The sequence below is a fragment of the Rhinoderma darwinii genome, chromosome 11 (genome assembly GCF_050947455.1).
Source record: "Rhinoderma darwinii isolate aRhiDar2 chromosome 11, aRhiDar2.hap1, whole genome shotgun sequence".
Lineage (NCBI taxonomy): Eukaryota > Metazoa > Chordata > Amphibia > Anura > Rhinodermatidae > Rhinoderma > Rhinoderma darwinii.
The window spans coordinates 30,857,959-30,979,013 of record NC_134697.1 but is presented as its reverse complement, the minus strand read 5'-3'; the positions used below and the strand labels follow the sequence as shown (position 1 = coordinate 30,979,013).

At 44.3% G+C, this 121,055-nt stretch overlaps 1 protein-coding gene across 4 annotated transcripts; it reads left to right on the top strand.

The window, feature by feature from the left end:
* Positions 1-14,209: 14,209 nt before the first annotated feature.
* On the top strand, positions 14,210-110,922 carry IDE (insulin degrading enzyme). Of its 4 annotated transcripts, none has more exons than XM_075840991.1 (25): positions 14,210-14,285; positions 29,208-29,392; positions 33,089-33,296; positions 34,742-34,911; positions 44,857-44,979; positions 57,432-57,544; positions 59,985-60,147; positions 62,655-62,747; positions 63,270-63,361; positions 71,659-71,739; positions 72,856-72,959; positions 79,917-80,019; positions 80,567-80,689; positions 83,742-83,824; positions 92,750-92,894; positions 95,715-95,825; positions 99,540-99,660; positions 103,512-103,603; positions 104,466-104,577; positions 104,663-104,830; positions 104,982-105,254; positions 105,962-106,023; positions 107,870-107,942; positions 108,160-108,227; positions 108,698-110,922. In XM_075840991.1, the coding sequence occupies exons 2-25, from the start codon at positions 29,233-29,235 to the stop codon at positions 108,791-108,793; spliced, it is 2,937 nt and encodes a 978-aa protein (XP_075697106.1). In that variant the 5' UTR covers positions 14,210-14,285; positions 29,208-29,232; the 3' UTR covers positions 108,794-110,922. The 4 variants fall into 4 exon arrangements, with proteins under 4 accessions (XP_075697106.1, XP_075697105.1, XP_075697104.1 ...); XM_075840990.1 differs by lacking the exon at positions 14,210-14,285 and adding an exon at positions 14,296-14,396; XM_075840989.1 differs by lacking the exon at positions 14,210-14,285 and adding an exon at positions 14,673-14,787.
* Positions 110,923-121,055: the final 10,133 nt, after the last annotated feature.

The window sequence follows — 121,055 nt, the reverse complement described above, 5'->3', positions numbered from 1 at the left end:
TCTGGGGCTTCCCCAGAGCCGGAATCCCGGGCAGAGCGCTAGTACAGGCTCTGCTCCGGGACTCTGTGGAATTCCCTGACATCACTGCCCATATATGGACAGTGTGTCAGGGTCTTGCCCAGAGCGGAGCAGAGCGCTGGTGTCGGCTCTGCTCCGCGACTCTGTGGAATTCCCTGACATCGCTGTCCACATATGAACAGCGATGTCTGGGGCTTCCCCAGAGCCGGAGTCCCGAGCAGAGCGCTAGTACAGGCTCTGCTCCGGGACTCTGTGGAATTCCCTGACATCGCTGCCCATATATGGACAGTGTGTCAGGGTCTTGCCCAGAGCGGAGAAGAGCGCTGGTGTCGGCTCTGCTCCGGGACTCTGTGGAATTCCCTGACATCGCTGTCCACATATGAACAGTGATGTCTGGGGCTTCCCCAGAGACGGAGTCCCGAGCAGAGCGCTGGTGTCGGCTCTGCTCCGGGACTCTGTGGAATTCCCTGACATCGCTGTCCACATATGAACAGCGATGTCTGGGGCTTCCCCAGAGCCGGAGTCCCGGGCAGAGCGCTAGTACAGGCTCTGCTCCGGGACTCTGTGGAATTCCCTGACATCGCTGCCCATATATGGACAGTGTGTCAGGGTCTTACCCAGAGCGGAGCAGAGTGCTGGTGTCGGCTCTGCTCCTGGACTCTGTGGAATTCCCTGACATTGCTGTCCACATATGAACAGCGATGTCTGGGGCTTCCCCTGAGCCGGAGTCCCGAGCAGAGCGCTGGTGTCGGCTCTGCTCCAGGACTCTGTGGAATTCCCTGACATCGCTGCCCATATATGGACAGTGTGTCAGGGTCTTCCCCAGAGCGGAGTCCCGGGCAGAGCGCTATTATCGGCTCTGCTCCGGGACTCTGGGGAAGCCTCTGACATCGCTGTCCATACATCGACAATGATGTCAGGGGCTTCCCCAGAGCAGGAGTCCCATTGATGTCAGGAGCACAGCTGGAGTCCCAGGAAGAGCCTACTAGCGCTCTGCCTGGGACTCCAGCTCTGGGGTTGCCCCTGACATCTCTGTCCATATAGGAGCAGAGCTGGAATCCCAGGCAGAGTGCCAGAAGCGGCTCTGCTCCGGGACTCCAGCTCTGGGCAAGCCCCTGACATCACTGGGGCAGCCTCTACAGAGGACACTGGGGCAGCCTCTACAGAGGGCACTGGGGCAGCCTCTACAGAGGGCACTGGGGCAGCCTCTACAGAGGGCACTTTGGCAGCCTATACAGAGGGCACTGTGGCAGCCTCTACAGAGGGCAATGTGGCAGCCTCTACAGAGGGCACTGTGGCAGCCTCTACAGAGGGAACTGTGGCAGCCTCTACAGAGGGCACTGTGGCATTATCTACAAGTGGGTGTATGGCAGTATCTGAAGAGGACACTGGCATTATCTAAGGGTGTGTTGTATTATCTACAGGGGGCACTGTGGCCTTATCTACAGAGGGCACTGTGGCCTTATCTACAGAGGGCACTGTGGCCTTATCTACAGAGGGCACTGTGGCCTTATCTAGGGGTGTGTTGCATTATCCACAGAGGGCACTGCGGCAGCATCCACAGAGGGCACTGCGGCAGCATCCACAGAGGGCACTGCGGCAGCATCCACAGAGGGCACTGCGGCAGCATCCACAGAGGGCACTGCGGCACTATCTAAAAAGGGGCTGCCCAATCTTGACATGTGTGCTAACTGAGCCGCCGGACTGCATTTAGCGACACTTAAACTGGAAAGCTGGATTGTTGAAATAAGCACGTGGAGAAATATCTCAAATTTTAAACCTAGCGCTATTATTATAGTAATGTAGTATTATTATTCTAGTAATATAGTGTTATAGTAGTTCAAATAACTAATTGATTTACAAAAATTTTGTATTGTATCAAATTTGAAAGTAATGCGGCCCGTCAACTTCCCATTTTTTCTATATGCGGCCCACTTACCCGGCCGAGTTTGAGACCCCTGCCCTAAATGCAGATACGAGAGACTAGAAATACTACAGACCCCGAACCATTGCACACGGCCAGCCGCTATCAGCACCACTAGCGCTCGTCTATGCAGTTTCCAGCACGGCTCAGCGCCTGATGAAGGTCACAGACCGAAACGACGCACTCTGCATTAAAAACAATATAAAAATACCTTTGTTTCAATATTGGTGTGCCGGATACTCTTTTACATTACACACACAGACACGACATCACACACCGCCTTCTTACTTCTCTTGATCCTCCTCTGTGAGACGGTTTTTCCGATCGCTGAAAAACAACGCCTCCGCCTCCCATTGAAATAAATGGGAGGCATTTTCGGCCATTTTTTGGCGCGTTTTCCGACGCGGTTTTCGCGTAAAAAACTCTGTGCGAACTCCCCATACGAGTTTTTACTTTCCGGAATAACGGATCTGATGGCCCGCAATTGTGGAGGTGCCCATAGACTTGTATAGGCGAGTCTATGCTGCAGTTGCAGACAAGAATAGGACATGTTCTATAATTTGCGGATTATTTCTACGGCCAGGACATACCTCCGTGAATATATGGAAAGGTGTCCGTGGCCAATAGAGATTAATGGGTCCACAATTTCTTAATTACGGATGAAAATTACGGTTGTAAACATTTTTATTGCAGTGTATTGTATGAGCGATCTAACGATCGCTGGTTCAAGTCCTCTAGGGGGACTAATAAAATGTGAAAAAAAAAGTTAAATACGTTCTTCATTAGTGTAACAAAAATTCAAAAATATTAAAAGTTCAAATAAAAAACCTTTTCCCATTTTCCCCAAGCACAATGTAAAAAAACAAACAAAAAAAAGAATTGGTATTGCCGCGTCCAGAAAAATCCGAACTATTACAATATACCATAATTTAACTCGCACAGTGAACGGCGTAAAAAATGTAAAACACCCGAATCGTTGTTTTTTGGTCACCTTAGCGCTACAAAAAAATGAAATCAAAAGTGATCAAAAAATCGTATGTGCCAAAAAATGGTACCAATAAAAACGACAGCTCGTCCCGCAAAAAATAAGCCGTCACACCGCACAATTGACGGAAGAATTAAAAAGTTATGCCTCTCAGAATTTAGTGAAACAGAACAATTTTTTTTTAACAAAAAACTATATAAATTTGGTATCACCGTAATCGTATTGAAATACAGAATAAAGTTAAGTTGACATTTTTACCGCACGGTGAAAATCGGAAAAACAAAACTCAAAAAACAATGGAGGAATTTCGTTTTTTTCCAATTCCACCCCACAAAGATTTTTTTTTCCGTTTCCCGGTACATTATATGGTACTTTAAATGGTGCCAATAGAAACTACAGCTCCTCCCACAAAAAATAAACCCTCACACCACTCTAGTGACAGAAAAATAAGAACATTATGGCTCTTGGAAGGCGGGGAGTGAAAAATTTTCATCAATTTCCAGTCTGTTTTTAATGGCCGTTTGTCATCTGTTTTTCATGGCCGTTGACAAAAAGGATGGATTTCATTAGTCAGGGTTTTTTTTGTCCCAACTTCCTGAAAACACCACTCCGGGGACTCCTCCAGGGGCGGAATCACCTGGCAGAGCGGGTCAGGTATTCTGCTCCAGGAGTAACCCATTGACGTCACTGTCCATATATGGATAGTTACCTCGGGGACTTCTCCAGGGGCAGAATCCTGCCAGAGCGGGGTCTGGCCGCCGGGGATTCCGTTCCTACAGGGAGCTACAGTGCCGCTATCTATGGAGGATTGCTATCTACAGGCAGGGGGGTGCTATCTACAAGACAGGAGTCCCCTGCCAGAGATCTTGTGATGCTCCGACCGGGGATTCCACTGTTGAAAGCCCTGACTTCACTGTCCTTATATGGACGATAATGTCAAGGGCTTCCCTGAGCTCAGCACTCAAAGTAGTGCTGTGTGCAGGGAGTCCTAGGTCAGGATCAGCTTTTACCGGCCCTTACAAGGATTGTTTCCTGAAAAACGGCCGGTAAAAACTGATCCATTGACTTCTATGGAAGTCGTCTGGTCGTGAAAAGGGCCAAAAATAGGGCGTTCTATTTTTTGACGGTGGCCTGTGTTCACAGGCCGTTACAAAAAAACAGCCATGTGAATACATCCATAGAACTTCATTGTTCTGAAAACGTCCGTATGACGCCCGTTAATAAAAAAACGTCCGTCTTTCACTGTCGTGTGAATGTAGCCTTAGGAGGGGCTGACTTTGTCCTTTGCATTATTCTTGTTGAAAGAGGCCACTGCCATTAGGGATTACCGTTGTAATGAAGGGAGGTACTTGGTATGCAACAATGTTTAGGTAGGTGGTACGTGTCAGAGTAACATCCACATAAATGGCAGGATCCAAGGTTCCCCAGTAGTACATTGTTTAGCGCATCACACTCCCTCCACCGGCTTGTCTTCTTCTCATAATGCATCCTGGTGCTATCTCTTCTCCATGGAAGCAACACACACGCACCTGGCCGTCTACATGATGTAGAAGAAAACGCGATTCATCATTCTGATGCTCACGTGTCCACTTGCGGTGGTGAACAGGGGTCAGCATAGGCACTCTGACCTCTCTTCGGCTACATGTGCCACAAATGCCCTGGTATGCTCTAACAACTTTCTATCATAGCCAGCAGTAACTTTTTCAGCATTTTGTCAGGGTCATGGGCGCATCAATGAGCTTTAGGGGCCTATGACCCTGTCGCTGGTTCACCAGTTATTTTTCCTTGGATCACTTTTGGGAGGTACTAACCACTGCACCCCCACTAGACCTGTTGTTTTGGAGATGCTCTGACCCAGTCGTCTAGCCATCACAATTTGGGCCTTGTCAAAGTCACTCAGATCCTTACACTTGCCCATTTTACTTTCTTCCAACCAGTGGCGGGTCATCATTAGGGCGGTTCAGGCGGCCGCCTGGGGCCCAAGGCTCCCAGGGGGCATATGGCCGCCCGAAACGGACATGACTTCACGGGCCCCCTCATGCCCGGTGGCGTCGCTAGCACCAGAGGGGGCCCCGGTGGTGTCGACAGCCACATTCACTTGTATTTGAACCCGTGGAACGCAAATACAAATGAATATTATAAGCTGCAGGCCACGTTAGGCCTGCAGCCTATAATGCGCTGGGAAGACTCCCCGCGCAGGCCAACGTGATTACGTCATTGCATCACGTTGGTCTGCGCATGTGTCCCGCCCGGAGGATGTGTAGCGCTCTATCTGTCGTGGGAAAGGGGTAAGGTAAGTAAAATATATCTTTATTTGGTTTTTTTTTGGGGAGGGGGAGCGCTGTGTAGCACTATATAGAAGGGGGGGCGCTGTGTAGCACACTATATACAAGGGTGCGTAGCGCTGTGTGACACTACCTACAGGGGGCTGTGTGTGGCACAATCTATAGGGGGCTGTGTGTGGTACAATCTATAGGGGGTGTGGCACAATCTATAGGGGGCTGTGCGTGGCGCTATCTATAGGGGGTGTGTGTGGCACAATTGTGGCGCTATCTATAGGAGGTTGTGTGGCACTGTCTACAGCGGGCTGTGTGTGGCGCTATCTACAGGCGGTCTGTGTGTGGCGCTATCTACAGGCGGTCTGTGTGTGGCGCTATCTACAGGGGGTCTGTGTGTGGCGCTATCTACAGGGGGTCTGTGTGTGGCACTATCTACAAGGGCTGTGCGTGATGCTATCTACAGGGGCTGTGCGTGATGCTATCTACAGGGGGTTGTGTGGCGCTTTCTACAGGGGGGATGTGTGTGATGCTATCTACAGGGGGCTGTGTGTGGCACTATCTACAGGGGCTGTGTGTGGCGCTATCTACAGGGGGGTGGGGCTCCATCTACAGGGGTGTGTGAAGCTATCTACAGGGGGCAGTGTGTGGCGCTATCTACAGGGGGCTGTGTGTGGAACTATCTACAGGGGGCTGTGTGTGTGGCACTATTTACAGGGATGTGTGTGATGCTATCAACGGGGAGTGTGTGGCACTATCTACATGGGGAGTGTGTACGATGCTATCTACACGGGCTGTGTGTGGCGCTATCTACAGGGGGTCTGTGTGTGGCACTATCTACAGGGGGTCTGTGTGTGATACTATCTACAGGGGGTCGCTATCTACAGGGGGTCTGTGTGTGATGATATCTACAGGGGGTCTGTGTGTGATGCTATCTACAGGGGGGCTGTGTGTGATGATATCTATAGGGGGGCTGTGTGTGATGCTATCTACAGGGGCTGTGCGTGATGCTATCTACAGGGGGTTGTGTGGCGCTTTCTACAGGGGGGATGTGTGTGATGCTATCTACAGGGGGCTGTGTGTGGCACTATCTACAGGGGCTGTGTGTGGCACTATCTACTCGGGCTGTGTGGCGCTATCTACAGGGGGTGGGGCTCTATCTACAGGGGTGTGTGACGCTATCTACAGGGGGCAGTGTGTGGCGCTATCTACAGGGGGCTGTGTGTGGAACTATCTACAGGGGGCTGTGTGCGTGGCACTATTTACAGGGATGTGTGTGATGCTATCAACGGGGAGTGTGTGGCACTATCTACATGGGGAGTGTTTACGATGCTATCTACACAGGCTGTGTGTGGCGCTATCTACAGGGGGTCTGTGTGTGGCACTATCTACAGGGGGTCTGTGTGTGATACTATCTACAAGGGGTCGCTATCTACAGGGGGTCTGTGTGTGATGATATCTACAGGGGGTCTGTGTGTGATGATATCTATAGGGGGGCTGTGTGTGATGCTATCTACAGGGGCTGTGCATGATGCTATCTACAGGGGCTGTGCGTGATGCTATCTACAGGGGCTGTGTGTGGCACTATCTACTCGGGCTGTGTGTGGCGCTATCTACAGGGGGCTGTGTGTGGCACTATCTACTCGGGCTGTGTGTGGCGCTATCTACAGGGGCTGTGTGTGGCACTATCTACAGGGGGCTGTGTGTGGCACTATCTACAGGGGCTGTGTGTGGCACTATCTACTCGGGCTGTGTGTGGCGCTATCTACAGGGGGGTGGGGCTCTATCTACAGGGGTGTGTGACGCTATCTACAGGGGGCAGTGTGTGGCGCTATCTACAGGGGGCTGTGTGTGGAACTATCTACAGGGGGCTGTATGCGTGGCACTATTTACAGGGATGCGTGTGATGCTATCAACGGGGAGTGTGTGGCACTATCTACATGGGGAGTGTTTACGATGCTATCTACACGGGCTGTGTGTGGCGGTATCTACAGGGGTTCTGTGTGTGGCGCTATCTACAGAGGGTCTGTGTGTGGCGCTATCTACAGGGGGTCTGTGTGTGGCGCTATCTACAGGGGGTCTGTGTGTGGCGCTATCTACAGGGGGTCTGTGTGTGGCGCTATCTACATGGAGAGTGTGTATGATGCTATCTACACGGACTGTGTGTGGCGGTATCTACAGGGAGATGAAGGTGGCGTTATCTACAAGGGGTAGTGTATGGTGCTATTATATTTAGGGGCACAGCGTGTGGCACCATGATCATTTTATCTTCGTTTATAGGTGTGGAAATGTTGGAAAAGTGAGAAGCCAAAGAGCGGCAAATTCTGCAGAAATAGGTAATGGCCGGGAGAAGTCGTCATGAAGTCTGGATCGGATTGAGAAGAAAAGAGGAAAAAAAACTACTAGAATCTGACACGTCGTCACCTGTGAGTCACTAGACTTATAGAGAATCTGTCACCTCTCCTGACATGTTTATTATAGGAAATCCTTGTATTTCACAAAAAGTCTTTGTGCAGTCCAGGACTGATAGACAAATGCGTGTTACCATTCCTTGTCAGGAGGATGTGACCTTGCACAGTGTGATACGGTCAGTATGTAGGGACAGAGCCCTGTGACAAGGAGAATCGTAACAGCCATTTGTTAATGCTTGCACAAAAAGGTAGTGTTAACAATAGTTACGGGGGGGCGGCGGAGAAGGGGGGCCCAAGTTTTGGTAACAGCCCAGGGCGTATGGTCTTCTTAATCCGCCACTGCTTCCAACACATCAACTTTAAATATCCAATGGGTTGATGCAGTGTAAATAGAAAGGCCAACAAAAGAAGTCAAACCACATTCCCATTATAAGCCAATGAGATCCGTTGCACACAAGTTGTATCCACCGTACGATGGATCCGACACTGCATCCTGGTTTCCATTTTAAATAGACACAAATATGAACAGAGCCTAATTACTTCTACATGTGAAGAGGATGTTGTTCAATCCTATTCACGTCAGTGGTGACTTGTTTTGGACCGACTATGGTGCTAGAAGTTCTGTGCAGTGGAAAGGTTGGGTTCCAGCTGTTGCATCCCTAATACGTGGCTGTATTAGGGTAAAATCACACACAGAGTTTTAATGCCGTTTTTGGGCAAAGTTTTTTGAACCAAAACCAGAAGTAGATCTAAAGGAAAGAAAAGGTGTATGGAAAAGACTGATGCATCTCCATTCTATGGTGACCACTCCTGTGTTTGGCTCAGAAAACAAAGCCAAAATCTGCATCAAAACTCTGTGTGGTGTCCTGGCCGGCCTTATACCTGTGTGAAAGTGGCCATAGGACGACTGCACATGCCTATACGGGTGCAATCACACCTGGCATACTTGCTTTTACGCTGCCAAAAATTTTACAATGTATGCCAAGTAAATTCCACATAAATCTGGGTTTTGGAATGTTTTTCCTACAGGCATATGTAGTTATCCGCAGCGTATTTTTATGCTGCGGAAATACGAGATCAATTGCCAATCATTACGTCAAGCAATTATCTTCTATATAAGCTTTATTTTGTTTATGGATGCCAACTTGACTAAACGCCAAATTGCTGACTAATTTCTTAATAACGTCCCTATAAATATAGACAAGTGTCAGCCTAGTGATAATACAGAGGAGGGCTCCTGCCGACAGCCTAGTGATAATACAGAGGAGGGCCGCTGCTGACAGCCTAGTGATAATACAGAGGAGGGCCGCTGCCGACAGCCTAGTGATAATACAAAGGAGGGCTCCTGCCGACAGCCTAGTGAGAATACAGAGGAGGGCCGCTGCCGACAGCCTAGTGATAATACAAAGGAGGGCTCCTGCCGACAGCCTAGTGATAATACAGAGGAGGGCCGCTGCTGACAGCCTAGTGATAATACAGAGGAGGGCTCCTGCCGACAGCCTAGTGAGAATACAGAGGAGGGCCGCTGCCGACAGCCTAGTGATCATACAAAGGAGGGCTCCTGCCGACAGCCTAGTGAGAATACAGAGGAGAGCCGCTGCCGACAGCCTAGTGATAATACAGAGGGCTCCTGCTGACAGCCTAGTGATAATACAGAGGAGGGCTCCTGCCGACAGCCTAGTGATAATACAGAGGAGGGCCCCTGCCGACAGCCTAGTGATAATACAGAGGAGGGCTCCTGCTGACAGCCTAGTGATAATACAGAGGAGGGCTCCTGCCGACAGCCTAGTGATAATACAGAGGAGGGCCCCTGCTGACAGCCTAGTGATAATACAGAGGAGGGCCGCTGCCGACAGCCTAGTGATCATACAAAGGAGGGCTCCTGCCGACAGCCTAGTGAGAATACAGAGGAGAGCCGCTGCCGACAGCCTAGTGATAATACAGAGGGCTCCTGCTGACAGCCTAGTGATAATACAGAGGAGGGCTCCTGCCGACAGCCTAGTGATAATACAGAGGGCCCCTGCCGACAGCCTAGTGATAATACAGAGGAGGGCTCCTGCCGACAGCCTAGTGATAATACAGAGGAGGGCTCCTGCCGACAGCCTAGTGATAATACAGAGGAGGGCCGCTGCTGACAGCCTAGTGATAATACAGAGGAGGGCCGCTGCCGACAGCCTAGTGATAATACAAAGGAGGGCTCCTGCCGACAGCCTAGTGATAATACAGAGGAGGGCCGCTGCTGACAGGCTAGTGATAATACAGAGGAGGGCTCCTGCTGACAGCCTAGTGATAATACAGAGGAGGGCTCCTGCTGACAGCCTAGTGATAATACAGAGGAGGGCTCCTGCTGACAGCCTAGTGACAATACAGAGGAGGGCTCCTGCTGACAGCCTAGTGATAATACAGAGGAGGGCTCCTGCTGACAGCCTAGTGATAATACAGAGGAGGGCCGCTGCCGACAGCCTAGTCATAATACAGAGGAGGGCTCCTGCCGACAGCCTAGTGATAATACAGAGGAGGGCCGCTGCCGACAGCCTAGTCATAATACAGAGGAGGGCCGCTGCTGACAGCCTAGTGATAATACAGAGGAGGGCTCCTGCTGACAGCCTAGTGATAATACAGAGGAGGGCCGCTGCCGACAGCCTAGTGATAATACAGAGGAGGGCTCCTGCTGACAGCCTAGTGATAATACAGAGGAGGGCTCCTGCTGACAGCCTAGTGATAATAGAGGAGGGCTCCTGCCGACAGCCTAGTGATAATACAGAGGAGGGCCGCTGCCGACAGCCTAGTCATAATACAGAGGAGGGCTCCTGCCGACAGCCTAGTGATAATACAGAGGAGGGCTCCTGCTGACAGCCTAGTGACAATACAGAGGAGGGCTCCTGCTGACAGCCTAGTGATAATACAGAGGAGGGCTCCTGCTGACAGCCTAGTGATAATAGAGGAGGGCTCCTGCCGACAGCCTAGTGATAATACAGAGGAGGGCCGCTGCCGACAGCCTAGTCATAATACAGAGGAGGGCTCCTGCCGACAGCCTAGTGATAATACAGAGGAGGGCTCCTGCTGACAGCCTAGTGACAATACAGAGGAGGGCTCCTGCTGACAGCCTAGTGATAATACAGAGGACTCCTGATGACAGCCTAGTGATAATACAGAGGAGGGCTCCTGCTGACAGCCTAGTGATAATACAGAGGAGGGCCGCTGCCGACAGCCTAGTGATAATACAGAGGAGGGCTCCTGCTGAAAGCCTAGTGATAATACAGAGGAGGGCTCCTGCTGACAGCCTAGTGATAATACAGAGGAGGGCTCCTGCTGACAGCCTAGTGATAATACAGAGGGCTGGTGCCGAGAGCCTAGTGACAATACAGAGGAGGGCTCCTGCCGACAGCCTAGTGATAATACAGGAGGGCCGCTGCCGACAGCCTAGTGATAATACAGAGGAGGGCTCCTGCCGACAGCCTAGTGATAATACAGAGGAGGGCTCCTGCCGACAGCCTAGTGATAATACAGAGGAGGGCTCCTGCCGACAGCCTAGTGATAATACAGAGGGCCCCTGCCGACAGCCTAGTGATAATACAGAGGAGGGCTCCTGCCGACAGCCTAGTGATAATACAGAGGAGGGCTCCTGCCGACAGCCTAGTGATAATACAGAGGAGGGCTCCTGCCGACAGCCTAGTGATAATACAGAGGAGGGCTCCTGCCGACAGCCTAGTGATAATACTGAGGAGGGCCGCTGCCGACAGCCTAGTGATAATACAGAGGAGGGATCCTGCTGACAGCCTAGTGATAATACAGAGGAGGGCCGCTGCCGACAGCCTAGTGATAATACAAAGGAGGGCTCCTGCCGACAGCCTAGTGAGAATACAGAGGAGGGCCGCTGCCGACAGCCTAGTGATAATACAAAGGAGGGCTCCTGCCGACAGCCTAGTGATAATACAGAGGAGGGCCGCTGCTGACAGCCTAGTGATAATACAGAGGAGGGCTCCTGCCGACAGCCTAGTGAGAATACAGAGGAGGGCCGCTGCCGACAGCCTAGTGATCATACAAAGGAGGGCTCCTGCCGACAGCCTAGTGAGAATACAGAGGAGAGCCGCTGCCGACAGCCTAGTGATAATACAGAGGGCTCCTGCTGACAGCCTAGTGATAATACAGAGGAGGGCTCCTGCCGACAGCCTAGTGATAATACAGAGGAGGGCCCCTGCCGACAGCCTAGTGATAATACAGAGGAGGGCTCCTGCTGACAGCCTAGTGATAATACAGAGGAGGGCTCCTGCCGACAGCCTAGTGATAATACAGAGGAGGGCCCCTGCTGACAGCCTAGTGATAATACAGAGGAGGGCCGCTGCCGACAGCCTAGTGATCATACAAAGGAGGGCTCCTGCCGACAGCCTAGTGAGAATACAGAGGAGAGCCGCTGCCGACAGCCTAGTGATAATACAGAGGGCTCCTGCTGACAGCCTAGTGATAATACAGAGGAGGGCTCCTGCCGACAGCCTAGTGATAATACAGAGGGCCCCTGCCGACAGCCTAGTGATAATACAGAGGAGGGCTCCTGCCGACAGCCTAGTGATAATACAGAGGAGGGCTCCTGCCGACAGCCTAGTGATAATACAGAGGAGGGCCGCTGCTGACAGCCTAGTGATAATACAGAGGAGGGCCGCTGCCGACAGCCTAGTGATAATACAAAGGAGGGCTCCTGCCGACAGCCTAGTGATAATACAGAGGAGGGCCGCTGCTGACAGCCTAGTGATAATACAGAGGAGGGCTCCTGCTGACAGCCTAGTGATAATACAGAGGAGGGCTCCTGCTGACAGCCTAGTGACAATACAGAGGAGGGCTCCTGCTGACAGCCTAGTGACAATACAGAGGAGGGCTCCTGCTGACAGCCTAGTGATAATACAGAGGAGGGCTCCTGCTGACAGCCTAGTGATAATACAGAGGAGGGCCGCTGCCGACAGCCTAGTCATAATACAGAGGAGGGCTCCTGCCGACAGCCTAGTGATAATACAGAGGAGGGCCGCTGCCGACAGCCTAGTCATAATACAGAGGAGGGCCGCTGCTGACAGCCTAGTGATAATACAGAGGAGGGCTCCTGCTGACAGCCTAGTGATAATACAGAGGAGGGCCGCTGCCGACAGCCTAGTGATAATACAGAGGAGGGCTCCTGCTGACAGCCTAGTGATAATACAGAGGAGGGCTCCTGCTGACAGCCTAGTGATAATAGAGGAGGGCTCCTGCCGACAGCCTAGTGATAATACAGAGGAGGGCCGCTGCCGACAGCCTAGTCATAATACAGAGGAGGGCTCCTGCCGACAGCCTAGTGATAATACAGAGGAGGGCTCCTGCTGACAGCCTAGTGACAATACAGAGGAGGGCTCCTGCTGACAGCCTAGTGATAATACAGAGGAGGGCTCCTGCTGACAGCCTAGTGATAATAGAGGAGGGCTCCTGCCGACAGCCTAGTGATAATACAGAGGAGGGCCGCTGCCGACAGCCTAGTCATAATACAGAGGAGGGCTCCTGCCGACAGCCTAGTGATAATACAGAGGAGGGCTCCTGCTGACAGCCTAGTGACAATACAGAGGAGGGCTCCTGCTGACAGCCTAGTGATAATACAGAGGACTCCTGATGACAGCCTAGTGATAATACAGAGGAGGGCTCCTGCTGACAGCCTAGTGATAATACAGAGGAGGGCCGCTGCCGACAGCCTAGTGATAATACAGAGGAGGGCTCCTGCTGACAGCCTAGTGATAATACAGAGGAGGGCTCCTGCTGACAGCCTAGTGATAATACAGAGGAGGGCTCCTGCTGACAGCCTAGTGATAATACAGAGGGCTGGTGCCGAGAGCCTAGTGACAATACAGAGGAGGGCTCCTGCCGACAGCCTAGTGATAATACAGGAGGGCCGCTGCCGACAGCCTAGTGATAATACAGAGGAGGGCTCCTGCCGACAGCCTAGTGATAATACAGAGGAGGGCTCCTGCCGACAGCCTAGTGATAATACAGAGGAGGGCTCCTGCCGACAGCCTAGTGATAATACAGAGGGCCCCTGCCGACAGCCTAGTGATAATACAGAGGAGGGCTCCTGCCGACAGCCTAGTGATAATACAGAGGAGGGCTCCTGCCGACAGCCTAGTGATAATACAGAGGAGGGCTCCTGCCGACAGCCTAGTGATAATACAGAGGAGGGCTCCTGCCGACAGCCTAGTGATAATACTGAGGAGGGCCGCTGCCGACAGCCTAGTGATAATACAGAGGAGGGATCCTGCCGACAGCCTAGTGATAATACAGAGGAGGGCCCCTGCCGACAGCCTAGTGATAATACAGAGGAGGGCTCCTGCCGACAGCCTAGTGATAATACAGAGGAGGGCTCCTGCCGACAGCCTAGTGATAATACTGAGGAGGGCCGCTGCCGACAGCCTAGTGATAATACAGAGGAGGGATCCTGCCGACAGCCTAGTGATAATACAGAGGAGGGATCCTGCCGACAGCCTAGTGATAATACAGAGGAGGGCTCCTGCCGACAGCCTAGTGATAATACAGAGGAGGGCTCCTGCCGACAGCCTAGTGATAATACTGAGGAGGGCCGCTGCCGACAGCCTAGTGATAATACAGAGGAGGGATCCTGCCGACAGCCTAGTGACAATACAGAGGAGGGCTCCTGCTGACAGGTAAGGTGCCGGTGACTAATCAGCACGACGAGCCGAGTCCTCCCCCCTCCCTCTTATAAGAGACGTGGAGTAACGGCCGTCCTTTTATCCTCCCGGCTTCGCCATCTCTTGGTAAGTAGTGAGAGGACAGGCCTTGGATAGGCTTATATCCCCGGGGTCTCGTAATGCGCTCCCCCAGAATCCCCTCAGCAGTGCGGCCGCGTTCTTAGGACAGACCGGGGATTAGATGGGAAGACTGACATGTATCGTTACGTTGGTATTATAAGAGGTGGGCAGGCGAATGATCCTCCGTATCGCACGCTGGAGGCCGGCCCTGTGTGGTGTTTGGAGGCGGGCATGGTGGCGTAGTTGCCGGCACGTAGGTTAGCATTGGGTGACGGGAGGAGGGCCTTGTCATACATAGGCCGCCCCCTCTCCTCTTGTTGCGGTGCCGGGCCATGTTGCAGGGCTCCCGTCGCCTCTTCGTCCACTGCCTCTGGGGGTCTCGATCGCTCACATCAGGGTAAGATGGTGGGAAAAAGCGGCCTCAAGTACACCCTCCAGCCCGTGCCGGGTATGTTCCGTATCTGTCTCCCCGGGCACTCTGTAAAGTCGTGAGTCAGCAGTCACGTTGTATAGAAGTCATGCTGTGTATATGGACAGGACGGCGGCTGCCTGATCCTCCTCACACCCGAGCGTCATTATTATATAGTTATTATAATCCACCGACCCTAACTCGGCCATTATTATGAGAAGTTACGTGTATCATATATTGGGAAAGGTTCAGGCAACCGGGTGTCGGCTTGTGGCTGAATTCACACAGACCACTTTTTGTGTTTTTTAGTGGGACCAAAGGTTATCGAGAAACCTAAAATGTGCTACGTACAACTGCGTTTTTGTTTGGCGTTTTCTTTTATAGTCTGTGGTGTTTGGTTTTAAGCATGATCTGGGTGTGGTGTTTATTTTTCTGCAGTTTTTTTGTCCCCCCCCCCCCCCCCCCCCCATATAGGCTTCTCTATAGGACTTGTTAGAAAAAAAAAAAAGCATGTTCAAAATTACAATAAAAGAACACTTACGTTTTACAAAATGCTGGCGTAGGCTTCCTGCACGCGGGATGGAAATGCTGCGGGTTTTACAGATGGCAATTTTGCAACATAATAAAGTAGCAGCAAAATGGGTGAGATCTGAACACCTCATCCACGTGCTGCGCTTTACGGCGTTTTACGCCTCGAATTACACCTGAAAAGACGGCTCCATTACGCCTACAAACATCTGCACATTGCTTTCAATGGGTTTTACGATGTTCTGTTCAGACGAGGTGTAATTTTACGCGTCGCTGTAAAAAGACGCCCGCGTCAAAGAAGTGCATGTCACATCTTTGGACGTCTTTTGGAGTCGTTTTTCATTGACTCCATTGAAAAACCGCTCCAATTACGGCCGTAATGGAAGCCGTGGGAAATGTGAGTACATGCAAAAAACGTCTGAAAATCGGGGGCTGTTTTCACCTGAAAACCGCTCTGTAATTTCAGACGTAGTTTGTTAAGCGTGTGACCATACCCTAAGGGTATGTGCACACGTAGTGACCAAAAACGTCTGAAATGACGGAGCTGTTTTCAAGGGAAAACAGCCCCTGATTTTCAGATGTTTTTTGAGCAACTCGCGTTTTCGCTGCGTTTATGTCCGTTTTTGGAGCAGTTTTCATTGGAATCTATGAGAATACTGCTCCAAAAACGTCCAAAGAAGTGTCCTGCACTTCTTTGACGAGGCAGTCATTTTACGCGTCGTCGTTTGACAGCTGTCAAACGACGATGCGTAAATGACAGGTCGTCTGCACAGTACATCGGCAAACCCATTCAAATGAATGGGCAGATGTTTGCCGACGTATTGTAGCCTTCTTTTCAGACGTAAAACGAGGCATAATACGCCTCGTTTACGTCTGAAAATAGGTCGTGTGAACCCAGCCTAAGCGTTAAATGCTGTTTTTTTTTTTTTTTTTTTGTTTTTTTTTAGTCAACTACGCTACTGCTTCTGACAAAAAGAGGGGTCCGGTGCACAACCGAGACAAACTGAAACCATGCGCACCAGATCCGCCACCATTGAAATCAAGGGTGATGGAAACGGACACCTCTGTTTTTTGTCTGTTCAGAGTCCCATTCTGACGGAAAGCTCAGACGGACCGTCAGAACGGGACCCCAACGCACATGTGAACGAAGCCTAAAATTTTTGTTATAAGTTTGTCGTTGATCATATTTGGTTAGGGTATGTGCACACGTAGTGTTTTCAGGCGTATGAATTCAATGGGAAATACAGCGTTCTGTTCCGACGGGGCGGTTTTTTTACGCCTCATTTTCAAAAAATTATGCGTAAAAAGACGCCCGCGAAAAAGAAGTGCATGTCACTTCTTGAGCCGTTTTTCATTGACTCTATAGAAAAACGGCTCCAAATACTACCGCAAAAAACGTGAGTGGCTTAAAAAACATCAGAAAATCAGGTGCTGTTTTCCCTTGAAAACCGCTCCGTATTTTCAGACGTTCTTGATTTTGCGTGTGCACATACCCTTAAAGAGGCTCTGTCACCACATTATAAGTGCCCTGTCTCCTACATAAGGAGATGGGCGCTATAATGTAGGTGACAGTAATGCTTTTTATTTAAAAAACGATTTTGGTTTATGCTAATGAGCTTTCTTAATGCCCAAGTGGGCGTACTTTTTCTTTCGACTAAGTGGGCGTTGTACAGAGGAGTGTATGACGCTGACCAATCGGCATCATGCACTCCTCTCCATTCATTTACACTGCACTAGCGATATAGATATATCGCTATGTGCAGCCTCATACACAAGCCCTAACATTACTACAGTGTCCTGACAATGAATACACATGAAATCCAGCCTGGACGTCATGTGTACTCAGAATCCTGACACTTCTGACTCTTTTCTGTGAGATTCCAGCAACGGATACGAAATCTCGTTTACCTCGTAATCTCGCTAGATTTCGTATCCGTTGCTGGAATCTCACAGAAAGGAGTCAGAAGTGTCAGGATTCTGAGTACACATGACGTCCAGGCTGGATTTCATGTGTATTCATTATCAGGACACAGTAATGTTAGGGCTTGTGTATGAGGCTGCACATAGTGATATAACTATATCGCTAGTGCAGTGTAAATGAATGGAGAGGAGTGCATGATGCTGATTGGTCAGCGTCATGCACTCCTCTGTACAACGCCCACTTGGTCGACAGTAAAAGTACGCCCACTTGGGCATTAAGAAAGCTCATTAGCATAAACTAAAATCGCTCCTAACGTTGTGAAAATAGATCGGTTTTTTAAATAAAAAGCATTACTGTCACCTACATTACAGCGCCCATCTCCTTATATAGGAGACAGGGGACTTATAATGTGGTGACAGAGCCTCTTTAATCTCCAATTAGGGTTAAAGTTATTTTGAAACCGATGAGAAGCTTTGTGGGTTTTTTTTTTCCCAAGAGCCGATAGACACTGTAGGCCCTTAAGGGTATGGCTATGTTCACACGCTTAACAAAAAACGTCTGAAAATACGGAGCTGATTTCAGAGAAAACAGCCTCTGATTTTCAGGCGTTTTTGAAGCTGAAAATGAAATTTGCTACTACTTTTTACGGAGCGTCTTTGTACGCTCCTTTTTTTTTAAACAGCGTCGTAAAAAACTCCCCGTATGAACTAAATGCTGTTTTTCCCATTGATTTCAATGGGCAGATGTATGTAGGCGTTCAGCTTCCGTTTTTCGAGGCGTAAACTCCCCGAAATATGCCTGAAAACACTGCGTGTAAACATACCCTAAGGCTATGTTCACACTGAGTATTTTGCCGAGTTTTTTGACGCGGAAACCGCGTCGCAAAAACGGCCCGAAAATGCCTCCCATTGATTTCAATGGGAGGCGTCGGCGTCTTTTTCCCGCGAGCAGTAAAACTGCCTCGCGGGAAAAAGAAGCGACATGCCCTATCTTCGGGCGCTTCCGCCTCTGACCTCCCATTGACTTCAATGGGAGGCAGAGAAAGCGTATTTCGCAGTGTTTTATGCCCGCGGCGCTCAATGGCAAAAAACGCCGCAAAAAACTCCGTGAAAATCGGCGTGCAGGGAGAGGAAAATCTGCCTCAAACTTCCAAACGGAATTTTGAGGCAGATATTTCTCCTGCAAAATACTCCGTGTGAACATAGCCTTAGTTTGTTTTTTTTGCAGGCAGAAAAATGTTTCTCAATATTCCTTCTGGAATTCTGAGGCAGATCTTGATCGGCCTGCAAGTTCTTCCTGCGATTGATTTTCAAGGGAGGCCTGAGGCGGGACCGCGGCAAGATAGAGCATGCGGCTCTTTTTTTTTTTTTTTTTTTAACCGCGAGCAGCTGAAAACCGCAGCGTAAAAAAAAAAAAGTCCTCTGCCTCCTGTAGAATTCAGTGGGAGGCAATTTCAGCAGTTTGTTTTGGTGTTTTTTGTTTTTTTTGCTGCGGTTTCCACGTCAAAATCTGCGTAAAAAAAACAACTTGTGAACTGGGCCTTAAAGTGCTAATGTGACAGCATGAATGTGCTGACAGATGCACTTTAAGGCCCCCTGCACACGCTGCAGAAATTACTAAAACGTATACGTTTTACGTATGCAAACGTAGGGTTTAATATTGCATACGTCGCCATTGACATCAATACAAATATAAACGTATATGTTTTGGAAACATACTGAAAAGCATAGTATCAATACCTATACCAGACTGTGAAGACTACTAGTATATCCAGAAAATGAAACACACATAGCACAAGTCATGTACCATGACAATATAAAATAAACTTTATTGAAATATACATAACACATTGGCCATCAAAATATAAAAACAATATAGCACACAGTTAACCCCTTAGTGACCAGCCCATTTTAGGACCTAATGACCAAGCTATTTTATTCGTTTTTCTATAGTCGCATTCAAAGTGCTATAACCTTTTTATTTTTTCGTCTACATAGCTGTATGAGGACTTTTTTTTTTGCGGGATTAGTTGTGCTTTTTAATAGCACCATTTTTGGGTACATATAATTTTTATGTTTACTTTTATTAACCTTTTTGGGGGGGGATTATAAAAAAAAACCTGAAATTCCGCCATTGTTCTATGCGTTTTTAAATTGACGCCGTTCACTGTGCGACGTAAATAACAGGTTACCTTTAATCTATGGGTCGGTACGATTACGGCGATACCACATATGTAGAGTTTTTTTTATGTTTTACGACTTTTGCACAATAAAAACACTTTTGAACTAAAATTATTTGCTTTTGCATTGTCGCTTTCCAAGAGCCGTAATTTTTTTATTTTTCCATCAATGTAATGATTTTTTGGGCTTGTTTTCTGCAGGACAAGACGTAGTTTTGAATGGTACTGTTTTGGGGTGCATGGGACTTATTGATTCATTTTTATTATGACTTTTTTGGGGGGCAATGGAAAAAAATTGCAATTTCGCCATGGTTTTTTGCGTTTTTTTTTTTTTTACGGTCTTCACTTTGCGGTTTAAATTACATATTAACTTTATTAATGGAGTCATTACGGTCGCGGCGATACCACATGTGTGTACTTTTTTTTTTTTTTTTTACACTTTTATGGAAAAAAATGGTTTTATTTATTTTTTTACTGTACTTTTTATTAATAATCTTTATTTCACTTTGACTTATTTTATTAGTCCCACTAGGGGACTTTACTGTGCGATCTTCCGATCGCTGCTATAATGCTTTGGTATACTTCGTATACCAGAGCATTATTGCCTGTCAGTGTAAATCTGACAGGCAATCTGTTAGGACGTGCCTCCGGCGCGTCCTAACAGGCATATGTCCAGGGCAGACCTGGGGGCTTTTATCAGTCCCCCGGCTGCCATGACACCCCATCGGAGACCCGCGATTGCATTCGTGGGCCGCCGATGGGTGACAGAGGGAGCTCACTCCCTCTGTAAACAAAGTTAAATGCCGCGGTCGCTATTGACGGCGGCATTTAACAGGTTAAACGGCTGCGATCGAAGTAAACTTCGATCGCGGGCGTTGGAGCAGGAGCTCAGCTGTCATCAGACAGCACAGCCCCAGCTCCAGCCTGCACGGGAGACCCGTGCAGGACTTAGACTAGGCTCACGTGAAAAGGCGTCAGCCTAGCCTAAAGCCCATTAGTGACCGACGTAAAAAGGCGTATTAGTGGTCACTAAGGGGTTAAAAAGGAGAGTATGGAGGAGCTGAGTGAATAATCCAATATATATGCTACCATACTATAAACATCCTGTGATGTGGTAACAAATGCAGATATCTATAGAAAAGATAATCATATAGATCAAGTATTTGGACAACAGAAGCACATAAATATATTTAGCACCTGACAGAAGAGCACACAATTGTGCATGCATATAAGAGTATACAGCTAGAGCTCCAAGTTGCACCCAAAACAAAGACCATGCTTTATAAATAAAGGATATTGCACAAACCCATGGACTGCATGATAGGAAGCACGCAGGAACACCCCACACTGACCGCCCCCCAAACCCATGGACTGCATGATAGGAAGCACGCAGGAACACCCCACACTGACCGCCCCCCAAACCCATGGACTGCATGATAGGAAGCACGCAGGAACACTCCACACTGACCGCCCCCTTTATTTATAAAGCATGGTCTTTGTTTTGGGTGCAACTTGGAGCTCTAGCTGTATACTCTTATATACATGCACAATTGTGTGCTCTTCTGTCAGGTGCTAAATATATTTATGTGCTTCTGTTGTCCAAATACTTGATCTATATGATTATCTTTTCTATAGATATCTGCATTTGTTACCACATCACAGGATGTTTATAGTATGGTAGCATATATATTGGATTATTCACGCAGCTCCTCCATACTCTCCTTTTTAACTGTGTGCTATATTGTTTTTATATTTTGATGGCCAATGTGTTTATGTATATTTCAATAAAGTTTATTTTATATTGTCATGGTACAGGACTTGTGCTATGTGTGTTTCATTTTCTGGATATACTAGTAGTCTTCACAGTCTGGTATAGGTATTGATATTTGCTTTATGATTTGTGTGGACGCATTATTGTTTGGCACATGCCAATGGTCTATACTCGTATAGGTATTCATGAAAAGCGTAGTAGACTACACTTTTCCGGACATGGGAAAAAAAAGGCTACAGCATAAGCACAAACGACACCATTAGGGCATCCGTCCTGACCTTAGAAATCCACGTACACGCTGTCGTACACTTTTTGACACTGGTTTCTCATGTCAAAATGTGCACGTCAGATGTAGAGTAAAAACGAGATGTGAACTTAGCCTTAGGCCTCATTCACACGGCAGGGTTTCCCGGCCGGGTGCCGGCCGTTCATAAATCGGCCGGCACCCGGCTGCATTAGGAATGATAGACCCCTAATGGGGCTATTCACACGACCGATTATTTGACGGCCGGAAAATCCGGCCGTCAAAAAATAGGACATTCTCTATCTTTGCCCGGGCACCCGGCCGCCCGGCTCCCATACAAGTCTATGGGGCCGGGTATTACACGGCCATCACCGGAATGTGTTCCGAGTGATGACCGGGTTTCCCGGCGCTTGCGCTCTATCTCCTCCTCCTCACAGCGCAGAGTGCATGTGAGGAGGAGGAGTTGATGCCATTCTGACGAATGGCATCGCTGTACACTGTGTTGCAGGGCCGGGGTGTACAGCAGGTGGAGGGAGCGCTGCGCTGGCTCCCTTCCCCTGCTTGTTAAAAGCACCCTGGCTCGGCGACACCTTCGATGGCGCCGCTAGTAGTAGTAGCAGCAGCTGCTGCTGCGGCTGCTACTACTCTAGCGACGCCACTATAGCAGAGCAGGGAGGTATCTCCCCGCTCTGCTATGTGCTAGCCGCACTTTAGCTCCTTGAAGGAGCGGAATCCCTGTGTTTTCGGGGATTCCGCTCCTGGACAGAGCGCTTGATGTCTCTGTCCATATCTGGGCAGTGATATCAGGGGTAACTCCTCAAGCGGAATCCCCGAACACATGGGGATTCCCCTTCAGGAGCTGCCGCTGATGTCACTGTCCGGATCTGCCCGGCCCGGCACGGATGCATAACTTTATGCAAACCGGCCGGGCAAAATGGGCGATTTTACCGGCCGACACTCGGGCTCGGGAGCGACCCGGTCGTGTGAATCCCGCCTTAGCCAGGCCTGGAGGTTTTCAATAGGCTTCCTCCTGCCAGGGCAACTGATCTGCAATCAGTGAATTTTGACGCGGGGGGCGGGTGATCGGGTGACAAAGGGAGCTCCCTCTAACTGCTCAGATGCCATGGTCGCTGTGGACCACGGCACCTGAGCGGTTAAAAGCCAGGTATTTGAGTAATCACCGATACAGGCTGCTGTCTGCAACATCCGGCACTTGCCGATTTATGGTGTGGGCTTTTCTCCTGAGACCATATTGTGATGGCGTACGTCTAACGTACTAGTATGTTGGTTGTCGCCAAGGGGTTAAGGCCTCATGTACACGACAGTAGCCGTGTGCACGGCCGTGATTTTCGGGTCGGCCGGGGGGCAGACTGTCACCCGCAAGCCGCCCGCAAATCGCGGGCCGAGCACATGGCCACGGCCATTATTTGTTATGAGCCTGGACTGCAGAACACGGCCGTAACAAGACTTGCCCGTTCTTTCTGAGGTCTGGGCTCCTGGGCCATGCACGGACCGTGGAAACCAGGGACTAAAAATCCTATACCGACCGAACACTTCTCACAGCTGAGAATTTGCCACAATTGTATCCAGTTTCAGCAATCTTTTGAGCAAAACAGTGTGGCGTCCAGGCTGATGCATTTTACTTTTAGGCCTTATTTACAAGAACGTGTCCGTTTTGCAAGCGCAAAATTTCCGTGTGGCGTGAGTATTTGGTGCGTGCCTGCATGAATTTTGCGCATATGGCAGCGTGATGACACTCTGGTTTTATGTTTACAAACATAAAAGCAGGAAGTGCTCTTCTTTTTCGATCACTTTACTACTGTAGCGCGAATCACGTGCGGCACACGGAAGTGCTTCCGTGTGCCGTGCAAGATTTTCATGAACCCACTTCAATGGGTGCGTGATGAGCGAAAAACGGCCAAGTATAGGACATGTCGTGAGTTTTACGCAGCGCACATACCCTGTGTGACAATCACGGGCTGCGTGAAAGTCAAAGGGGCCGTTCAGGCAGTCTGTGATTAACATAGGTCTGTGAGACGCGCGTGATTTTCACGTGTGTATCACGGACGTAATACACGTTCGTGTGAATAAGGCCTTACTCCATAGTGTTTTACATTTTTTAGCAGTGAGATGTTTCGGGTCTGTACAGATTTTTAGCCTCTAGATGTAAAATAGGGATGTCTTTATTCACTGACAGCAAACCGGTAGTAAGAAAGGAAGAATTGAATCACCATTTATATTAGAAATTTGCAGCACATTCATTATACAGTGATTAAACTTTATTTACATGAAACTGGAAAACCTCCGACCTGTTCTTTTAGATAAAGAAAATGTATAAGGATTATTCATGTAATTTTTTTCAACTAAGTCTTCGTTCACATCTCTGCTAGGGCTCCGTTCCGTTGGAGCTTTCCGCCGGAACAGAGCCCTGACAGACACAAACGGAAACCCATAGGTTTCCGTTTGCGTCACCATTGATTTCAATGGTGACGGATCCGGTGCCAATGGTTTCCGTTTGTCTCCTTTGTTCAAGGGTTCCGTCGTTTTGATAGAACGCTATTGATTCAGTCAAAAAGACGGAACCCTTGCACAACGGAGACAAACGGAAACCTGTGGTTTCGGTTTGTCTGTCGGCTCCGTTCCGGCGGAAAGCTCTGACAGAATGGAGCCCTAGCGCAGGTGTGAACGAAGCCTGAGTCCACTATGTACTTTCCTCCAGATCTGTTGGCATGCTGTAGTATGACTCATTTGGATAAATGGCATTCGGCACCTGGCAGGGCAGGTTATATCTTCTCTATAAACTTATGTAACCACTGTCATATCCTCCAACGTCTTTGCGATTTCCCGACGAAATCCAGACTCCTTTTTATAAAAAATCAGATTATAAATTGCTCTCATGTTCAATCCATTCGGTATGAGGGTGCTGTATGCCAGGTAATCGTTCTATCATTGATGTTTATTTATTACATTGTGGAGTGCTTTATTCGTAGCCTTCTGGTTTAATGCATTTATAGATATTTTTGACAGTAAATGCAATTTATGTACTAGATGTTGCTCAATAGAATTGGTTCCTGGATTGCAACTTTCTTCTTGAAATCTGAGCCATTAGGATGGGTTCACATGTCGCTAATTTTGTTACTTTTTATCTACTCCTGTTTTAGTCCATGTTTTGGTTCGAGAGGCTTGTCTGAACAGGATGTACTTACATCAAACTCTTAGCTGAAAAATAAAGTATACGATCCTGTTCACATCTGCGTCTGTGTTTCCGTTATGCTCCGTCAGAGGAGCAGAACGAAAATACTGGAAGCGGCGGTTCCGTTGCATGACTGACACAAACGGTGCCCGCCGGAACCCATTGCCTTTAATGGATTCCGTATGAATTACGTCAATGCTGTACTGATTAAAAAAATTTTTTTTATAGGCTGGATCTGTGACTGAGGCCCCTAACGGAGGCTCCAACACAGATGTGAACAGGGCCTGAGGCTCTGTTCACATTGGTGGGGTTTTATTTTTTTACTTTTTCCTGTTTGTCTGCAAGAAAAGCATAGTCTGCAGCACTATTGTTGCCGTCAAATGGCAGCGCTCAACGTTCCTAATTTATAGATCGATTGGATTTTGTTGGGATCTGTTCGAAAATGTATCTATCATAGAAGAGTATGAACAGAGCCTTGGATATGTAGGCGTTTTCAGTCTCTAGATTTAGAATGTTTTTTTTGTTTTTCTTTGACCGCAAAAAAAAATAATAAAAAATTGGGAGCAGTCGGAACACCAAGGGGCAGATATACTATTTTTTTCTTTTTATGCAAATCCATTTAGAAAACTTTCGCATTAGACACTTAGCGGAAAGGGGGCATGGCTTAAAATGCCCTGACGTGTGCCAAAATAAAACCGGCGTTATTAAGCCAACCAAGAGGTGGAATACTGAAGAGAAGTGTCTAGCAAGAGGTGCCAAATGTATCACAGAGCGTGCACCACTTTGCTCAATTTGGCATCTCTTCATAGAGGACATCCAAGCCTCAGAACCCTATAGTCACATTGAACATCTCATTTCTAAAGTACAGACATCAATAATTTAGGTACCCCCACTCCCATTTGCTGCTCCAACAGCAGTTCTTCCACATGAAACACTGCACATTAGTTTTTATGGGCCATATTTTTTTGCACAGAGCAGTGTCCTGCTAAAACTAGGAAGTTTTCCATTCGCTGAACCCAAGAGCTTCTGCCTCAGATTACTATTCCTCTGCAAAACTTTGCTGTTGGCACTAAACTTTCCGACAGTCAGAATTTTCTGGGATCTGCCGAAGGCCCATTCATCCCTGAGACTGCCAGGTAGGAAAGTGTGGCTCATAAATTCAAATGCTCTCATGGCTTCCCTGTCTGAAGACTACGAGCCCTATTACTGCTGTGTGTAGCCTGTGTCCTATTCAGACTGCTGATAGATTTGCAGGGTCTCCATGGGGAACTCGCGTGAAACTTTATTTGTATTATCGTAATTTTTAATTGAAAAGGCAGCGATTTAGATAAGAATATATTGGTGAGCTGCTATTTATGCAATTTCCAAACATATTCGTGTCTGCTTTTATAAAGCTTTACCGATAAATTACAGTTGTTAATCTGTCGGACGTTAACTAGTACAACTCTGATAAATATTTTTGCAGTTAATGCAATCCTAATTTCCCCTCCTGCTTTACTTTGGGCTCGTGATATTATCATGTGATACTTTGTTGCGGTCGCTGATGTTGCAATCCGGAGTTTCTGGCTCACAACAACTTTCTGTAAAGGATTTCCCTCCACACGGGAATAACAGAGAAATGTCCTTCAAAAGGACCAGTCCCCTCTCCTGACATGTCTATTTCAGTAAATACTTAATTATATCCCATGAAATTATCCTGGAACATATTGTCTTAGGACTGTGTGTTGTGCCGTTCCTCGGTTATTCTTCCTAGAAACGTATTAAAGGGGTTTTCAGAGTTAAAATGTGCATGTGACTTTTGTAATGTACTTACGTTTTCCAGATTGGCCCAGTTTCTAGATGCTGCCGTGGGGTACATGACGGGTGACGTCACTCTCTGGCCGCTGTGTTGATCATCCATTTTCTTCCGGGAATACGACACGTCACTAGTGATGTGCCGTGTATGGGCTGCTCTGTTGTGCAGCCAGTAACGCGCATGTGCGGTCTCTGCTGTTCTCTCGAGACACAGGGAGATGTGCTGCCGACAGCGATAATGTTTCACTTTTTTCTAAAACTATACGACCAGCAGATAATCGCGGGTTTGCTCTTTCATCTGCTGACCGCTCCCCTGTACATTGTGCAATTATCATAGAACACTCGTTGCCGAACGCTCGTCTGCCCGATAATCGTCCAGTGTAAAACCTCCTTTAGGAAAGATGCTCCAGAATTCTTTTTTTCGTCGGTAATCCAATAATTTATTAAAATAGACGTCAGGGAGGGTAAAAGGTCCTCTTTAAGGCCCCATGCACACGACCGTATTTTTCCCCTCTTGTAAATATGGGTCCGTTGTCATACGTATTCCACCTGTATTTACGGACCCGTAAAAAAGGGTGCTGGAAATTGTCACATGATCGCTCAGTCGCCATTTTCTCTGCTTCTCTATATTAAAAAATTTAAATCCCCTGACGTCGCCTAGCAACGCTCCCGTAATTAGCCACCTTTAATTATGGGAGCCCCATAGACTTCTATGGGCCTGCCTGTGCCGTAATTACGGCCTGAAATAGGACATGTTCTATATTTTTCAACGACCCGGGCACCTTCACGTACGCAAACGGGAAGGTACCCGTGGCCAATAGAAGTCTATGGGCCTGTAATTACGGGTGTTTTTACAGTTGTGTGCATGGGACCTAAGACTTTTCATGCTTTTTTGTTTTTTCTTCTAATGTCCACTTTACACAAATATTCTGACCACTGATAGTTTTGTAGAATCCGGTCAAACTGCTTATACACATTACATGAAACTTCATCGTCTGGCATTTGTCAATCCCCCCCCCCCCCCCCCCTCCACCATCCTTCTCGTTAACTATAGGAAATGGTTGTATAAGATAAGAAAAACCTGCTTGTTTTCTTCCAGAAACCACACCACACCACACTTGTCCACTTGCAACGGTGTTTTTAATGTTTTGTCTCATATAAAACCTTGCTTGACTCCTGAAAACTTTTTAACGGCTGATGACTGTGGGATGGTGTTCACTAATCCCAGAAATCCGTTACTATTGCCAGGAAAGCCGCTTCTGGATAGACCTCTATGAATACCTGACCATGTAAGCCAAATGGGGGACCCACCTCTGTGACGTTCTTATGTCCTAATAGGACATATGGACAGAGGTTGTCATTATAAGACTCTTCCTTTTAAAGAGGACCTATCGCCAGGTCATAGAATTTGAACTAGTTTGCTGACCTGAATAGCACGGTGTCTCTCTTTTTCCGGAACCCCCCCCCCCTCTTTCCAGAGATATGCCCCCCGGTTGTGTTGGCTCCCTATGTGCGAATTTGCTGTAGTCACCCAAAGGGGAGGAGCTAGCTTCCCTGCCTCTGATGCTGACCAATCAGTGTGAGGCATCTTGAGGGTAATTCATGCCCTGTTGGCTAAATCCAGCAAACATTAGCATAGGGGGAGCCAATACAGCAGTAGACCATTACTCTGCAACAAGGGGTACTGGGAGAAAAAGATAAACCGCCCTGGAATCGGGGAGACTGTGCCATTCATGTCAGTAAAGCAGTTCAACTTAGTGACAGGTTCTCTTTAAGGCCTCATTCACACGGCAGGGTTTCCCGGCCGGGTGCCGGCCGTTCATAAATCGGCCGGCACCCGGCTGCATTAGGAATGATAGACCCCTAATGGGGCTATTCACACGACCGATTTTTTGACGGCCGGAAAATCCGGCCGTCAAAAAATAGGACATGCTCTATCTTTGCCCGGGCACCCGGCCGCCCGGCTCCCATACGAGTCTATGGGGCCGGGTATTACACGGCCATCACCGGAATGTGTTCCGAGTGATGGCCGGGTTTCCCGGCGCTTGCGCTCTATCTCCTCCTCCTCACAGCGCAGAGTGCATGTGAGGAGGAGGAGTTGATGCCATTCTGACGAATGGCATCGCTGTACACTGTGCTGCAGGGCCGGGGTGTACAGCAGGTGGAAGGGAGCGCTGCGCTGGCTCCCTTCCCCTGCTTGTTAAAAGCACCCTGGCTCGGCGACACCTTCGATGGCGCCGCTAGTAGTAGTAGCAGCTGCTGCTGCGGCTGCTGCTACTACTGCAGCGACGCCACTATAGCAGAGCAGGGAGGTATCTCCCCGCTCTGCTATGTGCTAGCCGCACTTTAGCTCCTTGAAGGAGCGGAATCCCCGTGCTTTCGGGGATTCCGCTCCTGGACAGAGCGCTTGATGTCTCTGTCCATATCTGGGCAGTGACATCAGGGGAAACTCCTGAAGCGGAATCCCCGAACACATGGGGATTCCCCTTCAGGAGCTGCCGCTGATGTCACTGTCCGGATCTGCCCGGCCCGGCACGGATGCATAACTTTATGCAAAATGGCCGATTTTACCGGCCGACACTCGGGCTCGGGAACGACCCGGTCGTGTGAATCCCGCCTAAGAGAGCAGAATGTGAATTCTGGTTTTGGGATAGAGCAACCTACCCAGCTATATAGAAGTATATTCTAGTGTTTGTGTTCTTGTAACTTGTCTGTATTTGTATCTTTTTTTATATTGTGTATTTTTTTTGTAATTTTTTTTTTTTTTTTCCTTTACAGATTTCAATCTAAAACCTATAGCAAAATGAACTCCCTTGCGGTCAAACGAGTTGTCAATGACCTCATAAAGTCCCCAGAAGACAAGCGAGAATACCGGGGCGTTGATCTGGTCAATGGGATAAAAGCAATACTTATAAGTGACCCCACAACCGACAAATCCTCCGCTGCTCTGGATGTTTACATTGGTATGAGGTTTCTGAATTGCTGTTTTTGCATTGCAAATGTTCCATGTCTGTCCTCTAAAGGAACGTGAATGTCCTGAACAATAGTTTTCTCATGTCACTAACAATTTTCATTATGTTCTGATGAGCGGCCGCACACTTGGCACTGGCTATTCTCTCTAGGCCTCAAGCACATTTCAGTGATTTTCTTCAGTGTGCTATCTGTATTTTTTTAACGAATCGCACACTGACTCATTCATTTCTATGGGACCATGTGCACTTCCGTTATATTCGTGGATCCGTGTGTCCGTTCCACAAATAGAACATGTCCTACTCCTGTCCGTTTTTGAGGTTCCGTCTCACCCATTGCAGCCTATGTGTCTCTCAAAATAACTGACTGCACATGGGAAGGCATCTGTCTGCAGATCTGTTGCCAAGCAACGGCAGGGCAGGCCAAATTTCCAGGTGTTCCCTGTGACAAGTTCAGCACAATCTTACTTCCTTCCGTTTTTGTTCTTTTGGGGACCGTGTAAAACAGATGATGTCTGGAAGCACAACGGACACCAAATACGGAGTGAAAACTGACACACGGGTCTTTTTTTACGGCCGTCAAAGTGGGTGAAGGATGTGTGCATGAGGCCTTAGTTTAATGTAAAAGACAAAAATATGCAGATGGTAGTAATTTAATATTTTTGCCTTGACCATTCACCTCTAGGACTACTGGCTATCCCGGTCTGTTGGCCTTGGACGAGCACTGGTAGTGTGTATCATTCTGCATGGAGATCTGCCGTGTCACCTATGTACTGTGACACCTGTTGCTAGTACAAACCTATTTATGCTGTAATTGGAAAGTTACTTAGTGTATTCACATGCTGCATTTTTTTTTTTTTTGCCACCCTTTCCCTTTAAGTATGTATAATGCTTGATACACGATACTTCACAATTATGTATTTAAGAGGGGGAGCATAGTATGTGGATGAGAAATGTGTACATAGATCCCTTTTGTATGTATTCCTATTCTATGAACATCCTGTTTGTGAGCAAATACTGATTTGTCTGTAGCTGGAGTAACCGTGTTGAATACAGTGCCGCATGCGTCGTAGTATACCACCAGTGCCAGCCAGACCGCAATGACTTATAATGGTGCACTATCACGGTGTGCCTGTCATACCTGTGTGACTTCTATCTTCATGACTGGAAGAATACTGCTGCATAAAAACTCTATTCTTCCTGTCAAATCTGGTGGAATTGGCAATCGAGGCTCCAACGCAAAATAGAGCCTTACATACGCAGTGAAACCGCAAACTACAATATGCATATTTTTTCCATGGGATATACCAAAAATGTCTGTTTCATTACTTCTATGTTAGTTACGGGAACAGCGGAGTAGGCTTGCTGTTGCCGTAGAACAGAACGGAGAGCAACGTGCGCCTGCACGGCCACCTCCTCCTAGTCGTCATTTTCTGCTGGATGCTGCGGCCAGACCCACATCTATCAGGAATTTGTCATAGCCCATGGAAATGCCATATATGTGTAAGATAGGAATACCCCTTTAAAGAAAAATAATCAGACCACTAATACAGATCTAGCATGTCCTTGTCTATAAGGCTGGGTTCACACGTGGCGGAATTGCACTTGAATTCCGCTGCGGACACTCCGCAGCGTTAATCCGCAGCGGAGCCGTTTCTCCATTGACTTCCACTTTAATTTAGAAGTGTTCGTTTAGACGTTGAGTAAAATTCCGCTGCGGAGCATAGGCTGCGGAGCGGAATTTGGTGTCCGCAGCATGCTCTGTCTGTTGCGGAGCAGTGGCGGACTGGTTGCGGACTCATGGCGGAATTTCTCCATTGACTTCAATGGAGATTCTAAATTCCGCAATGAAGTCCGCAGCTGTCATGCACATGTTATGTGTGCTGCAGATGCGTCTTGCTTTTTTAACATGACATTTCTTCATTCTGGCTGGACCTATGTATTTCTAGGTCTACAGCCAGACTGAGGAAGTCAATGGGGCTCCCGTAATTACGGGAGTGTTGCTAGGCGACGTCAGTAAATAGTCACTGTCCAGGGTGCTGAAAGAGTTAAGCGATCGGCAGTAACTGTTTCTGCACCCTGGACAGTGACTACCGATCCCAATATACAGCAACCTGTAAAAAATACAAGTTCATACTTACCGAGAACTCCCTGCTTCTGTCTCCAGTCCGGCTTCCCAGGATGACGTTTCAGTGTAAGTGACGGCTGCAGCCAATCACAGGCTGCAGCGGTCACATGGACTGCCGCGTCATCCAGGGAGGTAGGGCTGGATGCCGAAAGAGGGACGCGTCACCAAGACAACGGCCGGTAAGTATGAAAGTCGTTTACTTTCACTAGGGAAAGTGCTGTCCCTTCTCTCAATCCTGCCCTGATAGAGAGAAGGGAAGCATTTTTCCCGCAGTCCGCAGCAGCTAGTCCGCATCAATTTACTGCACATTTTGGGCAGATCCGCAGCTGTAATCCGCAACCCGGATTAGGTGCGGCATTGATGTGGACAGTTGCGGAGGAATTCCGCCACGTGGGGGCATGCCCTTATAGAGTTGTGCAGGAAGCTGGAGAATCCATGAGTACTGTACAGGACCCTGAAGAAGTTCCTGTGCTCGTCCTAGGGAGTTCAGTAAAAATAAAAGAGCCACTCACCTGGTGCCCGAAAGAACGGCTCATCCTGGAAGAGATAAGTTATGTACATGTTGCATTTTTTTACTATACCTCAATAAGGCGCTGCCAGACAGTAAACCAGGGAAAGCTCAGATACACAGGTGTTCTAGTCAGTCAATCCTCACACAGGCTGTTTTTGACGGCCCATGGTCTCTAGAATACAGGCTGCTCTAAACAGTTCAGTCCTGTATAGGCATGCGTGTTTATGCAGAGGTCAGAGGAGATCTACAATTCATTCCTTTATACTTGTTGGATTGACTCCAATATAGAAAATTTAAAACCTATATTTGGTAATCCAACCTTGGGCCCCCTGCACATTGCCGTACCCGTAATCACTGTCCGTGATTACAGGCGCGGACAGTCATCCGTGTATGCTGGCCGTGCTCCTATTATAAAGTATAGGAGCACGGTCCACAGATTCAAAAAATATAGGAGTTGCCCTATTTTTTGCGGGTCATTTCTACGGCCTGGACACCTTTCGTAAATATACAGGAAGGTGTCTGTTCACCGTAGAAATTAATGCATCCATAGTTTAACCTGCAATTACGCATCCGTAATTGCAAGTCAATATTACGATCGTGTGCATGGGGCCGTGGGACCTCTTCACGCTAAATTTTCTGGCGCTGAATTTGACGCAGGAAACCACGTCTGAATCTGCTCCAAAAAACGTCCAGAGTTGCTCCCCTTTTGATTTTAATGGTAGGCAGAGGCGTTTTGTTTTCCTGGGTGGCTTTTGGCTGCTTGCAGGAAGAAAAAAAAAAGCAGCGTGTCCTTTATTACCACCTCTGACCTCTCGTTGAAATCAATAGGACGCAGAAAATACCTGCGGCGCTAGTTTTTCGGTGCGTTTTTTTTTTTGCCGGCAGTTTTTGAATTCGCTTCAATGGCTGTGGTAGAAAACCGTAGGAAAAAAAGCGCCAGCAGATTTATATATATTTTTTTTTTTTTTTTCTCCATGCAAAAAACTCTGTGAACAGGCAATTCATCTCTACATGTGCACTCTATTAAACTCTCTGCAATCTTTCCTAACAGGGTCTCTTTCTGATCCAGACAACATTCCTGGGCTTGCACACTTTTGTGAGCACATGCTGTTCTTGGGCACAAAAAAATACCCCAAAGAGAATGAGTACAGCCAGTTTCTAAGTGAACACGCGGGGAGCTCCAATGCCTTCACCAGTGGAGAACATACCAACTATTACTTTGATGTATCCCATGAACACCTGGAAGGAGCATTGGACAGGTAAAGCAGAAAGGATATGGTTCTTTTCCTAAGATCTGCTGGTAACTTTCTAGATCTCCCACAGCGCCACTGGCAGAAACAGAATATATGTGATAGGACAAATATTGAGTTTTTTCAGTTCTTATCAAACTTTCATTTAACCTATAGAACAATGTAGGAGGCAGCCATTAATTAGACAACGTTTATAGACTGCTTGGGAGCCCCTCTCCCCTGAGATGCACCGCTGCATTACATGCCAAATAAATGGACATCAACTTTAATGGTACATTTCTGCTGCATCATGTATACCTAGACACCATCGCCTGGTGACCGCAGCTAATTGATAGTTGGAGCCTAGATATGGGAAATAGGTATCCAGCGTTTTATTATTATTGTTATGTAATCTCTGCCTCAAAGGCCTTATTCACACGAGCGTATTTCGCGTCCATGTGTTGTGCTGTCCGTTTTTTGTTTTTTTTGTTTGTTTTTTTCACTGATGCCACACGAACCTATAAAAATCAATGGGGCTATTTAGACCTGTGGGGTTTTTCACGCAGCGTGTGTCCGTTGCGTGAAACTTACTGCGTGTCCTATTTTGGTGCGTTTTTGCGCTCCACGCAGCCCATTGAAGTCAATGGATGCGTGATAATAAAAAAAAAACTTGACAGCACACGGACATCATCTGTGATTCACGCACCAGTTGCTAAAGAAATGAGGGGGAAAAAAACCCCACCACCTTCAGTTATTTTTGCTGACGTAAAAAAACATGTGACATACGGATCACATACACGCATAAACGCAGACGCGCACTGATGTCGCACGGAACTGCAACGCAAGATAAACTTTGTTTACTCAAGCAAAACTGACACATTCACATCGCGTTTGTGCTATCCGCCGAGCGTATACGTTTTCAATGGTCCACGGTTCTATAAAACCATTTTCTGTTTACGTCTGTTTTTTTATAGCGTGTACGTTTAGCATATACTCATGTCTGTAAGTTTCTGTCCGTTTTTACCTAAAAAAAAGTGTGTGTGTGTATATATATATATTTTTTTTTAAAAGAACACTGAGGAAAAAAACAGATTTACTGTATGTAAACGATACAAACTTATAGCATTACGTTTGCATATGTCGTCCATTGAGATCAATTTTAAAAAACAGTCACGGCGCGTATTCTTTGAAGTACAGAATAGCGTATCAGACCGCTTTTAGTTACTTTTAAAAAAAAAAACAGCATCCGTTTGGTCTATGTATGTCATGGTTTACGTTGGGATACTATTTTGGTCTACGTTTAACCCATTATGGTCTATGTATGCGCCGATCTATAATTTTCAATACTTTTTTTTTAGTGTTTAAAAATGGCACGAACACTGTGAATGGGGCCTAAGTAGTTATGAATTGATCTGTTTTTTGTTAGTCAGTGACGAATACAAGAATAATAATGTATTTCTATAATCCTGTCTCAGGTTTTCCCAGTTTTTCTTGGGCCCTCTTTTTGATGAGAGCTGTAAAGATCGGGAAGTGAATGCAGTGGATTCGGAGCATGAAAAAAACCTGATGAATGATGCCTGGAGACTCTTCCAGCTGGAGAAGGCGACCGGAGAACCCAATCACCCCTTTCATAAATTTGGAACAGGTGTGCAAACCCTAAATTTTATATGCATTCCTAAATATGATGTATCCCCACTTTGTATCTTTTGTCTGTAAGGAAGGACACGTTCTTTCTCAAATCAAAATGCGTTTGTGTGACACTTTAGAACTTGTTCACACAGTGCAGATTTTCTGCCAATTTTCCAAGTATTTTTTTATTTTATTTTTTAAGCCAAAACCATGAACGGAAGCTAAAATGAACAAATACATAAAGGAGGATCTTATAGGTCTCCTCTCCTGGATTCAATTCTGGTTTTAGCATTAAAAAAAAAAAAAAACATGGGAAATCTGTTTGGTGTGAACAGGTATGATGTGCCTACTCATGCAATATGCTACACCAGTTTACCCAAGTGCAACACTAGGGGATGGTTCAGACAATGCTTGATATTCAAATTTCTGTCAACCTGAGTTAAAGGGAATGTGTCGCTAGAAAAATGATTTTTTTTATTTTTTTCGTTAAACAGTTAGTGTATAATTGATTAAACATTGTTCTAATTTTTTCACGAGTCAGGAAATATTATAAATTAGATTCTAATTTATAACAATTCCCAGCGCTGGTCACTAGATGGAGCAATTCCCAAAATTGCAGCATTGGCATGTGGTAAAGCAACCACATTGCTTTATGCTGCAAATTTGTTGTAAACACACTCGCTCTAGTGAGCTCACAGAATCCCCCCTCCCTTCTTCTGGCTAGTGCCAGGAGAAAGGAGGAGATTGAACGTTCAAACCTCCTACACACTGTCGCCATTTTTTGAGCGAACACAGTGTAGTAGGCTTACATACAGTAGTAAAACACGTACATACACAGAAATAACTTACCTGCTCCTGCCGCCGCCGCTCCATCTGCTCCCTCCGCTCCTAGTGCTTGCATTAGAACTCATGTCCGGAAGCCGCGACCGGAAGTAGTAATCTTACTGTCCGGCCGCGGCTTCCGGTCCACAAGAAAATGGCGCCGGACGTCGCTCGGTCAAAGACCTTCCATTTGGACTGTGGGAGCGGCTATGGCTGGTGTGGCCAGCGCTCTGGCTGGTGTGCTCTGGTTCACCTTGGATAACCATTTACTGTTTGACAGTGATTTTATTCTGGCACACTACCTCTTGCACATGCTGCCAAATTAACCCTTGAATGTAAAAGATGGAATAACAACCACCTATTGTGTATGGGTGGGGTGTTACAATGTGTTACTCATCAGGTGTTTCCCTCTTTTTCTGTTTATCTAGAGACACTGGAAATTAATTATTTGGCTAAACTAATTGGCACCCATGTCTACAATAATATTTCTCCTGCAATGTAGCTATTACTAATTTCTTAATCAAATTGACTTTGATATCTCGCTCTATTCTCACATTCACTTTTATTAAAGATATATATTTTTATTTTATTTTTTACTTTTTAAGATACAGCTTCTATGTAAGCAGAACGTACGGCTCGGTTGAGACCGAACAATGTAGCTTCTTTGTTTACAGGATACATAAAAGCTGTATCTTAAAAAGTAAAAAAATAAAAATCTTTAATAAAAGTCAAAGTTGGTTAAACACAATACATACATTTTTAATAAAAAGCAAAAACCAATTTGCTTACAAAGGTGTAAATCCCTTTTTTTATTTTTTTTATTTGGCGTATGTTAATAATTTTTATTGCTGGATAACAGTTGTGTGATAAGTAAGTATTATCTCTGCTTGTAAAACTTTTTTTCATGTGTTAAGATCAGACCACTTTCATCCAATCCAATACACTTGTGTATAAGGCATCATGCACGCACACTAAGCCCCTACAATTCTGTACTACAGAGACTTGGGCCCTACGCCTTCTATGTGGCACCGTATTCTCCCCTAGAAGATTATACCTCCGTAATACGGCAGGTGCTAGAACATGCTACTCATTTATTTTTTTTGTTCAGGGATTCTGTATAAATCCATGCAAAAATCACTGTACGAAATCGTAGATTTATATAATCCGGCATCCACAGAAATAAAGAGGCTCGGTCACCACATTATAAGTGCCCAATCTCCTACATAATGTGATCGGTGCTGTAATGTATAGAACACTGTTTTTTATTTAGAAAAACGATCGTATTTGGGAAAGTTATGAGCGATTTTAGACTTATGCTAATTACCTTTCTTAATGCCCAACTGGGCGTTTTTTAACTTTTGACCAAGTGGGCGTTGTGAAAGTGTATGATGCTGACAAAATCCGCGTCATACACTTCTCTCCATTCATACTCAGCACAGCGTGATCCAGCGAGATCATGCTGTGCTGTCATACACCTGCATTAACTTTACTGAAGTGTCTTGACAGTGAATAGACATCACCTCCAGCCAGGATGCAATGATTATTCACAATCCCGACACTTTGGTAAAGTTTGTGTGGGGCTTACCGAGATCAAGCTGTGCAGTGATTAAGTCCCATGAAAAACGACAACTCGTCCCGCAAAAATCAAGCCCTCCTAGGACTATATCGACGGAAAAATAAAGACGGTGTGGCTTTTGGAAGGTGGGGAGGAAAAAACGAAAATGGGCTGCGGCGTGAAGGGATTTTCCGTGACTATAAGATTTCTCTTTAGGGGAGACCATAAATATGTCAGATTTGTGGGGGTCTGACTACCGGCACCCCTGCAATTAGCTTTTTGAATGGTCTTTCGTGCTTGCGCTGCTTAACCCCTTCCCGCTCCTTGACGTACTATTACGTCATGGCAGCTGTATCGTTCGCGCTCCATGACGTAATAGTACGTCACGGGAGTAACGGCCGTTTCGGCCGTCCTCCCGACACATACAGGAGCTGTGACGCTGCTGTCTTGTTCAGCAGCTGTCACAGCTCCTACAGCGGGGACCGATCGCTGTGTCCCCGCTGATTAACCCCTTAAAAGCCGCGTTTTATAGAGATCGCGGCTTTTTAGGGGTTAAGCTGCCATCGCCGGCCTGCTACGCGATAGCGGCCGGCGATGGTGACTATGGCAACCGGACACCAAACAATGGCGTCCGGCTATGCCATAGACCAGGGGTCAGGAACCTTTTTGGCTAAGAGAGCCGTAAACGCCACATATTTTGAAATATAATTCCGCGAGAGCCGTACAATATGTTTAAAGGGCCATTGACAGATCTTTGCCCTGATAGTGGTCCTTTAAATCAGTTTCTTATGCCCACAAGAGATTAATTTAAAGCCCCCAAGAGTGTAATATGGGTGGCAGATGTTTTTTAAGGCCATATTTTTTTTTTTTTTTTGGGGGGGGGCTATATAATGGATTATGTGGGATTATTTTCAGGGGTGAAGGGGGGGTTGGTGGGACACACTGTATTACACAGCCCCTTTATTGATGCAGCTCACTGCTGCTGACCATGAGGCTGTGTAACAATTTCCATATTATAATGTTCACATTCAAAGCAGCAGCACAGCCAGGGGTTTCTGGAACGTCCAAGGGAGACACAAGGGAGGAGGCAGATGCCGCTTCACTAGGGGACGCAGGTGCGTGCTTGCAGACGGCGCGGCTATGCAGGGAGTTATGGGAAATGTAGTCCATGCTCCCTGCCGCTCACCACTGCCGCCAATGCTTATCAGGCCATCAAAGAACTACCAATATCAGCGTGCACCGCGGCCTGATGGAGCGCGGTGCACGGGCTGATGGAGCGCGGTGCATGCATCCTTCCCATAGACAGGTAGGAGCAGGGGCGTAACTAGGAAAGACTGGGCCCCATAGCAAACTTTTGACTGGGCCCCCCCCCCCTCTGCTGGGTATCACACAACCCCCCCCCCCCTTGTAGATAGTGCCTCCCTATAGATTCCACCACACAGCGCCCCCTATAGATAGCACAATACACAGCCCCCTGTAGATAACGCCATACAGCCCCCCCTGTAGATAACGCCATACAGCCCCCTCTGTAGATAACGCCATACAGCCCCACCTGTAGATAACGCCATACAGAACCCTCCTGTAGATAACGCCATACAGACCCCCCTGTAGATAACGCCATACAGAACCCTCCTGTAGATTACGCCATACAGACCCCCCCCAAAAAAAAACGGCCTATAGTTTGTCCTACAAAAGACATGCATCCCCTATCCACAGGATAGGGGATACATGTGTGATCGCTGGCAGCGATAAGGAGAACGGGGGACCGAAAGTCCCCCGAAGTTCTCCATGACTAACCTCTGACTTCCGGCGTCTGCGCAGTTCAATAAAAATGAAAGGAGCGCTGGTCACGCATGCGCACAAGCACGACCGGTGCGCAAGTCATTTCCATGGAGCTGCCGACACAGACACCGGAAGTCCGAGGTTTGTCATGGAGAACTTAGGGGGGACTTTCGGTCCCCCGTGCTCCTCATCGCTGGGCGTCCCAGCGATCCCACATGTATCCCCTGTCCTGTGGATAGGGGATGCATGTCTTTTGTAGGAACAACCCGTTCAGTGGCGTCGCGCTGTAGCAGCCATAGCGGCTGCTAGCGGAGCCTGCGGCCATGGGAGGGGCTGTGCCGGCGGGTGGCACAGGCCCCCTCATGCTGCAGGCCCCGTAGATGTCGCTACGGCTGCTATAGCGGTATTTACGCCACTGCGCATAGGTTTGTACGGCGTAAAACTACAGCTCCCAGCATGGCCGAAACAATGATAAGGATATGCTGGGAGATGCGGTTTCACAAAAAAAAACATACCACCATCATCTCGCTGCAGATCATACAGTGACTACATTACTGATTAGAGGCAGAATAAACATTTACATTAAGTGACTCACCGGTGACGTCTCAGATTCTAGTTCTTTTCTTCTCCCTCCGGTTCAGACATCTATGATGGATTTCTCCCGGCCATGACCCACTTCTGCAGTTTTCCGTTTAGATGTCTTCAGCTTCTCACTTTTAAAACATTTCTGCACCTGTAAACAAAGTTACAATTCTCAACACATCTAAATATAACTGTCACACACACACACACACACACACACACACACACACACACACACACACACACACACAGTGCCCCCTGTAGATAGTGCCCCCTGTAGATAGTGCCCCCTGTAGATAGTGCCCCCTGTAGATAGTGACCTACATAGAAGCCCCTGTAGATAGTGCCCACATATGGACTCCAGAGCTGCAAGGCAATAGTGCTAACCACTGAGCCACCGTGCTGCCCTACATATAGCTTCCCCTATAGTTAGTGCTCCACGTATAGCCCACCTCTGTAGATATTGTCCCACATATAGCCCACCCCTGTAGACTGTGCACTACATATAGCCACCCTGTTGCTAGTGCCCCACAGGTAACCCACCCCTGAATATAGTGTCCCACACATAGCCCACCCCTATAGAAAGTACCCTAAAAAATAGCTCCCCTATAGATAGTGCTCTACATATAGCCCACCCCTGTATAGTGTCTCACATATACTGCCCCACATATAGACCCCCCTGTAGATAGTGGCCCACACCCCCACATATAGACCCCCCTGTAGCTACTGCCCCACATATAGACCCCCCTGTAGCTACTGCCCCACATATAGACCCCCCTATATATAATAGCCCACATAAAGACGACCCCCCCCCCCCCTGTAGATAGACCCCCCCCCCACTATAGATAATGCCATTCACATTTTTCTGAGGAAAAAAAATATATAAAGTTGACATACTCACATTCTCCGGTTCCCACGCTGTTCACTGGCGATGCAGACATGCTCTCTTCTGAGCATGTCTGCAGGAGCTGAATGAGCGTCCTTCAATGACGCTGATTGGCGGGGCAGAATGACTTGCCCCGCCAATCAGCACCTTCCAAGCATGGAAGCGGCGCGATGATGTCATCGCGCCGCTAGCCAATCAGTGTCATTGTAAGGCACTGGATGGTCAGGCACGGAACATGCCCGGCCATTCAGCGCTAATACATGTATTTGGCTGCCGCTAGCACCGGGGCCCCCTCCGGTGCTAGCGACACCTACAGGCATGAGAGTGCCTGTGTAAGGCTCGGCGGCGCGGGCCCCACAGTAGCGGTGCTACCCCTGTAGCAGCCATAACGGCTGCTAGCGGCGCCACCGGGCATTTGGGAGGGCGTGTCGGCTGGCGGCACGGGCCCCCTCAAGCCCCGGGCCCCGTAGCAGCCGCTACTGCTGCTACCGCGGTAGTTACGCCACTGGGTAGGAGCCCTGTCTGCGAGCCAGATACGGCCATCAAAAGAGCCATATCTGGCTCGCGAGCCATAGGTTCCCGACCCCTGCTCTAGGTGCTCCTTTGCTTCGGAGGCCGGTGCTTCAGTCCATTACCGCCCGAGGGCCACATGTGGGATATTTCTAAAAACTGCAGAATCTGGGCAATACGTATTAATTTGCGTTTCACTGATAAATCCTTTTGTGTTATAAAAAAAATTGTATAAAGAGGATTTTCTGACAAAAAAATAAATTTAAATTTCACCTCTACTTTGCTCTAAATTTCTGTGAAACACCTAAAGGGTTCATAAACTTTCTAAATGCTGTTGTGAATACTTTGAGGGGTCTAGTTTCTAAAATGGGGTATTTCATAGGGGTTTCTAATATATGGGCCCCTCAAAGCAACTTCAGAACTGAACTGGAACCTAAAAAAATAAATAAATGAGGCAATACTTCGCTTCTTACATTATACTGATAATGAGCCGTGCCCACCCCGAGATGACCCCAGTTTTGACCGTTTGTATAAACGGAGACCCCTATTAGACCGTTCCAGTGCCCGGTTTTCCCCAGCATACACCCCGAGAAGTGTATTTCTATTGATGAGTCCCTGGTACATTTTAAAGGGAGGGTTCAATTCCGCCAGTACCTGCCAGGTAAGAGGGCAAGGTATGGCGTGAAGATGTATAAGCTGTGAGAGTGCATCAGGGTATACCTACAGGTTTAGGATATATGAAGGAAAGGCCACCCCCAAACCAGACTGCATCCTGGACTACAATAGGTACATGGGAGGGATGGACTTGTAAGATCAAGCCCTGAAGCCCTACAGCGCCATGCGGTGTGGTATAAGAAGCTGGCCGGGCACCTCATACAGATGGCATTGCACAATGCGTACGTGCTATGTCGATGTGCAGGCCAGACGGGAACTTTCCTGGAATTTCAAGAGGTGATTATCAAGAACCTAATCTTTAGGGACCAAGAAGGGGGGGCACCCAGTACTTCTGGAAGCGGGGCCACACGCATCGTACCAGGGCAACACTTTCCAGGGGAAGTTCCCCAAACTGGCAAGAAGGGAAAAAGTCAAAAGAGGTGCAAAGTCTGCTATAAGAGGGTGATAAGGGATGACACAATATATCAATGTGACACGTGTCCCGAATAACCAGAGCTCTGTATGAAAGAGTGTTTTAAAATTTATCATACATCCCTTGGTTTATAATTTACCCCAATTTTACTTACCCTGATGCACTCCGCACAGCTTATCCCCCCTCGTCTTTCCCCTCTGAGCCCTGCTGTGTGCCCAGGCAGCTGATAACAGCCACATGTAGGGTTTTGCCATACCCGGGAGAACCCACATTACAGTTTATGGGGTGTAGGTCTCCGGTCAAAATGCTCACTACACCTCTAGATGAATGCCTTAAGGGTGTAGTTTTTAAAACGGGGTCACTTCTTGCGGGTTTCAACTGTACTGGTACCTCAGGTGCTTCTGCATACATGACTTCGCACTAGAAAATCCCCAGTAGGCCAGATGGTGGTCCTTTCCTTCTGAGCCCTCCCATGGGCCCAAACGGCAGTTTATTGCCACAAATGGGGTATTGCTGCACTCAGGAGAAATTGGGCAACAAAATTGAGCATTTTGTTCCCTGTGAAAATAAGAAATTTTGATAAAAAATTACATCTTATTGGAAAAAATTTCATTTTTTTAATGTCACAGCCCAATTGAAATAGGTGCTGTGAAAAAACTGTGTGCTCAAAATGCTAACAACAACCATGAATGAATTCCTTGAGGGGTGTAGTTTCCAAAATGGGGTCACTTTTGGTGGGTTTCCATTGCTTTGATACCCCTGAGGCTCTGCAAATGCGACATGGCACCCAAAAACCAATCCAGCAAAATCTGGACTCCAACAAACATATAGCGCTCCTTTCCTTCTGAGCCCTCCCATGGGCCCAAACGGCAGTTTATCACCACAAATGGGGTATTGCCACACTAAGGACAAATTGGGCAACCAAATGGGGTATTTTGTTCCCTGTGAAAATAAGAAATTTTGATCACAAATGACATTTATTTGGAAAAAATGACATTTTTTTCATTTCACAGCCCAATTCAAATACGTGCTGTGAAAAAACTGTGCGGTCAAAATGGTAACAACCATAAATGAATTCCTTGAGGGGTGTAGTTTCCAAAATGGGGTCACTATTGGGGGATTCCTACTGTTTTGGCACCTCAACACCTCTTCAAACCTGGCATGCTGCCTAAAATATATTCTAATAAAAAAGAGGCCTCAAAATGCACTAGGTGCTTCTTTGCTTCTAGGGCTTGTGTTTTAGTCCACGAGCGCAGTAGGGCCACATGTGGGACATTTCTAAAAACTGCAGAATCTGGACAATACATATTTAGTAGTGTTTCTCTGGGAAAACCTTCTCTGTTACAGAAAAAAAATGAATAAAATGGAAATTCCGCAAGAAAAATGAAATTTGCAAATTTCACCTCCACTTTGCTTTAATTCCTGTGAAATGACTGAAGGGTTAAAAAACTTTCTAAATGCTGTTTTGAATACTTTGATGGGTCTAGTTTTTAAAATGGGGTGCTTTATGGGGGTTTCTAATACATAGGCCCCTCAAAGCCACTTCAGAACTGAACAGGTACCTTAAATAAAAGGCATTTGACATTTTCTTAAAAATATGAGAAATTGCTGTTTATGTTCTAAGCCTTGTAACGTCCAAGAAAAATAAAAGAATGTTCAAAAAACTATGCCAATCTAAAGTAGACATATGGGAAATGTGAACTAGTGACTATTGTGGGTGGTATAACCGTCTGTTTTACAAGCAGATGCATTTAAATTCTGAAAAATGCAATTTTTTCAAAATTTTCTCTAAATTTTGCAATTTTTCACCAATAAACACTGAATATATCGACCAAATTTTACCACGAACATGAAGCCCAATGTGTCACGAGAAAACAATCTCAGAATCGCTTGGGTAGGTTTAAGCATTCCCACGTTATTACCACATAAAGTGAAATATGTCAGATTTGAAAAATGGGCTCTGAGCCTTAAGGCCAAAACTAGGCTGCGTCCTTAAGGGGTTAATTGTTTACCAGGCACAGTGGCTGTTCCTGGTGCTGCAGCTCATGTGAATGGGACTGAGGTGCAATACCACGCCTAAATGTACAGCGCTGTACCTTGTAAACTAAACAGTGATGAGGGTGCTGGAAGTCAGGCCGCCACTGATCTGAAACTAATGGCCTATTCTAAGAATAGGCCATCGATTTATTATAGTCCTGGAAAACCGTTTTATGTATACAGCCAAGAACAATACAATCAATGTATACATAGCTAAGGGGGTTTTTTTTTTTGGGTTTGTTTTTTTTCCTTAATATTATACTTAGTTTTGAAATGTTTTCACCACCCAATCAATACTATTAAATATTTACTTTTCTTCCATAAGCTAGTGTCCATGCAGTGATGTGATTTTTGTGAAAGTTCATGTATTAGAGGAGTAAAGAGAAACATGACTAGGGAGAACTTATTGTTAAATGGTGTACTGACCGGCTGTATTTTACCAATTGTGAAATGCTTATTACCTAAAGAAATGTGTGTTTAGCAAGAAGTAGGGGGCTTATAGAAGGTGAGTAACTGCAGAATCCTGTTTGTAGCCTGTTACCATAGAGACACATAGGTCTTCATAGTAGCTGTAGGAACAAAACTAGTGTATTTATAACAAATGACAAGGCTACTTCCTTTTGATGGCCTTCTTTAGGTTTTTTTTTTTTTTTTTTTAATAGAAATACACATTTTTCAGTAATCTGTTTTTCTCTTTTAGGCAACAAGCTTACTCTTGAAACCAGGCCTACACAAGAAGGGCTGGATGTGCGGCAAGAATTGCTGAAATTTCACTCCACTTATTATTCTTCTAACCTCATGTCTATTTGTGTACTTGGAAGAGGTAATATAAAAAAATCTAGTGCAATATATATATTTTGTTTTTGTTTTTTTTCTTTCTTGTATGCCCTAAATTTTTAAATTATTTATTGGCAGTGTACCAAAATTTCCTTTAAAGTGGGTATGTACTACACAGCACGTTCTGTAACACGATCACTGTAAGGGCCAGTTCAGATGGAGTTTTTTGATGCTGAAAACGCGCCGAAAAAAGAAGGGACGTGCCCTATCTTCGGGCGTTTACGCTCCTGACCTCCCATTGACATCAATGGGAGGCAGAGAAAGCTTATTTCGCGGAGTTTTATGCACGCGGCGCTCAATGGCCGCGTGCGAAAAACGCTGTGAAAATCTGAGTGCAGGCAGAGGAAAATCTGCCTCAAAATTCCAAACGGAATTTTGAGGCAGATTTTCCTCCTGCAAAAAACTCTGTGTGAACATAGCCTTAGGGTATGTGCACACGATAACGGCAATTACGGAGCTGTTTACAGGAGAAAACCGCTCCTGCATTTCAGACGTAATTGCTCGTATTCGCGTTTTGCGAGTCGTCAATTACGGACTTAATTTGGAGCTGTTCTTTATTGGATTCAATGAGAAACTGCTCCAATTACGTCCCAAGAATTGTCCTGCACTTCTTTGACGAGGCTGTTAGTTTACGCGCCGTCTTTTGACAGCGACGCGTAATATTACAGGTCGTCGGCACAGTACGTCGGCAAACCCATTCAAATGAATGGGCAGATGTTTGCCGACGTATTGGAGCCGTGTTTTCAGGCGTAATTCGAGGCGTAAAACGCCTCCATTACGCCTGAAAATAGGTTGTGTGAACCCAGCCTTAGTACATACATACACTCAGGAATAGGTGGCTTCTGCTTAGTTTAGTCTAAGTATAAATTGACATCACTTTGTGGATTTGTTTTCAATAGTTTTTTATTAAACAGTTTTATAAAATAATAATCTAGTAATAACACAGACTCGCAGTCAACTTTTGCATTTCAGTAATACAATTAACAAAGTATTAGACCAACATGGCCTCCAATAAATCTCACATTACATATCTGTCATGATGTCAAAACTCCTGCTAAATATATAGTATATAAATGTATTCATTGCTAACATAGGTAACTATCCTTGACATCACATTGCTTTATAGAGTACCATAACGTGGCCTCTATGGGAGCGAGAAAAGAGAGAAAAAAAGAAAAACACACAATAACCAAGAGAAGGATAGGGAGGGGGGGAAGGAAAGGTGTAGGGTAGAAGGGTTTCGTAACCATCTCTATGTATTCACGAAAGTGTGTGATGCCTCCATGGGTCCCAAATGGCATCAAATTCGTCTAATGTACCAGCCAGCAGATGTGTTAGGCGGTCATTGACCATTATCCATGAGATCCATAGACAACGTGGGTGTTCGCCAGGCCCTAGCAATAGTTATTTTAGCTGCCAGGAACACATGTCGGAGAAATTTACGTGCGGGGGCACGAACCTCAAGAATAGGACCGCATAGCAGTGCCGTAATCACATCTTTGGGGGGTTTGACTTGGATCACTGTGTTAATAAGCTGGTATACCTGGTTCCAAAAGGTGGCAACCATTGGGCACTCCCATAGAATATGCATTAGCGTGCCCTCCGCGCCACATTCCCTAAAGCAGTGAATATCCACCGATGGATTAAATCGAGCTATACGAGTGGGGACCATATACCATCTCATTAATACCTTATAACCCGCTTACACCAAGGATGTATTGATTGATAGTTTCGAGGTCATACATGCCTTCTCCCGCCACTGCTCCAATTCCACCCCCGTACCTAAATCGTGTTCCCATCGAGTCATGTAAGGGAGTTTACCTTCCGGAGTAACCAGATCGGAATATATCGTGGATATTTTACGTCGTAGGCCAGAAAGCCAGCACAGCCGTTCAAAAGTGGTCAATGTACTGATGTCCCCCTGCCTGGATTTCCAGTCCAACAAGAAATGGTGCATCTGGATGTATCTAAAATGCTCTGATGGGGGCATCGAGTGTGAGTCCTCAAAGTAATCCAAAATTCTAATGTCCCCCCCCCCCCCCTATAAAGAAGTCCTTAATCCTGTAAAACCCCTTATTGAGCCATCACCGGAATTCCATTCTACGCAGACCCGGAGGAAAGGCAGAATTACCCGTGATAGTCATAAGTGGATTATGGGGTGATTTTAATATGGAATCTCTTTCTAAGCGAGTCCCACAGCTGTAACATCTGAGAAAGCACAGGGGAGAGAACCGGAGGTCTGTCCGAGGACTCCATCCACAGTAGCGTTTCCAGCGGGAAACGGGTCCATGCGGCCGTTTCAATTTGCGTCCACTGGGGGCAGTATGGTCTCGCATACATATCTGTAAACTGCGCAAGACGTGCTGCATGGTAGTAATGTTGGATATTGGGAACCCCCAGACCCCCCGCAGTTTTAGGGGTAAATGTTTGTCTCTGTATTCTTGGTCTTTTAGAACCCCAAATAAACGACATAATGAGCCCTTGGATTTGTCAAAGCGCCTTCTGAGGGACCACGATAGGGAGCGTGCGAAAATAATAGAGCAATCTGGGCAAAATCGTCATTTTGATGGAGGCAATGCGACCAAACCATGAGAGATTAAGAGGGGACCATCTAGTGAGATCTGTAGCTATTTGTTGAAAAAGTGGAGGGAAGTTGTCCTTGTAGAGGGACTCTATGGTGGGCGTCAATTTGATACCTAAATACGTCAATCTACGTGCTTCCCAATGAAAATCAAAGTTAAGTTTTAGGAGCTTCACTACCCCAATTGGCAATGTAAGATTCATTGCCACCGACTTGGAGTGGTTGACCTTAAGCCCAGACAGCTTGCCAAACTGATCAAGAATATGAAAGAGATTTGGCAAGGATGTAAGAGGTGTCGATATGAAAAGCAGAATGTCATCCGCAAACAATGCACATTTATGTTCTACTTCTCCCACCTTCACTCCCCTAATGTCGGGAGAATTTCGTATGAGATTGGCCAGCGGCTCAATAGCCAGCGCAAACAGGGAAGGCGATAGCGGGCACCCTGTAGCGTTCCTCTGCATATTGGAAAGGCTCCCGACATAAATCCCCTAGAATTTATTTTTGCTGTAGGGAGACAATATAAGATCTTAAGAATAGACAAAAAGCCAGAACCAAAGCCCATTCTTTCAAGGACATAAAACAAATATTCCCAGGATAGCGAGTCAAAGGCTTTCTGAAGGTCAAGGCTTAATAACATACTTTGACATCCGAAAGTACCATCCCACCCCGAGTGGACTGCTGAAATGTCCACAGCCCGTCTCGTCTGGTCCTCCGCCTGGCGGAAGGGTATAAATCCCGCCTGGTCCTTATGTATATATGTGGCGAGGAAGGAATTCAATCTAACCGCCAGAATTTTTGTCATAATCTTAAGATCCACATCGAGAAGGGATATCGGGCGGTAATTGGCCTGATCTGTATGATCCTTATGAGGCTTGGGAATGAGATGTATGTAAGCTAAATTCGAAAAAGGAGGCAAATTATTACCCTCCCGATAAGCATTGAACAGTTCAACCATGTGTGGGGCCAAGACCTCCCTAAAGTGTTTGTAATAACCTGAGGAAAACCCATCTGGCCCCGGGGCTTTGTGAGCCTTCAGATTTTTAATAACATCCAATACCTCTTCCAAGCTAAATTCAGCATCCAGTGTTTCTCTGTCCCCTTGCGAAAGTTTAGTAGGGAATGTTGTTTCCAGCAAGACCTTAGCCTTATTTTTATCAAACTGAGGTGGTGCTGAATACAAAGCTGAATAAAAATCCTGAAAGGCATTTAAAACTTTTGTGGGGTTCTGTGATAAAGATCCAAGCGCAATTTCGGTGGTGTTGAGGTGTTAAATCGGGGCGTGAGGCGTCTGGAGAGTAATGTTCCCGGTTTGTCCCCTTGTGAAAAAAACTTATGTTGTGACCATCGCAGGCTTTTTTCCGCCCAACTTGTCAGACATAAATTTAATTCTGTTCTAGCTTCCGCTAATTTTGCTTTAATATCTGCTGAAGGGTCTGTTTTTAAATTGCTTGGACAGATCCGCAAACTTCCTTTCCTTTAACGCCAGTACCTCTTTCGACCGTTTCTTATTACGCGAGGCTATCTGGATGAATTTTCCCCTAATCACTGCTTTGTGAGCCGCCCAATTGGACATAATTGAGGTGTCTGGTGCCTTATTAAGTAGGAAATATGTGTCCAATTCCCTTTGGATTTCTTTAACTATCTCCTGATCCGATAGTAGTGACTCATTCAATCTCCAAGAGGAGATAGGCGGTCTCCCACATAAATCTGACAGCCGAACCACAATCGGGTCATGGTCAGACCAGGGTGTAGCCAAAATCCTACGTGACCTTAGGGAGTAAGCTAGTTGACAGCAGAACATGATCAATACGGGTGTGAATATTATGGGCTGAGGAGAAATAAGTATAATCCCTTGCTGTGGGATTAAAATCCCGCCAGACATCTATGACATCCACCGAATGGAAGAAACGTACTACTTGTATGCTGGTTGACGTAGGAGGAATAAGTCGCACCTTGGATGCGTGGGATTTATCCATGGACACGTCTAAGGCGATATTAGAATCCCCACCCATAATTATCGGGCCCTCTATCGATGAGTGGAGCTTGCGCCACATGCCTTGGAAGAACGCCGGTTGATTGGAGTTCGGGGCATAGTAGTTAATAAAGGTTATTGGAGATTCGTGTAACAGACCCGAGACAAAGATGTACCTGCCATCTGGATCAGAGATCGTTTTGTGAGATGTAAACGGGACCGACCGAGACAGCCATATGCCCACTCCCCTGTGCTTAGTAGAGGTACTAGCCAAAAAATTTTGTGAGTAGTGTCTATGAAAGTACGATGGAGCAGAGGAGGTAGAGAAATGCGTTTCCTGTAGAAATAGTATATCAACATGAGAGGATTTATAGTACAAGAAAGCTTTTCGACGCTTGATCGGGGAATTAAGGCCCTGCACATTGTGTGAGTAAACTATAGGTCTTAGCAGATTCCAGGACCGCCATCCTAAAGCAGGAGGTAGAACCATGTGCTGATTGGGATCCAGCCATAGAGACAAAGTTCAAGAATAGGAAAGGTAAGGGAGTAAGACAGAACAAAAATAGGACAGACACAAAATATCAATAGTACCGAACATAGTCTACCGACTAGGCTGTCAAGAAAAGACTGCAAAAAGGGGGCAGCAGACCGTCGTGAAGGCACAGCATTTCCGTAAATATATACCCAGACATTCAACCCCTTAACCTATATCATCCCTGAGCGTAATAGGCATTCACATGTTAATAATAAGGTAAAGCATACTTCACATTTTTAAACGAACATATCTGTAACCGGGATACCAACTCACTGCGACCTTGATACATCAAGAACCTTCCTCGCCTTGTTCGGGCCAGCTTATAAACAAACTTTCATTACTATAAGTGGGAATCAAAAAAAATCCCCTTAACTACCCCAACGTATGGAGCCCCGGCTCCCAGTCCGCTGAGAACTGCAACTGGCGGTATCAGGCTGAAACTCAACATCAGTGTTGTTTGAAGACATCTCCGGCCGATATGAAGAATAAAGAGAAAGAAAATAACTGCTTCTATATTCGACCTCCTATCTGTCATGGAGGATTCGATTGTTGCCGACGAGAGTCCATCCTCTGTTCCCGAGGCGCCTCTGAACGGCCTCCTTGGGTGCGCCATATTGGTGACAGCGGGGGATCCTGTGTAGGGAGTCGGGGGAAGCTGGACTTATCCTGGGATGGTAGAATATGTAAGTCCCTCAGCAGATCCTCCCCTTCCTGTAGCGTAGAGAAGCCATATTGCCTGTTATTGCGCATGAAAAGGAGACTAAATGGGAATGGCCACCGGTATGGGATAGCATGGTGTTTGAGGGTCTGCAAGATAGGACGAAGCATCCGCCTTTTTTGAATGGTTTGGGGAGCCAGATCAGCAAATACCTGCACCACTGTATTACAAATGGTGATCACCGGAAGCTTCCTAGCTCTTTCCATCACTTTCTCCTTAATCGAGTAATAGTGGAGTTTCACTATAATATCTCTGGGAAGACCATCCCTCCTCATGGCCGTCAATGCTCTATGGGCCCGGTCAATTTCCATATGTGATTCCGATATATCCGGTATCAAGGTAGTGAGTAGCATACGAACCACCGCCGGTACCTCCGTCTGAGATTCCGGGACCCCTCTGATCCTGAAATTATAGCGTCGGGATCTGTTTTCCAGGTCCTCAATTCTGGTGTTCGCTTCCTCCAATTGCTCCTGCAGGTCCTCCCATAAATCTGGTATTCTGGTTAACTCTTGCAGTGATGGAGGTCATTTTGGTTTCAATAGCCTGCATATGAGCCCCCACTTTTTATGTAAATCTTGGTGTACAGCGGCGATCTTGGAGCTTATTTCCCCCATCTGAGCTTGCATAGCTCTCGATATGCAGGAAAAGATGGCGTCCTCTGTCAATCCGGAAGTAATGGCCGGCGGCATGGGCGAGTGCTGTGGCACTTGAAGGGGCGCTGGCTGCGGCAGTCCCAGGTCTGGGATCGGGCCCTCAGCTTGTAAATCCTCCTGTGCCTGCGATGGTGATGCACTGCCATGCTCCCGCAGGAGCACAGGATAGTCCTGTGATAACACCGATGTGCTGGGCTGTATCTGTGTCCCCTGCCATGTTCGGCGCCGCCATCAGCATGTCTGCCACGGACCTCTGAGCCTGGGTTTGCTTACCCCGTCTGCCGCTCCCTCTGGCCATAGGTGGGTGCCCTGGCATCTAAGGTACCTCTCCTATCTTTTATGGGTCTCGATGTCTGCTGTTAGCGATATATATGCTGGGATGCCTTCACGAGGTGCGGAGCCTGGTTAGAACGCGTCCACCATGTTCAGCTGCGCGCATGCGCCCCCCACTTTGTGGATTTGGCTCAGACATTGACTAGCTATCGAGCACTTCTAGATCAGAGGAAAGAGGATTGCACTATTCTGTGCCATGGTAGCTGACTGCAAAACAATTGTCTGTAACGCTAGATATTTTTCCTTAATGTTGTATGTGCCTATGCAGCATGTTTTATACGTTGTGAAGTGGCAAAAAAATCGACAACAAAATTTCCGTTGCATGTGTAAATGGCCAATTTTAAAGTAATTTGCAGTGTTTCTATCATGTAAAATCCTCCCCCCCCCCCTCTGTCCCCTCCTTGGTGCTGCTGCTGATGGAGGGGCTCTGAGCAGAATCAACCTCCTCCCCGCCTTGGCAGCTGCGGATATAGTACCTGCTAACATTTCTTGCCGATAATTAACCTAGGATCCAGAGTAGTGAAGATATATACTGTGACATCCACACTATGCACTTTTTTAGAAACCTGTAAAAATATAATCGAAAAGGAGAAACATTAACCCACAGACTAAGTGGGCATGTGCAGGGTTCATATCGGCTGTGAGGTTGCAGAGCTTTTGTAGGTAACAAAAGGGCTTATTTTCTGCTGAATTCCAAACCTGAAACAAACAAGGTGAGAAGAGCTCTCCTCCTCTATATTGCCATGTTACTCCGGAGGCTCTGCTCCTTTCCTGACAAGCAGGGCAGAAAGCTATTTCTATTGGCTGCTCTGCAGTGAACAAAGGTTCCCTGTGCAGGGACCTGGCTGTGGGGAAAGTGACTGAGCATGCGTGCCCACCAGCACTCCGCTCATTAGGTGGATGTGCACATTGCTATACACTTTGAACACCAGATGGCACCATACTATAAGTAAGTAAATGTCATAATACTTCTCTGATTCATTGATCGCTTGGAGTCCCAGCAGGGTGACCCTCTGTGATCAGCTTATTGTCAAGGGACCCATCCAACAAGAAGGGATTGTCCATAGGGGAGCGCCCCTTTTAAGTTAGCTCTACACTTTGGATATCTGTCAGTGATCTCCCTGGACTTCCCCCATAAACCTGAATTCTGGTAAGAGTAGAGACAGAGGCCATCGGAACCTGTTGGTTTATCCGTAGGAACTGGTTGCTAGAAATAAGAGGGTGCAGTTCTTAGTTCTCATACCCTTTCCGTCAGCTTCCCTAGGCTCTCCTCGCAGAACTATGTATTAGTATCGAGATTTCAATGAATCGTGCATCCCTATTTCGATGCTGTGCGGAGGCAAACTGCTTGATACCGCCAATTTATGTATTTCGATGCTGAGCTGCTGCACAGCTTCGTATTGAAATTAATGAAGAGAACCTTCAGTACCCGCTCCACTCGTCATTAGTGCCGACCGCGTCACAGTAGGAGGGAGGAACGCTCCTCCCCCCCCTTTCTCCTCTGCCACCAATGATAATCGGTGGGTTTCTGATGACGTGCCTGTGTTGCTCGCGCCGCTAGTGTGGTTGATGCTAGGAGTCACTGCCTAGGATTACAGTACAGGGCTGGTTTCCCGCGCGGAGGCAATGACTCCTAGCATCATAGATAACTGATACTAGGAGCCCGGCTTCTTAAACGGTGTACGGTCTGGGAAATGCAGTTGACATGATCCGTATATCACAGACCAAACACCGCCATGTGAATAAGCCCTAATAGTAATTAACCCCATCATTCCCTCAGATTAATGATTATAATGGGCAACATTGGGTTATAGTAAGTGATATCATCAAGTACCTCGCTCAGTCATAATGGGCAACATTGGGTTAATGTGTGAGGTAAATGATGGCGTTAATTACTATTAATGTGAGGCAAATGTAGATTCAAAATTGATAATGCCCTGTGCCTCACATCAGAAAACGGAAGGATGTTTTTGTGTCTTTTTTTGTTTTTTTTATTGTTGCCAAAGTATCGTTTTGGTATCGAGTATCGCAATACTACAAGTATCGGTATGGAAGTCCAAATTCTGTTATCGTGACCACCCTACTATGTATAAGCTATAAACCCCATTTTGCCCTCTATGGACTCTGACTCCCATCTGTTTTCTCGCAGAAACATTTTAGCTGGACGGTGGGCCTTTAGGATATACGATATATGTCGTTTAATATATAGAAACAGTGTAAGTAAATATTCAAACCAGGAAAAGGGACAAGGCCGCCATGTGAACAGAATATCCTGTATAGAGTAATCTTTGAGCGTGAACTACAGTCCCCTCAGATGCTGGCGCTAATCCAACAGAAATGTGATCTGGATTATTGATACTCTTCATAGAGCGCTGTGTATCCTTGTTTTGTTGCTGGGATACATTTAGTTTTTTTGTAGGTAATGAGAAGGGTTTTTTTTTTTGTTTTTTTTTTCTACTAAACTCTTGTTACAGGGTTATTCCGTCTTAAGTGCAAAGTACCTGAAAAGAGCTGAAAATAGAAGAGGAAATAATGTGAAGCGCTGGACAGAGGTCTGTTTAGCACAAATCTGCAAGAAAAGAACGTGTGCTCACATAAATATGAGACCGTTTTGGCCCTGAGTAATGTGTATATAGAAATGTATATATTCACATATGTTATGTCGGCATGCAGAAGTGGGAAGTAAAATGTATTTTTACTTCTAATGACCAAGAAGCACTTTTGAAGCATGAACGATAAGCATTCCTACGGATAGAGCTGATTTCCAATTGTCTGAACATATAAGATGCTTTAAAGGGGTTGTCCAGTCCCTAAAAATTGATGGGATAGGCCATAAATAACTGATGGGTTGCGGTCCGACTCCCGGAACCCACGCTGATCAGCGGTTTAGAATGGGGTGCTGTGCTCATACAAGCGGCGATTCACAGGTATTGCTGCCGCCTTCTCTCATCGAAGGGAGAAGGCCGAAAAACGTAATAGTTGACACACACGTAACGGCGATTCAGAGTGAGCAAGTAGGAATGTACGAGCGCTGCGGAGCCTTCAAAACACAGCTGATCAGTGGGGGTCCCAGGAGTCCGACACCGACCCATCAACTATGGATGGCCTATCCTGAGGAGAGGCCATCAATTTTTAGGTACTGGACAACCCCTTTAACACACTTCAGTAACGCGTATAGCAGGCCTTCAGGTAAGCTAAATATCTAAATTGTAAGATCTGAAAATTGCTATGGCTTGTTGGTCTGGCAATTCATCGCAATATCGGGGAATCTCTATATGTGAGGACATGGTGGTGGTTACTTTTTTCAAGACCATTAGCGAATAGGACATTTCTGAATTGTGTGCACTATCGAAGCACGTAAAGGCCCCCATATTCTTAACCCTTTAGTGACCAGCCTATTTTAGGCCTTAATGACCAAGTAATTTTTTAGTGTGTTTTTTTTTCAGTCATTTAAAGAGCTATAACTTTTTATATATTTCATTCGACCTAGCTATATATGAGGCTTTTTTTTTATTTTTTTTTTGCGGGATTAGTTATATTATTTCATGGCACCACTTTAGGGTACATATAGTTGTTTTTTCTAACTCCTTTTTTACGTCGCTTTCCAAGAGCCATAACTTATTTTTTTACTTTTCCCGTCAATGTAGTGACTTATTTATTAGCCTTTTTATTACTTTTTTTTTGCAGGGCAATGGGAAAAAAATAGCAAGTCTGCCACTGGTTTTTGCGTTTTTTCTTTACAGCGTCCATCTTGCGGTTTAAATGACGTGTTCACTTTATTGTTTGGGTCATTACTGCCGCGTCGATACCATATATGTGTACTTATGACTTTTGATCGCAGATATAATGCTTTTGCATGGGACATCTGTGCTGTACTTGGATTACTCTGCCGTGAAAAGTCGTATTGGTGGTCACTAAGGGGTTAACAAAACTTCTGCTTGGATTGTTTACTAGCATTGTGTGTATTGCTAACATTATGCAGGCAGTAAGATTGTCTGGTCCCTTTCCCAGTAAATTTTCCCGAATTCGCCAAGCCTGCCACTGTTCTACCCAAAACAAGTTTTAGGGTAAGGCTGGGTTCACACGACCTATTTTCAGACGTATTGGAGGCGTTTTATGCCTCGAATTACGTCTGAAAAAACGGCTCCAATACGTCGGCAAACATCTGCCCATTGCTTTCAGTGGGCTTTCTGATGTACTGTGCAGACGACCTGTCATTTTACGCGTCGCTGTCAAAAGACGGCACGTAAAAATACAGCCTCATCAAAGAAGTGCAGGACACTTCTTGGGACGTAATTGGAGCCGTTTTTCATTGACCCTATTGCAAACAGCTCCAAAAACGCCTCAAAAGAAGCTCCAACTTTCATTTTCAGCTTCAAAAACGCCTGAAAATCAGAGGCTGTTTTCTCTGAAATCAGCTCCGTATTTTCAGACGTTTTTTGTTAAGCGTGTGAGCATACCCTAAGAGAACACATGGATACACTGCGGATTTTCCGTAACTGATTTTAATTGCGGAAAGTCCGCAGCGTAGTTCAGTATCAGCAGTGTGGATGATCAAATTTCATCCACACGCAGCGAAAAAATGATGTGGCTAATGCGATGTGATCCCCTGTTCTGAGTGCAGTCTGGCCTCCTGGGATGGTGTTTCAGCCCATGTGACTGCTTCAGCCAATGAAATGCTGCAGCAGTCACATGGACTAAAGAGTCCTCCCAGGAGGCCAGACTGCACTCAGAACAGAGGATTGTGTCGCCATGATCTGCTGGGGGTACGTTTAAAGAGATTCTGTCACCACATTATAAGTGCCCTGTCTCCTACATAAGGAGATCTGCGCTGTAATGTAGGTGACAGCAGTGCTTTTTATTTAAAAAACTCTATTTTCACCACTTTATTAGCTATTTTTAGATTTATGCTAGTGAGTTTCTCAATGGACAACTGGGCGTGTTTTTACTATATGACCAAGTGGGTGTTGTACAGAGGGGTGTATGACGCTGACCAATTTTTACTTTGTATGGTAGCACGGCCCGAAAATGCGGATGACAGCCGGCCGTACCCGCAATTCTACGGGCCGTGATTACGGTCATGTGCATGGGGCCCAACTGGTTTTACCTTGTTTCTTATTTGCACAAAGCGAAGTGCTGTCTGTCTCTGGGTCCTGTTTGCCATTTACCGTTAGTTGCTGCGTGAGAGCTGTCTTCCGCTTCATGCAAGGGCAGCTGGCTGTAACAGACCAAGAGGATCGGTGTAATGAAATTCTATTGATCTCTTTGCTGGGTGAGATGATGAGGGAAGTAAGGGATTCGTATGGCACTGCAAGTGCTTGCATACATAACTGCATGTCCATCTCGCCCACAAACAATGGCTGGAAGTGGTGAATTGCAAACTCCACGTCCGCACTCTACAGCTCCAATCACTGTCTGTAACTGGCGGAGATAGCAGAGTACAGCACTTGGCCATCATCGTTGCCTTTTATTATTCAAGCCTTGTTTGCTGTTTCTATGTGTAAGGTGCAGAATCCAAATGAGATGTAATGTGTGCATACTGTAAACCGCAGCTTACATATGTACAATGAAGTGTGATCATGCAAATGTTAATAGTAAATAAGTTCTAACAATAATAATTAAAAAATATTCTTTCGTATACAGAAACCCTTGATGACTTGACAGAGTTGCTAGTGAAACTGTTTGCAGAAGTAGAGAATAAAAATGTCCCTGTTCCAGAATTCCCTGACAACCCCTTCCAAAAGCAATATCTGCAGGTAAGCGATCGCCATATTAACCTGATCAGTGGAGGAATTTTATTATCTGTTCTATGTAGTTGTTGCTATTCATGAGCTGTCTAGCCCCGCCCCCATCAGGTTTTTCCCCTGTGCACAGTGTGGGGAGTAAGCTGTCAATCAGCGGCTGGTGGGCGGGGCTAGCTGCAGCTCATGAATACAGGCTGCATGAAAAATATTTTTATAAAAAGTACTGATCATTAAATAGTAAGTGATCTAGCATTGGAACTGGGGTCTCTGGCAATACTTTATTCTGCCCTCAGTTATGGCAGCATAAATCTGGTAACGTATTCCCTTTAATTTCTTAATCTACCTTGCTTACTACGAATAATTTATAGATTACTACCTAAAGCGGTTTTCCCAAAATCCTAAATGGTCACCTATCCACAGGATAGTGATAATTTTCTGATTGTTGTGACCCCCACCAATCATAAGAATGGGGGTCCCAAACCCCATGTTCCTCTTCACTGCTCGAAGAGGACCAATTTTTTTTTTTTTTTAACATCTTTATGTAGTTCATTTTGGGGCACTGTATCAGAAATAAAGCTCTGATCATGATTAAGAAATTAATTGGAACAAAATATTGTCCGGGCATTATCGATGACCCATCCTTCGTATAGGCCATCAATATCAGATCGGCGGGTCTTTCAACTCCCGACACCCCCGGTGGTCAGCTGATTGATCAGGGTTGTGGCGCTTGTCGTCGCAGCATTTTCCCAGTTTACAGGCACATAGCTGTAGGCTTCTATTGCGGCTGTGTCTGGGATTTCCATTCCGGTCCCATTTAAGTGGGACTGAGCTGCATTCCCAGGCACAGCTGCTCCGGGTGTGTGTGGCGCTGTGCCCAGTAAACACTGAAGTGGCCACGGTGATACTCCTTTACCCCTTCAGTCAGCTGATCAGCAGGGGTAATGGGAGTCTGACCCCCACCGATCTGATATTGATGACCTATACTAAGGATAGGCCATCAACTTCTAAAATACTTGGACAACCCCTTAAAGAGGCTCTGTCACCAGATTTTGCAACCCCTATCTGCTATTGCAGCAGATAGGCGCTGCAATGTAGATTACAGTAACGTTTTTATTTTTTAAAAACGAGCATTTTTGGCCAAGTTATGACCATTTTTGTATTTATGCAAATGAGGCTTGCAAAAGTCCAAGTGGGCGTGTATTACGTGCGTACATCGGGGCGTTTTTACTACTTTTACTAGCTGGGCGTTCTGACGAGAAGTATCATCCACTTCTCTTCAGAACGCCCAGCTTCTGGCAGTGCAGACACAGCGTGTTCTCCAGAGATCACGCTGTGACGTCACTCACAGGTCCTGCATCGTGTCAGACGAGCGAGGACACATCGGCACCAGAGGCTACAGTTGATTCTGCAGCAGCATCAGCGTTTGCAGGTAAGTCGATGTAGCTACTTACCTGCAAACGCTGATGCTGCTGCAGAATCAACTGTAGCCTCTGGTGCCGATGTGGCCGACACGATGCAGGACCTGGGGCAGGAAGTGAGTGACGTCCCAGCGTGATCTCTCGAACACGCTGTGTGTCTGCACTGCCAGAAGCTGGGCGTTCTGAAGAGAAGTGGATGATACTTCTCGTCAGAACGCCCAGCTAGTAAAAGTAGTAAAAACGCCCCGATGTACACACATAATACACGCCCAGTTGGACTTTTGCAAGCCTCATTTGCATAAATACAAAAATGGTCATAACTTGACCAAAAATGCTAATTTTTTTAAAAATAAAAACGTTACTGTAATCTACATTGCAGCGCCGATCTGCTGCAATAGCAGATAGGGGTTGCAAAATCTGGTGACAGAGCCTCTTTAAGGCCGGGTTCCCACTGGTCGGATAAATCAAGAAGCGTATCTGACCTGGAACCCGCAGTACGTTCCCGTTCGAAGACCACCAATGTGGTGCGATTTTTCAAACTGAATTTCCGCTTCGGAAAAAACTGCTCATATTTACCCCCTCAGTCTTCTCTGCACATAGTCCGTCCTCCTACGATGAGCTTGCGGGCCATGTGACGCTGCAACCTGTGATTGGCTGCAGCGGTCACATGGGATGAAACGTCTTCCCAGGAGGGCCGGACTGCAGGAAGGAGAGCATTCTGGGTAACTGAATTTTTTTCATATTTTTTTTTTTTCCCCGGCGTGATTTTTGCGGTGTAATCGCATCGATCTTGGCGCAAAAGTCGCAACTGTCTGCTTTCTGTTGCGGGTTTTGTTTCCCCATTGAATTCAAAACCTGCAACAGAAAATCAACACCGTAGGCATGAGAGTTTCTAAATCGCATCCCCTTTGCTGCTACTGTAAATGCTGAAGAATTTCCTCGCAATTTTCCCTTGTGGAAATTCCACAGCGTTTACGCTGGCCTAAGACTTTTGAAAGGTTCGCTTTAATCTTTTTTTTGTTTTTGCCTTCTAGAAAACATATAAAATAGTCCCTATTAAGGACATCAGAAATTTATATGTCACCTTCCCAATTCCTGACCTCCAGAAGTATTACAAGTCTAACCCAGGTCATTACCTTGGCCACCTCATTGGACATGAAGGTCCTGGAAGTCTACTCTCTGAACTTAAGTCTAAAGGTAAAATAAACTGGTTCCAACAAGATTTTAAGTGCCAGATATTGTTCTATATGTTTGTATGGTATCTCTAAGGGCCTATTCACATTACTTTTAAGACCTCCATTTAATGTATACACCGTGAAATGCTCCCAACATATGTTAGGATGCCATGCAGAGGCATCTATCACACAGGTCCTATTGTAAAACATTTATTGTATTTATACTGTTCAGCATATATACAACTTTTTTTTTTTTTTTATACGGACATAACCGCTTTTACCACCAGACAGAGGCCAAAAGGACACTGCATTGAAGTTTGTCAGGCTATTGAAACCCTATGGACATGTTTAGCGAGTACGTCGGGATCTTAGGCCCCATGCACACGACCGCAAAAAACGCCCGTAATTACGGCACGTTATTACGGGCCCATGGACTTCTATTGACCACGGGTACCTCCCCGTATGCTTACGGGAAGGTGCCCGTGTCGTTGAAAAATATAGAACATGTCCTATTTCAGGCCGTAATTACAGCACGGGCAGGCCCATAGAAGTCTATGGGGCTCCCGTAATTACGGGTGACTACGTGTGTGCACCTGTAATTACGGGAGCGTTTCTAGGCGACGTCCGTAAATAGTCACTGTCCAGGGTGCTGAAACAGTTAAACGATTGGCAGTAACTGTTTCAGCACCCTGGACAGTGACTGTCGATCACAATATAGATCAACCTGTAAAAAAAAAAAAAAAAACATACTTACCCAGAACTCCCTGCTTGTTCCTCCAGTCCGGCCTCCCGGGATGACGTTTCAGCCCATGTGACCGCTGCAGCCAATCACAGGCTGCAGCGGTCACATGGACTGCCGCATCATCCAGGGAGGTCGGACGATGTCGAGAGGGACGCGTCACCAAGACAACGGCCGGGTAAGTATGAATTTATTTTACTTTTTCTGCGCAAAGGGCTGTCCCTTCTCTCTATCCTGCACTGATAGAGAGAAGGGGCTGCCGATTAGTGCAGTGCAATTTTGCAGCGAAAATGCTCCCATAAATACCGGTGGAATACGGGTGACACCGGACCCATATTTACGGGAGGAAAAAAATACGGTCATGTGCATGAGGCCTTACCTGGGGTACACTCTAAACCTATATCACAAATATGAGGTGTACGGCTTATATTCTCTCCAAGCTTACAAATAGAATGATTTTATTTTTATGAAGCCTTTGACATATTTCTATGTCTGGCACAGGAGCTGGCGTAGATTTTCACTATAATGCTCACCAGCTTCTTCCATAAAGTATAATAAATTTGTCATTTTGTTTATTATGGCCCTACCCCCAAAAGTGTCGGACAGTGATACAAAAATAACATAAAATCCAGAAGTCGCAGTTTGAATTTTGGGACCTTTTTTGCAACCTTTCTATGCAAGAAAACTGGTGTAGAACGGTTGATTAACCCCTTAACGACATGTCACGTACAGGTACTTGGCAGCCGTTAAGAGGAAGTATGGAGCGGGCTGAGCTGAGCTCGCTTCATACGCAGCGGGAGACTGCTGAGTTACGCAGCCGACACCTCACTGCAACGGAAGGAATCAAAGTTCACTTTAATTCTGCACATTTAACACCTTAAATGCCACGGTCAATTGCGACAGCCGCGTTTAAATTGTTAGAATCAGGGGGCGCCTTCTCAAACACGCCATTGCGGCCCCCCCCCCCATGGCATGATCGGCCGTTTACAGTGGCTGTTATGGCAGCCTGGGGCCCTAATAAAGGCCCCCAGGTCTGCCATCTTTGGACTGCTTTGAAGCCCTGCTGCCGGGCTTCAAGGGACACTGTCCAAATCACGATATACTTTATCGATCGCTGCTTCAAGTCAGTCAACTTCAAATAAGTTATCGTAACTGGTATCGCCGCATCCGTAAAAGTCTGAACTATCACAATATAGCGGCGTTTAACCCGCTCGTGAACGACAAAAAACAATATACATAAAACATGCAAATGTTTGTTTTTCGGGCACAGTCGTCTCCAAAAAATAGGAATAAAGTGATCAAAAAGTCGCATGTACGCCAAAATGGTAATGGTGAAAACTACAGCTCGCCCCGCAAAATGTAAGCACTCCCCTCTAAATTGATGGAAAAATAAAGTTATGGCTCTGACTTAATTTTTTTTTTTTTTTTTTTTTTTTAGCTAATAGGTTTAATTGTTTTTATAAGTGGTAAAACCTAAAACAAAACCTAAATTTAGGATCGCCGTAATCGTATCAACCTGTAGAATTCCCCCATAGTCGTAAAGCAATGCCTCAGCTCGAACATCAATCCCTCCTGGAATTAATTTTTTGCTATGCTTGCGCTTTCTAGTCTAGGGATCCGCTAAAAGCTATCCGTACGTGATACGTTTTTTGCGGAATCCTAGGTGTACTCTGTAATGACCTAAATGGTGCGACAGAGCAAATTGGTTATAAGTTTAAAAACATGTATACTTTTCTTTCTTTGACTTTGCCCTGGTTTTTTTTTTTTTTTGTTTTTTTTTTTTCCCGTAGGCTGGGTAAATACTCTGGTTGGAGGCCAGAAAGAGGGTGCCAAAGGCTTCATGTTCTTCATCATTAATGTAGATCTAACTGAAGAAGGCCTGTGTAAGTAATTTAGAGAACCTTTTTGAAAGTCTTCAGTGTTGGGATGTGATTTTCCAATATAAAAATGGATTTCTCCCTTCCTTTTCACATTATATCATATAAGAAACCCTTTATATAAAGTCTCTATAGGGGTTTAAATAAATGTATTAGCTCTGCTTTTTTTTTTTTTTTTTTTTTTGCAGCGGTGATTCCGTTAGAAAATCTGCACCACAATTTTGGTGTGGGTTTTGTGGCTATGGTGGTTTTGCATTAGGCTGTTTTTTTAAAAATTTGGCTCTGTAATAAGCCAGCCTTGTAAAAGGAGTCCTAATCCTTACTGTAAATAATAATGCATTCATACTGAGACAAACCCCAATATCTTAAGTTGACAGTCTTATCATTTTAGAAGGTCCATGAGCTGCTTTTTTCTTTTGTTTTGAGAATTGCCTATTCCATATGTAAGCTATGAGAAACTGTATCTGTGTAAAATCTAGCAAAGCCCAAAATAAGATTGAACACCATGTTTGTTTTTTTAATATATAGTGCACGTGGATGATATAATTTTCCACATGTTTCAATATATCCAAAAACTCAGAACTGAAGGCCCTCAAGAATGGGTGTTCCAGGAATGCAAGGTGAGTCTTGTGTCTAAAGATATTAACCGTTAAATAATTCTCAGGGTTTGATTTTCTTGTCCGAGGCCTCACGCACACGAGCGTAGTGGTTATGTGGTCCGCTAAACCATGGATCCGTTACTGTCCGTTTTGACTGCAAAATAAAACATTTTGTTGTGCATATGTGTTTGATCAGGATTCAGCACAAAGTGATTTTTACCAGTTTACTGAAGCCACAAATCCGGACCGTTAAATAACTTACCCTGATTTATTTATTTTTTATGATATTTATTTTTTTTGCCTCGGGACGGATCTGTAAAAACCACGGCCGTGTGCTTGGGGCTGTAGAAATTAATGGGTCTGTAAGAATGCGGATAAATTGCGGACTCAAATTCAGGGTTGTGTGCATGAGGCCAAACATTGTATTTACATATTTAACCCCTTCCCGCCGGATCACGTACAGTAACGTCATGAAAACTGGTGTCTTACCGCATTTTCACGTTACTGTACGTCATGGAGATGAAGCTGGCTCAGGAGCTAAGCCAGCGACATCACCGCCGGGTGACAGCTGTATGTTACAGCTGGCACCCTGAGGTATCGGGCAGGACCGGAGCTAGCCTCCGATCCGACCGATTAACCCCTCAAATGCTGCGTTCAATAGAGATCGCAGCATGTGAGGAGTTTATAGCCACCGGCACCCCAGCAACGTGATCGCTGGGTTGCCGGTGGCTGCAAAGGCGATCGGAGGGCTAATGCTTACCTCCTGGTCCGCCAGTAATTGAATCCTCCTATGCCCCGTCGTCGGCGGGGCCCAGGAGGCTACCGGTACCATCGGCAAGATGGCGCCGTCTCAGCTTCCGGCTCAGAAGCTGAGCCGGCGTCATCAGCAGTGGGTGTCCACTGTATGTTACACCGGACACCCCGATCTAACGCCAGGAACCGGAGCTAGCTCCGATTCCTGGCATTAACCCCTTCGATGCAGAGATCCATTGTGATCGCTGCATCCTAGAGGTTTGTAGAAAATCTGCAGCCTTGCCATGCGATGGCAAGGCTGGCGACTGCTACCATGGCAACAGAAGCGCTAACAATGGACTCCTGTCTGCCATTACGTAAGCTGATTAGGCCCCGCCCAGAGGCGGAGCCTGATCGGCTTGCTGTCAGTGAACAACTGACAGTTCCAATACATTGCACTACATAGGTAGTGCAATGTATTAGAACATCAAACAAACAGTTGGACATTCAAGTCGACTAGTGGGACTAAAGAAAAGTGTAAAAAAAGTAAAAATAAAAGTTGTAAAACAAACAATAAAAGTTTCAAATAATAACACCAAACACAATCGCCCTTTTTCACTTATCAAGTCATTTATTATAGAAAAAAATAATAAAGCCATACATATTTGGTATCGCAGCGACCGTAACGACCTGAACTATAAAAATATTATGTTATTTATCCAGCGCAGTGAACGCCGTAAAAAAAACAACAACTCAAAAACACTGCCATAATCACTGTTTTTTTGGTCACTGTCTTCCAAAAATTTAAATAAAAAGTGATCAAAAAGTCGCATGTATCCAAAAATGGTACCTAAAAAATCTATACCTCGTCTTGCAAAAAACAAGCCCTCACACAGCTCCATCGACGAAAAAAATGTAAAAGTTATGGCTCTCACAACTTGGCGACAGAAAAAATACATTCTCTTTCCAAAAGTAATTTTATTGTGCAAAAAGTTATAAAGTTCTATAAATTTGGTATCACCGGAATTGTACTGACCCGCAGAATAAAGGTAACATGTAGTTTATAACGTACGGTGAACGCTGTATATAAAAAAAAAAGTGGCACAAGCTGGGCACGACATATTTGACACTGAATTGGCATATCTGGGGAAAAATTTAAATTTGTACCTTCCGCAGCGCAATCATTTATGGAAAAGACACGTGGGGTGAAAATGCTCACTACACCTCTTAATAAATGCCTTGAGGGGTGCAGTTTCCAAAATGGGGTCACTTCTCAGGGGTTTCTTTTATTATTTCACATCAAAGCCTCTGCAATTGTGAACCAATACTTTATATGTCGCCAAATTAGGCCTCAATTTTACACGGTACTCTTTCACTCCTGAGCCCTGTCGAATGTCCAGGCAAAAGATTAGGGCCACACGTAGGGTGATTCTAAAACGGGGAAACACCGCATAATAATTGAGAGCTGTCTTGTTATGGTGGCACAAGCCGGGCACCATATATTGGCGTATCTAAGGAAAAATTCCCATTTTCATTCTCCCACATCGTGTGCACACGAATTTCTGCAAAACACCTGTGGGGTTAACATGCTCACTACACCCCTAGGTGAATACCTTGAGGGTGTTGTTTCCAAAATGGGGTCACTTCTGGGGGGGATCCACTGTTTTGGTCCCACAGGGACTTTGCAAATGCAACATAGCGACCAGAAACCAATCCAGCAAAATCTGTACACCAAAAGCAAATGGCGCTCCTTCCCTTCTGAGCCCTGCCATGTGCCCAAACAGCATTTTATGACCACGTGTGGGGTATTGCCGTACTCCAGAGAAGTTGCTTTACAAATGTTGGGGTTCTTTTTTTCCTTTTATTTGTTGAGAAAATTAAAAATTTGGAGCTAAAGCTACGTCTTATTGAAGAAATTTTTTTTTTTTATTTTCACTGCCCAATTCTAATAAAATCTATGAAACACCAGTGGAGGCAAAATGCTCACTACACCCCTAGATGGATTCCTCAAGGGGTGTAGTTTTCTCAATGGAGTCACTTTTTTGGCGTTTTCACGGTTTTGGTCCCTCAGGGGCTTTGCAAATGCGACATGGCCTGCGCAAACCATTCCTGCTAAATTTGAGCTCCAAAAGCCAAATAGCGCTCTTTCCCTTCTAAGCTCCGCCGTGTGTCCAAACATCTATTTATAACCACATGTGGGGTATTGTTGCTTTACAAATGTTGTGGTGCTTTTTCTCCTTTAGTCCTCGTGGAAATTAGAAAAAATTAGCTAAACCTACATTATCTTTGAAAGAATGACGATTTTCTTTTTCTCGGCCTAATTCCAATAATTTCTGCAAAAAACCTGCGGGGTCAAAATGCTCACTATACCCCTAGATAATTTCCTCAAGGGGTGTAGTTTCCCAAATGGGGTCACTTTTGGTGGATTTCCACTGTTTTGGCACCGAAAGAGCCCTTGAAACCTGACATGGTGCCTAAAATATTTTCTAATAAAAAGGAGGCCCAAAAGCCACAAGGTGCTCCTTTGCTTCTGAGGCCGGTGTTTCAGTCCATTACCACACTAGGGCCACATGTGGGATGTTTCTAAAAACTGCAGAATCTGGGCAATAAATATTGAGTTGCGTTTCTCTGGTAAAAACTTCTGTGTTACTAGCTGGGCGTTCTGACGAGAAGTATCATCCACTTCTCTTCAGAACGCCCAGCTTCTGGCAGTGCAGACACAGCCGTGTTCTCGAGAGATCACGCTGTGACGTCACTCACTTCCTGCTCCAGGTCCTGCATCATGTCGGCCACATCGGCACCAGAGGCTACAGTTGATTCTGCAGCAGCATCAGCGTTTGCAGGTAAGTCGATGTAGCTACTTACCTGCAAACGCTGATGCTGCTGCAGAATCAACTGTAGCCTCTGGTGCCGATGTGTCCTCGCTCGTCCGACACGATGCAGGACCTGTGAGTGACGACACAGCGTGATCTCTCGAGAACACGGCTGTGTCTGCACTGCCAGAAGCTGAGCGTTGTGGAGAGAAGTGGATGATACTTCTCGTCAGAACGCCCAGCTAGTAAAAGTAGTAAAAACGCCCCGATGTACGCACATAATACACGCCCAGTTGGACTTTTACTTTAAACACGCCCACTTGGACTTTTGCAAGCCTCATTTGCATAAATACAAAAATGGTCATAACTTGGCCAAAAATGCTCGTTTTTAAAAAATAAAAACGTTACTGTAATCTACATTGCAGCGCCGATCTGCTGCAATAGCAGATAGGGGTTGCAAAATCTGGTGACAGAGCCTCTTTAAAAATGAATGCTGAAAAAAAAAAATGAAATTTGAAAATTTCACCTCTACTTTGCTTTAATTCCTGTGAAACGTTTAAAGGGTTAAGAAACTTTCTAAATGCTGTTTTGAATACTTTGAGGGGTGAAGTTTTTAAAATGGGGTGACTTTTTGGGGGTTTCTAATATATAAGGCCCTAAAAGCCGCTTCACAACTGAACTGGCCCCTGTAAAAATAGCCTTGAAATTTTCTTGAAAATGTGAGAAATTGCTGCTAAAGTTCTAAGCCTTTGTGACGTCATAGAAAAATAAAAGGACGTTCAAAAAACGATGCCAATCTAAAGTAGACATATGGGGGATGTTAATTAGCAACAATTTTGTGTGGTATAACTGCCTGTCTTACAAGCAGATACATTTTAATTTAGAAAAATGCTAATTTTTGCAGTTTTTCACTGGTAAATATTGAATTTATCGACCACATTTTTCCACTATCATAAAGTCCAATGTGTCACGAGAAAACAATCTCAGAATCGCTTTGATAGGTAAAAGCATTCCGGAGTTATTACCACATAAAGTGAAATATGTCCGATTTTGAAAAAATGGGTCTGGTCCTGAAGGCCAAAATGAGCTTGGTCCTGAAGGTCCTATTCACACGGCCGCGTTCGGGCAATCGGATACGCACCATGTTTCGGCCGCGTTTCCCAGACCGAACACCGTTCAGGGAGACATTCTTCTAGCATCATAGTACCTGCCTCCCAGTGGGAGTATTCCCGTACTGGAATATTGTTTTCAATACTGAACGTTAGTCCCGCAGGAAGGCAGCGTCATGGATGACTATGATGCTAGGAGTATGGCTCCCTGGACTGTGTTCAGTCCGGAAAATGCGGTAAACATATGGTCCGTATCTTACGGACCAAACACCGTCGTGTGAATAAGGCCTTAAAGGGTGTGTCCCTGTCCCGTCGTCCCCCCCCCCCCCCTCATAAATATTTGGAGGGATTACCCCTTTAGGCTATGTTCACACGGGGTATTTTGCCGAGTTTTTTGACGCGGAAACCGCGGCGCAAAAACGGCCCGAGAACGCCTCCCATTGATTTCAATGGGAGGCGTCGGCGTCTTTTTCCCGCGAGCAGTAAAACTGCCTCGCGGGAAAAAGAAGCGACATGCCCTATGTTCAGGCGCTTCCGCCTCTGACCTCCCATTGACTTCAATGGGAGGCAGAAAAAGCGTATTTCGCGCTGTTTTATACCCGCGGCGCTCAATGGCCGCGGGCAAAAAACGGCGCGAAATTCGGCGTGCAGGGAGAAGAATATCTGCCTCAAACTTCCAAACGGAATTTTGAGGCAGATATTCCTCCTGCAAAATACCCTGTGTGAACATAGCCTTAAAGGGTAATTAAACGTTTAACAAAGTTCTGATGTGTCAGTGACCTGTCGGAAGTTTTGATTGGTGGGGGTTCGAGCACTGAGACCCCCACCAATCGCTAAAATGAAGCGGCAGAAGTGCTCGTGTGAGCGCTGAGCTGTGTCGTTTCTGTTCGGCTTTTTCCGGAAATCCATGTTGCGGTGTACGGGCTCAATAGAAAGTCCATGAGCCCGTACTCCGCTACATCGGCTTTCTGGTAAAAGCCGAGCAAACTAAGCGGCTCAGCGCTCACACGAGCACTTCTGCCGCTACATTTTAGCAATTGGTGGGGGTCTGAGCACTGACAGGACACTATGACATGTCAGAAGTTTGAACGTTTAGTAACCCTTTAATGTAGTTTTGGATGTTCTCCTATATCCGGGTGGGTATACCTGGTATGCTTAAATTTGTTTATCACTATACCTGATCAAAATTTATCATTTATTACATGTAAATGACCCAAAACAATGGTTTTCAATTGGAGATCACTTCTGGCATTGTAAATTAAATTGGCCAACGTTTTAAAAATGTGTTCTGTCAAAGGCTGACATGTACCTCTATGGTATATGATAAGGGGGCCGATGTTTGGCATTTGACAAAAGTGCACCACAAATGGTAATAAAGCCTTACACAAATGTTAATGAGCCCCCATTATGAATCCCTCTAACGCCTTATTCAGACAAGCTTATTTCACGTCCATGCGGTGTCTGTTTTTTACACGGACCTGTGAAAATCAATGGGGCTATTCAGACCATGTGTCTTTCACGCAGCGTGTCTGTTGCGTGAAACTCCCTATATGTCCTATTTTTGTGCGTTTTGCGCACCATGTAGCCCATTGAAGACGATGGGTGCGTCATCCGTGTGCTGTCCATGATTCACGCAACGGTTGCTAATGAAATGATGAGGAAAATATAAAACCTTGAGTTTTTTTTTTTGTTTTGTTTTTTGCCGACGTAAAAAACTCATGCCATACACACGTAAAAAAAGCAGATGCGCACCGTACACAGATGTCACACCGAACTGCAACGCAAGAAAAACGTTGCGTTTTGTACGCACGCAAAACTGACCGGTTTGTGTGAATAAGGCCTAAGGCTCGGGTTCACCTTAACATCAGATCTTCTGTTTATAATGGAGCCATTACTGCTGTGCGGAGTCCAAAATGTTCTGGTAAATCTCCAACAAATATTTAACACCGCGGCTCGTCATTTCTAGCTACTGGTCAAACCAGTGTTGCCAGTTATGGTGCAGTCAAAAGACCTTTCTGTTTCATGGGTAACTTATGTCTGTGGAGTCACGGTCTTGGTAAAGGGCAGGGTGTTTATGTATTTTTCAGCAGTATATTCAAGGAATTACTGAAACCTTCTGGGATGGTCATTCTGGTCCTGTTCAGATCATGGTGACCTTTCCTTCTGTAACCCTGCACCACCTGCTGCTGCTGCCGCTGTGACTTGGATTTAGTGTGTACATGTGCCAATATCTATTTATTTATTTTAAGCCCTTCTTTTTTGTATGCTTTTGTGAAATCCGTGTTGTCTCATGCATTGCAAAACGAGAATGTCAGCACCACCTAACGTGAAATGACTGTGCAGATGCTTATCGACTGACTGAAATCCAAATACAAACATAAGACTACAGAAGGACCCTACAGGCACTGATAGTTGTATAAATTATTACTGCCATCCTTCACTAGACCTTGATCAAACCCGCCACTGCAAAATTAACATTTCTGTATTTACAGTACCAATTTCCTACAGTTACCACATCACTGGACAGCTTGGTCCCCAGCCGATCTGTTCCGATCCTACGTGATATCACCTGTTAGAATCGGAAATGGAGCAAATGGGCCATACAGGATCAGTGTGGAAAGCACTGGAACATATTACATGTCCATTCAACATCCAAGTTGTAAGAACCCATAATACTTAGCCATAGGGCCCTACTTTGCCTTCAATTGCATATGGCGTTGCATAGGTTTTTTTTCTGTTGGATGCTGTTACAGAGCTATTCTCCTCTAGGAGCATTGCTAAATAACTCCATATTATGGGGCCACAGTAACTCATTTTACAGTGGTAATGCACAGATGCAGCCATTTGCATTAGGCTCTGTTCACACAGTTTGACGCGGAGACCATGTCGGAATCGCACCCCCCCCCCCCCCCCCACACACTGATTTCAATGGGAGGCAGAGGCTTTTATTTTTATTTTTTTTTGCAGACTGCGTTTGCGGCAAGAGGGATATGCCACTTTTTTTTTTTTTTTTCCCTCCGGTTTACGCCTCTGACCTCCCATTTGAAATCAAAAGGAGGCAGAAAAAGCCTGCGCCACTCACTTCCGTGCATTTTTTGCCTGCAGTCCTTTCATTAACTTCATGGCCACGGGCGAAAACGTGCGTGCAGGTCAAAATCTGCCTCTAAATTGCTGGAGGAATTCCAAGGCAGAATATTTTATTTTTCTTGCCTGCAAAAAAACTCTGAACAGGTATAGAGGGGACCCATCTCTCTAACTGTTTTTAGATGCCTATTAACCACATCATCTAATTGGTTTAACATGCCGGAATCTAAGTGATCGCCGATCCCAGCTGTTGCAGTGAAGTGTTTGCAATATATCCATCACCTTCTGAGTATAAAGCAGACTCGGCCAGTGAGCCCGCTAAATACTTCCTCTTCCTGGCAATGAGGTAACCCTATGTAAACTGTCGCCAGGGGGTTAAAATGTACCTGCAGTTTTAAGAAAAACTATTTTATATTGCAGGACTTGGGCAAAATCGTTTTATTAGTTATTGGAGGGACATTGAAGCTCCAGCTAAAGTGCACATGTTCTATAATAGTTGTTCGTCTTATTGGTGTTTTTCTCCTCTGCGCAGTAAGGCAATGATGTTTTTTTTTTTATATTTTAATTTTTTTCACTTTAGGACTTGAATGCAGTAGCCTTTCGATTTAAAGATAAAGAGCGTCCACGTGGCTACACATCAAAAGTGTCTGGACTACTACATGTAAGTTTCTGACCGGCATTATGACAGTGGCACAACAAGCTGGTACTGCAGCTCTGCTCCATTCAAGGTTAGGCCATCAATCGATATTCCTGGATTACCCCTTTAAATTTCAGATCATACCAGTGCTACATAGATTACTTAATGACACATGTGTCAATGAACCTCAGTATCGTTGTTTTTTTGGAATATGTTTACTATGGTCAACTCCTATACGGTTTTTGGTTTTTTTTCTTGACGTAGTAGACAGACGCTTTTGTAAAAACAGACTGGAGATCAAAACTAGAGCAAAGTCTGAATAAAGGATGCCGTAAACAGCAGTCTGTATTCTGTGAACCAATTTAAAGGGGAACTGCATACAGTAGTAGTACATTGCAATATGAAAATATTAAGCAATTTTCAGAGTTTATCCAAATTTATGACTTGCAAATCTTACTATACCACCCTCTTAAAAAAAAATATATATATTTTCTTTTTTATATTCACATACCCCTGTATTGTCATTTTTAATATGTTCTACCTTTTCTATATTTTATTCATATATTTGATGCAAAGGCTATTTAACCTATAAATATGTTGAGCAGTTTCTGGGAAAGCAGAGTGACCACTCCTGTGGAAATTGTGAGGGTATGTTCACACGGCTGTAAACGTCCGAAAAATCGGAAGCAGAACGCCTCCAAACATCTGCCCATTGATTTCAATGGGAAAACAGCGTTCTGTTCCGACGGAGCCATTTTCCATAGACTCTATTGAAAAAAGCCCCAAAAACTGCCGTAAAAAACGCTACAAAAAACGTCAAACTCAGGAGCTGTTTTCTCTTGAAAACCGCTACGTACTTTGAGACCTTTTTGACTCTGCGTGTGAACATACCCTAATTGCACCCATACCAGTTGTCCTCTCTCTTTCCCAGACTCCTGAATGACAACACTTCCTACTTCCCTCTCCTTGGGTATTTGTAGATGAAGCAGACTGAAGATGCAGCTTTTTAAGCAAGCAAATCTTTAAAGTTCACTTTCGTGTGTTTTTCTTGAGATTCATATGTATACATAATTCATATCTCTTGGATAGTAATGGCTCCCATGGGGGTGTGTTTTTTTGTGTTTTTTTTTATCTTCTTAGTATTACCCTCTAGAAGAAGTCTTGGCTGCTGAGTATTTACTAGAAGAATTCAGGCCGGATTTAATAGAAATGGTGCTCGATAAACTGAGGCCAGAGAATGTCAGGTAAGTTTCTGATAGACGACTTCCCGGCTTTTATTGCCTGCCACCTGTTTTCCTTCGACATCTCCTATAAGGTGTAAAAGTGCTGATATACCGTGGTCTTCTGATTGTGCTCATACTGTATATACCCTGCCACGGGGCCTTTCTGCAAGAGTTAACCTTTCCATTGGCAAAAACAGGGATTGCTTTATGGCCTAGTGGGCAAGCATCAACTCTTTTAAATGTTTGTTTTATTCTTGCTAGACCAGATTCCCTGTTTCGGAGTTGTTGCTCCTCGTCAGTACAAAGTAGGGTTTTGATTAACTGTGAGATATTATTTACGGATTGGGTGTCTAGTTTGACGGTCTGCCGTGTTTTAAGGCTCTTTAACCCATTCGCTGCCAGGAAAATTTTAGCAAATTTGACAAACTTAAATATAAGCTGATTTTATAAAATATAGAAATCGTATTCTTGCCCATACCCATATATTTTACCAATGTACCAGGTGTCTAATTTCAGAAAATGCCACCCAGCACTTCACATTCATGTAGTCAGTCAATAGTCTGATTTTAGTTGTCAGGGGTGGAAAGCTTTATAACTGCTTAGTAGGGGGTGAAAGACCTGACACTGCCCTAAATGTGACAATCCAAGTACAGAGAAGAAAAGCTCTTTTCCCCATATGGTTTTGCAAGAAGACCGTATCAGGCTGGGATCTTTCTTCCTGCTGTCCCTTCAACTGTAAACTTTTTTGTGGCTCCCTGAATATCGCACCTAGAATAATGGTGGGATCTTATAAAAAGTTAAGATTCTGAGATTTAATATACCAAGATCCTTAAACCCTTGTTGTGGCTAGAATTTAAAGTTGACCTATTACATGCGCCGTGAAAGTGTTAATTGGTTGAGCATTTAGGATAGCCACCCATAGGTTGCATTAAAAAAAAAATTTTCCTTACTTCTGGAATTTAGCTAATTTGCAGGTTTTTTTTCCCGAGGGAGCATTGCTTTAAAGTGGATACTCCTACCAGCTGGATCTCTTCAAGGAGAATCTGCGTTATTCCTAATACTATTGGGCTTGTGACCTGCTAGAGGATGACGTCTGTAATGGTCAGATTGATGTTGGTAGTATCTGAAAGTGGTTTAAAGGGGCTCAATCAGGTCTACTATACTCAAAGGCAAGCATAGGGGAGACACTGGGCTTCAGTGACATATGGAATCTGATTTGGTTCTGTATCCTCAGGACGCAGGTACGATTGAATACTGCGCCACCATTCACTAGGTTACAGGCCATGTTAGGCCTGCAGCCTATGAGACCGAACCAATGTGATGACGTCACTGCATCGTGCTGGCCTGCACAAGGGTACTATTTCGGGGGCTCATAGACTGCAGGCCTTACGTGGCTGAGGAGGCCTGCTGTGCAGCTCTGTTCGTCGTGGGAACAGGACATGGTGAGTGTTTTTTGGCAGGGGTACTCCTATACTGGGTCCCCCATACTTTATTTATATTTTTCCTTTTTAATGCTTGTGCATCGGCTTCTCACTGCCATGCAGCGTTCTATTTGATGGAAGTCTTGGGTGGCTGACCAGGAGTCCAAAGAGACTGTTTTGGCCTTTCTATTGTTGGAGAGTTTTTTTTTTTTTTTCGGCAAGCACTTGGATAAAATTACTGCAAAAGCTACCGTCGGTTGAGTTCTCTTTTGGCCCAGAACCACCCACGCTGTCCACAGCCTACTCCTTCCAGATTGTTCTCTTCCCAGAGACTGGACATAAGAACTGCTCGTCACTCCAAGACTCCCATCCTTGAAGCATAGACCCGCCTGGCAACCATGCCCTAAGCCCCAGAAAAGCCCCTCTGCCATGATACAGATGTAGCCATCTATATCTTGACTTAATGCATTAAATACAGTGTCAATAGACTTTTACCCTTGACTTTTTCGATGGCTTTTTTTATTTTGTGATGTCACGTTGCAGCAAGTTATCAGTCAAGATAAACTTGGCTACATCTGTATCTTTGCAATGAAGGTTTCTGCCCGCTTGTATTGGAAGTGGGGGTGGAAGGTTGACTGCTTTCTTTTCAGGAGACGTGGCTCACTTATGTGGACAATGCCTGGGTTTGAAAAGTGGTGTAGACAGGTTACAAAATAGTGTGTGTGTGTGTGTGTGTGTGTGTTCACACGCATCCTATATTTTCCCGGGCTGTTCACACTGTCCGTTAAACGGCCATGTCCTATTTTTACCAGTTTTCCTGGATCCCTCAATAGACTGAAGTCTGAGGGATCCATGATAACCGGTCGTGTGAGTAAAGGCTTACTTGGACGACTTTTGGGTGAAGGCCCCCTCCAGACGGGACATGTTAATGCGGTTCAGTTGGATCATCAATGAGAAGAAATCCTACCTGATCCCATCTCGGATCATGGAGTTTCTAGGAATGAACTTCAACATTACATCACCCAAATTTAATCTCCTGGAGGACCAGATTAAAAACCAAAAATGGCTTTCCTCCGCAGGATCACTCTCTTCTATCTGTTTTTGCATGAGTACTGGGCAAAAATGGTCTTCACATTTTGATATTCTGTGTGCACTGCAATCCTCCTACATATTACAATTTTTTTGGGTCTAAATCGCACAACTCCTAAATGTGTTTATTTTGACGGTCCCATACCGTGTCCTGCGAGGAGCGTGCAGGGACATTTTAATTTGTGTTCTGTTAAAGGGAAAAACAAGCAGCAAACAGAAGGGCAGTGTGGAGATTAAATAGGGATGTTCTACTATACCGACCTTTTTCTACCCTTTCTGCAGATTTGTGTTTACTAAGCAGAGAACATGACCTGAAAAGGCAGTAATAAGTGCCCATATGCTCTGCTATTTCCATCCTGCACCATCAAATTTCGTTTTACGCGCTCCCTCCACTGCAAGCAAGCACAACTTGTTTACAATATTGCAGAGAAGCAGCCCTAGAGACAGAAGGAACACCATTATCTGTAAAGTAATTTTTTGATTGGATTCTGCCCGCCATCTGTAGTGGCACAGCCTGCATGCTGATGAGACCCTGCAGACTGTGCTGGGAAATGTCGCTTACACTCTTTCCATTTCCCATCTTGTCTGGTATCCGTCAAACTGCAAAAAACAACAAGGCTAAAAACAAAGGACTTGTGCAGAGTCTTGAATGCTGCACGTGGCTGCATCGCTTTCTTGTAAGCAGAACTTCAAGTCTGTCACATATTCAAGTAGCACATTTGGAGCTTCTATAAGCTTTGTGTAAACGGACGGTTTTGCTAAATTTGACAAATTAATGTGAGTGCTAGCAGAATGGCTTTGAGTCACACCGGTTTTCTGATACAATGCTGCGTTGTGCACCTGTTTAAAAATTTGTTGGATCCTGTATGTGGTTATCAATAGTCAGATGTCATAATATTTGACACTGTACACTTCTTGCCTCCTCCCCCTCCATGTACAGTGACGTCTTTGTCGCTAGTCAAAAACTCAACCTCATTAGGCCGGGTTCACACTGGAATTTTGAGGCAGATTTTCTGCCTGCACGCTGTTTTTCGTGGCTTTTTTCACCCGCGGCTATTCAAACGCTGCGAATTGTGCTGCTTCTGCCTCCCATTGATGTCGATGGGAGGTCAGAAGCGTAAACGCCCGAAGATGGGGCATGTCTCTTTTTCCTGCGAGCCGGTTTTTCCGCTCGCGGGGAAAAAACTCCTCCGCCTCCCGTTGAAATCAATGGGAGGCATTTTCGGATGTCTTTTGGCAAGCTTTCCGACGAGGTTTCCGCATCAAAAACAGTGTAGAAAAACGCAGTGTTTCTTTTCCCGGTGCCATTTTGTAAAGCAAATCAAATCTCTGAACTGCTGTTCACAGCTCAGAGAAACCGTTCAGGCAAGATGCTGCACCATAAATTTGTACAGAAAATATATAATCGAAAAATTTACATGAAACATTTTTCTCTTATTTTCTATCATCTAATTCATAAATTTAAAAAATTTATTCATTTCTTTTAAGAACATAGGCCATTAATAGTGTGAACAGAGTCTGAGCTGCCCATATACATAGATTTTCATGGCTTTTTTTCACCTGTGGTGTATGGGGGCTGCCAAACTGTTTATCACTTCACCCAACCACTGTCCGATTCACATGTTTGTAAGAGTATAATAGTCGGTCTTTAGCACAGGCCTCGCTATTGACCTACCTGGACAGCCAAACGTAAACTCCCTTTTGACAAACATTCACAAACTACTGAACACTGAAATATCGAGAAATAAAAAATATTGAAGTGTAAGCCTGAACGCATGGATGATCAGTACATCTTTAGCATCAAGTCTTATCAGGGATATGCTGGATGATTCTGCAAAAAATTCCAACGGACCCCATTGACTTGGATGCTGGTATTTTTGATGAATACTGGCTCCTATTCCATTTTATCTGTGTACCATGAACGCTATGGTTGTGCAAAAATAAAAAGAAACGGGCTGCGTTTTATTCTTAATTGATCTTTTTAACTTTTATGGTTATTTATGGAGTTTTCATTTCAGAATGTGTATTCATTTTACAATACAAATGCTGTTTATCATTAAATGGCATTCCGCACTAAAATAAAAATCACCTGTAGAAATGTTAGCTTGTATGTGTAATATACACACGCCTGTACATTGAAACTGCAACACCAAGAAGGAAAGTTTTGGAATTGTCGCCTGTAGCTAGACGTCTGGCTCGAGGCCCAATATTGTGCAAACTCCTGATTTGTGTCGACGCTGGTTGCTGCTCTAGCCTTTGAAATTGGACGTCACATTCACTTACAGTACAGAGTGGCTCAATACGCGTCATTCCTCCAATCAGACTATCTGTCTGTGCAGAGGTTCGCCTCCGTACCTCTTGCGGTCCGTTCGTTGCTCTCCCAACCTCCGGGACACGCAACGTAGAACAGCGCTGACCTAGGCGTGTAGCGATTTTGTTGGAGTGATAACCGAGGTCTCATTTCAAAGATTCTGTCCCCTTTCAGTTTGCAACAAGTGGTGATAACTAGCACGTCTATGTGCGATGCCACTTGTTCCATCCCACACCACTTGATCCAATATTTGAGACTTCATATGGCTAAAAAGCATTGCCTTATGCCCCGCCCACATGACACAGATCTAAGCTAGGTACTTAGAATATGCAAATTGAGGAAGATCTGCAAATTATCTACGTCTTGTCCTTCTTGGTGTTGCAATTTCAATGTGAAGTATAATTGTACATGTATGAATCTTTAATAACCGGGTTAAAGAGGCTCTGTCACCACATAAGTGCCCTATCTCCTACATAAGGAGATCGGCGCTATAATGTAGGTGACCATGATGCTTTTTATTTTAAAAAAAACTATCTATTTTTACCACTTTATTAGCGATTTTTGGTTTATGCTAATGAGTTTGTGTCCAAGTGGGCGTGTTTTTACTTTCGACCAAGTGGGCGTTGTACAGAGGAGTGTGTGACGCTGACCAGTCAGCGTCATGCACTCCTCTCCATTCATTTACACAGCAGCATCGCGGCATTACTAGAACGCGATGTGCAGCCACATACACAGACATTAACGTTAATCAAGGGTCCTGATAATGAATACACATGACCTCCAGCCTGGACGTCATGTGTATTCAGAATCCTGACACTTCTGAATCTTTTCTGTGAGATTTCCAGCGAGGGAAACTAAATCTCGTTTACCTCGTAATCTCGCGAGATTACGCGTGGCTTGCTGTAATCTCACAGAAAAGATTGAGAAGTGTCACAATTCTGAATACACATGATGTCCAGGCTGGAGGTCATGTATATTCCTAATCAGGACACTTGATTAACGTTAATGTCTGTGTATGTGGCTGCACATCGTTCCTGGTTATATGGTCGGGAGTAACAAAAACAGCATAGCTCGCTGAGCTGTGCTGTTTCCGTAACTCCATAGTAGTAAATAGCAGTTGCGGAAGCAGCGTAGCATGTGAGCTATGCGGTTTCTGTAACTACCATTCAGTTCTATGGGGCTTACGGAAACCATGTAGCTCAGCGAGCTATGCTGTTTTCATAGCTCACGACACATATAACCTTTTTCACGGTCTGAATTAACCTGTTCAACTGCAACACAGAGTGGCAGAACGGGGTTTAGGTGTCCCCGTTCTGGAGACAGGAGATAAGCTGGAAAAGCATACAGTGAAAGTAAAAAGAAACTTCGTAAGAAAAGAAAATGTAAGTATAAAAATGCCTCTTGGGGTGTCTAAGTCTTCAAAGAAATTCAGAAAATGTTAAGTTTTTGACAGGGGGGGTTCGAGCACTGAGACCCCTACCAATCACTTCAACGAAGAGGCAGAAGCACGTGGGTGAGTGCCGTGCCGCTTCATTTCTGATGGTCTTTCTTTGGAAAGTCATACGAGCGGTGTACGGACTTTATAGACTTTCTATTGAGTCTGTGCACCGCTTGAGGAAAGCGGATAAGAATTGAACCTGCACAATGCTCATCCGAGCACTTCTGCTGCTTTGTCGCAAGTTGGCTACATACAGGTATCCCACGTATCAATGGCGTCTATAACGAGGATTCACTTTGCTACTTTTCTGATATCAAAAATTTAACATTCAAAAAGAGTTCTATAAATTCTTGCAAATCAGGACCTTCCGGAGACCATATAAGTGTTCTCCTCTTACTCGTCCAGCTACAACTGCAATACATCTTTACGGAACCAATTGAAAATGTAAAAAAAATGGTTAAACATTTTATTATATAGAAAGGTAAACCGGGAGATTTGCTGCCAACATGATGGAAATGTATGGGGGCGAACTGGTCGTAGTAATACTAGCTCGTCCCCATACATTACTGATCGCTACATGTGAAAGGAACGCCGAACATTGAGCTGATCGGGCTTTCTTTTTCACGGCCAATATCGGGCATTGTAATAAGACCTTTGTGTAGGCTTATCTCTACTGAGCTAGAGACCATGCACCCATTAACTTGTGTTCTGTCCTACAGAGTGGCCATTGTTTCCAAGTCTTTTGAGGGCAAAACTGACCGTACAGAAGAGTGGTATGGAACACAATACAAGCAAGAAGACCTCTCATCAGATGTTATTGAGGTTTGGAGATTACAATATCACTTTTTTATTTTTTTTTATTAGAAATAGTCAACCACGGCCATTTTCCATTTATTCTTCACTTGGAACCGGCAGCTGCCTCACTAGGTCGGGGCCCCCTTCCACCATTCTGAATATAGGTGCGGGACCCAGAGCTGCCCTGTGGATGTGCCATAAATGTTTTTGTTCTGAAGGAATAAATATCGGTAATATTACATTACAGTAATGCAATGTGGCTCCATACTGGACCTTGTCTCATTTAAAGATCTCGAGTAGAAAATATACATTATTCTTTAGAATTTAGATGTATAGCCCCAAACCAGAATTGCTGTTTGTCAATCACTTGGAATATTTTTTACTTTCTGTAAATCGTCCCTACGTATAATACATTTATAATTCAGAGTTTATTGAAGCCTGTTTTAGTCCACATTGGTATACTGATATTTAATTATAATCCAATCACTTTGTGTGTGTGTGTGTGTGTGTGTATATATACATATATATATATATATATAACACATATCTATCTTTTTTTTTTTTTTTTTTTAAGAAGTGGCAAAAAGCTGATGTAAATGGAAAGTTTAATCTACCAATGAAGAATGAATTTATTCCTACAAATTTTGAGATTGTCCCTCTAGAAAAGGATGCAACGCCCTATCCTGCACTGGTCAAGGTAAGATATTTTGTCATTTATCACAAAATGTAACATGTCATGACTGTTTTAATGTCCGAACTCCTTATAATATTTTGTGTAGGCTCACTAGCAGTAAACCAACACTTAGGGTCTGTTCACATCACCGTTAGCTTTCCGTTCCGGGGATCCGTTGGAGGTTTCTGTCGGGTGAACCCCGCAACGGAAAGTTAAACTGAAACCACAGCTTCTGTTTCCGTCACCATTGATATCGCTGCGCTGTTCTCCTCTGCCAATAAAGACGAGCGGGACGAGCACAAGTTCCTTTGTGGCCCACCTACTTAAGGGTTGTTGTCGTCCCCCTTGCTGCTTCCCACCAGTGTCCCATTTTGTAAGTGGATGGTACACGGAGCGGGTGTTCCTGCTGTTACCCCGTGTACTGAAAGTGTAGTTGGCCTTTTCTGGGGGGCGAAGTATGGTAAGCCTACCTACCCCTCCCCACTATGGGACTTCCATATCTTGAGTACACCAGATGTATTTCTGGTGCATCTCCTGCTGGACAGGACAGCCAGTACACAGTCATGAGCCGCTCCTAGCCCACAGCAGCGTCCTTTTTTTTTTTTTTTTCAGGTGCTATTTTCGCATCTTCTCCTTAAACTGATATCAATGGTGACAGAAACAGAAGCTGTGGTTTCAGTTTGACTTTCCGTTGCGGGGTTCACCCGAAGGAAATCTCTGACGGATCCCCGGAACCGAAAGTCAACGCTGATGTGAACAGGCCCTAAAACCAATAGCTTAAAGAGCACCAGTCACCTTCCCAAAAAATTGCAGTTGACATCAGTTGGTCTACATTCACACAACTGTCAATTTTTCATGGCCATTTTGCATCAGTGTATCTCCAAATTTTCATCCATTTCCAGTCAGTCTGTCTGTTTTTCATGGCCGCTAAAAATACGAATTTCATTGGTCAGGCTTTTTTTTTTTTTTGTCCCAGCCCTCTGAAAAAGTACAACTACAATTGGCACATCCAATTTGCAAACATAAATCTGATGAGAGACCGGACCTGAAGAAGACGGCGCTGCATCGGTGACTATGCCGCTGATAGCCAGCAATGGAACTAGCAGTTCCCTTGCCGATCCCCATGTCACAGATCCGTTTTTAACTGTTACATGTATTGACAGCCGTTAAAAACTGATCTATTAACTTCTATGGGGGCCATCTGGCCGTGAAAATGGACAAAAATATGACGTCCTATTATATTGGGTCGCTGAAAACGGCCGTGTGAATACACACATAGAACATCATTGTTCTGAAAACAGCCGTGTGACGGCCGTTTTTAACGTGTGAATGTAGCCTTAGATTGCAGTTGCCGCTCCGATTCTGCCGCATTTTATTTTTCTAGCCCCCACCGTTCCTGAGATATCGGGGCCATTAGTTCTGGTGTCTGATATGTGAATGAGGCCTTTGACTGTCTAGTTGGCGGTTACCCCTTATCAAGTCACTGTTACCCACTCACTTGACAGTCTAAGTCTTATTTGCATATCAAGCACCGATCTCTCCAACGGTGGGGGCTAGAAGAAAAAAAACAAAGCGGCCGCATCTGAGTCGCCTGCAATCTGTCAGCTGCAGTTATTTGGGCAGGTGACGTGTTCTCTTTAAAGAGACTCTGTCACCACATTATAAGTGTCCTGTCTCCTACAGAAGGAGATCGGCGCTGTAATGTAGGTGACAGCAGTGCTTTTTATTTAGAAAAACTATTTTTACGACGTTCGGAGCGATTTTAGCTTTTATTGGAGTCTGTTCTGGTAATGCGTCTTTAGAGCATTATTTTATTTATTTTTTTAAAAGGCAGTAGCACCAGATTCCATCTCACAAACTCCTGTTTATACTGTGAGTCCATGACCCTGTTGCCAGTTACCTTTTGGTAGGTGCTAGCCACTGCACACCGGGATCGCTCCACAAGACCTGCCATGTTGGAGATACTCTAGTCATTACAATTTGGTCCTTGCCAGACTGGGTCAGTGTCTCGGATCCTTACGCCTGACTGTCCTTACACCTGACTGTCCACTTGCTGCCTAATATATGTTACTCTGACAGTTGCCATTGTAACCAGATAATCGATGATTTATCGTTCCTCTCATTGGGGGACACAGACTGTGGGTACATGCTGTTGTCACTAGGAGACTTGACACACAAAATTAGTGTTTGCCCCTCCTGCAGATTATAGTCCTCCTACAGACCGTTTTATCTTAGTGTCCATAGGAATCCGGCGCTCCTGCTTGTTTTTTTTTGTGTTTTCTCTTCGCTGGGAAACAGGGTGGCTCTGTCCCCCTTCTTTTACTTCTAATGGCAGGTGCATGGTGTCTATCTCACTGCGCTGTTCTCCTCTGCCAATAAAGACGAGCGGGACGAGCACAAGTTCCTTTGTGGCCCACCTACTTAAGGGTTGTTGTCGTTCCCCCTTGCAGCTTCCCACCAGTGTCCCATTTTGTAAGTGGATGGTACACGGAGCGGGTGTTCCTGCTGTTACCCTGTGTACTGGAAGTGTAGTTGGCCTTCCCTGGGGGGGTAAGTATGGTAAGCCTTACCTACCCCTCCTCACTAATCAACCTCCATATCTTGAGTACACCAGATATATTTCTGGTGCATCTCCTGCTGGACAGGACAGCCAGTACACAGTCATGAGCCGCTCCTAGCCCACAGCAGCGTCCTTATTTCGGGTGCTATTTTCGCATACTCTTCTGTGTGTTTTTTTTTTTTTTTTGGTCGGGGCTTCCAGGACTTCAGTCAACTTTACATCGTGGGGATGGACGGGCCTTCTCCAGTTCTGCCACTCTCGTCATCAGACAAGCCAGGTACCAGGATTTCTTGCTGGCAATGCTGCTGTTGCCTCTGGGACCGCACCGCACGCAATGGAATCAACTCCTTTGTCTTAGCCAAGAGGACCCTGGTGAAAAGATTGGTTTTTTTTTTTTCCCGTTACTTTTGAGTTAGGAGTTTACTTTGCAGAATCTAGGTAACACTGGGCGGTAACTTGACTTTAAGTACTAATTCCTCTTCCTGTCTGAGTGTATTTTCTGTCTTGTTTTTATAGGACACTGCAATGAGCAAATTATGGTTTAAGCAAGACGATAAATTCTTTCTTCCTAAAGCGTGCCTCAACTTTGAGTTCTTTAGGTAGGTATACACCCATTACAAGTTGTTTTGATATTATAAGCTATTTACATTCCATGCGAAGAATCTGTATACTAATTAAGAGCGACTGTCTTCCAAGCATGGATAATAAGCGCTCACTAATATTTGTGGCAGGCTAGAATTGCTGGATTTGTAGAAAATGTGCTGACACTGAACGCTTTATGGGCTTATATTTTTTTTTATTGCTTGAACTTCAATAAAACTGTCATATGCCCTGCACTGGCCATAACTGGATCATTTATCTTATGTTTATGGCTAATATTGAATTCTGCTATGTCCGAAATGAAACAACTGCAGCATGAACTGCTTAATGGGTTATAGCCAAGTATTTCAGTCTTCCTGCATGATGGAGAGTAGCATTGACCAAATACAAAGTAACTTAACCTGGAGAAACATTAAAGACTATGGAAACCTTTGACTTTTTTTTTTTTTTTTTTTAATGGATTCATTTTGGGATGCTAAGCACTTCTGTAATCTACTCATATTAAAAATGTTTCCTTGTTTCTGTTCTGCAGCTTCTATAAAATACTTTACGCAGTGTTTTCTTTGTTGCGTGTTTTGGATACAGTTTCATCATAGGCTTCAATTCTATGGGTAATTCTGCTGTGAAATTACTGTTGGCTTAAAAAAAAAAAAAAAATGGCACAAAATACCCAAGTGTGACTGTACCCTTAAGGGTTAGATGGGTTGTCGGAGGCATAAATGCGCTGCAGTCAGCTGGACGGTCAGAAGCTGCAGGACGGCCTTGTCAGCCGAATCAAACAGTAAGCTGGTCTATGTTTTGTTTATAGAAGCTGCAGAACAAAAACTAAGCAGCATATTTAATAAAAGTATATTACAAAAGTGCTTGGTATACATGCATATATCCCCAAAAAAATAGCGATCAAAGGTTTCCATAACCTTTAACCGTTTTTTATTTTTGTAAGTGAACAGGAAAGACCAGAATCCATGCGGTAAATTGTGGTTTAAGGCTACCCGCACACTTGGTGTTTTACATTTTGCAGGGTCAAATCCACTGTGCACATCCACAACGCAATACGCATGCTAGGGATTGAAGATGCGCAGAATGAAAATGTTCCCTGACATGTAAATGAGATTTGTTCAAATCTCATCCACATGGCTGGTACTGTAAACTGAAATGGAAAACCCCTTTAAGCCCCCCCCCTATGTTCTGACAACTGATGACCTATCCACCGAATGAAATGGAGTTCCTATTTTAGGGTATGAACACACAGCGTGAACACTGCTGATTTTCCGCAACTAATCCATTGCGGAAAATCCGCAGCGTATTACAGTAGCAGCAGTGTGGGTGAAATTTCAACAAATCTCGTCCCCCACATTGTGGAAAAATGCAGCTGATAAAACCGCTCACAAATTGACACATGGTGCTGTTTCTTCAACCGCAGCATGTCCATTAATGCTGCGGAATAGCAAGCTCTTCCATTGCGGGTTTTCCCATTGAATTCAATGCAGTGTTTACACCTGCAACAAAGTGGTGTGTGCTGCGATATTTGCTGCGGAATCAGTGATTCCGCCGCAAAGATCGCAAGTAAGAAAATAAATGGTTAGAATTACCCAGAGTTCCCTGCTTCTCCAGTCCGGCCTCCGTGGATGGCGTTACAGGCCATGTGACCACTGCAGCGGTCACATGGCCTGCAACGTCATCCAGGGAGGCCGGAGCGGACGTCCGAGGGAGGGGGTATGTGCGATAATTTCCGCAGCTGATTTTACGGCCGAAAAACGCTCCAGTGTGGTGCAGGTTTTTGGACCGCATTCCCTGCAGTTCTCAGGGCGAATACGCTGCGCAGCTTGACGCGGTGTAACCACCCTGAATATGCAGTGTGTTCTTCTACCCTTGAAGTGAGTGCTGTGGATATCTATCTGTATTAATTTTTTTACTATCCACTTAATAGGGCATCAGTATATGATCGCTGCGGGTCCGCTAACCGGACCCCACACCGATCAGCTAATCGCTCAGACCACTTCATAGTGGCAGTTTGGCAGAACTACGGTTCTGTTCCTATTCACTTAAATAGGAACAGAGCTTTAGCTCGGCCGCTAGTTCTTTTTGACCGGAGCCACCTGCTTCCGGCAATTTTGTCCGGTGCCCGGAGGCAGCTGCAGCAGTTGATCGGTGCGGTGTCCAGATGTCAGACCCACACCAATCATATACTGATGACCTTATCTGGTGAGTAGGTGATCGGTTGTCAGTGGAAAACCCCTTTAGGCCAGGTTCCCATGGGTCGGATACGCTGCTTAAAAATCACGCAGCGTATCCGACCTGGAACATTTAGTCCGAAAAATTGTGAGGTTTTTCGAAAAGAAATCTCCGCTGCGGAAGAAAGCGCTCATACCTACCCCCTCACTCTTCTCTACACATAGTCCGGCCTGCTACAATTACGTTGCAGCCCATGTGATGCTGCAGCCTGTGATTGGCTGCAGCGGTCACATGGATGAAACGTCATCCCAGGAGGCCAGACTGCAGGAAGGAGGGTGTTCTGGGTAAGGATGATTTTTATATTTTCTTTCCTGAGTTGCGACTTTTTGGGCGTAATCGTTGCAAAAGTCGCAACACTTGATTTTCTGTTGCGGGTTTTCCCCTATTGAATTCAATGGGGATGCAAAACCCGCAACAGAAAGCCAAGAAAAACGCAACATAAATTGTTGCCATGCTGCGGAATTAAATTCCGCACCACAGGTCCGTTTATTAACATTTACGCTGCGTGTTTTTCTACGCAGCGTGGGCATGAGATTTTCTAAATCTCATCCACTTTGCTGCTACTGTAAATGCTGCAGCATTTATGGTACGTGGAAACCCGGCCTTAAAGAGGCTCTGTCACCACATTAGAAGTGCCCTCTCTCCTACATAAGGAGATGGGCGCCATAATGTAGGTGACGGCAGTGCTTTTTATTTAGAAAAACAATATATTTTCACCATTTTATTAGCATAAAGCTAAAATCCCTAATGGGTTTCTTAATGGACAACGGAGTGTGTTTTACTATTGACCAAGTGGGCGTTGTACAGAGGAGTGTATGACACTGACCAATCAGCGTCATACACTTCTCTCCATTCATTTAGTCAGCGCATAGGGATCCTTTTAGATCAGTATGTGCTGTCTTATACTAACACATTAACGACAGTGAATAGACATTCCACGGGATGTCTATTCACAATCCCTGCACTTCGTTAATGTTTCTGTGGTACTTACAGCAGAGCAAGCGTAATCTCGCGAGATCACGCTGTAAATGACAGGTTACAACGAGATTACGCTTCCTCTGCTGTAACTACCACAGAAACATTAACGAAGTGTCGGGATTGTGAATAGATATCCCGTGGAATGTCTATTCACGGTCTAAACATGTCACTTCTTTAGACGTTTTTGGAGCAGTTTTTCATTGACTCCATTGAATAACTGCTCCAATTAATGGACGCCGCGAAAAACGCGAGTACTTGCAAAAACGTCTGAAAATACGGAGCTGTTTTCAGGCGAAAAAAGCTCCTGAATTTCAGACGTATTTTGCGTGCGAACATACCCTAAGCCTGTTATGAGCAGGTGTAGATTTGTGCTAAAAACTCTACCAGATTATGGCGTAAATTAAGATAAATCTGTCTCGGTGGAGGCTGTGTCCCTCTTTAGCTTAACACCGCCCCTCTTCTTGCCACTTTTAGTATGTGACCAGAAAAGTAAAGTTTATCATTTTTGTACAACAAACTTTGACTTATGCCAGAAAACTGGCCTTTTAATATATCCCCCCTTCATTGTTTACTTCCACTGGTAAAAATTCTGTCCATGGTCATGTGATGGACACACACAGGTGCTGGGATCATTACAAGACACAGCTGTGATGCACATACTGTACCGAGCCGTGCACCTGTGTGTCCATCACATGACCAGGACAGAATTTTTACCAGTGGAAGTAAACCATAAAAGTTCCTACTGAATAACAGAACTTGAAAACTGTAATTGTACAAAAAAACATTTTCGTTTTCTGAAACCGGACAATCCTTAAAGTATACGTCCAGTCATCCATTTAAAGGGAACCTGTCACCAGCATTTCATCTGTTGAACTCTACTCGCCCCTCGCTGGCCGCTGCTGTGAAAAGTTCATTGCCGTTATCCCTTCTCCTAAACTCCTCCTCCAACCGTAATTAACGGTCTTCAAACATTTTGCGCTTTCTAATTTAATAATCCGGCAGTCTCGTTTTTTTTCCTCTTATGCCCGCCCTGAATACTGAAATCTTTTGAGATAACGGGCATGCGCCCGTCATGTATGGTCCAATACCCTTCTGTGTTTCGTCTGGGCCTCAAATCTAGTTACAGCGCATGCACTGCTATGGTGTCCCGTTGTGCGCACCAGAACAAGACCATCAATGCGCAAGCGTGGGATTTTGTGTGTGCTGGGGGGAGGTGAGAAGCTGTCAATCAAAAGTGAGGAGGCGGGGTTAACTCAAAGGCTTGAGGAATGAAGAAATGACTCTTAGGCCTTATTCACACGAATGTGTGCATTTTTGCAAGTTTTTTTTGCGCGTTGCAGTTCCGTGTGTCATAAATGTGTGCTGTATGGCTGCGTGATTTTCGTGCATATGGCATCCTTATGACACGTGGTTTTGATGGTTTTATTTTTCCCTTCATTTCTTGATCTACTGTTGCGTGAATCACGCGCGACACATGGATGTGCGTGCGTGATGCGCGAAAAACGCCCCAGGATAGGACATGTCGTGAGTTTTACGCAGCGGACACGCTGCGTGAAAATCACAATGTCTGAACGGCCCCATTGACTAACATAGGTCCGTGCGACGCGCGTAATTACGTTAAACACTTTTGTGTGAATAAGGCCTTATGCTCAGCATACGGCAAAGGAACACTAAAAAAACGTAATACTAATGGTACAGAACCTACTTAGAAGATAATTTAGGTTACATAACTGACTCTTCACCCACTCCCACCAGGTATTGCTGGTTTAACAGGTGAAATTCTGGTGACCGGTTCCCTTTAAAGCCTCTTAGGAGATGATAGTGAGTGTTCTTTGCTTTTCATCAGCTTCATTGACTTGGAGGCTGCGTACTCCATTCATTTCAGTAGGAGGAGACTTGAACTAATGCAGCCATTTACGTTCCTGCAGCGGACATCAAAAGTGATAGAGAAACATGGCTGATGATAACTTCCTGTTAGTGAATTTGGAGGGGGGAGAGGTCTGCAGCCCCAGCCTCCTGAGCATTTGTTGAAGTTGATTGAATACAGAAAAGGAAAACAAGTGTTCAAAACTGCATAAATAAATGTCATTGTGATGTGTTTTGTTGTTTTTTTGGGATATGCACAACAAGCTTTGCTACTCCCATTCCAGCGTTGCAATTCCGACATGGGATTTGGTTGGGAGTGATGTGCCTTTTTAGAGTGCTATCGGACCTCTCCTAGGTATCAGTGGCTGTCCCAGTGATCAGAGCCAGGTAGCAAATGCACCAAGAAAATTGCTCCTGGTGTCTCACTTTTTGGGTTGTTTGCTATGGACAAATATGGGGTATTATTCTCGTCTGTTTACTACAAAAAAGTGGCTCCTGAAATGGTGGCTCTAAAAGTCTACTGTAATTTCAGCCCCGTTTATCTGTTCATGAAGTATGTGTATAGTGTTTGTAGCCCACGCTGGATTTTCTTGTATGGTATATTGGTATTTGTGTTCAGCCGCTTTGTCCTCCACAGGGGTTTTGGCGATTATAGAATTTTGTGCAAACACAGCAGTTATTAGATGTCTGTTTTCATTATATAGCTTATTGCTTAAGGCAGAGATTACTGGGGATTATAAACGTACACATTTTTTAACATCCTTGTATTCCGCTCTACAGATTTTTTAATTAAAACTAAGAGTACTGGGACTCTGGAATTTGCGTAAAGGATTCAATTATATGGTTTAGGCCTCATGCACACGACCGTAACCATGTGCACGGCTGTGATTTTCGGGTTGGCCGGCTGCGGACTGTCAGCTGCGAGCCGTCCGCAATTCGCGGGCCATGGCCGCTGCCATTATTTTCAATGATGCAGTAATAAGGCATGTCCGTTGTTTCTGCGGTGCGGGCTCCCGGGCCATGCATGAACCGTAAAAACTACGGTTATGTGCGTGGCCCCATAGAAATGAATGGGGTCGCAATTCTCCCGTGGATTTTCAGGGAAATTGCGGCGGCAAAAGCACGTTCGTGTGCATGGGGCCTTAAGGTTCATCAGAGTAGATGCTGTGTATTAATCTCCTGCTGTTGTGTTTTGTTGGGTACTCTATTGTTTGAAGATTTTTTTTTTATACATTAATCTGTATATTTGGCATGACTGACCTCTCACTCCACTTATCTCGTCCCTGGTTTCTCAAGAAGACTTAAAGGGGTTTTCTGGGATATTACATTGCTGGCCTATACTAGGGATAGGGCATAAATGTATTATATGTGGAAGTCCCACCATCAGGACCCCCATCATTCAGCAAAACAAATGGTCAGCTGGGTTCTTTCTCAGCCCATTAAAGTGAAAAGGCCTGATCTGCAGTACCAGGCACAGCCACACTTGTATGCCACTTGTATGCCACCTCCCTCCCTAATGATTTGCTATACTTGTCAAATCTTCGACAACCCCTTTAATGTATTCCAGACTTAATCTTTAAGAAAAGCTCTAGACCCATTCTAGATCTGCTGGCTATTGCTTGGGTTTTCTACTTTATAGAAAAACTCAAGGACTTCTACTGATAAATTATTGTTTTTGTTTTAAAGTTGCTAAGCCTTTTATTCAGAACAAGTATTGTGGCCATTACAGTTTTTTTTACAAGGGTCGTCACCCAGGCTTCCAAATATTTATTGTAAATTCTGCCTAGTTAGTTAGTGCCCCCCCCCCCCTTAACCCCTTTTAGTATTGCTGTAAAACTGGACAGATTTACAATTCAGGAATTGGAAAAATGTGGTGACAACCGCTTAGAGATGTAATTGCTGTCCTCAGTGGTTGTCACTCCTCCTTTTCGGGGAGGCATTCAAAAACTTGAAGCATGTTCCAAATATGATGGCACTTCCTATCAGAGAGCCATCACGCGGCCGCAGCCTTGGCACTTGTGTGCTGTAAAGAGTTGCAGCTGCGACTAAAGTCTCGGCCGCCGAGGCAGGAAGGTGCTGTGATTGAAATACTGTACATGGTTTTTGAACTATACCTTGAGCAGGAATTTCGGGTGTCATTCAGTGGGTGCAATGGTTTCAGCTGAAGCATTACGAGATCAGCATCTTTATAGATGCTATTTATTAAATGTTGACCAGTTCCCTTTAACAATCTGAAAGCAGTGAGTGCTTCAAGGATTTTATGTGCTGGGGATTTTAGCTGGAAACTTATATGGAATTTGAGTGTTGGAGGGCAATGGTGCTTCTCGCTCCCTTTTTAGTCTAATTTTAAAGAGAACCTTTCACCCGCCCATACATGTGCAGCACTGCACAAACCCTGGGACACTATATAATTTTTTTTTTCCCCTACCCTCCTCAGTTATTTAGATATCACTGCTGTTCTATTTGGTGCCAGATTTTTAAATAACCCCCTGAACTGTCAATGGGGCGTGTAATGGCAAGGGGGTGTGTTACTATGGCTGTGACCCTGTCCAATCGGCTACACAAACCAGTACGAGACTGATCTCTAACGAGGGATCAGTCTTGTCCTTGTCTGCCGAGAGCTGAAGAGTGAGCGTGCGCTCGCACTCTCTCCTTTTTCCAGCTCTTGCTGTGGCACTGTCCGTAGCTGATTGGACAGTGTCACAGCCATAGTAACACGCCTCCTTGCCGTTATACGCCCCATTGACCGTTCAGGGGGTTATTTAAATATCCGGTGCCAAATATAACGGCACTGATATCTAAAAAATCTTCCCTACCCTCCTCCGTTATTTAAAGTGTCCCAGGGTTTGTGCAGCCCTGCCCATTACATGCTGCACATGTATGGGCGGGTGAAAGGTTCTCTTTAAACCTAACGTATAGGGTGAAGTTCCTAATGTGTAAAGCTGACCATAAATGACACTTGCCTACAATATGAAAGTCTACGTATATAGTAGTGGGTTCCAGAGCGTCACAATCCTTTAACTTCTCCGGTTTGATTGTGAAGTACAGTAGTCCTTTATTGTACTATAATTTATTCAAGTGCATAGTTTTATATGCGTATACAGGGACGGTAGAACTTAGCAGCCACGTTTGACTACTCCAGGCACCAGTTTGCATATAATCAATGCTATGATCTTTCCTAATGTACAATAAAGTTTTACTTTATGGAGAGATGTTGCAGCAACTTTTCTTTTTTAATGTTGTGAGTTTTTGCACTTTGTTAACCTACCATTGTTATGTTGTGTATATAGAGCTGTGTAACGCAACCTTCAACAAACTTCTGACATGTCATAGTGACATGTCAGAAGTTTTGATCGGTGGGGGTCGCTAGAACAAAGCAGCAGAAGCACTCGTGTCAGCCGCTTAGTTTCTGATCGGCTTTTTTCAGAGAGCCGATGTAGCGGTGTATGCACCCGTAGACTTTCTATTGAGTCAGTACACCACTACATTGGCTTTCCGAGAGGCCGATCCGAAACCAAGCAGCTGACCTGAGCGCTTCTGCTGCTTCAATCTAGCGATCGGTGGGGGTCTCAGTGCTCGGACCCCCACCGATCAAAACTTCTGACATATCACTATGACCTGTCAGAAGTTGAAACAGTTTTCTTAAAGTGTAACTAAACTTTTAAATAATGATCGTATTTTGCCTATAAAACAAGTTGTGGAATTCTTCAGTTTATGTAACTAATGGAAATTATAAATCCTTGTCGTTCCACAGTTGGAGTGCTACTGGTTGATGCCTACCAATTTTAGATGCAGGAAAATATTTTATAATGAAGCCAGATTTTAATCTTCATGTTCTCTTTCAGCCCATTTGCTTATGTGGATCCTTTGCATTGTAACATGGCCTATTTGTACCTTGAACTGCTTAAAGATTCTCTCAACGAGTATGCATATGCAGCAGAACTAGCTGGCCTGAACTATGACCTCCAAAATACCATCTATGGGATGTATGTAAGTACCGGAAACCAAGGTGGATACGAAACCATCTCCTCCACTTCCTCCTTGGTCCTTTATTTTGGGTGGAAGACACTCTTACCATTGCTCAGCCTTTTTAGTCTTCTGTAGATCTCCTCTATGGGGAAACCAACCTTTTCATTACCTGTTTGGAAAATTTAAACCACGGAAACGTGGTCTATCTCATAACATCCCATCCCAAAGACAATGTGATTTGTGAAGCTGCATATTCATACTCTTTTTGTCAAGGGACCTCCTCGCACGTTAATTTCATTGCTTGTGCATTATCCGATGCATCTGTTCTGTTTACTTTTTGTTTTTTTTGTTTTTTTATTTATATATTTTTTTTTTGGTATTTTATTTTTTGTTCCATTTTCTTTTTGTTAGTCGTTATCTTTATGCTGACCCCCTCCATTGCAACTTGACATACCTGTTTCTAAGGTTATTGAAGGATGATTTAAAAGAGTATACATATGCAGCCCGACTCGCAGGTGTCAACTATGGCATTGCATCAGGAATGAATGCAATTCTTGTAAGTAAATATTTCAAGGAAGCTGCAACTTCCCATCAAGGCATGAAAAGGCTTATATAACTGTGTGGGGTGCTTAGTCTGATTTAATATAAAAATATGAGTGCTCTCCCTCCACAAAGGCTTTTATGATGCATCAAGAGATTTACCATTAGAATGGCTATTGGTTGCTATCAGTCCAGTGTAGGAGCGATGTAGCAGCGATTCACCGTACTGCAGCCTTCTCCCGTTCACTTCAATGGGAGAAAAGGCTGCAATACCTGCGAGTCGCCGCTACAGCTGTGTTGACAATTCACAGTGAGCAAGTAGAAATGAAGGGGAACCTGCACTCGTACAAGCAATGCACCCCCTTCAAAACAGCTGATTGGTGGGGGTCCTGGGAGTCAGACCCCGAACCATCAGCTGTTGATGGCCTATCATGAGGATAGGTCATCAATTTTTAGGTACTGGTCAACCCCTTTAAAGAGGCTCTGTCACCAGATTATAAATGCTCTATCTCCTACATAATCTGATCGGCGCTGTAATGTAGATAACAGCAGTGGTTTTTATTTTGAAAAACGATCATTTTTGAGCAAGTTTTGAGCAATTTTAGATTTATGCTAATTTGTTTCTTCATGACCACCTGGGCGTGTTTTTACTTTTGACCAAGTGGGCGTTGTACAGAGGAGTGTATGAGGCTGACCAATCGGTGACAATTCCGCGTCATACACTTCTCATTGTTCCAGCCCAGCATGATCCGCAGCACAGAGTGATTGTGCAGTGAAAGAAGTCCCCTGAATTGGAGACCACTTTTGTGTGCGCCGCTTTTTTTATTTTTTTCCTTAGGCCCAAAAACATTACACAAAATACATGCATTTTTTTTTTATGGAGTTTTTTTTCCAAAATGTATGTATGTTTTATTTTTTGTATTTTAAAGGAGGTCTATTGGACAAAAAATCCATAAATGATTCAAAAAAACCAAAGCTAAGCTTGCTGCAATTTTTTTAAAAAAATGCCTTGGACCCCAAAAACGCAAGTTAAATTGAAAACCCCACATTTGTAGGCCTTTTCTATTTCCCCATAGACTTCAGTAAAAGGGCGCTAAAAAAATAATGCAGTCTGTATATTACTAGTAGTTTTTTCATCCCAGGCTTTTATGCAAGAGGTATATCGGGGAGGGAGGGAGGGGTCCAGGAAGTCTCTAGTAATACAGCACAGTAATCTGGTTTTGAGGTTACAATGTGTAATGGATTATACTAATCCTCAGATACGATTTAGGTCCCACCCCTTTTTTGCATGCCGTGCCCCTATCTGCATGCTACGCCATTGAATTAATATTTATCCCCTGAGCCTGCTGTATACTACTGTATATAATATACCCCCTGATGCTGTCCGTCCCCACACAGTATATTGTCCCCATAGCTGCCACCACACTGTATAATGCTCCCATAACGGACCTCCCTACAGTATAATGCTTCCAATAGTGCCTGATAAAAAATAACAAAATACATACTCTCCTAACCCTGTTCCGATGACGAGTGGAGGAGATCCCTCTGACCAGCGTGATGACATCACTGCCTCGCGTTCAGCGATATAGTGAGTGGTAGAGCAGGGATCCTGCTCTACCATTGGTTTCAACTGTATCTGTGTCCTGAAGATGCAGATACACTTTAAACCGGGCGGAAATAATTGCTAAAACCAAAATCCGCAAGATGACTTCTATTAATTGCGCTGAATTTAGATTAATTGCCCAACCCCACCTCAGATTCATAAATATTTGATGTAATCATACAATGTAAGGTACATCTAGTTTCAATATCTATCCCTTTAACATGTCACGGTGGATCTGTCTTCTGATCGGTCTGCTTTTTTGGCTTCTACTAGTACAGCGCTGTAGCTGTATTACGCTGCTCTTACATGGGCCGATCGTGAGCTGTCAATCTTCACCTTCCTTAGGATCTGAGCAGTGGAGAATGAGCAGTTATCAGATTAATGTTTCACGTCCAAAATGTTACTGTGATCTGACTTAATTCATAGAGATTACCGTATTTATGTTAATTGCTTTATCATGTATGCACTGTGTGATTGCATGTGTGTTTCTCACAATGTAACAAGGCACCATACTTTATGCCGGTGGGGTGATTGGAATAAATTTATATATAGACTATCATATGAGGAAATTGGCAGGAAGTGTTCAATTCTCCTGCAGCTCCACTACAAGGGAAACGAAGCATTACATGGTGTCCATTTAAAAAATCAATTCGGTGTTTATGTAATTATTATTTTTTTTTTTATGTTTTGTTTTCCAGCTGTCTGTGAAGGGTTACAGTGACAAGCAGCATATCTTGCTAAAGAGGATCATTGAGAAAATGGCCACGTTTGAAGTAGACGAGAAGCGTTTCGAGATAATTAAGGAAGCCGTAAGTCTGTCCCTATTATACATGAAAGTTATGTGAATTTATTTTCTTTTTTTCTTAATCCAACTCCTGTTGTGGATTAAAACTGCACTTGTGAAATCACCCTGAGTGTGATACTGGTATGTTTGTACATACAAAGTCATGCAAAAAAAGACCAATGTTCCTGAAGCACAAAGAAACCCAAATTCCCAACTACTAAAAAAACCCCAGAAATTGGGATAAAATAACTTTTATTAACATGAATGCAAAAATCAACGACACACTCAAATTACATAGTTAAAAATAGCCAAAGTAGCCTAGCAATATATAACTGCAATTGTATTGCTGGAGTGTTAGAATAGATACATTCAGTGTGTAATGGCAAAGATGTGTCGCCAGCGGCTGCAGTACGCTGAACAGACAACTGGAGCTTATTCAAGATACATTTATAATTGCTAGGCAAACCTTGAGATTAAAACGTAGCGTCCTCAGGGGTATATTGGGGCTAATGGCAATGCGCTCGGACAAACACTTCCTTTAAAACCTCGAACATGACGTCAGTAGGTGTGTCCGCTTCAGGGACCAATAGAATTGTCTAGGAGGGGACAGGCCCCTGTCGAGAGACCGGCATGCAAACCGCCCAATCACAGAGGTCAGAGACCCGCCAATCATATGGACGCGGGTGCACTGAATGACTATTATAGTTAAACAAATGTCAGTCACCAAAAGTTTTAGGACTCCTTGTCCACGATATATATTGAGACATGCGAACATGCAAGTAACTGAATAATACAGAAAAGTACCGAATATGAAGACATGAGGGATCTAATTCCAAATATATATAGAATATAATGTACAGCAAATGCTAACATTTACAGAAGGACGTAAATATACCTATAATAGGGGGTGATGTAACCAAATAGGTATTAATTTACTAACCAGTGGTTAAAGTTAATTAAACATAACCTTAAAGGAAGAAAAATACCAGAATTGAGATCATGGATGGAAGTGATATAAAAATCAGAAGATTATAAATGATTGTGTATATATACCAGTATAAATCAATAAAGAAAGGGGGGGGATATATAATTGTGTCTAAATTAATATAAATTATAGTACACGGTTAGTGATCCACCCTATATATAAGGAGTGGAAATAATTTACTGGGAGCTATAAAATAATACTCCAAATGACATTTAATATGTAATATATATTATGTAAAAAAACAAAAAGGACACAAGTGAACCCCTCATTGAGGCAGTTAGGGCTAAGGGAGTAAAGCCTGTGAATCCATCGGGCTTCCTCCTGTAGCAGTTTTTGGTCTAGATCACCAGCCCTGGGACCCAATTTCAGTTGGGTAATACCCCAGAATTGGAGAGGACTGGTGTTACCATTATGCATGGACCTGACGTGTTTGGATACGGTCCTTTTTGGTATTGATGGTGCGAATATGTTTTGAGATCCTCCTCCTCAATTGTTGCACCGTTTTTCCCACATATAGTTTAGGGCACGGTCACCTAACAGCATAAACGACACCACTGCTCTGGCAGTTAATGAATTGTCTGATGGTAAAATATTTGCCATCATAGGGATTACAGAAGGATTTTGTTGTGGGCATAGAGCACCTACCACAGGGGTGAGACCCATATACCGGAGGTGGTAGCCAAGTGTTACGGGGGATAGCAGGTTTGGAGTAATGGCTGCGTACCAAAAAGATTACAACCTCTTCGATGGGTGACATTGGGTCTAGTAGAAATGGCTCCACTCAAATCTGGGTCTGCTTGCAAGATAGGCCAGTGCTTCTGTAGGATGTTATAGACCTTTGAGGAACAAGCATCAAAATTCCCTATACATCTAATCAGTGAGGAAGATACTTTCCTCTTATTGGTTTGTCCATAAAGTAAATCCCCTCTAGGAGTGGCTCTTGCTCCAGCATAAGCCTTATGTAATGTTTTATTAGGATATCCCCGTGCCAACAATTTATGGTACAGCATATTACATTCAAGTTGAAAAGTTTGTTCGTCTGAGCAATTTCTTCTGGTTCTAAGATATTGACCAATCGGAATACCTTTCTTCAGTGCCGGTGGGTGATGACTCTCCCAGTGCAAGAAACTATTTGTGGCCGTTGCCATCCGATATATGTTAGTATGAACAGAAAATTAATTTCCTTACTGTGTATTTCATGGGTGAATTTCATCCCAATGTTATGGTCGTTAAGAATGACCATAAAATCTGAAAAAAGCGTGCTGACGCCATCCCAAAAAATCAAAAATATCAATATACCTTCCCCAAAATAAAACATGACTAATGAAAAACAACAAATCATCATTAAAAACTAAAGTGTCCTCCCACCACCCTAAAACTAAGTGTCGTTTTATGAACATGAATGCAAAAATCAAGTTTTCATCCCAATTTCTGTTTTTTTTTAGTAGTTGGAAGTTTAGGTTTAGGTTTCTTTGTGCCTCAGGCACATTAGTCTTTTTTTTTTTTGCATTCCGGTAATTACCTGCCAACTACTACTCTGCTTAGTACATACAAAGTCACACAACCACATTAGAAATACACAGGGCTAAAAAAAAAACAGTTTTATTGCAATTCTTTAACTCCAATCTGATTTATTAAAGCTGGAATCGCACAAAGTCCGCAGTGGATACAAAAGGAAGTAAAAGGGTTAAGACTTTTGCATCCAGTTCTGGCTTTGACTTCACATGGAGTTTTGTTTTTGCGCTGTTTTTGATGCGGAAACCACCAAAAAAGGCCGAAATCGCCTCCCATTGAGTCGGAGGCCACATGCTTTTTCTAACAACGTTTTAGTCTCTGACCTCCCATTGAAATCAATGGGAGGCAGAAAAAGCGTTACTTGCGATTTTTGCCTGCGGCGCTCAATGGCTCGGTCTTTTTTTTTTGTGCCTTAGAAAAACTGTGAACATACCCTAAGGCCTTATTCACACGGACATGTCAGTTTTTCAAAAAACGCTGCGTCTTGTGCACGCAAAAGGGTCTGTGGGGCATCAGCATATGGGCATCATCCCAAGGAAGACACAACCATGACACGCGCTTCTATCAGAATTGAACTCTGAGCAGTCGTCTTCTGGTTACATCTGCCATATCCTTTATTGATCCTATTCATTTAGGGGGGGGGGGGATATAGAAAACGTATTGCTACCTGCATGGAGCCACCTCGCTATGTCTTTCTACCTGTATAGAGTGCTTCCTGCCCCAGACCTTCCTTTTTTTTATATATATATATATATATATATATATATATATACATACATACACCAGAGCACCCCTTTTTATTAAATGACCTGGTTCACGATTGTGTTGTGAATTCAATTTTTCTGTTCTGTCACAGCTTGTGTTCAGTTTTTCTGCCCCTATGACTGTTCAGTCACGTGGCTGACACAAACGGTGCCCTGCGGACCCAATTGATTTCTAATAGTCGCAGATGGTCATATTTGCCAGAATCTGAGCCTCCAAGGCAGATGTGAGCTCACCCAAAAATTTTATTCTGCCAATTTTCATAGAATTTTCTGAAGAATCACAGCTGTGGTATTAGCCAGTAGCCCAAAGTATTTTCTAGTATCTGTCCATTCTAGGACCACAATGCATTGCAAAGTTACTTTTATCGACTGGATACAAAAAACATGTTTGCTGAGAATAGACCAGTTTTCTAATGCGCACTAGGGTATTGCAGCGAATGGTCATTAATGTGTTTATTCTTTTTTTATCTTACAGTACATGCGTTCCTTGAACAACTTCCGTGCAGAACAGCCTCACCAGCATGCAATGTATTACCTAAGGCTGCTAATGACTGAAGTGGCCTGGACCAAACAAGAGCTCCGTGAAGCTCTAGAAGGTGAGTCATTACCTTTCTGGTGATATCTGGAGTTTCGACATCAGTAGGTGTTTCATCTGAATATTCAGAGGAGAGTGGATAGAATTAAAGCCTAAATCCACACAAAGACCAATATCTCAGATTGGATCTGTCCGCGTACCAGGCTCTTGTGTTTAGCATAAGTTGTTAGAAATCTTATAGTATACCTGATTCTAGATCAACTTTGTAATTTACTTACTGTTAGTAACTTGGGCACAAAATGTTGTTTTATTCGTGCAAATTCTGTCACTAGATGTCTCCTTTCCTGTAATCTGCTGTCCATCCCCTATTGTGTAGCAAAATTTTCTCGTTACTGACTGCCAATAGAAGTAGCGAGGGGTGGGGGAGCAGAGACCAAGACAGACACTCTGCCTGCACAAGGTGTGGAGGGGGGAATAAGAGCAGATTAAGAAAGAGACCGACGTGCTTCAGCTTCTTGGCAAGTGATTTGTCACCCCAGTGCTGGATTCTCAGCTACATGGCTCCTTACTGCTGCATAATTTCCCAAAAAAAATGCAGGATACAAGTCAATACAGTTATTCCTCATGTACACACACGGCAGCCTTTTCTGAAAGGTTAGGTATGCTTTAAGGACCGCATAGTATGGGTAATCGGTCTACTCTCCTTCCATCCCAAATGGCACAAAAATGTTTGGCTAATAGTCCACTGTAATCTTTGTTAGCTCCTCAGTTTGGTGTATTCATGCCCCCGCTCCGCTTAGCAGTATATCTGCATGTGTGTATATATGGGGCCTGTCCATCACTACTGACAGAGGCGAGGAAAGCGGAAATACACCAGACTCTTAAACTCTATTCCTTGATAGCTCCAATTAGCCAAATGGCGCAATATTTTTTTGTGCTATAGGGGCTAGTATGCAAGCGAGGAGATGCCGACAGATCTGCTTTAATCCATTTTTAAAAATGCCTGTGATGGGAGGAGGTGCTGGAAATGTCTGTCCTTTCTGCACAAAACGGTGAAATCTCCCTTCTAGCAAAATGCATCCCTTACTATATATGTGGTAATTATGGGATTTTGGGGGATCCTCCCACTGAAGGTTTGTCTGTTAGATGCCTGAATGCTCGGATTGTCCGATACAGATGTGATAGTTATTCCCCATTCCTGTACGTTGTTCCCACATTCGGTATGTTCAGTTGATTTCTCGAAGTCAAATACAGAAGTGTATCCATCGACATAGTGAATAGTTCTGCTTGTATTTTCTGGTCCTAATCGGTTGACAAAAGCTTAAGCGTCATTTAGTGCAGGATTTGGTCCCGGCAGGGATGGATTCAGAATGTGACGACGTATTTGATAGATTGCACCCTGGCTGTTCTATTTCTGGGTTTCTATAGGGATTTTTTTTCTTCATCTCGTGCGCAGACATGAGTACATTCAGTATTCTTTTCTTTTCATATTTTTCTCGTTGCATTTCCTCTGCTTGAAGTCCTTTTGTTTGCCGCGGGTGATATTTGCCGCTGTTTTTAATAGACCGTTTTCCAGTTCTATAATACTTCATTTGCGTTCCCAGCAGCCCTATAAATCATTTTCTCCGCTCTGCAGAGAGCGCAGCTTTATCTCCTTACACCACCTGAACGAGCAAAGTTATTCGCTCTGGAGCGTAAACACATGTGCTGGAAGATTGCAGAGCATAAATGCTGAAACTGGGTCAGACCGCGAGTGGATTATGAGCACAGGCTTCGCTCATGTCATTTAATACAAAATGGAAACATTACTTGTTTTTATATTTTGTTTACGGCTTCCATACTTCTCAGAAATGCTCAAATAAAAAGATGGTCACCCAAGCAATTGCAATATTTTACCCAGCAGCATTTCTGCTATTACTTGTACAGCAATTTATTAACATGAAAGGATGACCTCAACATAGGAACAGTTTTAAACTTCACTGGAGAGAATCTCATTTTAAGGGTATGTTCACACACACTATTTACGGACGTAATTCGGGCGTTTTAGCCCTGAATTACGTCCGAAAATGCGCCTCAATAGCGTCGGCAGACATCTGCCCATTCATTTGAATGGGTCTTGCGATGTTCTGTTCAGACGGTCATTTTTTTTAAAAAGACGCCCACGTCAAAGAAGTACCTGTCACTTCTTGGGACGTAATTGGAGCCGTTATTCATTGACTCCAATGAAAAGCAGCGCCAATTACGTCCGTAATGGACGCGGTGTTCAAGCGCCTGCACATGCCGTTCTCCTGAAAACAGCCCCGTAATTTCGGCCGTTACGGACGCTGTAGTGTGAACATACCCTTACTCTTCATTCTTCATATACAGTTTAATGAGACCTCCGCCCAACATGTACATTTTGCTTTGGGTCGAGTTTGAGGTGATTTCCTAAAACTTTAAAGCGATCCTCTGCTTCAAAGTAAAAATGTCACTACACATGCAGCACAAAAAGGAGTGGATCCGGTATGTAAACGATACAATTTTACTGCTGCGGTTTGTCCCATTTTTCATGTATATAAAATGACCTCCAGTTTTTGAGATTACCCGCTGTACACTGCTTTGGTAGTTTGAGATGTGCCCCCCCCTCCCTTGCTTTCAGAGCGCTGATGGATGGACCAGCACTGATATACAAGAGCAGGGGAGGCTGGCATATTTCCGACTACCGAAACAGTAGTCTGAGAAACTGACTGCCATTCTTATGCAGGGGGCTGGGAACGGGACAAACCGCGGCAGCGGCATTGAAAAGGAGGGCATCCAGTGTGTTAACAATATACATTCTGCATTTTATAGTGACGTTATTTTTTTCCTCTGAATTTTTCACCTATAACTAATTTTTATTTGTACTGTCCCAATAAATCTAAAACAAAGTAACATTGCATATGGTTGTAATTTTTAAAAAATCTACTAGGTCTCTATGGTTAGACTACAAAAAAACTTGTGTAGTCATGTAGTCATACGTTCTTTTCTGTCCTGCTTCTTGCTGACCTGATCCCTACTTATTTACTAACCTACTGAATGAAATCAATGTATCAGAGTACGGGCTCAATAGAAAGTCTAAAAGCTCGTATTCCTGCTTTCCGGAAAACACTGATATAGTGAACAGAAACTAAGAGGCTGAGTGCTCGCATGAGCGCATTTGCCGCTTCGTTTTAACGATTGGTGGGGGTCTCAGTGCTCGGACCCCCACCAATCAAAACTTCTGACATGTCAGAAGTTTGAACATTTCGTTACTTTTAGCATTCAAAAAGTTGGGGATTTTTTAGCCTTGGAGTAAAGAACAAGCCTAAATGGTCGCTAAAACTTTAGGTCTATGGTTCTGAACCAAATGTTAGTTACCTGCTAACAAAAACGCATTTACCAAATGTTTTAATGGGGAAGAGGGTAAGTAGATGCCATGAAAATCCATACTGCCAGGCAACCTCCGAAAATATTGGGTAGTAGGTGGAGCACTTCGGTCTATAGCAAGATTCGCTGAAGTCTATGGCTAGCTTTAAAATAACCTTAGTAACCGGGAACAATAGATTGAATTCTGCTATAGCACGGCTTTAACCATAAAATGTGTTTTGTGTCCATATAATTCTGTTCAGTAAAAAGCTGTTTTATGAAATGTAAATTTCGCATTTTCTTTTCTAGAAGGGACGTGTATTTAATGGTTGTATCTATTACAGGATAATAGCTGGATTTAAGGTTTCCTCATTCTTACGTCAATGTGTCAGAATTTTCACCATTAGTTGTGTGTATTGTTGCTGGTGGCCATTGCTGCTGTGCTTAAATTGGTCCTCTACAAGAGTTTACCTGATAACTGGTACTGCACTATTCAGTAATTCTGTACCAGCGAAGTATTTATAAAGATGGTTTTCTTGTCTCTCTCAGATGTTACCCTTCCTCGTCTCAAGGCCTTCATTCCTCAGCTGCTGTCCCGGTTGCATGTTGAAGCCCTTCTCCATGGCAATATAACAAAGCAGGTTGGTTATTTACACTGTACAAGAACGAAGGTTGTGTCACGGACTCCTATTAACGGAATGATTGGGACACCACAACCAGGCCTATTGTAGGGTGTTGTGTAGCATCAACTTTTGTTCTATATTTAAATTGGAAAGAAGCAATTCCATGTACTTGTCCAGTTCCCTGAGCCTCTGATGCAACTACCCATTATTTTTACCGGTTAAAGGTGTTGTCCCAAGATCAAAATGTTTCACTTATTTTACAAGATATGTGTCCAATATCTGGTTTCTGATACCCCCCCCCCCCCACTGATCACTATAATCGGGGTCCAGAACCCTCTGCTCCTCACTGCACTCCATTCAAGCTCCTCTTGCAGCGGAGGAAAGACTTTCTCCCTGCCGCTCCATTCAGTTTATGGGACGAACTAAGACCGTTGAGTGCAACTCTCTGTTTCCATTAGTGTGGATAGCCCATAGCAGTCTGTGGGGAGGGGTGAGCTGCTAGAGGAAGGCAGAGACACATGCATGCGCACACGCAATTGCAGCTTCTAGTAAGTGTTATATCTCATCCCGGTGCTGGATTCACAGCTACACTGCTCATTACTGCTGCCTAATCTCCTTCATTCGACTTCTGAGGGTGTGCTACAGAGATATGAAGGCAGTGTATGGGAGACCACATAGTAGATGGTCTTCTTCCTCTTTGGAGCGGAGTTCAGGGAAAACTAACAATTAAAAATGGCATTTATCAGCAGTTTCCCTCTGTATGCTCCATTTTAATAGCCAGAAATTGTGTTATTCCGCATGTACACAAACTGCTTAGTCTGAAAAAAATCTCCTGAAATGGTAAGTACGCTCAGTCATAATTAATTTTTTCTTTCCCTAGACGGCAGTAGGCATCATGCAGATGGTCGAGGACACTCTTATAGAGCATGCTCACACTAAACCCCTGCTCCCAAGTCAGCTGGTCAGATACAGAGAAGTACAGCTGCCAGACAGTAAGTCACGGTTTCTCCTCCACGTGAGGACTATAACAGGCAACTACTGGTTGTTTGTGACACCCTGATTTCTTTAAATTTACAGGGGGCTGGTTTGTCTATCAGCAGCGGAATGAAGTTCATAATAACTGTGGTATCGAGATCTATTATCAGACAGACATGCAGAGTACGTCCGAAAACATGCTTCTCGAGCTGTTCTGCCAGATCATTGCTGAGCCCTGCTTCAACACGCTGCGCACCAAGGAACAGCTAGGTGAGCCTCCTGCTCGGACTGCCAATAACCAATGTGTATTTTACCTCCGTACCCTCAAATTTCAAACACTATAGAAAAGTTGCAGTCAATTAAAAGTGGAAAGCAAAACTTTTTTTACAATTATTTTTATTTTTAACTTTGTATTCTGAAGGTTACATAGTGTTCAGTGGCCCCCGCAGGGCGAATGGAATCCAGGGACTGCGATTTATTATTCAGTCAGAGAAGCAACCTCATTATTTAGAGAGCCGGGTGGAGGCCTTTTTGAAGACTATGGAGAAGTCGCTGGAGGAGATGATGGACGAGGCCTTCCAGAAACACATCCAGGCCCTAGCACTCCGGCGCCTGGACAAGCCAAAGAAGCTCTCCGCTGAATGTGCAAAATACTGGGGGGAAATCATCTCTCAACAGTATCACTTTGACAGAGGTAAGACGGGGCCATGGGTGGTGCGGTTTTATTTGGCTGTTTAACCTCCCTACTCTGAGCTAATATTAGCAGGGGCCATAATAAAATTCTAGTTTCACAGAAAAGCATTACAAGGCACCTATTATATTTAAAAAAAGCCCAGGTCTGCAGCTGCATCCCCCTCTGGGAACTCATGGTTTCATGACCACAATTCAGCAGTGGGTAATGTCACCCATATGATGTCCTGCATCATCCAATAGGTCTAGCTCTGTATATAACTAATTAAAAATGTGTCTAGCTTTGTTTCTTTAGTCCTGGTTGTGACTTTAGGATGGATGACGCTTCACCGTGGCTGTATTATTTTTTTTATTTTTTTTTAATGTGACCACTGATGTCCAGTGTAATGTAGAGTTGCAGACCAAGCCATGTTTTTTAATAACCATATATACAGAAGTGTTACAATTTCCATCAAGCACATCATTTCTATAAACCCGTTAAATCACTTGCCATCTATCGCCTTGAATTGCCTGCTGTAAGCGGAGCCCTACATGTGTTTATGTGAGAAGGGATCATATAAAGCCGACCGCCTGTTTAATAGTAACAAGTATTCCCATGTCCTGAAGTAAATGTGATTATCGAAAGGAGAGTTATTTGTATGACTCGTGTATTCTGCCTGCGGCTGTGAATCGCCGGTCTCCAGTGAAATGGATTATTTTTTGTTTCTGTAGATAATGTTGAAGTGGCGTATCTGAAAACCCTGGTCAAGGATGATGTCATAACATTTTACAAGGTAGCTGAAGATTGATCTTGGGCCTAGTGTGTTCGTCCTAACAGAAAAAATAAATAAAATCTTGTGTCATTATTTAATAAATAATGAGACACGAGCGAGCTGTACACCAAGCCAAAGCCCATCATTTTCATTACCCAGATTTCACACAGAGAATAAGGCCCGTTTCTTCAGGAACTGACACACCAGCATCGTAATTCGTCTAATCAGTTCTGATCCTTTGATAGGATGCGTGTCCCATATCTCAACCACTATTTTGAAGGGGGATGATGACAGGTTGAATGTTGACTGACTTCACTATGCTAAATATTAAGAAAACGCATGCTGCAGCAGAACTTCCTGCACTATGAATGAGGCCTTTTGGGCTGTCTTTGTGTTTTTTCTTCTGATAAGCGGTTATAGAAAGGAATTGAATTTTTATCGGGTTCTGGGAAATTTATTATGGCCACTATTACAGTCAATCAAGTCGTCAGGGGTACCCAGCTTTCTAAAGTCCCGCACATCAAATCTGCCTTTTCATGCAGAGATACCTATCTGTACATTGATATCGGAGTAACCTGTATTGGCTTTCTCAGTTCTGCAAAAAGCCGTGCATCAGTGTGTCCTCCGTATTCACGGATCCGCAAAAGAACATTAAAAAAAAAGAGGGCTGGAATTGGTCCTAATCCCGAGTAAATCACAGGAAATGTCATTTTACTGTCCGTGTTCGCAGATCATGAGTTTTTGCAGACCAACATGGATTCGTGAACTTCACGGTCATCTGCATGGGGCCATATAAATTATTGGGTCCATGTGCTAACCGCAAAATTGCGGATAGCGTATGGACAAAAAAAAAAACCTGGTCATGTGCATGAGGCCAAAGAAAGAGGTTACTGGCTACGGTCACCTTTGCAACAAAGTTCTTTTTGCTGTCCCAATGCATTAAAAATGAAGCCAATGACTTTGGTAGAATATTTTGAATCCGCCATGGTAACCGTTTGTGTTTTACAGACACCCTGTGTAGTCAAACTATTTTGGTCCCACTGCAGAATCAAAGGTGGAGATATATATATTTTGCTTAAGGGCCCTTTACAGGGGGCTATAATTGCCAAAACGATCTTCTACAGTCATTGGGCGGTGTAAACCTGAACAGCGATCAGATGGAAGACGATAATTTGTTAGTCGTTGATTGTATCTTTCAGAATTACCTAAAAATTGTTTGGTAGTGCATCCGTGCATGTAAACCTGCATGTGCCCGTCTTATGTAGTGAAACCAGGGGGGGGGATCGGAGGAGACTCGGGAACAATGGACCACAACATAGTTTATAGCACATTGTTGTAACCTGTAAATTCAGGGCTTGCAGGTGTAAACGATGTGCTATATAGTCTGCACACATAAAAGGACCCTTGGGGTCTATTTAGACTTTGTGGTGCAGTTAAAACCGCATCCAAAAACTGCATGCGTTTTTCAATGCGGTTGTGGTCAACAAAAAAAAATGCAACTGCATGGAAACCTAATCCGATAAATTTAAATTATAGAGAAGTGTCGTAGTTTTAATAATAATTGGATGTATTAATAGATGTCCTATGTTTTATATACCAATATTTGTATTTTAAAATGCTGGCTAGCGGCTGTTTCCTGGCAACCTGATCTGCATTGGTCTCTCACTAGGGAATTAATTTTGTGACTAATCTTCGCTACCAGCAAACTACATGTCATTGTCCACAACTAAAAATAGACGGTTCAAGGTGGCAGGAGTAAATGAATAAAATAAGCCTCCAACTACTTGTGTAAAAAGTGTAGATCTGGTGAGGTTTCAGTTCTGTTGACGTGACAATAAAGCAAGTTTGTTTATTTTGTATTTTTCAGGAATTATTGTCTGTGGAAGCTCCGAGAAGGCATAAAATGTCTGTGCACGTGCTCGCCAGAGAGATGGAGTCATGTGAGTACTAGCGCCCCCCCCCCAATATTGGAGATGGGTAGGTTATGTCAAAGGTATGCCCATTGTCCTAACAGTCAGATATTTGTTCGGTGCCAGTTTATCATCTTTATAAAGTAGAGGGATCGCACAATCTGAAGCTTCAGCTTCTTAACCCAATATTTCTGGATTTTGATATTGTACAGGCGTCATTAACATTTTTATTTTTTTTTCTGACCAGGTCCTGTCGTCGGGGAGTTCCCTAGTCAAAATGACGTCAATCTTGCTCCAGCACCAGCTCTTCCACAGGTACGATTCTGTATTGTAAAGCTGAAAATAATTTTATTATACAGGCACTGCTTCAACTGGGTTTGCAGACTAGGCTTTATAAGGTGGAATAATCCAAGATGGTTATTCGGTAAAAACGACCCCAGACGGCAACTTTTTATTAGAAGGGTGCTCTGACGGGCAGTTTCCCTGGCAGTCAGCTGTAATCTTGGGTGGAGTGGGGGGGGGGGGGCACTGAGTATTGCACAGTTTCCATTGAAATAAAGCCACTCTTTATGGACTCTTTGTTCTGGCTGGTCGGGTTTACTAAGAAGACTATTAGGGAATTTTGACTTAGAGGTAGACTAGTTGAAAATTGACTAATCTCAATGGAAAAAGAGGACAGTTAATATTTCTTTCACATGTCAGGAGCTGAAACATTGGAGCATTGTACGTTCATGCCATAATGTTGACCATACAAGTGACATGGATCGCTTTTCTTTTTTTTTCAGCCCGATGTAATCAGTAATATGACCGAGTTTAAGCGGAGCCTACCTCTCTTCCCACTTGTCAAGCCACATGTTAACTTCATGGCTGCAAAACTATGATGCAAGCAAAAGCCGGAAGACACTGAAAGCATCAAAGCACGGAGTTCTCCATTGGGTTTAAGAATGCGTAAACCTTGTGATGACAATAGTAGGATTTTCCTAATAGACCTTAAATAGGATAAACAAATCTAGTTAAAATTGAATAGGTTATTTTTAATTATGGTGTGTCCGAAACTATCTGGATTGCAGCAATGCGTCCTATACAAAAAAAAAACCTGTAATGCTTATTTTTATTAGTGTGTGCGTGTACATATACCATACCATCAATTTGCTGTGGATTGAAAGATTTTTCTTTATGAAGGTGTCCCAGTCTTATAATGTCTTAGTGGACATGATTGAGACTTCTTGGAAATGGAGAAACAGAACTTACATGCAGCCTTAGATTTTAACATTTGAAAAACCTGGATTATAATACCTGGTCTTAACAGTGGTGCACGTTGCCTCAAAATTTTTTGCTGCCCCCTACGACCCTTACTTTACAGATACCAAAAGCATGTTGCACTAGGGGCCACAGCAAGAAAAAAAAATGGGGCAGAAAAAGGGATCTTCTGAACTGGCAAATTTTTCTTGTGCACTGTTGCTACTGGGAGACACACATTAATAGAAAAGTTTGGGAGTAATACTAAAATTATTCTCTGAGCCCCTTAAGCATGTTAACCGGTTGAGGACCGCCCACTGTGTATATACTCTGGGGGTTTAAGCTGGCTGCCCGAGTGATTGGGCGGCTGAATGTCGGGTGCCCGGCGGTCAGAAACTGCCAGGGTCCTGGAGAAGGCAGAAGCCGTTTTTACTGGTTTTGTCTACTCTTTACTCACGTACGCTGCGCTCCTCAATGAGCGCTGTGTATAGAATGGAGGCGGCACCACTGCCTCTATTCATGTAACTGGTCACATAATCGCTGGAATATGCAGCACAGCCCTAACACGGTGACAATAGTCACTATAAGAGGGCTGCTGTGCAGCACCAGTTATAGTGGGAAAGTATAGTGGGAAAAAATTAAATAGTTAAAATAAGTTTAAATAAAGTCCGCTAACAGACCCTAATAAAAAGTGAAAAAAAAAAAAATTCAATATAAAAAATTATAAATAAAATTCCCCCACAAAAAACTCAACCTCCTCCAATCATTGTCATAATACTAGCTCAGACCCAATTAATCTAAAATCGATAAGTAATATAACAAAATTAATGTTCGGCTTTGTTTGTGATGTTCATTGTCTATTTTAGGGTAACCCTGTTATTACCAGAAAAAATAAGCTGAAAAAAAAATAATTTTTTTTAACTAACCCTAAAAACAACTAGAATTGTGTATGACCATAAGAAAAAAACCTGCACTAATGAAGAAGAATTGTTAAAATCACATTGCAAATAAGTTTTTAGCCGTTTAACGAACGTCTGCTAAAAATGGCTAAATGGTGCCTGGTCCCGGTCTGGTTAAAAAATAAATAATGAATTCCTTTGCCAAGTTACAAAGCTGCTAAATAGAAGAACAGCGTCTATGTCCTCATTAACACTTCCTGTCCATTGGCTTAATGTTCTCGTGGTGGCGCTGCGCCTCATGGAACCTAGATTCTGATTGGTTACTATGTTCAAGAATGCGTTGCTGGAGCGACCAGTAATACAAGAGCTGATATTTTATCATCGGAATAAGATTAAAAGAAAAAACAAAAATCCAACCAAAGGGGCTTTTAGTTAAAACTTGGGGAAGTTCTCCTTTCACAAGGGACATAATGAGCATATTTCTCACATCTTCATAATAATTTCTTAACCGTCCTATTTGATACATTTATCTTATATATTTGCGGTCTTTGAACAATCAATCACCGCTGTATAAAGAACCGGTGATATTTCTGCAGTAAACGAAATTATTTCTTTGGGGGGGGGGGGGTTACATGTCTGGCTTTGAGGCTCATGTGCCTTTTAAGAGACTTGGCCTCGATATGCAAATCTATGCTCGCTCTTCCCACGATTTTAGTCATTCTTCACAATCCAGATTTTATAATCCAACATCTGCTGACTATGTATCGAACCATTTATTTATTTCCCTTTTTTTTTTTCATTTCTATGCATCTTGTCTCAGGGTTTCTCTGATTTGTTACCCAGACACTATAAATAAACGTTTTATTCAGAAAGGTCTGTTTATTTACTTGTTTCTGAAGTCCCAATACTGTAGTTTCTTAACCCCTTAGTGACCATCAAAACACCTTGTCACTAGGGGGCCTTAAGCTAGGCCATCTCTTTTTCAGTCTGTCCTGCACGGGTGTCCCATGCAAGGCTGGAGCCGGGGCTTGGCTGTCTGAGCAGGAGCACGGCTGTCAAATGGCCGCGGTCGAAGTAGATTGTGGCATTTAACGGGTTAAACGTCCGATCAGTAGCAACCAGCATTTAACTTGCCTACAGAGGTAGGGAGCTCCCTCTCACCCATCGTTGGCCCGCAAATGCAATTGCGGGCCTTCGATGGGGTGCCATGGTAGCCGGGGCACCCCATTATACGGACTATACCAGAGCATTATTGCTGCTATAATGCTTTGGTATACTTCGGCAATCTAAAGATCGCACAGTAAAGTCCCCTAGTGGGACTAATAAAATAAGTAATAAATGTGAAATACAAATTACAGTAAAAAAATTAATCCTTTATAGGAAAAAAAAAAAGGTTGTTTTAGTTTGTAGGTGTAGAAAAGTACACATATATGGCATCGCCGCGACCGTAATGACCCAAACAATAAAGTTAATATGTAATTTAAACCATTTTTTATTTTTCCATTGCCCCCCAAAAGTCATAAGTTAATCAATAAGGGTATGTTCACACGCAGTGTTTTCAGACGTAATTCGGGCATTTTACGCCTGAGAAAACGCCCCTAATACGCCTACAAACATCTGCCCATTGCTTTCAATGGGTTCTGCGGTGTTCTGTTCCCACACACGAGCCTTAATTTTATGCGTCGCTGTCAAAATACGGCGCTTAAAAAAACGCCAGCGAAATAGTGTGTCACTTCTCGGGGCTTTTTGGAGGAATTTTTCATTGAAAACAGCTCCAAAAACGGCTGTAGCAACTCACGTTTTTTGCGGCGTATTTTACAAAGTCAAACCGCTCCGTATTTTCAGACTTTTTTTGGTCACTGCGTGTGAACATACCCTTAGACTCATGTACCTCAAAACTACGTCTCATCCCGCAAAAAATAAGCCCTCATATCACTACATTGACGGAAAAATTACGGCTCTTAGAATGCGAAAAGTAGTAAAACATAAAAAAAAACTCTACATATGTGGTAGCACCAGAATCGTACCGACCCATAGAATAAAGTAACGTGTTATTTCACGCCGTTCACTGTGCGGCGTAATTTAAAACGCATAGAACAATGGTGGAATTTCAGGGTACCCCAAAATGGTGCCATTAAAAAGTACAACTAATCCCACAAAAAACAAGTCCTCATACAGTTATGTGGATGGAGAAATAAAAAAAAGTTCAACTCTTTGAATGCAACTATAGAAAAACAAAATAGGGTCCAAAATAGGGTCCAAAATAGGCTGGTCACTAAGGGGTTAAAGAAGACCTGTCCGCTCTCCTGAAATGTCGGTTTTAGTAAAAATGTTCTCCCATGAAATAAAATTCCTCCTGGAAATATATGAATAAATGGACCACTTGACGTTGGCATATCCCTTGTCAATACGGATGTTCCCTACACCGTATAAGATTGTCGAAGTCCCACTGACAGCAATTATGTGTAAGGACACCCCCTATTAATGAGGGGTGGTAACGCCCTGTTGTGTATTTATTCAATTCCATTTTTAATATTGAGAATAAAAGTATTTAGTGAAGCAGTAATGTCAGGAGAGCTGACGGCCCTCTTCACATCTACACTAGAGAAAAAACAAACTAGAAAACTTGCCATGGTCTCCTCCTCCATTCACCAACTATATCAATCCCAAGGCTGGAAATGGCCGGATCACGTGGATTTAAAAGCTGTTCTATTAACTATTAAAATTCATGGCCTGGAGCACCAAACCCCACAAAATCATTGCCTTCCCTATGGCTACTTTGTACCTAGAAATATCATAGCCATGCACCCCAATATTAAAGGGGTTGTCTCAGGAGGTCACCCCCTTCACATATGCCCTATTGAAGAATATGGATAAGTTGGGGGGTGGTTGTCCTCCTCTCGGGCCCCACCCTACGAGCCAGGGAAGAGAGATGCTTGGAAAGAGGCTGTTGCTGATCCTGCTAACCTATGTATTATATGGTCGCCTATTTATTTGAATTGCTGCGTGTAATACTACATTTCCCCTGCAGCAGCTGCCCCTGGCAATAGCCACTGATCGCTGGGCTGGTCTTTATTTTAAAGGGGTTGTCTTCAGGAGACCCAACAAATATTTTCCAGGAAATCCTAAATAAATATTTTCTGTGGGATAACACACGGCTCTTACAGGAAGGGTGGAAAGAATTCCTTAGATACATCTCTCATCCCAATTTTAGGTTTACATCTTCTAGTAGTGTATCAAACTGGGATGTTCCTGATCTGTAAGGTCATGTTCTATGTAGAGGCCAAAGGAACATGTAAAGAGGAACTGGGTTGTGACACACACAGCAACTTGGTAACTGCATTGGTCTTCTACCTCTTGGGGTTACAGTTCCTAGAACCGACTGACATCCGTACTGGTACATGAACTCTGACTGGAGCCTTACTAGATATTGATGCTGCCTTACAAGTTTATAAATATATCTTTTGACAGTTCTCTATGCACCAATGGGATGGCGAATAGAAATAGGCTTTAATTTGCATAGAACTTTACACTTCTTAGTCTGTGACTAATCTTGTGATGGTCTTAAAGAATGGCGACGGGGGAACAAACACACATTGTCCATTATTTTCTGTATAGGTTTTGCCAAACGCTTTGTTTTATTCTAGATTGCCATGCTTCTGGCTTTTATGTTTGCCACCGCAATGCAAATGGACATGGAAATACTGGAGGTAACTTATCAAAGGACGAGATAAGTGGATGAATTGTCCATGCCAACCAGTGAAGTGGTTGTGGTCTTCAATTTCCACTTTATCCTTGCACTATTTTTATATACCTCCCCCACTGAATGGTAAATTGTACTCTGGCAATAGATCCATATAAGTCCATTTGTTTTGTTTGTTTACACTCAAGGCCACTCCACGTGGTCAGTGTTCATATTATGTCTCAATTCCTTGTGATCTAATGTTGAGCAGTGATAAACTAAACCAATTGTGATCAGTCCAATCTCCAGTGTTCATGACTTTTTCAACCTAGGGCCAGATGTACACGGCAGACATGTGTTGGGGGGAGATGTGGAGTACCCTGCTGCTCCATACTATGGAGCCCTAGACACCAAATCTGCCACTGTACAATGCTCCGTCGGTGGCCTCTATATTCTGGGGTTCATTGCAGCATGCCAATTATTTTCTCTGTCCTGTTTCCGCAGAAAAAAAAAAATCTTTATGAAAGTGAAGGCATAGGTGGGTCGTCGGCCCCATGCACATTTAAGGGTATGTGCACACACAAAATCCAAAACGTCTGAAAATATGGAGCTGTTTTAAAGGGAAAACAGCTCCTGATTTTCATTTTTTTTTTAAATTTTTTTTTTTAAGCCACTCACGTTTTTTACGGATGTTTTTGGAGCGTTTTTTTCTACAGTCCATGAAAAACTGCTCCAAAAACAGCTCAAGAAGTGACATGCACTTTTTTGCAGGCATCTTTTTACACCCCATTTTTTTGAAAATGTTAAAACAAAAAACCTGTCGGAACAGAACGCCGTATTTCCCATTGAAATAAATGGGCAGATGGAAGCAGAACGCCTACAAACAGTTTTAGTTTTTTTTCAGGGCGTAAATGCCCCGAAATATGCCTGTAACACTATATGTACACATACCCTAAGGGGGGGGCTTATTACCGCTCCATACAATGTCTTAATCATGTGCATGAACATTTTCCATCTGAATATAGTTAAAGAAAAATCTATTGTTCTTTTTGTGCACGACCTGTGGATTCAAAGACTATTACTGGTCCAAAAAGATTCTCTAAAAATTGGCACAGCAGGGCTTATGTCCTGTCCCTGTTGATGTCCTGAAATATGCAGCAATTTGTCATCTGATATTTTCAGCCACACTCGGCAGTGGCGTGGTGGGGGCCGTCTCCTATAAAGAAGCTCGTGTCAAACATTGGAAGATAAATGAAGAAAATAGGCTTCTCGAATGCAGGAGCTGCTCGATGTCATGCAGTCAGATAACTTGGCTGTAGTGTATGCTATTATTTTATTTTTTTTGTATACCATTTACAAAACTGAGTGATCTCAGGCATATTAATGGGTCCCTTGGAGCAAATCCATAGCTGCAGTCTTACAAAAGCAATACCAGACTACCCACCGCACTTACTACTAGCAGCTCAGGCCGTAGGTATCCTGTGTTGATGCGACACGTGGCATTGAATTGTATGTCATGTTGGTACAATTAATAAATATAAATTAACATCTATGTTCGCTGTTGTATCAAAGTGCTTTGTATGTTACTGTCGTCATGGTAACAGGGTTAGTGTATCTTGCGTAGCAATCTTTTAGAAAGCTTGTCAGGGTATTTAGGTACATCAGCGCTAAATAACTAAAGTGGCTGTCCCACCCGACAACTTCCGAAACAAAAACTCACTCCTGCTAAGTCCTCCTGAAAGTAGAAAGGCAGACGGTGGTTCTTACTGGAGGAGAGCGAACCTTCCTCATCTGTTAAAGTGAACCACCATGGGCAGAGCTGACATCACACTAAGGAGGGCTCTTAGACTTGCATGTTTTTTTTTACCTTAGTCTTAACGTGTTGCGTTTTTCAGGATTTTATCACGTGTTGCAAAGACTCTTTCAGCACAACTTTTCTTTCATGCGATTGTGATTTGCTACCTGCTACATAAAAATAAAAAAAATTATATATGCATTTTTGAACACATCGTCATTTATCTTAAATTATTTATTATTTTTTTGGTACAACGTTCTGTAACTATTCATTTCTTAATCTGTCTCTTAGGCCGGATTCACATGAGCGTGTGCAAAAAAAAAAATGCTGCTTTTTGCGCGCGTTGCAGTTCCATGTGTCATCAGTGAATGGTGCGTGGCTGTGTGATTTTCACGCATATGCCATGCTTATGACACGCGGTTTTGATGTTTAGAAAAAGAGGTGCTTTTATTTTTGCCTTAATTTCTATCTACTGTGGCGCGAATCACGCGTGGCACACGGACGTGCTTCCGTGGGCCGTGCACGATTTTCACACACCCATTGACTTCAATAGGTGGGTGATGCGCGAAAAACCGCCAAGTATAGGACATGCTGTGAGTTTTACGCAGCGGACACACGCTGTGTGAAAATTAGACTAACTGAACGGCCCCATTCACTAACCTAGGTCCGTGCGACGCGCATGATTTTCACACTCGTATCACGGACGTGAAACACGTTTGTGTAAATAAGGCCTTCGTGACTAAAGCCCAATATGAAGTTAGCTTTTAAGCTCCTTAGTGGCCGTAAATGTCTTTTGAAAGGAACTGACCAATCCGGAGAGCGAGCAGTGATCTGTGGCTAGTTTGTTGGTGTCTATGAAGTATGAGGTAGTCTGAAATCCACCTCCTGTCTCACCATTGGTTCAGGCCACTGCTCTTTACCTTCCCGCACTAGTTCTGCCCTTTCAAATTGGCTGCTGTATATAAACATAAACCAGTCACGAGCTCGCTAGGAAGACTGTACATAAACCCCACAAAAAGTTATTATTTCTCTTTTAGTCAGGTCATTTAATTGTCATGATGGAGATGATGTGCCTCATTTATCAAAACTAGCACACACACAATTTCCATGTAGCCCTTCGACAATCAGAGCTCCCCCTCCTGTGACTAAAATGATCATATAAAAGCTTTGCTATGGGCAACAAGACCAGACCATTTTGATAACGGAGGCCACTATTATGTATGTTTGGGTGGTAGATTGACCAGTAATTTGTTTTGTAGAGTTCAGAGCACATCTGTACCTCCTTTTACGAAGGAATAGTATGAAAAGCAATTGTGACAGAGTTTAGTAAGCCCTTAAAATTCTCAACGCTCTGCCGCCCAGTTGTTAGGACTGAGATACAATTGAGTGTTACTGTTCATTTCCCATAGACAAATCAGTGTTTCATGCCATTCAGTTGTCATAGTAACCAGTCTTTTATAACAGTGCCAGTCCAGACATTCTGGTTCAAAGCCGCATCTGCCAAGGAAAATGCAGTAATTTGATTTCTCGCTGGCCAAATCTGATAGTCTATACATTTATGCCAAATCTGCAACAAGCAAGATGTTCTATTACATGGCATGGAGGGTATTCTGGGATGCAGTCACCCACTCTGTCGGGTCAGTCTGTAGCCGCTCTCCTCTCAAGCACTAATCTAACCTCAAATCTTACTAAATTAAATGATTTTGTTTAAGATTTGAGGTTAGATTAGCTCCCTGTCTTCTGGTTACTGTATTACTCTAGATGGATAGAACTTGGAGACTTTCTGAACACTTAGACCAGGATCACACAAACTGGCTTAAAAAAGCGGCACCAAAACAAAGTGAGAAGTGGATCCAAAAGGAAAAAATAGCCAGAAACAAAACTGCATGTGTGTGATCCTGGCCTAGCCGAGATCTTTCAGGAAGGGAACGTGGGCTTATCAAGGTTAAGGGAGATGTCACCTTCCCTAATATACAGTTTCATGTATGAACAAGTATGTATAGAAAAAAGCAAGACTATTATAATGCCTTAAAGGGGTTTCCCCACATTCACATGTATCCCCCTATCCACATGATAGGGGATACATGTGTGATCACTGGGAGGCCCACTGCTGGGACCCCCAGCGATGAACCAGGGACTAAAAATCCCCCAAAGTGTTCCGTGAGAATGGTGCGCATGCTCTGCTACCTCCACTTATTTTTATGGAGCTGCTGTAGAAAGCAGTCCTGAAAGTCCCATAGAAATGAATGGAGTGTTGGCACAGCATGCGCTCCATTCTTATGGGGCAATTCAGGGGACTTTTGGTCCCCCATCCTCCTCTCTGGGGGGTCCTTTAGGCTGGAATCCCACATTCCATAGTTGTTGCAGATTTTCAAGCCAAAGCCATTAGTGGATTAAAAAGGAATGGGAAACAAAGGAACAACAACTCCTTCCTCCTGGGTCCACCTATCACTGCTTATTTGTTTGCAGCCTGTCAATTTCTCTTGTGAAAAAATAATTACTGCGCAGAAAATCCAGAGTGAACTTCTGCAGTATTTACGCTGTGTGCGCACATATGGGCCAATGAAGTTTACATGGTGGTGTGCTTGATTTTATGTGCCTGTTAGCAAAGGATATAGCTGAAGTGGCCAAAGCCACTTATCAGAATGTGTGTCCACATACTTTTAGTAATGGAGTATAGAGATAGAGTTGTAGTATTGTTACACATCATTCTAAGGGACCTTGATGTCACGCATCTATGCAGCACTGGTCAGTGAGGTGAGAAAAAAACAATGGTGGTTTCACCTGGTGTTGCGACTGAACTTTGTCTAGTGGCCGCTTGTCAGCTCTGTCTTAAGATTCGGAACGTTTTATTTGGAAATCTATATTTTATTAATATTTAACATCAAAAAGTAAAATCATGTTTACAGAAGAAAATGTGTTACTTTAACAGTAGCCAAAAAAACAGCAACTTACGTTTAATGACAGCTCTTGGCTCACGTGCTCAGGGAATCAATGTCTTGAAAATTAAAACCGTAGAACAAAGTTAATGGGTTCTCAGAACAACAACACAGAACGGTTACCAAATGATGGGAAAGGTAACCACGGGCAGTTCATATGAATGACACCATGTTAAGTCATTTCTTCAGTACCTCCATGACCAGAGAAACCATCCCAATAAATTACTAAATAGGATAATCAGACCCAAAACAGGAGGATAATGAGGGACAGATCTAGAATTCCTATGGGAATGATAGACCTTAGTCACATGGTCTTATATGCTGGAGGTTTCCCAATAAGGAGGCACAAACAACCACTTCCCCCCCCCCCCCCCCCATTAGCTTTAGGGCAGATTCAGATGAACGTTGCGTTTTTGCGCGCGCCAAAACCACTTGACAGCTGCGTGTGTCATCCATGTATGATGCGCAGCTGCGTGATTTTCGCGCAGCCGCCATCATAGAGATGAGTCTAGTCAACGTCAGTCACTGTCCAGGATGCTGAAAGAGTTAACTGATCGGCAATAACTCTTTCAGCACCCTCGACAGTGAATGCCGATCACAATATCGAGAAACCTGTTAAAAAAAAAAGGAAAAGTTCGTACTTACCGAGAACTTCCCGGCCGTTGCCTTGGTGACGCGCCTCTCTTGACATCTGGCCCCACCTCCCTGGATGACGCGGCAGTCCATGTGACCGCTGCAGCCTGTGCTTGGCCTGTGATTGGCTGCAGCTGTCACTTGGACTGAATTGTCATCCCGGGAGGTCAGACTGGAGGAAGAAGCCGGGAGTTCTCGGTAAGTCAGAATTTTCTTTTTTTTTACACGTTCATGTATATTGGGATCGGAAGTCACTGTCCAGGGTGCTGAAACAGTTTAACTCTTTCAGCACCCTGGACAGTGACTATCTCCTGACGTCGCGTACCGGAATTTTTTTTGCCGGGTTCGGCCAAAACGAGTTCGGCCGAACCCGGTGAAGTTCGGTTCGGTTGTCCGGGTTCGCTCATCTCAAAGACACTCCGTTTGGATGTTTGGAAACAGAAAAGCACGTGGTGCTTTTCTGTTTACATTCATCCTTTTGACAGCTGGTGCGCTGTTTCAGTCGGTTCGCACGAAAGTGCTCCCGTGCGACCTGCGTGGTTTTCACGCACCCATTGACTTCAATGGGTGTGTGATGCGCGAAATACACGGAGATATTGAGCATGTCGCGCAGCAGACAAACGCTGCGCAAAAAGCACGGACTGTCTGTACTGCCCCATAGACTTGTATTGGTCTGTGCGTGGCGCGTGAAAACCACGCGGCCCGCACGGACCCAATACACGTTCGTCTGAATCCCCCCCCCCCCCCCCCCTTACTCTGAAAGGGGCACATACGAAAATGGGGCTGTCAAAACCAGACTCTTATTCATTTTTACTTTTTTTATAATCAAGTCTGTTCACAGGTTTTCTCAAGTTGGTAACTTTGCAGTTAGACGTAGATTACATAACTATGGCATACGTGTAGTGTAGCATCTCTAAATTATATTATTTACATGAGTTGCCAAGACTCTGCTCCAGTTCATCAAGTTGCAATCGAGAAAACATTATACAGAGGACTTTGCAATGAGAATCCATACCTTTCTTGAGGATAGATTCGGTTACCGAGAGGTAGAGAGACTTTAGGGCAATGCTCCCTGGAAGAAAGATGCTAAATATCACTTTCACCAGAAGGAAGAAAACATCTTGCGCCACCCATAGGTACCTACCCTGTAAGTCAATGTCCAACCCCTTAAAAACCTTAAAACACATGAGCGTCTCGCACAGCCAATGAGAAGCCCGCTGATGACAACCTCTCCGAAACAACGCAGTCTACCAATTGGTTTGGAAAATATTTTGAGTCATGTTTTAAGGCACTTTATGGTTGGGGTCCCACAGTGCAGATTTTGCATGGTTTTTTTTAAATTCAGAATTGGATCCAGTAGAGCCAGACCTATAAGGCCTTTCTTTATATATTTCTTCTGTTTAGGTTCCAATCTTGGTTTTGGCTAAAAAAAACAAAACAAACAAAAAAAACGCATGCAAAATCTGCAGCAAATCTGCACTGCGGGAACCCAATCTTAGGAGTCGGACATCGATCCAGTGGCCTATACAAAAATTTAAATGAATGAAGTTCATTAATTCGCTGCATCGTTGTGATGATATGGATGAGAATATGGCAAATTCACTAGAAGATTCAGATATAAAAAGGGGCCCATGTGTCAAACTGTATATTCTAGAAAAATATTGCAAAACCAAAAATATTCAAATGTAGGCCATATTTATGAGCCTATACAGGTCTCTTTGAATATTTCCATTTGTATTTACTTAAATGGGTGGCATAACAATGGCATATATGTATAGTTCAGACCTTCCTCATTCTCTTTTCAGTGGTAACATTAGAAAATCAAAGGGTTGACGAGAATTAGAAAAAAAAAAAGCGTCTGTCTGTTTCCCCCAAAACCGCACCACTCTTGTCCATGGTCATGTCTGGTGTTACAGCTCACGCCCATTCACTTTAGGTGACACCCCTTCCTAAATA

Excerpts from the sequence above, each read along its gene's own strand:
- IDE (XM_075840989.1), top strand. The coding sequence starts at position 14,723 with ATGTTGCAGGGCTCCCGTCGCCTCTTCGTCCACTGCCTCTGGGGGTCT. Across the intron at positions 14,788-29,207 it reads TCTCGATCGCTCACATCAGG|ATTTCAATCTAAAACCTATA; the intron begins GTAAGATGGTGG and ends TTTCCTTTACAG. Across the intron at positions 63,362-71,658 it reads GGGTGTTCCAGGAATGCAAG|GACTTGAATGCAGTAGCCTT; the intron begins GTGAGTCTTGTG and ends TTTTCACTTTAG.